We start from the raw sequence: 116,199 nt of genomic DNA, 5'->3' as shown, positions 1-116,199 counted from the left end.
TTTTACACAATAATGCTGGCTCCTTACACCATATATGAAAAATTCCATACCACTAAGATAAAAAAAATCATTAATAATTGCTCTACTTGTAAACCCTTACACCTTCAACCCATTACACAAGATACCAATCCTCGAAGATTACAGCCTAATGAATTATGACAAATGGATATGACTCATTGCCCTGAACTCTCTCCATCTTTCTTACATGTCTATATCGACACAAACTCTTCTTTTATCTGGGCCATACCTCTTTGAGGTCTAACTATACAACACGTTGTAACTCATTTATTAACTTGTTTTGCTATAATGAAAACTTCTAATTCTATAAAAACAGACAATGGCCCTGTCTATATTTCTAAACACTTCAAACAATTTTTACAATCATTTTCTAGTAAACATATTACAGGTATTCCTTATAACCCACAAACACAAGATACAGTCAAACGACCACATCACACACTAAAACTACAACAAAAAAAATTTAAAAAGGGAGAATACACAGGAACACTACTATCTTCCTTATCTAAAACAGACTTTACTAGATTCTAACATAAGCTATTCTATAAACCTACAACTATTGTTAATACAGCTTTATTTGTTTTAAATTTTTTTAATTTACCACAAGGAAATATCTTAACAAGAGCAGAACATTTCAAGGGATCACAGGATGCCTCTCTTCCTCTGCCCATTTGGTATCAAAACAGGCTAATCAAACAATGGAAGTCTAGGAAATTAATCTTACAGGGAAAGGGGTATACTTGTATTTCTCCAGATGGATCCTACGGAGTCAATTGGCTCCCTCTTCAGAGGATCCGCCCCCTGGGGAACCACTGGCGTTCAAGATAAAGAGGAAAATGTGGAATTCCCAGAAAGAGGAAGTTCCAATACAAGCCATGGCGGCTTTCAGTTCAGTTCAGTTCAGTCGCTCAGTCGTGTCTGACACTGAGACCCCATGAATCGCAGAACGCCAGGCCTCCCTGTCCATCACCAACTCCCGGAGTTTACTCAAACTCATGTCCATCGAGTCGGTGATGCCATCCAACCATCTCATCCTCTGTCATCCCCTTCTCCTCCTGCCCCCAATCCCTCCCAGCATCAGGGTCTTTTCCAATGAGTCAACTCTTCGCATCAGGTGACCAAAGTACTGGATTCTCAGCTTTAGCATCAGTCCTTCCAATGAACACCCAGGACTGATCTCCTTTAGGATGGACTGGTTGGATCTCTTTGCAGTCCAAGGGACTCTCAAGAGTCTTCTCCAACACCACAGTTCAAAAGCATCAATTTTTCAGTGCTCAGCTTTCTTCACAGTCCAACTCTCACATCCATACATGACCACTGGAAAAACCATAGCCTTGACTAGACGGAACTTTGTTGCAAAGTAATGTCTCTGCTTTTTAATATGCATCTAGGTTGGTCATAACTTTCCTTTCCAAGGAGTAAGTGTCTTTTAATTTCATGGCTGCAATCACCATCTGCAGTGATTTTGGACCCAAAAAATAAAAGTCTGAACTGTTTCCACTGTTTCCCCATCTATTTCCCATGAGGTGATGGGACCAGATGCCATGAACTTAGTTTTCTGAATGTTGAGCTTTAAGTCAACTTTTTCACTCTCCTCTTTCACTTTCATCAAGAGGCTTTTTAGTTCCTCTTCACTTTCTGCCATAAGGGTGGTGTCATCTGCATATCTGAGGTTATTGATATTTCTCCCGGCAATCTTGATTCCAGCTTTGCTTCTTCCAGCCCAGCGTGTCTCATGATGTACTCTGCATATAAGTTAAATAAGCAGGGTGACAATATACAGCCTTGACATACTCCTTTTCCTATTTGGAACCAGTCTGTTGTTCCAAGTCCAGTTCTAACTGTTGCTTCCTGACCTGCATATAGGTTTCTCAAGAGACAGGTCAGGTGGTCTGGTATTCCCATCTCTTTCAGAATTTTCCACAGTTTATTGTGAGCCACACATTCAAAGGCTTTGGCATAGTCAATAAAGCAGAAATTGATGTTTTTCTGGAACTCTCTTGCTTTTTCGATGATCCAGCAGATGTTTGCAATTTGATCTCTGTTTCCTCTGCCTTTTCTAAATCCAGCTTGAACATCTGGAAGATCACAGTTCACGTATTGCTGAAGCCTGGCTTCAGTAGTTTGAGCATTCTTTGGGATTGAAATGAAAACAGACCTTTTCCAGTCCTGTGGCCACTGCTGAATTTTCCAAATTTGCTGGCATATTGAGTGCAGCACTTTCACAGCATCATCTTTCAGGATTTGAAATAGCTCAACTGGAATTCCATCACCTCCACTGGCTTTGTTTGTAGTGATGCTTTCTAAGGCCCACTTGACTTCACATTCCAGGATGTCTGGCTCTAGGTGAGTGATCACACCATCATGGTTATCTGGGTCATTAAGGTCTTTTTTGTACAGTTCTTCTGTGTATTCTTGCCTACCTCTTCTTAATATCTTCTGCTTCTGTTAGGTCCATACCATTTCTGTCCTTTATCGAACCCATCTTTGCCTGAAATGTTCCCTTGGTATCTCTAATTTTCTTGAAGAGATCTCTAGTCTTTTCCATTCTGTTGTTTTCCTCTATTTCTTTGCATTGATCGCTGAGGAAGGCTTTCTTATCCCTCCTTGCTATTCTTTGGAACTCTGCATTCAAATGGGAATATCTTTCCTTTTCTCCTTTGCTTTTTGCTTCTCTTCTTTTCACAGCTATTTGTAAGGCCTCCTCAGACAGCCATTTTGCTTTTTGCATTTCTTTTCCATGGGGGTGGTCTTGATCCCTGTCTCCTGTACAATGTCACGAACCTCTGTCCATAGTTCATCAGGCACTCTATCAGATCTAGTCCCTTGAATCTATTTCTCACTTCCACTGTATAATCATGAGGGATTTGATTTAGGTCATACCTGAATGGTCTAGTAGTTTCCCCTACTTTCTTCAGTTTAAGTCTAAATCTGGTAATAAGGAGTTCATGATCTGAGTCACAGTCAGTTCCCAGTCTTGTTTTTGCTGACTGTATAGAGCTTCTCCATCTTTGGCCGCAAAGTATATAATCAATCTGATTTCAGTGTTGACCATCTGGTGATGTCCATGTGTAGAGTCTTCTGTTGTGTTGTTGGAAGAGGGTGTTTGCTATGACCAGTGCGTTCTCTTGGCAAAACTCTATCAGCCTTTGCCCTGCTTTATTCTGTACTCCAAGGCCAAATTTGCCTGTTACTCCAGGTGTTTCTTGACTTCCTACTTTTGCATTCCAGTAGCGTATAACGAAAAGGACATCTTTTTTGGGTGTTAGTTCTAAAAGGTCTTGTAGGTCTTCATAGAACCATTCAACTTCAGCTTCTTCAGCATTATTGGTTGGGGCATAGGCTTGGATTACTGTGATATTGAATGGTTTGCCTTGGAAATGAACAGAGAGAAAAGGGGAAGAAAAGGTGGAATCAAAAGGAGAGAGACAGATCCAGCCAGTAATCAGTTCCCTGAGTGTTCTCCACAGCCCAGAACACACAAAGAGATTCACAGGGTTGAGTAGAGAAGAGAAGAGGGAGGGAGCAGATAGAGGAGACCTGGTGGAGAAAAAGGAGAGTCAAAAGGGGGAGAGAGCAATCAAGCCAGTAATCTCACTCCCAAGTGAAAATGGGTAATGAAGATTGGGGTCTTAAAGGTACAAAATTGATAACAAATACCAAAAAGGAAAGATTAAAAATCTAGAGTAGAGAGGTTAGATTCTCAATAATACAATATATTTTAAAAAGTCACAAAAATTATAAAATATATATATGAAGTTTGCTTTAAAAGTGGGGGGGTTGCAAGGCAATAGTATGTTATAAAAATGAAAATTAAAGGAGTAATAGAGGACTTAAAAATAAAATTTTCTTTTTAATTTAAAAAATGATAATAGTGAAAATATTATCTAGGAATTTCCCTGGAGCTGTTGCGGACAGTGTGAGGTCAGTTCATTTTCAGATAGTACCTTGATCCGGCTTGTACTTCTCAAGATCTACAGGCCCCTTCCTATGTAGTTGGTGCTAACTGCAGGGTTTTAATCTAGTGCACCTGTCACTTCCAAAGCGGTTCCCTCTCTTTATTCTAGCTTCTTCTGTTTGCTGGTCTCTTCAGTGTCTAATTTCCACCCTGACACAAGGGGGCGATGGTGGTCACTTATTTAGGCTCACTTGTTCAGTCGTGCTGTAGGGAGCGGGGAACACTGCAACCAAATATCCCTGGCGTGTGTGGGGAGTGCGCGCAGTGTTTCAGCTGCACTGGGTTTGCCCCCGCTCAGGGCGTGTGTGCTTTCATGGTCTACACTGCTCAGGCTCCAGGTTGCTCTGGGGGAACTATCAGAGGCGGGCCCTGGGTTGCGTGCACTTCCCAGGTCTAAGTCACCCAGGTTCAGGTTCTCGGGTACTCCACAGAGGCGCAGACTTGGTTGGGCCTGAATTTTGTGCCCTTCCCCCGTCCCAGCAGCTCAGGAGACCAGGTGCTTGGCGAGTGCAGTCGCCCCCAGGTGGGCAGTGAGTCTTATCACCTCCCCCACCCCAGCCGCTCGGTTTTCTGGGTGAACAAAGGGCGCGCCTTCTCAGGTGTGCCGTGTGTCTCTTCTGGGGAGCTGACCTCTGGCTGCGACCCTCCCAGCGGATGTCACTCATCCAGAATCCCAAGTCTTGGTTAGCAACAAAGTCTGCTTGCAGTTTGGTAGAGAATGCCTCTCTGGGGCCGCGACTGCCCCCTTCCGGCTCTGGCTGCCCCCGCCTGCCTGTCTCTGGCGGAGGATGGGTCTGTCCGCAGCCAGCTAGCTCTGCTCAGTCCTTTGTTCTGTGAGCGGGCCTGGCAGTGTCTTGGGTTAGGGCTTTTCGCAGGATAGTTCTCTCTTTTCTCTCTCTCTCTGGCTATCCCACAGTCTAGAAACCCTCAGATTGCCCCTCAGATTCCCTCAGATTAGTTAGTTCCCCCAGATTGCCCTCGGGGCATTCAGGCCTGGTCCTTACCCTAAGCAATGCAGCCCACACCTCCCTGTCCAGCCCCTGCTTGCTAGTGGTGGATGCGAGCGTCTGGGCTGCTTCTCCACTTTGAGAAGGCACATAATCTGTAGGTTTTAATTATTTACTTATTTATTTTTCCTCCCGGTTATGTTGCCCTCTGAGATCCCAAGACTCGCAACAGACCTGCTGGTGAGATTGACTCCTGGTGTGGAAGCTTCTCTCTTTTTTAAGACTCCCTTCCCAGGATGGATCTCCATCCCTACCTCTTTTGTCTCTCTTTTTATCTTTTATATTTTGTCCTCCCTCCTTTCAAAGACAATGGGCTGCCTTTATGGGTGCCTAATGTCCTCTGCCAGCATTCAGAAGTTGTTTTGTGGAATTTGCTCAGCGTTCAAATGTTCTTGAGATGAATTTGTGGGGGAGAAAGTGGTCTCCCTGTCCTATTCCTCTGCCATCTTAGGACCACCCCCTACAGGATATAATTTAAAGGACAAAGGAAAAAACCCACAACCAAGATTACTCCATCCAGCAAGATTCTCATTCAGATTTAAAGGAAAAATTAAAAGCTTTACAGGCAAGCAAAGTTAAAGAGAATTCAGCACTACTAAACCAGCTTTACAACAAATAGTAAAGGAAATTCTCTAGACAAGAAACACAAGAGAACAAAAAGGCCTACAAAAACAAGTGGAAAACAATAAAGTAAATGAACAAACCAATCACAAGCACAGTAATCAACACTGCAATAAAAAATCTCCCAACAAACAAAAGCCCAGGGCCAGACGGCTTCACAGGCAAATTTTACCAAAAGTTTAGAGAAGAGCTAACACCAATCTTACTCAAACTCTTTCAGAAAAGTGCAGGGGAAGGAAAACTCCCAAATGCATTCTATGTGGCTATCATCACCCTGATACCAAAACCAGACAAAGATGCCACAAAAAAAGAAAATTACATGCCAATATCACTGATGGAGAATAAAATGGCAACCCTCTCCAGTATTCTTTCCTGGAGAATCCTGTGGACAGAGGAGCCTGGTGGGCTGCTGTCCATGGGGTTGCACAGAGTCAGACATGACTGAAGCAATTTAGCAGCAGCAGCAGCATCACTGATAAACACAGATGCAAAAATCTTCAAAAAAATTCTAGCAAACAGAATCCGACAACATATTAAAAGGGTCATACATCATAATCAAGTGGGCTTAATCCCAGGGATGCAAGGATTCTTCAATATATGCAAATCAATCAATGTGATACACCATATTAACATATTGAAAGATAAAAATCATATGATCTTCTCAATAGAAGTAGAGAGTTTCTGAAAAAAATGCAACATCCATTAATGATAAAAACTCTCCAGAAAGTAGGCATAAGGCCATATATGACAAACTCACATCAAACACTATTCTCAACTCTGAAAAACTGAAAGCATTTTCTCTAACATCAAGAACAAGACAAGGATGCCCACTCTTACCACTATTATTCAACACAGTTTTGGAAGTCCTAGCCACAGCAACCAGAGAAGAAAAAGAAATAAAAGGAATCCAGATAGGAAAAGAAGAAGTAAAACTCTGTTTGCTGATGATGTACTACACATAGAAAACCCTAAAGATGCCACCAGAAAATTACTAGAGCTAATCAATGAATAAAGTCACAGGATATAAAATTGATTCACAAAAATCCCCTGTACTCTTATACACTAACAATGAAAAACCAGAAAGCTATATTAAAGAATCAATCTCATTTACCATTGCAACAAAAATAAAATACTTGGGAATAATCCTACCTAAGGAGACAAAAGAGTTGTATATAAAAAACTATAAGACACTGATGAAAGAATTCAAAGATGACATAAACAGATGAAGAGATATATCATGTTCTTGGATTAGAAGAATCAATAATACGAAAGTGACTATACTACCCAAAGCAATCTACATATTCAGTGCAATCCCTATCAAATAACCAATGATATTTTTCACAGAACTAGAACAACAACAACAACAACAATTCACAATCTGTATGGAAACACAAAAGACGCAAAATAGCCAAACTAATCTTGAGAAGGAAGAATGGAGCTGGAACTATCAACCTTCCTGACTTCAGATGATGATACAAAGCTACAGTCATCAAGACAGCATGGTACTGACACAAAAACAGAAATACAGGCCAGTGGAACGAGATAGAAAGCCCAGTGATAAATCCACACACCTATGGGCACCTTATCTTTGACACAGGAGGCAAGAATATACAATGGAGAAAAGACAGTCTCTTCAATAAGTAGTGATGGGAAAACTTTGCAGGTATGAGTAAAAGAATGAGATTAGAATATTTCCTAACACCATACACAAAAATAAACTCAACTCATTAAAGACCTAAATTGAAGATCAGAAACTATAATGATCTTAGAGGAAAACACAGACAGAACACTCTTTGACATAATCACAAGATCCTCTATGACCCAACCCCTAGAGTAATGGAAATAAAAACAAAAATAAACAAACTGGACCTTATGAAACTTAAAAGCTTTTGCACAGCAAAGGAAACTATAAACAAGGTGAAAAGACACCCTCAGAATGGGAGAAAATAATAGCAAATGAAACAACTGACAAAAGGTTAATCTCCAAAATATACAAACAAGCAGCTCATGCAGCTCAATACCAGAAAAACAAACAATCCAATCAAAAGGTGGGCATAAGACCTAAACAGACATCTCTCCAGAAAAGACATACAGATGGCTAATAAACACATGAAAAGAGGCTCAAGGAGAAATGCAAACCAAAACTGCAATGAGGTATCACCTTACACCGATCAGAATGGCCATCATGAAAAAACTCACAAACAGTAAATGTTGAAGAGGACATAGAGGAAAGGGAACCCTCCTACACTGTTGGTGGGAATGCAAATTGATAAAGCCACTATGGAGAAGAGTATGGAGATTCCTTAAAAAACTAGGAGTAAGACTACCATATGACCCAATAATCCCATTACTGGGCATATACCCTGAGGAAACCATAACTGAAAAAGACACGTGTACCCCAATGTTCATTGCAGTACTATTTACAATAGCTAGGACATGGAAGCAACCTAGATGTCCATTGACAGATGAATGGATAAAGTTGTGGTACCTATATACAATGTAATATTACTCTGCCATAAAAAGGAATGCTTTGGTCATCTGATGCAAAGAACCGACTCACTGGAAAAGACGCTGATGCTAGGAGCTAGAGAGCAGGAGGAGAAGGGGGCGACCGAGGATGAGATGGTTGGATGGCATCACAAACTCAAAGGACATGCATTTGAGCAAACTCTAAGAGATACTGAAGGAAAGGGAAGCCTGGTGTGCTGCAGTCCATGGGGTCACAATGAGTCAGACATGACTTACTGAACTGAACAACATAAAAAGAAACAAATCTGAGCCAGTTCTAATGAGGTAGATGAGCCTAGAGACTATTATACAGAGTGAAATAAGTCAGAAAGACAAAAACAAACATTGTATATTAACACATATATATGGAATCTAGAAAGATGGTACTAATGAACCTATTTACAGGGCAGAAGTGGAGAAGCATACATAGAGAACAGACTTGGTGACACAGTGGAGGAAGGAAAAGGTGTGACAAATTGAGAGAGCAGCATTGAAATGTACACATTACTATATATAAAATTAGACAGCCAGTGGGAATTTGCTGGATGACACAGGGAGCTCAAATTCGGTGTTCTGTGACAACCTAGAGAGGTGGGATGTGGGAGGGAGGTTCAAGAGGGAGGGGATATATGTGTACCTATGGCTGATTCATGTTGATGTATGGCAGAAGCCAACACAATATTGTAAAACAATTTTCCTCCAATTAAAAATAAAAATTTTTAATTTTAAAATTTGTAAAAATACTTATTAATCTATTCACTATATACCAAATACACTTAGCACATGATCACACTGGTGATCTCACTCACAAAATTTTACCTCACTTACAAAATTTTACCCTTTCAGTTTTTCCCCTTTTCTCCTCAATTCTAAACTATTCCACCTCCCTGTCCCATCACTTTAAGCACCATTCAGGACTAACCTCCTCCACTAAGCTTTTCCGAAACTCACCACCCCACAATAATCTTTTCCCATTTCTAAATTAATACCCATTTGGTATTTAAAATCATTGAGATATAAAATCTAGGATCAGGCAGAAGCAACTTCAGAAAACATCTGTCCAACATTCATTTTGGAAAACTAAGGCTCTGAGGTGAAAGGGACAAAGCTATTTGGTAACAGCACTCAGACTAGGACTCAAGGCTCAACGTTTTCATGTTACTCAATTCTAAAAATATTTACCACTATGTATAAGATACTGTAAAATCCCAGCAGTTTCTACCAAACACCATTCATTTAATCAACGAAAATTATTGCATACTATTACCAGATATTCTGCTTAATTTTGCCCACAAGTTATCAGGGTAGTGAAAAAACAAAACAGTAAAGCTTCCCAGAACACACCTGCAATGCAGGAGACGGAGACACAGGCTTGAGCCGTAGATTGGGAAGACCCCCTGGAGAAGCAAGTGGCAACCCACTCCAGTATCTTTTCCTGGGAAATCCCATGGACAGAGGAGCCTGGAGAGCTACAGCTATGGGGTCGCAAAGAGTCGGACATGGCTTAGTAACTAGACAACAAAGCAATAATTACAATATACTTTGATAAGGTCTCTGACAGCAGTTCTAGGGAGATTTAAAAAAATCTATATCCTATCCTTGAACATTCACTCATCTACTCACTCACTCATTTACTAGATAGATAGATAAACAGTAGATAAATAGAATTCTCACTTTCCTAAGAAGAGCAAGTAGGAGAAAAATGTTCTCTAGAAGCAACTCATGAACACAAACACCTGGAGTGACTGTTACCACAAAAAAATGTTTTTTTAACATGATATCAAATCTGCATAATGTGGTATCAAAAAAGTATTGAAATGTATAAACTATCTCTTTTTTTTAGTCTGTGCTTGGGAGTCAGACTGAGCATCAAACACTCAGTTTACTACTTATTTTGCTGAGTTAGTTTAGACAAGTAGCTTAAAACTCAACTCAGTCTCAATTTTCTCATCTGTAAAATGGAAATAATGCTCACCTTGAATGGAATTTTTAAGAATTAAAACATAAATTGCCTTACCAAATTATTGTTATCCTGCCTATCAAGTAATCTATACAAAATATATGTAAGTAACATAAAAATTGTGCTGATAACTAAAAGACATTCAAATTTGATCAAGTGGGCATCACATTACTGTCAAAATTTATTGTAAAATACATGCAGTTAAACTCTCCAAAATAAAAGTATACTCCTTTGAAAATTTTTTTAGTGTACTAATCATGGCACAAGTCCTTTTACTCTTTTCAGGCAGCAACATTCTAAGAATCCATCATGTACTAGTTGCTATGTGAAGAGAAAAATGAACCCTATGTTTAAGGAACTTGGTTTTAAAATACAAATGAGAACACAAGTGAGAACTGTTCTTTGTGGGAAGAAAGCAAATGTATTCTTGTAGACTTTGGCATGAAGAAAGATACCAGAGATGAATGCCACAAAAGCAGCTCAACTTGAAGCAGGTGATTTAGTGATCAGAACAAAACAAGATTAACTAGGAAAAACTTCCATAAAGAGATGCTGTACACAGCCGCTATGGAAAACAGTGTGGAGATTTCTTAAAAAACTGGAAATAGACCTGCCATATGACCCAGCAATCCCACTTCTGGGCATACACACTGAGGAAACCAGATCTGAAAGAGACACGTGCACCCCAATGTTCATCGCAGCACTGTTTATAATAGCCAGGACATGGAAGCAACCTAGATGCCCATCAGCAGATGAATGGATAAGGAAGCTGTGGTACATATACACCATGGAATATTACTCAGCCATTAAAAAGAATTCATTTGAATCAGTCCTAATGAGATGGATGAAACTGGAGCCCATTATACAGAGTGAAGTAAGCCAGAAAGATAAAGAACATTACAGCATACTAACACATATATATGGAATTTAGAAAGATGGTAACGATAACCCTATATGCAAAACAGAAAAAGAGACACAGAAATACAGAACAGACTTTTGAAACTTTGTGGGAGAATGTGAGGGTGGGATATTTCAAAAGAACAGCATGTATACTATCTATGGTGAAAACAGATCACCAGCCCAGGTGGGATGCATGAGACAAGTGCTCGGGCCTGGTGCACTGGGAAGACCCAGAGGAATCGGGTGGAGAGGGAGGTGGGAGGGGGGATCGAGATGGGGAATACGTGTAAATCTATGGCTGATTCATATCAATGTATGACAAAACCCACTGAAATGTTGTGAAGTAATTAGCCTCCAACTAATAAAAAAAAAAAAAAAAGAGAGATGCTGTACAGAGTAACATATCCTTTTCATGATTATGTTAACAAGGAAAAACTTCCATAAACAGATGCTGTACAGAGTAACATATCCTTTTCATGCTGATTTTCTTAACAAGGTTTAATACATGTGATTATTTTTCAGTCTTCTGAGTTTAAATGTTTCAGGTAGCCATAAGGTCTGAAAACAAATACACATGAGCAGTTTACTCCTCTTCTGTGATATGTTCAGTGTTTCTCACTAGCAGTTCACGGTTCAGTGAGCAAATCTGCAGTGAACAGCGTGCACTACCAAAAGGCACCCCGTCAGTCCCCGTACTTTCACTTATAACGCACTGTCCCAGACGATTCAGGTCTAATCCTCACTGAATAAGCGTGCACCTTTTCTCCTTTGCCTTTTGCTTCTCTTCTTTTCTCAGCTATTTGTAAGGCCTCCTCAGACCACCATTTCGCCTTCTTGCATTTCTTTTCCTTGGGGATGGTCTTGATTATCACCTCCTGTACGATGTCACGAACCTCTGCCCCTAGTTCTTCAGGCACTCTATCAGATCTAATCCATCAAATCTATTTGTCACTGCCACTGTATAATCAAAAGGGATTTGATTTCAGTCATACCTGGATGGCCTAGTGGTTTTCCCTACTTTCTTTAAGTCTGAATTTTGCAATAAGGAGTTCATGATCTGAGCCACAGTCAGCTCCTGGTCTTGTTTTTGCTGACCGTATAGAGCTTCTCCACCTTTGCCTGAAAAAAATATAATCAATCTAATTTCAGTATTGACCATCTGGCCCTATTCATGTGTAGGGTCAACTCTTGTGTTGTTGGAAAATGGTGTTCACTATAACCAGTGCATTCTCCTGGCAAAACTCTGTTAGCCTTTGACCTGCTTCATTTCGTACTCCAAAGCCTAACTTGTCAATTACTCCCGGTACCTCGTAACCTCCTACTTTTGCATTCCAGTCCCCTATGATGAAAAGGACATCTTTTTTTGGTGTCAGTTTTAGAAGGTCTTATATGTCTTCATGGAACCATTCAACTTCAGCTTCTTCAGCATTAGTGGTTGGGGTGTAGATTTGGATTACTGATATTGTAATGAATTTTGATATTGAATGGTTTGCCTTGAAAACGAACAGAGATCATTTTGTCATTTTTGAGACTGCACCCAAGTACTGTATTTTGGGCTCTTTTGTTGACTGTGAGAGCTACTTCATTTCTTCTAAGGGATTCTTGTCCACAGTAGTAGATATAATGGTCGTCTGAATTAAATTAGCCCACTACAGTCCATTTTTGTTCACTGATTCCTAAAATGCGATGTTCACTCTTGCCATCTCCTGTTTGACCACTTCCAATTTACCTTGATTCATGGACCTAACATTCCAGGTTCCTATGCAATACTGTTCTTTACAGCATCAGACTTTACTTTCACCACCAGACACATCCACAGCTGGGCATTGTTTCTGTTTTGGCTCAGCCTCTTCATTCCTTCTGGAGCCATTTCTCCACTCTTCTCCAGTAGCATATTGGGCACCTACCAACCTGGGGATTTCATCTTTCTGTGCCATATCTTTTTGCCTTTTCATACTGTTCATGGGGTTCTCAAGGCAAGAATGCTGAAGTGGTTTGTCATTCCATTTTCCAATGGAACACGTTTAGCATATCCTAGAAGTAGTAATCAAGGGAGCTCAATCTACTAGAAATACTATGTAGTCTCTATTTCCAGACTTTGTGGTCACTGGTATTTTTTATAAGATTCACCTACTGTCAGTCTTATAAACATTTTTGCCATTTATATTATACCAAGAAAAAAATGAATACTAAAAATGAGATAATGGGGGGAAAAAAACAGATTTCTTTTGCTTCCAAATAATTCTACACCAGAACATTTTGCTGAAGTGATTTTAATCTACAGATGAACAACTCTTTAAATGATACTCAGAATACATTACAAACTTGGTTTTAAATTAGATTTGAGTCTAGAACAGGACTCACTCACAGTGATTCCAGAACACAATGTGGAAGTGCAACAGTTAGGTGATGACTTCTTAATTGTTCAAGGGGATAAAGATCTTCAAATATGGATGGAAATTAATCTCTAAGAGTTATTCTCCTTTATAGACTACAATATTATTGTCAGTTTCATATACTTTTACTTTATAAAGAACTCCCACAGGAAGAAATTTCTGGAGGTTTTCCCAGATATATACGGCTACATTTTCTGTTGTGCTGGAGAAGAAAAGGAAAGAAGGTCAAAAGACAAATAAGTGAAACTTCATGTTTAATATTTACAGAGAATAAAAATTCTAGTTTCAAAAGATATCATTACACTAAAAAAAAACTCACACAATAATCAAGTAAAATGTTAAAATAAATTCTTTTTTCTTACTATTTATATAAAGTAAAACAGTCACTCACCTTACAATGTCTGCAAAATACGGCACATCTAGATCCAGATTCTTATGATCAAGGGGCTTCATAATCGCCTCCTACAGACAAAACAAAGGAAAAATATCACTGATTCCATTTATGAATCATATTTCAAAGTGTCCAACCTTCACCTCTAAATCTTACCTTATCATCTCGTCACTAACTCAGTACTTGCAAGAACTTTGTGTCTTACAAAACAATCTCAGAAAGTTTGAATTTGTAAAATAAAAAAAGGCCTAGCTCTCCATAACGGCTGGATATCCTCATTACTGAATGCAGAGAGGTAAGAAACCAAAAAATAGAGAATTCACTGGTTCTTTCTCATAACAAGCCTTCGTGATTCAAAATTTAGTTTAACACTTCTTGAATTCTGTCCAAAATGATACCACAAGTACTTTTCTCTAACAGTCTCACCATCAGCACAATGCCACAATATAGTTAGTTCACACATTCAATGAGTACTACATTTTATAAAGCAGATTAAGACTGAAATTATGTAAGGTGTTCTGAGTTTCTGCCATAGGAGTAATTTAACAATGACCCTGGGCTCTTAGAAAGAAAACTAAAAACATGTAAAGACTGGCTTCTTAATACACAGCATTTTCTTTGTCAATGGCAAGAATTGTAATTGCCTTATTCTTTATAAACTTTCCCTGGTGGCTCAGATGGTAAAAGTGTCTGCTTGCAATGCGGGAGGACCTGGGTTCGATCCCTGGGTTGGGAAGATCTCCTGGAGAAGCAAATGGCAACCCACTCCAGTACTCTTGCCTAGAAAATTCCATGGATGGAGGAGCCTGTTAGGCTACAGTCTGTGGGGTCGCAAAGAGTTGGACACGACTGAGCAACTCCTTTCATTTCACTTTTTGTAAACTTTTACTTTTAGCTATTGAAAAAACCTAAGCAATCTTAAAAAATTAATAAACTAGTGAACATAACAAAAAAGAAATAGACTCACAGATGAAGAAAACTAGTGGTTACCAGTGGGGAGCGAGAAGGGAGGAAGGGTATAAAAGCACAGAGGATTAAGAGGTATGAACTATTACATATAAAATAAGCTATAAGGACATACTCTACAACATGAGGAACACAGCCAATATTTTATAAACTATAAATGGAGTATAACCTATAAAAAATGTCAATCACTATACTGTACACCCATAACATATAATATTATACATCAACTATACTTCAATTAAAAAAAAAGAATTTGTGGAACAATCTAAGTTTCCATATGGTATGGTTCTAAGAAGGGTACATTAATAATAACAATAACAATCATTATCTGAGAAAAATCAGAATCATATAAAAAGAGTAAGTCTTAAGCCAAACAAATTTTAAAATAATGATATCCACATGGATATCAAGAAAATAAATCCTTGTTTAATCTTTGTTTTAACTGAAAACTCCTGTTCGGATCCCAACTTTTCCATTGAGACCTCTCCTACAGGGCTCTTTCTAATTTGTCTCTGTATGTCATAAGCCACTTTTACTAATGTAAAGGTAAAGTATGTGGTATGAAGTGTCCTTCAGGTACGCAAAGATGGGAAAAAAGTGCAGAGCATTTCTCCTCTGGTATTTCACTGTATGCCTGTCTGGGGTGTTTCTTATAAACTTGAATGTATATATATTTATTTTATATCACTAGTGTTTGCAAGAACTTTGTCTTTATAGCTTTCCTAAAGTACTCTGAGCACAACACTGTTTGTTCACTCATTCTCCTATTCATTTATTCAACCAACACTTATTTAACACTTGGTGTTCTTCACCTGCTATAAAGTCATGTGAGCATGCTGTGGCGAAGAGTTATGTCTCATTCATCATTGGATTCCTAGTGCTCAGCTCAAAGACTGATGCAAAGCAGGCAAACTTGTTAAATATATGGAAGATAAGCAACATGAAAGAAGTAATGATTATTCATAATAACATTTTTAATGTTATTTAAATGTCAAATTTTAAAACAAAAGTAAGGAGCAAAGCTGAAGCACAACAAACAGGTAAAATGATGGCATATAAAAACAAAGCTGGATGGAAGGAAATCTACTTCCCGACTTTGCAAAGGATCAATTACACGACTGAGGGCAAGTAGGGGACGTTAACTATTCAGTGTCTCTCACTCTCAGTCAAAGGAAGGAAGAAACTGGCATAGATAACCTCTGCAGTCTCTCACAATCCAAGAATTCTGTAATGATATAAGCAGTAAGTCTTTTAATGAAAACCTTCTTTTTTGTTATCCCTATCATCAACTGCCCCAGTGAGTTTAAAGTAAAGCTAGAGTGAATAAAACAGGATAGTATTAAAATCTGTGATTAAAGATGTAAGGAAAATTCACCAATTTCAGAAATAGAAAGCTTCAAGGATAAAGTGTCCTGAAAGAAGGGAAGAATTTGTTAAACAGAGGAAATCAGGATATGTCAACAAAGAAGACAAGATGAGCTCACTACATATCATTCCTGTCACTGTAATACAACCATGACTAATTCCCATTCAGCCATCCCAACACCTTTAGAGGACACTGAGAGAAGTTCCTCCAACTATTAATACTACCCCATTCCCACACCCAATTCCACCTGAAAGGTCACAGGACCTCTGACGATACTTGGCTGGGGAAGTGAAAAGGGGGCCATCAAATATTATACTCAGAAGACAGCACAAAACAGCATCCAGCATGCCATTACCTCCATACACTCCTTGAGGTCCGTCAAATTCATGACCATTCCTGTAACAGGATCAATCTAAAGAAGAAACAAAGGTGAGTATTACTACAGTATGCTCTTCAGATTTTAACCTCTGTAAGACTGCAACATGTGCAGAACCTGGTCCCACACTGCCTTCGTCCCCGCGACAATCCATCTCAGCATGGAAACACCAAATCCTCGAGGCTCCCTTTCCACTGCACCGCCCTTCTACCTGTCCACATACAGCACACAATGGACGATGCTTTGGGAGAAGACAGGCCTGAAATGGCAGCAGCTCACCGTACACAAAGACCAACAACGAAGCAACAACGAATCTGAACAGAAGTTTTCAACACAGAATCCATCGCTTTGGCTGAAAGAGGGCCCAGCAATCTGCACAAAACACAGACAAGTTCGGCACGTACCTCTCCATGTACTGTCACCACAACTATGGGGAAGAAAACAAAACAACCAAAAAACCAGCGTGACTTTCAACAGGTTAACATCCAAACACAAGTTAGCAACATAAATTAGGTGTTAGAGCCCAGCTCTACAAAGCTGTATTCCCTCCCACAATGTCTGTTCTTTCGGTTAAGATCTTTTTATCAACTAATGCAATTCGGCCACAGCAGAGGAACTTAAGAGTGCCTGGCCAGGGCTAAAAAGGGTATAAATTTTGCTTATGATGTACTTGGAAGGAATCGCTACTTCAAGATGCCGCTTAATCACTGCCTATAGAAGTAGAAAATGTACAGGAAGACATCCAACTACACGCTGCGCTGCTCCTACCTTCCTGAGCAAGCAAACTACTCCTGGGCCTAAAACGCTTATCCCTTATCTCATAAAACTGTAAACACAGTCTATAGCAATGATTTGTAGATTAACAAGTACTTCTGAAAAAATGTGTACCTGTGGCCAATTCATATCAATGTACGGCAAAAACCATCATACCGCTGTGAAGTAACTCTTCTCCCATTAAAATTAATTAATTTTTAAAAAGTGAAACTTCTGAAAGATCTTGATGATCAGAGTGCTTTGCGAATTAATGACTTTTACATATTTCTTTCAGCTTCATAGAAACACCAGTAGGTAATGTGATAAGTGAGCAGACAGAATGAGAGATACAGATCAAGTAAGAGACAGTAACTACACGTGAAAGCCCAATATTCTGACATCTTTTCTGGTCTTTTTACTCCACCATATCATTTGCTGTGATACTCTATGGCTTACACAGCTATCTTTTTTATATCATCTGTATCTCAATAAACAAGTCTCTTGTCCTTGCATAAATTAATTACCTCCTTAGAACACTGCTGTCAAAGTTTTAGACCCAACTTATTTTACTGTCATACAGCATATCTTGAGCCAACATTCTCTTTTCTCAGTCATTACTTACACAGTGAATACAATCTAATTTTAACATTGACCTCGGCAATACCTAATTAGAAGCAAACATGGTGCCAAAAGAATGTCATGTACTGGAAGGCCAAGGAAAAAATTATTTAAACCATTCTGTTTTGAACTATAACTTAAGATACATCCAACTAAGGCGACAGATCTTTTCATTTTGAACTTTCACTTACTTTCTCATTCACGACTCAAGGCATTCACGCTCTGTCCATGCTTTCTTACTCACTAAGACCATAGTTGCTGAACAGTCATTCATCATCATTGAAAGGGCTAAAATTCCACCAGTTTTTCTCTCACCTTTATAATTGTGCCCATGGCCATTTGGGTTGTTGCACTTCCCAAATAATTTCAAGTTTTCTTCATTACTAAGAGATTTGCTGACAAAAAAAAAAAAAAAACAACAACATGACACAAGTTCTGATACCTTCTCTGTTCCCTACACTTACTGTTTTCTCTAGCCTTTGAAAAACTTCACAACTTACTATTCTTTAGCTCATCAAACAGTCATAAATCCATTTGATTTCACTACTTAATTTTATGTCAGGAACCACAATGTGTCCCCTAATTAGACTACCATACAAATCAGCATACATTAATTCAACATCCTTGTTCCACATAAAAAACTGATCTGCTGAAGACCCTTCCATTTTTCAACTCAACATTTACTGAACACAGTAAGTCCCCCACATATGAAGAGTACCATTCTGAGAGTGTGTTCTTAAGCCCAAAGTTTGCTAAGGTACCCAACTAACATAATCAGCTATATAGTTCTGTACTGTAATAGGTTTAGAAGACTTTTCATACAAAGAATACATAAAAACAAACACAAAAACATAAAACATTTGTAATCTTACAGTACAATACCTTGAAAAGTACAGTAGTATAGTACAACAGCTAGCGTAAAGGGTCCAGCGTCAAGTGAACAGGCAAAAAGAGCTAGTGACTACAGGAGGGAGTTCAGTTCAGTGGCTCAGTCGTGTCCCACTGTTTGCGAACCCAAGGACTGCATGCAGCACACCAGGCCTCCCTGTCCCTCACCAACTCCCTGAGTTTACTCAAACTCATGTCCATTGAGTCGGTGATGCCATCCAACCACCTCATCCTCTGTCGTCCCCTTCTCCTCCGGCCTTCAATCTTTCCCAGCATCAGGGTCTTTTCAAATGAGTTAGTTCCTCGCAACAGGTGGCCAAAGCATTGGAGTTTCAGCTTCAGCATCACTCCTTCCAATGAATATTCAGGACTGATTTCCTTCGAGGAGGTGGAAAATGGTAGAGCTGAAGGATCGTCAACAACAGGAGACAAAGAGCAGGCTGCACCTTCACGCACGCCTGACACTGATGGCACAGGTTCTGGTTCCTTGCTGGAACCAGCCGTGTGTCCGCATCTTTAAGAAGTACACAACCTGAAGGTTTGTACAGTGGGGACTGACTGCACCTACTACATACCAGGCATGGGCTGAATGAAGCAGTGGTACACGGTAACTTAAATAAAAAAGAAGATGGTTAACCTCAAGTAGCTTGAAATCTTATTCCTCCTGGTTTGGGGGCGAACGGATATACATGTATGTATGGCTGAATCCCTTCACTCTTCACCTGAAACTACAACATTGTTAATTGACTATACCCCAACAGAAAATGAGTTTTTCAAAAATCTGAATAAAAAACTCATTCCTCCTAAAAAATAATTACATGACCTAGTACATCTCTTTAAATTCTTGCTTTATTTCTCCTCACCTATTGCCTACCTGATAACCCCACCAATCCACTGAGGGGTATTCAAACCCGGGTAAACTTTAAAATTACAATACTCAGTTATTGTTCCAGGCAGAGAACCATTTTCTTAATAGATTTTTGCGCCTATACCTGTCCAGTCAACCGTGCACCTTCAATGAGGCCTTACCACTCTCATACATTTAAGCTTCCTAATAAATAACCCCTTTCTTTTTGAGATTCTGTTACTTTCCTTTCTCCTGCTCACCTACTTCTTACATTTAGAGTGCTACTGTTGACAAAGTTTTTGCACAAAATTATCTCACTGTACCTGCCACAAAACGGACCAGTTTGTACATTTCAGACAGAAAACTGTGACAGGTCTTGATCACTGCTGCATCCCTGTTGCCTAGCACCGAGATCTAATAACAAATACCGGTCCAGTGAATGAATGGATGGGTGAATCCTGTTAGGTAGAAATTATTATCTTCATTTTATAGACCAAGAAACACACGCTCGGACAGCAGAGCTTGCTAGTGAGTGGCAACACCCTCCTCAAAATCAGCTCTTCAGTGCAATCAAGCAGTCTGAGTACTCTGCGTTCAGAACCCCAACTGTGCTTCTAATCTCGGGAAAGTGAACATCCAGGTTCATTTTCTGTTCAGTAACAAGTGGACAAAACTCGTCCTGCTGTAGCGACATTAGCGAGGGAAGATGACGCTTTTGATACATTATAGTAGCTAACACGTATTGAGTGTTTCGGGCTTCCCAGGTGGTACTAGTGGTAAAGAACCTCCTGCAAATGCAGGAGACCCAGGTTCGAGCCCTGGGTCGGGAAGATCCCCTGGAGACGAGCATCGCCACCCACTCCAGTACTCTTGCCTGGAGAATCCCCATGTACAGAGGAGCCTGGCGTGCTCTAGTCCATGGGGTCGCAGACTCAGACACGACGGAAGCGACTTAGCACGCTCTGCCCGTTTACGATGTGCCTGGCACTGAGTAACCTGGGCGAATTCAACTCCCTTCAACATCACAAGGACCCCGATAACCGGGTCAACTCCAGTGGCCACTGCTGTGAGGCCAACAAGAAAGCCTGGCGGCCAAAGGAGGCCGCGGCGCGCACCCAGCCTTTCATCCGCCGCAGCCCCGCTCCTCCCACACCCCGGCCCTCGCCCCGGGGCTCCACGGCCCTGTCCCCACCACCTGTGGAGGGCGCACCCCACCTGTGCAGGCGGTGGGTCGCGCTGAAGGAAACGAGGCGGGACACTCGCGCCCGCCGGCGAGGGCCCGACCCTGCCCCGTTCATGGCTCTGCAAGCCCCCGGCCGGGCCGGCGTCCCCACCCCTCGGCCCGCCGCCAGCCTGGGATGGGCGGAGCCCCGCTTCGCGGCGGCGCAACGCGGCGGGCGCCCAGCAGACGCTCTCTGCCTCTCGCTGCGGCTGGGCTCCCTCTGCCGGCCGGAGGCCGTTAATAGCCGTCCCTTGTGCGTGCCTAGTCGCTTCAGTCTGGTCCGACTCTCTGCGACACTGTGGACCTTAGCTTGCCAGGCTCCTCTGTCCATGGGATTCTCCAGGCGAGGATACTGGAGTGGGTTGCCATGCTCTCCTCCAGGGCATCTTCCCCACTCAGGGATCAAACCGGCCTCTTTTATGTCTCCTGCATTGACAAGTGGGTTCTTTACCATTTTACCACTAGCGCCACCTGGGAAGCCCTAACCGAAGTCCCTTACCATCCTCATCTCTTGGAATAGCAAGCACTCAGAGGTGGGTGTGCCTCAGAGCGATAGAATAAGGTGGTTGGGGGCTTAGTGTCCCTCACTGTTGCCTCTGCTCAACGAGGTCCTTCCCACTCTCTTCTAGAAAGCCCTGGGTTACAGAAACCGCCAGTTGCTGCTTATTCTGAGATGAGTGCCAGGACCAGCCTAAATATAGTTTAAAGGGAGCAAAATTTGAGGGCACGTGGGGTATCACGCAGCTTTCAGAAATACTACCTTTGGACTATTTGTAATGAGTCATACTTATGTTAGGTAGTTAGAATAGGGGAAAAGAGTCCAAAATGGCGGTGGCTAAAAGACCTGGAAGGGAAAGCCCGCGAAAATAGAACAAAGGAAGGTCCGAGGACCCGAGTGAGAACCTCAGGTAAAACCAACAACACTCCTGGCCGGCCCAATTTACATAAGACAGGCCCAGGGACAGAAACATATAAAAAGAGGAGCCAAAGCCCTCTTCTCTCCTTTTGTTATATCTCCCCCGCGCGATGGGGCGATCTTCTCCTTGCGTCTCTGGATCGACGTGCCCTCATGCCTCAAAGATGGATTTTCCTGCTATTATCTAAATAAATAGAGCTGTAACACTGAGCTGTAATACTGATTTATTTAAGAGCTATAACACGGTCCGTTCGAGACCTGAGAGCTATAACACGGTCTGTCCTCCGAGAGCTGTGACCCGCCAAGGGGCTTTAATGTCCGTCACTCCAAATTTTTGTTGTGATGAGACAAAGAGCCGAGGAACATACACTCGCGTGACACTAAGGAGACCGCTCAAGCTGTCTTTATCGTCCACATGCATGCATGGAGCCATTTATCACTCTAGATTGCCACAATGCAAGCACATTCACTTGAGAAACACACAGACATTAGCAATTCTCTGTCCATTGTAGACATCTCCAGAGTGAAAAGATCTTGTTTTCGTGCATCTACTCAAACTACTTACAGTTCCCAGTGTATACCAGGTCATGTCTTTCCTCAATTCATTCTTTCTTTAAATAGTTACCTATTAAATAGTTATCTACTGTGACTGGCACTGTCCTAGGCACTGGAAAGGATAGATAAAACCATGAGTGTGGCAAAAATTAAAGACCCAGTGATGGTTTCTCTCAAATGCCTCATGACTCCAGCTATATATGCTCTTTGTTCTGCATATAAATTATTAATATGCAGCAAATATTCCTCACACATTTTCAAATATTTTTCTCCTTTCCCCCATTGGGTTGGAAATAAAATAACTTTAAATAATTATAAACCAGAGATTTTTGAGCTAGAGATTCACACTCTAGTTCAGTCCTCTCACTTTAGAGATAAGAAAACACAGACCCAGATAAGTGAATTATTTATCCAAGATCACTTATAAGATAAATGTTTCTCAGGTGTTGACTGCATGGGAAATAAACACTCTAACCTCTAACACTGCCCTTGTTCTGAATACAGTTTAAGGAATCAAAACAAAAGGTAAAATGGTAGAAAGAATTTCTGAGAAGTTGCTTTACTTATTTGCTTTAGTAAAATATGTCACAGTATTTGCAGGGTTCTTGCTTTATTTTATTGAAGCTAATTCTATACGAAGACACTCACCAAATTCACCCTCAAATTCACTGGGGCACAAGCCCCTGTGGTGAGTTTCTATTGTATTCAAATACAATAATGAATTTGCATTCATCCTGTTACAAATTGAATTGTGTCCCCCTCAAAGTTAAAGGTGTTGACGTCTCAACCCTCAGTACCTCAGAATATAGCTTTTTTGAAAATAGTCTGTAGAAGTAATAAGGTCACTAGAGTGCACCCTAGTCCCTTTTCCCTTCACTTGTATACCACATACTTCTTTCCCTGAGTCTTTGGACACTGGCTAGTTATGAGTTGAACTTACAGAAAGGAAGAGGCCCTCCATAGGGTTTGAGCCTCAGTCATGCTCTCCTGTGCTTAGTCACTTGGTCTGTCTGACTGTTTGCAACGCCACGGACTGTAGCCCACCAGGCTCCTCTGTCCATGGGATTTTCCAGGCAAGAATACTGGAGTGGGTTGCCATGCCCTCCTCCAGAGGATCTTCCCAACCCAGGGAAACCCAAGAATACTGGAGTGGGTAGCCTATGCCTTCTCCAGGGGATCATCCTGACCCAGTGATCAAACCGGGGTCTCCTGCCTTGCAGGTGGATGCTTTACCAGCTGAGCTACCAGGAAAGCCCCAAGCCTAAGTCATATGCTCATTCAATTTCCAGAACTTTGTGCACTGGTTTACCAGCCATACACACTTAGATTATAAAATGTTGTTGATCCTGTTTTGTCTTCTCCTTCGAGAACTGTGTTGATGGCAGGGCCAAGGCAGAATCCAGGCATTTTTGGACCAAAATCTTATTTTTATACTGCTAATCTTCATACGTTTGAGATTCACTCATTGTGTAGTAGGACAGAGTAAAGATTTATAAAGAGAAGAAAGACATGATCAGATACATCTATCTACCTCCCAGATGTCAACTGTAGTCTTCTTCACCCTTCAGATCCAAATAAGATCTGGATAAAACTTCCATGTTTTGTCTGGGGGAATACAATGCCTTTTCAAAGACTCCTGTGAATATCAAGGGGTTTATGTTCTCATGGTTATCTCAGCCTCTAAGCTCCCACGTCTGTTGTATTAAGTTCTGTTTAGGCATCTTCTTGTACCTACTGCAGTTGTTCTGTATCTCACCAACCCAGACACGAAACCTAGAACTTTTATTTCCTTGCCACAGTGCAAACCCCAACATGTGGCATTTGTATGTATGCAACTCTCTGCTAAGGTGAATAGGGTTTGTGATGTTTATAATAACCCTCAAGGAAAACTGAGAAGAAACTATGTTGGTCCAGGACTGTACAGTGAGCCTAAAGAGTTCACATTGCCCCAAACTACATGTTTGCGGGGGAAGCACGGGGTTCCTCCAGCAACATTCAATGTGCACAAGGAGCGTGCAAAGTGTAACTGGCCTGGGCTTGGAGTATAACTGAAGGAAAAGAGAACAACGTATTTGGGCATATGGTTTAAGTGACAGATCTAGCCTGATCTGGGCTGTTGGTAAAAACTGATAGGTTTTAGAAATGCAAAGATTATATGGTCTCTAGTGCCACCTGTTGCCCAACTAAATGAAGAAATATTAGGTTGGTTCAAAAGTAATTGTGGTTCTGCACTGCTGAACTTTGCCTTTTGATATTGGAATACATTCTTGAATAAATGTGGTTATGTTATACATCATTTTAATACACATTTCTTGCTTTATGTTTTTTGCTATGACTTATTACTTGTTTATTTTCTATTTATTTTAGACTAGGGAAATGATGTTAGACAAAAAGTAAATTCAAATGGATTTTTTATTCAAGTCCAAAATGGGCAGTAAAGCAGCAGAGACAACTTGCAACATCAACAACACATTTGGCCCTGGAACTGCTAACAACAACAGTGCAGTAGTGGTTCAAGAAGTTTTGCAAAGGAGACAAGAGCCTCGAAGATGAGGAGCATTGTAGCTGGCCATCAGAAGTTGACAATTACAAATTGAGAGCAATCATCAAAGTTGATCCTCTTAAAACTACACAAGAAGTTGTTTAAGAACTCAGTGTTAACCATTCTACAGTTGTTTGGCATTTGAAGCAAATTGGAAAGGTGAAAAAGTTCAATAAGTGGGTGCCTCATGAGCTGACCAGAAATCAAAAAAAAAAAAAAAAAAAATTGTTATTTTGAAGTATAGTCTTCTCTTATTCTATACGATAACAACAAGCCATTTCTCAATCAGATTGTGACTTGTGATGAAAAGTGGATTTTGTATAACAACCCATCATGACCAGCTCAGTGGTTGGAGCAAGAAGAAGCTCCAAAGCACTTCCCAAAGCCAAACTTGCACCAAAAAAGGTCATGGTCACTGTTTGGTAGTCTGCTGCCTGTCTGATCCACTACAGTTTTCTGAATCCCAGTGAAACCATTATATCTGAGAGTATTCTCAGCAAATCAGTGAGGTGCACTAAAAACTGCAAGGTCTGCAGTCAGTATCGGTCAACAGAAAGGGCCAAATTCTTCTCCATGACAACGCTGGACCGCAGGTCACACAACCAATGCTTCAAAAGTTGAATGAATTGGGCTTCAAAGTTTTGCCTCATCCACCATATTCATCTGCCCTCTTGCCAACTGACTGCCACTTCTTCAAGCATTTCAACAACTTTTTGCAGAGAAAATGCTTCCACAACCAGCAGGAGGCAGAAAATGTTTTCCAAGAGTTCATTGAATCCTGAAGCATGGGTTTTTACACTTATTTCTCATTGGCAAAAATGTGTTGATTGTAATGGTTCCTATTTTGATTAATAAAGATGTGTTGAGCCTACTTATAATGATTTAAAATTTATGATCTGAAACTGTGATTACTTTTGTACCAACCTAATACCAACTTTTCATGAATCTCTGAGGAACCAGACACCTGAAGATTAGGAAAAATGCCTGATTTTAACAACATCCCTCAAAACAACAGCCTCCCAAGCCTGAGCTGGGGGCAGGATAGGAGGTGGTAGTGGGTGGTTCAACTGCAGTGGCATCTGCTTGGACAGCAGAAAAGTAGCCGTTTTAACATCCTCTGTGAGTACTTAGAAGCAACAGGTAGGCTGTGATGGGAAAAAAAGGGGGGCTTTTTCAGACCTATATTCATATTCTACTAGCTAGATTTATTTTTATTTCTTCTTCCAAGTATGAGAACCTCTGTTACCCATCTATCTGGTGGTGACAATTTTTAGTTTTTGATCCAGGTCTAGTTTTTCTTTCATGTATCTTTATTGCCCATAAGATATTTCCAGTAAATATAAATTTAAAACTCTCTTTAAAAGTTGTATCAATGCTTAAGGTTTTCAAAGAAGATCCCTAAGAAAATATAACACCATAATTATCTCATGAATTCAATTTTTAATAGAAATTTTAAAAGCAGATGTCTACTGTTTGGAAGGTAAGGTACACTTTTGCTCTCTCTTATGTAGAGAGCACATTCATTCAAACCTAGTTATCAGAGCTTGTGGCTGTTCCATCAGATGTTCACGAAGGTGCCATGGAACCCATACGGCATTTGCACAGGCACTTCGGCTCGGCCCAGTTCTTCAAAGTTCTTGGCATCCAAGACAAGGAGAAAATTTCTTTCATTCTAGAAAAGGAAGGACAATGCTGAAAATTCTCTTTGTTTCTATCAGAAATCTGTTTCCTCTAGTGGGCTGTAAAATTCCTAAGGGAGAGACTATCTTTCTCATCTTCATATCCATTCCCAGCACTGGGCACAGTGCCTTGCTGATTCATTCACTAAGTGTTTGCAGAATGATGAACTGAACAAAACAAAACAAAACAAAACAAAAAAGGAAATTATGGCTGAAGAAGTTGATACCTAGAGCAAAGAAATTACATTTATATTTATCATCTTCATAGAATCTCTTTGGGTTTAAGGATCTTCCTACCTGCCACCTTTCCATCTCCTAAGAGATATAAAAATTCTTTCTTCCAAAATAAAATGCCTCCATTTTGTGTTGTTCTGGAGCTTTTCAAAAGGTAGCATTGCAAGGCAGATTGAGATTTGCCCTGGTCTAATTACAGGAGTGGCAAACACATTGTATAAGGACTAAGTCCCAAGCCCATGGCAGACATTACTAACTGATTACACTTTTCTCACCAAAACCTTAAAAAGTGTCAGAATCCTATACCTAGGCAGCTACTTATAAATGATCAAAGTTGAAACTCAAAGTGAATCTATCAGCCACAAGGCTTCCCTCGACAAGAAATTAGATATCAAGATTATTGAGACACTAGCTCGGAGGCTATCACATTAGATTTTTTGGTCTCTCAATTAAAATTGGCAGCACAGATGGTGGTATAAAATATTAGACTAGAATTCAGAAGACTGGGATTTAAATGCTGGCTTTACAACTATCAGATCTGATGCAAGTCTCTTTCAACTTCCTTAGGTTACAAATTCAACATGTGTAAAATGATACCCACAAAGCTGTTTTGATGACTAAATAAGATAATACGTATGAAAGTAGTTTATAAATAAATTCCTATCCAAATGTAAATTATTATGATTCTACAAGTAGAACTTTAAAACTGTAATAAGGTACTTACTAGGATAAAAGGGTATCTAAATAATAAAGAGAGAAACAAAAGGGAGAAGGTGTCAAACTGGAATCAAAATAAACCATCAACAGCATCAATAAATATAACCCTCAAAGGGCCCAGTGCTACTTTTCTTTCTGACTAGTGGTGGAAATACATTTACCTGGTTCGGGGTGATCACCACAGAAAGAATGACCCCATCATCTTCTTTATTGGTTCCTGGTACCGGAACAAAAACAGGTTCGGAGGGATAAAAGCCATCTTCTCTCCAAACCTGCAAGTCCCCAAAAAAGTGTTTGATAGAAGACTGGTTATGAACTGGAAGTGTTCTATAGCTTTTGTCAGTCCCAGCATGAATCTGGCTTCCAATACAACAGTCCAACAGTGGAAGAATCAGGCTTACTGAATTGAATATAGGAGAGGGAGCCTTTGCAGTGGCAAATTCCATCATCATCAAACACAAGTTGTATAATTATAATTTCCCATCAACCGGAAATAGAGGTGTCCCATAATTTCCCTCAAAATACCATCAAGCATAGAATTATTTTTCTGGGCTTGTGGTTCATTTAGATTCCCTAGAGGGAACATACCCCTAATTCCATGGTCCTCAGATTTAATAGAAGTAAGTGGCTGCCATTTGAGCAACATGGACGAACCTAGAGATTGTCATCCTGAGTGAAGTAAGTCAGAGAGAGGGGAAATATCATTTGACATTCCTTGTATGTGGAATCCAAAAAGAAATTAAACAAATGGACTTATTTATGAAACAGAAACAGACTCACAGACTTAGAGAACAAACATGATTGTTGGGGAAAGAACAGGGGAAAGGGAGAGTTAGGGTGTTTGGGATCGACATGTGCACACTGCTATAATTAAAATGGACAACCAACAAGGTCCTAATGTTAGTACAAGAAATTCTGCTCAATATTAGGTGGCAGCCTGGATGGGAGGGGAACTTGAGAGAGAATGGATACATGTATATGTATGGCTGAGTGCCCTTGCTGTCCACCTAAAACTCACAACATTGTTAATGGGCTGTATTCCAATATAAAATAAAAAGTCTTTAAAAAAAAAAAAAGGTAAGTAGCTGCTTTCAAATCTCAAGATCTACCTTAAACAAAACAGGAATTAATTCAAAGGGCAGAACATGTCTTTAAAGAGTTCAGAAAAGGAAACGGAATTTCATTACCATCAGCGTCTTGTTCATCACGTCAACCTTGATCAGAGAATCACCCACCAGATGCCGGAAGCCACAGCCATAGAAGAACTGATACTTTTTGCCACTGAATTGGCCATAGTTGATCTGGGGAAATTCAATACCTCCTTCCTCTTCTAGGTCCCCAGGATATAGATTTTCATAAGAGCACCAAATCTAAAAGAGGGCACAAAAGAACTGATTGCTTAATTCATACTTTCTTTAGGTCAGTATGGGGGCTAACACCATATAAAAGTTTGTGACAGGGCTTGAGAATTGAGGTTCTACATCATTTTTTAAAATATTGTTTCTCTTTTCATCATGCGTAAGAACACATAAAAGATTATTGGGTTTTGTGATTAAGTTGTCAAATGGCATAGGAGGTGGACATGGGTTTTTATTTTACTAGAGCTGAGACACTGATAGCTATATAGTGATATGTAAGCACAAACCATCTAAAAGGTGGGGATGGTCAGTGCCAATCTTAAATACTTAGACATGTCATGACAATTTGAAAGCTGTATAAACCTGTTTCAAGACACAAAAGGGATAGGTAAATACAGTGCTCACTCCCACCTAGAATTCTGCAACTCTTTTGCAAGCCATGCTCCATGATCCTACCCTGCTCAGCTGAATGTCATGAAACTTGCTGGGCACCAAACACTGCGGAGAACAGCCACACTACATAGTCACACTACTTTACTGGTGGATAAAGAAACACTGCTGAGGGTCAAAGTCTTAGGCTAACGTCCATTCATAGCATACCTTTCCATCAGCCTGTTTCACAGCACTGGCTGAAGAATAGGACAACGGGCTGAGGTTCTCTCCCTCAGGGGCATTCAAATCGATATGTAAGGGCAAAACAAACCGTCGAGGGAAAGATCTGGCTACTGAATTATAGACCTGTTTAGGAGAGAGAAGTAAACAGATGAGAAAACTGTCATGCATAGAATAACAGCACAGCCCAATCATTGAGATCCAGTCAACATTATTGGCATTTCTAAGTAACTGCATAAACAATCACTTTCATTCATTCATTTACTCATCGAACATCAGTTGAGTACCTTCTCTAGACCAAGCATTGTTTTAGACACTGGGAATACCAAACAGTTTCAGGCCTTATATTCTAGTGGAGGAAGAATGGTAATAGATAAGAAATAAAATATATGCCACTTAAGTAGTATCAAATAAATAATGATTATACACTCAAGTCAGATAGTGATAAGTGCCATTAAGAAACACACTGAAGGGTGTGGGACTAGAGCGTAAAATGGGTGCTTCCTTCCTCAGGTTTGGTCTTTCTCTATGGGGCTCTGGAACTTCAGTGATTGAAATTACTCATGTAGGGGCTTGTGCTTATGTGCTGATCCCAAACAAACACTCTGGGCAACCAGCTTGGGTGGTCTTCCCTGGCAGGCAGCATTTCACACATGTCACAATCAGTTGCTGGAGCAATTAGGCAAGTCCTAGGAGAGGGCTCTTGGAAGCAAGCCCCTGGTTTCCTCTAAACTTCATCCCATATATCTTTCCTTTCTGTTGATTTTTCTGGGACCTATGAGCCCTCCTAGTGAATCATCAAAACAAAGAACAGTTTTGGGGGCCCCTCAACACAGCCGCTCTGCAGAGATGATGTTTAAGCAGGAGACCATAATAAAATAAGTGTCTTTTCTGACAGTAAGAATGGTTTAAGCACATCTTCCTTTCTGGAAATACTCTAAGATTAACTGTATCATTTTATCCTATATACCTAGTCCATATTATCTCCGTAACATGCAGAAATGTTTTCAATACTCCTACTAAGTAAAGATTTAGTGTTGTTTTTAAGCTCCATAAAGAATTAGCTTTGAGGATTCCTCTGGTGGTCCAGTGGCTAATAATCCACGCTCCCAAAGCAAGAGTTCCAGGTTTGACCCCTGGTCAGGGAACTAGAGCCCACATGCCTCACTAAGAGTTCACATGCCACAACTAAAGATCATGCATGCTACAACGAAGATCAAAGATCCCACATGCCACAGCTAAGACCTAGTGCAGAAAAATAAATAAATCATTTTTTAAAAGAATTAGCTTTTAAAAATTTACTTTTAAATTTATTTAAACATGTTTGGTCTTTTGCAAAACCAAAGGTGAACAAAAAGAGAGTTCCAATAGTGGTGAATTTCAACCATTTCATTGATAACAGATAGAAAAGCTGGACAAAATGTTTAAAACAACTGTTTGAAGGCACTGGTGAGCTAAAAAGCCAACAAAGAACGATAGAGCATAGATTTGGAAAGAAAAGGAAACCCACAGATAGAAACTACATATTGGGGGCAAACTTCCACTAAGGACATCAGCTACTTTTAAGAAGCAGTTGAAAGGCTAAGAAAACAGAAACATATTTTATTAAACTTTTTCATTTTGAGATTATTGCAGACCCATATGCAGCTGTAAGAAACAATACAGAAAAACAATTGATTTTAAAATGGGCAAAGGACATTTCACCAAGATATGCAAATGGTGAATAAATATAGGAAAAGATGCTGAACATTATTAGTCATTGGGAAATGCAAATCAAAATAACAATGAGATAATACTTCACATTCATTAGGATGGCTATTATCAAGAAAAAAACAGAAACCACAAGTGTTTATGGTTTGAGAATGTAAAGAAAGTATAGCCTTTGTATATTGCTGGTGGGAATGTAAAATGGTGCATTTGCTGTTAACAACAATTTGGTGGTTCCTCAAACAGTTAGATATAGAATTATATGATCCAGCAATTCCCTTCTAGGTATACGCCAAAAAGAAATGAAAACAAGGACTCACACAGATATTTGTACACCGATGTTCATAACAGCATTATTCATAATAGCCAAAAGCTGAAAACAACCCACATGTTACTGAACAGATGAATAAACAAAATGAGTACCTACACACAAGGAATATTATTAAACCTTTTAAAGGAATGAGATTCTGATACATGTTACAGCATGAGTGACCCATGAAAAGATGTAAGCCAGACACAAAAGAAGAAATATTGTATGATTCCATTTATATGAGGTACATAAAATAGACAAATTTATAGAAACAGAAAGTAGGATAAAGGCTACCACAACCTTGGGAGTGGAAGATTATAGGGAGCTGTTATTTAATGGGTACAGAGCCTCTATCTAGGATCAAGAAAAAGTTCTGAAAATGAACAGTGATGCTGGTTGCACAACATTGTTACTATATTTAATGTCACTGAATTATACACATAAAATTGTTAAATGGTAAATTTTGTGTTATGTGTATTTTACCACACAAAAAAGAAACAATGAAGAGAGGTCTCACATATCCTTCATGAAGTCTCAACAATGATGACCTCTTTAACTACACTACAATATCACAACCGGGAAACGTACATGGATATAATCCACCAGCATTATTCAGATTTTATCCATTTAACATGCATTCATTTATGTGTGTTTTGTGTGTGTGTATGTTTTATGCAATTTTATCATATGTAAACATATATGATCATCACCACACTCAAGATACAGAACAGTTCCATCACTACCAGGATCCTTCATGTTACGCTTTTATGAAGATATTGCCACATCAACTCCCTCATCACTTGACCCTAATGAGAAGAGATTTTGATAGTTTTGAAAAGCTAGAGGGACAAAAGTTGTAGTTCAAAGTCTTCAAGAAGGGAAAGTCTTGATAAACCTCTAGCTCTTTCGGTCAGGACCCCTTAGGCTGTACCCTTGGAGTAAGAATAAACAAAAACAGTCCGGCTCTTGCAGCAACTGTGTCATGTTTCAAATTATCTCAGTCTTTATAACTAGATTAAGAATGTCTGCAAATCTGCCAGAAACAAATGAAAATCTTTTCTGAAGGAAGACAACAGAGTCTCCAAATATTCCTCCTAAAATTTTTCAAACACAATATTCTGTGTAGAGTAAAACTTAGTCAGCACTTAAGAAGACAGCAAAGTATAATTTAAAGAAAAAAAAAGCAATAGATGATAGAAACTGAACCACAAGGGATCCAGATAATAGAGTTATCAAACTTTAACTATTCTGAATACATTGGAGGAAATTATTTTAAATTGGGGTTATAGCAGAGAATCACAAATTATAAAAGAGAAGGTAATCAAAATTCTAGAACTGAAAAAAGCAATGAGTTTAAGACCATAGTGCCTAGATTTAAGAGCAGGATACATACAGCTGAAGAAAGAAAGTTTGAATGGTAAGATAAGAAGAAAATATCCAAAGCAAGATACTTAGAGAGAGCAAAGGATGGAAGATACTAAAAAAGAACATAAGCAACAGAGACCTATAGTGAAAAGGGGTATCATATGTGTATTCTAGTCCCAAAAAGAAAAGCGAGAAAAGATTTATTAGATGCAATATTTGAAAAAATAATGGGTTAAATTTTTCAAAGCTAATGAAAGACAGCAAACCATAGATTCAAAAATCCTTAAGAAAAAAAGAAAATAAATCAAAAAGAAATCATATTGAAAAATATCATAGTACTAACTTCAGAAAATCAGAGAAAATCTTTGGGGGGTAATGGATCAACTTCAAAGGAGCAAAGCTTTTAACTGACAACTGATTTCTCAGAAGAAGACAATAAAATGATATCTTTACAGTGTTGAAAGAAAACAAAAACCTAGATTCTTTATCCAATGCAAACATCTTTCAAGAAAGAAGGTATAATAAAGAGATTTTTCTGACAAACAAAAATAGAGATTTCATCACCATATCAGCATATCTGAACTAAAGAAGATAGTAAAAGATGTTCTTCAGTCAGAAAGACAATGATACTACATGGACGCTCAGAGAGGCAAGAAGGAATTAAGAGCAAGAGAAGGTACTGATGTAGGTAAATGGGTAGTATGGGTAATTATGTTTACATAAAACAACATTGATAATAATGCTTTACAGGGGTTAATATAAAGAGAGAATTAAAATATATAATGAACAGTGGCATATAAATCAGGAATATAATAAATGGAGTTAAAGTGTTCCAGACTCCCTGCATTGTCTGGAAAGAATTAAAAGAACTACTTTATCAATATAATATATTGTGCTAAATCAGCAAAGAAAACTATACACAAGGTCAAAAGACAACCCTCAGAATGGGGGAAAATAATAGCAAATGATACAACTAACAAAGGATTAATCTCCAAAATATACAAGCAGTTCATGCAACTCAATACCAGAAAAACAAACAACTCAATCAAAAAGTGGGCAAAAGACCTAAACAGGCATTTCTCAAAAGCAAACAGATGGCGAATAAATACATGAAAAGATGTTCAACATTGCTCATTATTAGAGAAATGAAAATCAAAACTACAATGAGATATCACCTCACACCAGAGGGCACAGAGAAGAAGCAAGAAGAACCACAGTCCCACAGCAGCTAGAATGAAAACCACATTACAGAAAGTTAATCAAAATGAAAAAGCAGAGGGTTATGTCCCAGATGAATGGACAAGATAAACCCCAGAGAAATAACTAAATGAAGTGGAGATGGGCAAACTTTCAGAAAAAGAATTCAGAATAATGCTAGTGAAAATGATACAGGATCTCAGAAAAAGAACGGAGAAGATGCAAGAAATGTTTACCAAAGACGTAGAAGAACTAAAGAACAAACAAACAGAGATGAACAACACACTAGAAGAAATCGATAGCAGAATAACTGAAACAGAAAAACAGATAAGTGACCTGGAATACAGAATGGTGGAAATCACTGCCACAAAACAGAATATAGAAAAAAGAATGAAAAAAAAGAAGACAGCCTAAAAGACCTCTAGGACAACATTAAATGCCCCAACATTTGAGCTAGAGGGGCACCAAAAGGAGAAGAGAGAGAGAAAGGACTCAAGAAAATATTTGAAGAGATAAAAGTTGAAAACTTCCCTTACATGGGAAAGGAAATAGTCAACCAAGTCCAGGAAGTACAGAGAGTTCCAGGCAGGATAAACCCCGGAAGGAATACACTGAGACACATAGTAATTGAACTGACAAATTGGAAAAGACCCTGATGCTGGGAAAGCTTGAGGGCAGGAAGAGAAGGGGACGACAGAGGATGAGATGGTTGGATGGCATCACCGACTCAATGGACGTGGGTTTGGGTGGACTCTGGGAGTTGGTGATGGACAGGGAGGCCTGACGTGCTGAGGTTCATGGGGTCGCAAAGAGTCGGACATGACTGAGCGACTGAACTGAACTGAACTGACAAAACTTAAAGACAAAGATAAAATATCAAAGGCAACAAGGGAAGAACGACAAATAACATACAAGGGCACTCCCATCAGGTTATCAACTGATTTCTCAAATCTGGCTTGTAGAAAAAAGCTCTACAAGCCAGAAGGAGATGGCATGATACATTTAGAGTGATGAAAGCGAAGAACCTACAACCACGTATACTCTACCCAACAAGACTCTCATTCAGATTTGATGTAGAAATGAAAAGTTTCCAGACAAGCAAAAGGTGAGAGAATTCAGCACCACCAAACCAACTTTACAACAAATGCTATAGGAACTTCTCTCGGCAGGAAACACAAGAGAAGGAAAAGGCCTACAAAAAATAAACCCAAACAACTAAGAAATTGGTAATAGGAGCATGTACATCAATAAGTATCTTAAATGTAAATGGATTACATGCACCAACCAAAAGACATAGACTGGCTGGGCAGATGAAAACATGCGCATGTATTCACTTCCACTTACCACATCACTCTAGTTAACCCCTCAAATTGTATGTAATTATTTTACATTGTTAGGTTAATCATATTTACATTATGGCTTGCAATTATAATTATCCTTTTTTTTTGGTCTGGCTATTGTTTGTGATAACATCTTTTCCATTATGTAACTATTATTTAGTACCATTGTATCATGATTGGTCAACAGAAAATAATAGAATTCTGTATTACTGAAACTACCATTTAATAGAAAAACCTATAATCACTTTTTAAAATCCAGATGCATATCCAGATACAAAATCTTGGAATTTTTTGAAAAATACAAATACCCAGGTGTTGTTTCTCTCTCCAAAGCTCCAGATATGATTCTAATGAGCAGCCATGTTTAAAAACAACTGGACTATATGATGATCTTTTACTTTTATCTAGTTTGTTTCACTTTTCTATTTCATATTCAGTGCTCCCATTTCATTTAGTTTATGTTTTCCTACTTCTCCATCTCTCTCCTTTTGTTGTTCTTTTTCAAACTTCATCAAGTGCAGTATAAAAGCTTTTGTATACATATATACATATATATACACATATATTTATAAAGGTTTTGTGTGTGTATATATATGTATATATATATACACATATATATGTATAATATAATATATATATATTAGAAAACATGAATTTTGGTCTAGCTAAAAAATTTATGACATCTTGATGCCACCTGCTTGACTAAGTATGAATAGAATGCTAGATTTATCATTTATATTTGTTCAGTACTTTGATATAGTTCCATTCATTCTGGAATCTGGTATTACTGCTCAAAGTCTAGAAAACTTATTATCTTAGTGATTTAAAAAACTTTTGAATGAGGCTTGAAACTTCGAATGCAATTCTGAGAAGATTAAGAAATACTATGTCGGAAAAAAAAACAGGAGATTAACATATGATAGATAGCAAATTGACAATGTTTGTTGGATCATAAAGAAAGTAAGGGAATTCCAGAAAACATCTGCTTCATCAACTATGCAGAAGCCTTTGACTGTATGGATCAGGACAAACTGTGGAAAATTCTTAACAGATGTGAATACCAGATCACCTTACCTGTCTCCTGAGAAATATGTCTGTGGGTCAAGAAGTAACAGCTAAAATTGGACATGGGACAATGGACTCGTTCAAAATTGGTAAAGGAGTATGTCAGGATTGTGTATCGTCACCCTGTTCATTTAACATCTATACAGAGCACATCATGCGAAATACCAGACTGAATGAATTAAAAGCTGGAATCAAGATTGCTGGGAGAAATATCAACAACCTCAGTTATGCAGATGATACCACTCTTAACAGCAGCAAGTGAAGAGGAACTAAAGAGCTTCTTGATGAGGGTGAAAGAGGAGAGTGAAAAAGCTGGCTTAGGACTCAACATTCAAAGAACTAAGATCATTGCATTACTTCTTGGCACATAGAAGAGGGAAAAGTGCAAACAGTAACAGCTTTTATTTTCTTGGGATCCAAAATCATTGATGATGGTGACTGTAGTCTGAAATTTTAAAAAATTTGCTCCTTGGAAGGAAAGCTATGACAAATCTAGACAGTGTATTAAAAAGCAAAGATATCACTTTGCTGACAAAGGTCCAAATAGTCAAAGCTATGGGTTTTCCAGTAGTCATGTACAAATGTGAGAGTTGGACCATAAAGAAGGCTGAGCACAGAACTGATGTTTTTGAATTGTGATACTGAAGAAAACTCTTGAGAGTCCTTTAGACTGCGAGGAGATCAAACCAGTCAATCCTAAAGGAAATCAACTCTAAATATTCATTGGAAGGACTGGTGCTGAAACTAAGCTCCAATGCTTTGACCACCTAATGAGAAAAGCCAACTCACGGGAAAAGGCCTCAATACTGGAAATATTGAAAGCAAAAGGAGGAACGGGAAGCAGGGGATGAGATGGTTAGATAGCAACACCGACTCAATCAACATGGATTTGAGCAAACTCCAGGAGATAGTGAAGGACAAGAGAAGCCTGACATGCTGCAGTCCATGAGGTCACAAAGAGTTGGACACAGCTTAGCAATTGAACAACCATAGTTATTAACTGAAGTACAAATTTTGTTCAAATTTCACAAAATTTTATGCTAGTGTCCTTTTTTTTTTTATACCTTACTCAAGACTCCACACTGTATTTAATTGCACTGAGCAGCTTCAACTGCATTCAACAAATTCTGATAAATTCTCTTTTCATTTTTATGCTGTTACAAATATTTTCTAATTTTCCTTGTTATGACTTCTTAAATACACCCATCATTTAAAAGTAGATATTTAATTCCAAATACATGTCAATTTTAAAGTATCTTTGATATTGATCTGTCATTTTGATATTAATTTCTCATTTAAATACTTTCTTCTCTACAATCACCCTCTGTGTTTTTCAGTCTTTTAATTTTATTGAGACTTTCAATGACTAAGTCAAAGTTCTCTCTTGGGAAATGTCACATTGCACTTGAAAATATATAGGTTATCTTCAAATATCTTTTGATATTGATTTCCAGTATAACAGTGATAAGAGAACAGATTCTGTATGATTTCAATAACTTTAGATGACAAAATTTTTGCACCTTGTTTTATGTCCCTGGATATGTTCCAGTGTCTCCTGGTTTATAGTCTATGGGTACTTGAATAGAATAGAATTTGTCTCCTACTGTTGTGTGAAAATCTTAATTATGTTGAATTGGTTCATACTGCTTTTCAGGTCTACTATATCATCCACTTTTCTCTCTAGTCATTCTATTAATTTTTGAGAGTTTGATATTGAAACTCCAACTAAAAATTTATCTACTTTAAAAGATAATTGTAATATATAGTGGGAGTATATTGTAACTTTGTTCTGTATTTTCCAAGTCTCTTGTAAATGTGTTGTCATACTTTCATAACTTAAAAAATAAAAAAAGAAAGAAGATACACAGATGACCAAGAGATACATGAAACAATGCTCAACATCACAAATTATTAGAGAAATACAAACTAAAACTACAATGAGATATCACCTCACACCACTCTAAACGGCCATTATCAAAAAACTATAAACAAGAAATTCTGGACAGGGTGTGGAGAAAAGGGAACCCTCCTACACTGTTGGTGGGAATGTAAATTGGTATAGCCACTATGGAGAACGGCATGGAAGTTCCTTAAAAAACCAAAAAGAGCTACCATATGATCTTGCAATCCCTGGGAATATATCCAGAAGGGGAAAAAAAAAAAAAAACAGTCCAAAAGGATACATGCATTCCAATGTTCATTGCAGCACTGCTTACAATACAAATTAAAGTCAAGACATGAAGTGTGAAGGCATTAGTCACTCAGTTGTGTCTGACTCTTTGCAATCCTATGGACTGTAGCCTGCCAGGCTCCTCTGTAAAGGAATTCTCCAGGCAAGAATACTGGAGTCAGTAGCCATTCCCTTCTCCAGGGGATATTCCCGACCCAGAGATCAAACCTGGGTCTCCTGCACTGAAGGCAGATTCTCTTCCATCTGAGCCACCAGAGAAGCCCCAGCCAAGATATGGAAGCAACCTAAATGTCCATCAAAAGAAGAATGGATAAAGAAGATGTGTAACATATATGCAATGGAATATTATTCAGCCATTAAAAAGAATGAAATAATACCATTTGCAGCAACATGGATAGAGATTATCATACTAAATGAAGTAAATCAGATAAAGCAAATATCACAAGATAATACTTATATGTGGAATCTAAAAAATATGATACAAATGAACTTATTTACAAAACAGAACCAGACTTGCAGACCCAGAAAACAAACTTATGGTTTACAAGGGGCCTGCCAAGTGGCACTAGTGGTAGAGAACCCGCCAGTCAATGCAGGAGACGTAAGAGATGCAGGTTTGGTCCCTGGGTCCAGAAGATCCCCTGGAGGAGGGCATGCCAACCTACTCCAGTGTTCATGGACAGAGGAGCCTGGCGGTCTATAGTCCATGGGGTTGCAGAGTCAGACGTGACTGAAGCAATTAGCATATATGGTTTACAAAGGGGAAAGAGAGGATAAACTGGGAGTTTGAGATCAACATATACAGATTACCATATTTAAAATAGATAACCAACAAGGACCTACTGTATAGCATAGGGAACTCTGCTCAATATTGCTTAATAACCTAAATGGGAAAAGATTTGAAAAAGCATAGATTATATGTAAAAAAAAAACTGATTTTTTCCACTGAGCATGATAACAGCTTACCGTGCCTTTCAGCCAAAAGAAAGTTCAGGTGTAAAGGAGAGAGAGAGAGAAATAAAATGGAATAAATAGCTAATTATGATATGCTAAAAAATGAAGTCCAGAAACAGAATATAAATATATATACATACTTAATTTTTAGAATTAAAAATTCTTCTAGAAGGTAACATAAAATATTTATATGACCTTGGCATAGGAAGATGTCCAAAACAGGATTCACAATGTATTACTCATAAAGGAAAATGCTGATATACTGGACCACGTCTGTTTATCTAAAGGTACCATTAAGATAATCTGATAAAGGTATCTATAAAAATACCTGCAGCAATTTCATACTTAGTGGTGATTTATTAAACATTTTCCAAATGAGGTGGGAAAATAATTACTGCTATCAGCACTTCTTTTCAACTTAAAGCCTTAACTAGTACAGTAAGAAAAGAAGAAAAAAAGAAAATGCATAAGAACTGGAGAGAAAGAAATAAAACTGTCATCATTTTCAGATAATATGAGTGTATACATAGAAAATCCAAAGTAATTTACAGATCAAACTAATAAGTGAATTTAGCAAGATCTCTAAATATGAGATCAATATACAAAATCAACTTCATGTCTACATACCATCAAAAACAAAATGAAAGTTTTAAAGATACCATTTACAACAGTTTCAAAACATTCTAACTGCCTAATGATAAATTTAACCAAAGACATGTAATATCCTCACACTGAAAACTATGAACATTACTTCAAGAAATTTTAAAAGATTCAGGACTTTCCTAGTGGTACAATGGGCAAGTATCTGCCTGCCACTGCAGGGGATACAGTTTCAATCCCTGATCCAGGAAGATTCCACATGCTGAGAAGCCACTAAAGCCAGCGCACCACAGCTACTAAAGCCTGAGTTCTCTAGGGCCTGCGAGCCATGATTACTGAGCCCATGTGCCACGGCTACTGAAGCCTATGCGCCCAGAACCCATGCCCTGCAACAAGAGAAGCCACTGCAGTGAGAAGCCAGGGCCCCCCAGTGAAGAGTAGCCCCTGCTCACCACAATTAGAGAAAGCCCAGAAGATCCAGCACAGCCAAATAAATAGAAAGAATAAATTTTGTTAATGTAAAGGTAACTTTTCAAAAAGAAATTTTAAAAGAGTAAAATAAATGGAGAGGTATAATAAATGGATAGTCCCTGTTCATGAGTTGGAAGACTTAATATTTCTCATTATTATAAAGATGTCAGTTATGCCCAAATTAATCTATACAGATCATACAATGTGATCCCAACCATGGTTTTTTGTTTGTTTGTTTGCTTGTTTGCTTTTACAAAAACTAATAAGTTGATTCTAAAACTTATGGAAATAACAAAACAACAAAAACTGAGGCAATCTTTAAATAGAAAGGAGCTAAAGGACTTATAATGTAAATACCAAGATATCAAGACCTACCATACAGATATAATAACATAAGTAAGCTAAGTAAATGTAAGTAAACTTTGAAAGTAATGTTTTTAAAAAATTTAAAAATAAAACTACAGCAGAAAACAATTTTCATTACATAATCCAAGGAAAAATTTTGCCTTAGATTGATTATCAGGAAAAAATGAATCCCTTCAAGCTGAGGAACTAAGACATTTTCTTTTATCGAAGAATTAATATTATAGTTTTGCTTTATTTACCATTTTACTATCCCTTCTAAGAAATGTAAGTATGTTTAGTGTTCCTCAAGGGTAATAAGGAACTAATCACAAGTGTTTCAAAATATATTTCTTGGTTTTCTTTAATACAATTTTTATTTATTAGGTATTAAGTACATATTTTGAATTATTTTGAAGTATTAAATAAATAAATTACAAACTTGTGTTTTCAATGCTTTAAAACCATTCTCCCTCTTTATTTGCCAAAGAGGCGAAAGAAACTGCAAATTCCAAGCCCAAAGCGAGAACTTGGCTAGAGCAAAATGATTTTGACTACTCTTGACAAATCAGAGAATTCTACCTGGTCAAGCTCTTTCCCAGTTTTCCTAAGATTCTGTAGTTGGTAGACTTCTAAAATTCTTCCATCATCATAACAGCACAAATCAATGACAACACAGCCCTGGTCCTCATAGGCATTGATTTGGTGAAAAGTAAAAGAAGGTTTACTGTAGTACATCCCTGGAAGAAGCTGTAGGAACACAGACAATGAGAAAGAGAGATTTTATTTCCTTTAAGGTACAGATCGACAAAGCTCAAGTTAAGATTTCTCCCCCTTTAAGTAATAGGACTGGCAGTTATAAAAACCAGAATTTGGAATGTAGAAGCAAATATGTTTTGATTTAAAATCATCTCATCTCATATTAATCAATAAGCTGGGGCTATTTGATATAGACCAATCAACTGATTTAACTAACTTCAAAGTTCTCATGAAATATGGCCCAATATTTTGAAGAATAAATAAATTCTAAACTCTTTAGTACATGGTTAAATAGAAAATACTTCTATTAAAAAGTTTATGATAAATTAAGTGACTAATCCTCTGGAAAATGCTCTCATTACTAAAATGGGATTTTTCCATAATGAAATTATATGTGGGACTACAGTAAATTTAGGATACTATTTCTTTAAGTGGTTAAAAAGTAGACAAATATAATAATGCTATTTATCAGGCATCTATAGAAAGATATTTAACCAATATGCTTTGGCCTTTGGTAGTATTATCACACTTGTATACCAAAATGTCATAAAAACAACTAATAAAAATATAATTGCAAAAGTTACAGAAGACCTCTGCATAAACAGTATTCTCTTTAGCAAATATTATTATACAGAAAAATCCGTGCTAACATGCTAAGAGGATTTCCTAGATGTCATTTTTGTTGTCAATTCATTTTGTAATTGAATCAGATAATTTAAAGGATAAAACCATTTCCTACAATTTTCTGATATGCAAAATTCACTGTATTAATTAATAAATAGCTAGCTCTCCTTATGGAAGAAGGCAATATCCTTTAATTAAGAGTGGCCTATGCAAGAAATACCCAACAAGGCAAAAATCAGTGATATGGAAATTTGCTTTCATGTCCAACCATTCACAGTCAAAATTCTCTACCTGACCAGTATGCTTATCCACCACATGAAACCGTGTATTATACTGGGGTTCCCAGCTTATTCCATCTGTAAAGGGCTTTCCTCGAATTTTAGAAGAGATGATTTTCCACAAATTCATCTTTAGAGGCTGTTCAATGAAGATGATGTAGTTCCTTGTCATTCCTAAAATAGTTCAAGTAAACAATAAAATGTTATTTGGCAAAATGTCTGAAATGCAACAGTTATGGGGACTTGTCAGAATAGTTGGACATATTACTGCTGACCTAAACAAATGCCAATCAGAAATAATTCTTCATCAGTTCTCAGCTTTGCTATATATATTTTCTGTTCCTACATAAAAACAGGAACTTCTTAGAATAGCTTGGGTTAAATGCCCTCAACTTGCATTTTTTAATCTTTTTTTTTCTTCCTTTTCAAATTGTTTTGGTTTAGGAAGCATTATATTAAAGTGTCATTTATGATCTGGAGCTTTATTCCCTAATCCTTTTGCTATCTACATTAGAGGTAAGGATCCAGGAGCAGATAGGCTATAAAAGTTTAGGATACAGAAAATAAATATTCTGAAAAACAGCTGAAGCAATCTATGCGGAATATGAATTTTCCTCCAAAAATATTAGTATGATTATTATTTGTGGTCTTTAAAATCACCTAAAATACTGAATTCTGTCAATTTTTTACAGTCAAATTTTTTTTTTATTAAGACTTTATTTTTTGGAGCAATTTTAGGCTCAAAACAAAACCAAGGGGAAAGTACAGAGATTTCCCATATACCCCCATCCCCATACACTCTCAGCCCCCAGTTTATCAATTTCCTCCACCAGAGTGGTCCATTTATTATAGCTGATGCATCTATATTGACACATCATAATCATCCAAAGCCCATAGCTTCTATTGTGGAAACACGCAAAACTGTATATTTTTCCTTTGTATTTATTCAATGACAGCAGACAACACAATACAAAACAAACCAAAGAAACTGATTTCTATGACTAGGGGTTATTCACTGTTTCATCCTGGAGCAGGGGGCTGGAGGGAAAGGCTGTTCTCCATAGAGAACTTAAGTGGAATTACGGTTGGGTGACTAAATCTCAGCCTATTTCTCCCTGACTCAGGGTGCTGAGAAGAAACTGATAACTTCCTAAACTGACAGCTGTTTCCTAGAGCAGTCAATTAATGAAAAACTTGTTAACAATTTTTTCATAATTGCTTGTATTAAAATATCTTTTCCATCAGTCATTTGGCTAGGATAAGCTATACATGACTAAACAGAATGAACTTAATTCACATTAAAGTGCAACCTTGGTCTCTTATCATCATACTCTAATAAACTATATTAACATAGTACTTTCCAACTAGTCCCCCTGCAACAGTGACATTAAGGCAGGTCCTATTAAATTTTGCCTTATTTTGGGCTCACCAAAGCTGTGGTAGTAAGAAGGTCTCATCCGCTCCTCAGGAGCAATAGAACATATCACCTGGGCTCCATGGATTGTCTCCCCAAGGTCAGATTTTTCTGGAGGAACCCGAATAACATTATAGCAGGAACCTGGAAAATGGAAAGTCCTGTCTTAACTGTTTTACATACATTTGAAGAATAAAAGATAACCCTTGCATTTGTGGACTAGGCAAAAGCAATTAAGAGATTTATGCAATATGCATGATACATATATTTCATAAAGGGTTATTTCAAAGACTTGGATACAAAAATATATTAACTTTAGAAACAGTATTAGCTAAGGTTTTGAAACATCATATACAAAGTAACCAACCAACAGCTATTGTATTTTAATATTCACAAATGGTTCCCTTCTAGCTCTCTGAAGATGAACTCAATCCCAGCTTCATAGGATAAGATACAATAGCAGCCAGGAATATCTTCAAGTTCTATTTGTCTTTCTCCCCACTCCCCAGTTCCAAAAACTACAGTCTCCATTTGTACTTATGTCCAACTTCTTCCTTTCAGTCTTCTAGATCCTTGGGGTCACTTTGGGTCCCCTCTCCTCCCATTTTATCAACATTCACTCATGCAATTATTCATCTGATTATTATTATTTCCTCAACAATCAACTTAGGTACCCACTCCTTAAGCAGCCTTTCCCATCCAAAGACATTTGTTGCCCCTCCTTTATGCTCTGATTATATTCTACACTGTCATCGTACTTATCTAATTTACTATAATTTTCTGTGTATTTATCAGTTTCCTAGCAGACTATGCTCTTCCAGAGCAGGAACTAAAACTAACACATCTTTGAATCCTTAGTACCAAACATTGACCTGTAGGTGAACTATAAAAAACTACTGATGGATTGACTAAGAACATATGTTTGTTAAATAACTCAATGAATGAACAAATACTGAGATCATATTGAATTATCTTTCTGGTGTTAGAAGTGCCAATGTAGGTCCTGAAGAACCTGTAACTTATAGAATTTCACAATCTCTTCACCTCTTTTGGAACAGGATAACCATCCATTTCCCTGTTCATTTATTAGCAGCTCCTTGAAAGCTAAGTCACTTCAGTCATGTCCGACTCTTTGCAACCCTATGAACCATAGCCCACCAGGTTACTCTGTCCATGGGATTTTCTAGGCAAGAACACTGGGGTGGGTTGCCATTTCCTCCTCCAGGGGATCTTCCTGACCCAGGGATCCAATCCACATCTCTTAAGTCTCCTGCATTGGCAGGAAGGTTCTTTACTGCTAGCGCCACTTAGTGTCAACTATATTCCAGGCACTCTTCTCTAAGAGTCCTAAGCACCATATTATAGACACTTGTGTACAGCAAAATAATGTACAAAATAGACAAAAGGCTCTTCTTTTATAAAACTCAAATTTTAAAAAATCATACAATAAGTAAAAACATAATGCACCAGATGAGAACTATAATGAGAAATAAACCAGGGAATGAAAATTAGAAGTGAGTGTATAAGGATGTGGGCTGCTACTATTTGCAATTTAAATTATGGTGGTCTGGGAAGGCTTCACTAAGAAGGTGGCATTTGAGTCAAGACCTGAAGGGAGTGAGGAAGAGAGCCTTGAGGATATCTGGGAGAAATGCATTTCAGGTGATGAAAGTGGAAGTCGCTCAGTCATGTCCAACTCTTTGCGATCCCATGACTATACCGTCCATGGAATTCTCCGGGCCAGAATACAGAAATGGGTATCCTTTCCCTTCTCCAGGGTATTTTCCCAACCCAGGAATCAAACCAGGGTCTCCTGCATTGCAGGCAGATTCTTTACCAACTGAGCTATGAGGGGAGAAGAGCAAATGCAAAGATTCTCAGCCAAGAATAAGTTTGGAACGTTCAAATAACTGCAGTGAGGGCAGTGTGGCCCTGCCCGTAGGAAGCAGACAGAAAATTCTAGATGAGGTGGGGGAGGCTAAAGAGATAACTGGCTGATATACTGAGAATAAAGTAAAGTAGGGTAAGGGGAGAAGCAAGGAGACTGATTAAGAATTCAAATGAGAAAGAATGGTGGCCCAGACCAGAGTGGGGACAGGGGAGGTGATATGACATAGCTGGATTTTTGATATATTTTGAAGGCATTGCTGAAATTACTTTTTGACCCATTAGATGTGGATGTGAGAGAGGTATCAAACATGATTCCAAGGTTATCATCTTAAGCAAGCAGAATGATAGAGTTACCCTAAACTGAGATGGGGAAAATTTTAAGCAGAGAAATTTAGGGAGAAAGACCAAAAGTTTGGTTTTAAAAAATTAATTTTGTAACCTCTATTAGACATCCTAGTAAAAACACTGAGTAAGCAACTAGTGGGGAGGTCTAGGTTAGGATACTATATGTTTTGAGAAACAATTATAAATAAAACATCATGCTTTATACAGTGATGAGTTATAAAAGAAACAAAAGATAAACTCTACAGTTCCAATATTACTAAGAGATTACATTATTTTAAATTAGTACTTAAAACTAGCTAGATTAAATGTTTAGAGGATTTCTGTTCATTTTAAAAATATCTGGAAAAGTGAAAACAATTAAAAGCTTTTTATTTTGTAAAAGTAGAAATTACTAGCAAGCACATTATTTACCAAAAAAAAATCACTAACTGTCCCCCAAACACATACTGTTCAGTTGAGCTCTCTGCAGCTACATATACATTTGTGCTCTAGTTCAAAAATTACTCACTGAACCAAATAATCAAGTAAGAAAAAAGAAGTAAATCCAGTTTTGCTTGAGATTAGAGTATCAAGAGAAGAATTTCCTATCTCAGCAATTGGATTAAATGACGATTACTCAATTTACTAAATTTGAACACTACTAGTTGATGGACTGTCCTGGTTGTAAGTCTTGAAAGCATGTACAAGGCAGGCAGACACCCAGGAAACACACAGCAGAGGACTGCATGCCCAGAGAAATGATTTGCTCAATACTTGTGTCTAACTCTGGGAGATGCCTTAGGACTTTGCATAAACATCAAATTGAGGCAAAATAGCAAGTACAACTTATAATGACTGGTGCAAGATTTCTCAGAGATTCATGGGCCACTTGCACCAAAATCACCTGGAGATCTTGTTAAAACGCATCAAGATAAGGAGTGAAAGATTGATTACAATGCAGATGCTTAGCCCCTTTTCAAGTCTACTGAACCAGAATATCTGAAGATGAAGCCCACTGATCTTACATTGCTAGGAAGCATGCCAATGGCTTTGAAAGTGAAAGTGAAGTCGCTCAGTCGTGTCCAACTCTTTGCGACCCCATGAACTGTAGCCTACCAGTCTCCTTCATCTATGGGATTTTCCAGGCAAGAATACTGGAGTGGGTTGCCATTTCCTTCTCCAGGAGATCTTCCCAACCCAGGGATTGAACCCAGGTCTCCCACCTTGTAGGCACATGCTTCACTGTCTGAGCCACCAGGGAAGTCTGAGAATCACTGACCTAGTGAGGATTTATTTTAGAAAAATAAATTAAAATGGTTAAACAGTATTTCTTATATTATGGACTATATACAAAGTTATCTACAACTCTTTGCAACTTCATAGACTAGAGCCCACCAGGCTCCTCTCTGTCCTTGGAATTCTTCAGGTAAGAATACTGGAGTGGGCTGTTATTGTTGCTCAGTCACTAAGTCGTGTCCAACTCTTTGCTACATGGACTACAGCACACCAGGCTTCCTTGTCCTTCACTATCTCCTGAAGTTTGCTCAAACTCATGTCAATTGAGTCAGTGATGCCATCCAATCCTTTCACCCTCTGTTGCCCCCTTCTCCTCCTGCCCTCAATCTTTCCCAAGATCAGAGTCTTTTCCAATGAGTCAGCTGTTTGCATCAGGTGGCCAAAGTTCTGGAGCTTCATCTTCAGCATCAGTCATTCAAATGAATAGGATTTATTTCCTTTAGGAGTGACTGATTTGATCTCCCGCTGCCCAAGACTCTCAAGAGTCTTCTCTAGTTCCAAAATTCGAAAGCATCAATTCTTTGGCACTCAGCCTTCTTTATGGTCCAACTCTCACATCTGTACCTGATGAATGGAATGGGTAGCCATTCTCTTCTCCAGGGGATCTTCCCAACCCAGGGACTGAACCTGGGTCTCCTGCATTGCAGGCAGATTCTTTACCATCTGAGCCACCAGGGAAGCCTCACTTGGTTAATAGAGTTAATTTATTAAGAAATGAATTTTTAATGATTAAAAAAAAATGAATGGACAAAAAAAAAAAAAAAAACACGCTGAGTCAGTTTACCCACTTGCTTAAAGACTTTACCTAAAAAGATGTTTATGTTTCCTATAGATGTGAAGAATGAATTTTTAATGATTAAAAAAAAATGAATGGACAAAAAAAAAAAAAAAACACGCTGAGTCAGTTTACCCACTTGCTTAAAGACTTTACCTAAAAAGATGTTTGATGTTTCCTATAACAGATGTGAAGAATGAATTTTTAATGATTAAAAAAAAATGAATGGACAAAAAAAAAAAAAATACGCTGAGTCAGTTTACCCACTTGCTTAAAGACTTTACCTAAAAAGATGTTTGATGTTTCCTATAACAGATGTGAAGAATACATTCTTACCTGAGGTCAGGTAACAAAGGGCAGAGAGGGCTGGGTGATGAAGTTTCCAGGGTACCCTATCTTTTCTTGAGCCAGTAAAAAAACAAATCTGAAGTCTTCACTTTCATATATACTCATATGTGGAAATATGGAGAGGTAGAGATGAACAACCCAAAAAGCCAATTCCTTACCGGAGGTATACATTAACCTATTCAAAAGTTAACCTATACAAAGGATTCATAGGTTATAGATGATAGATTGACAGCTAAGATAGACAGTCAGAAACTTCTAATACTTGTAGTCACACATTCCTTTCCAAACAGAGAGAGATGTATATTCGGGTATATGATAATGAATTTGCATGCCCTGAGAGAATCCTCTGTACTCAGTGATAAATAATTATTAAGATGGTCTAAAAGAATGACAAATAGCAAGCTTTTTCTGTGTTATTCAGGCTTGGTTCCAAGCCTGGTATTAGACACTTGAGGCTTGCTTAAGCAAGCATCTTAAATCTTCTCAAGGTTCACTGCCTTCATCTATAAAACGGGGGTAATAATACCTTTCTTAATGCCATCGATGGACCTAGAGATTATCAATTAAGTGAAGTAAGACAGAGAAAGACAAATATCATATGATATCATTTGTATGGGAATCTAAAATATGATACAAATGAACTTATTTACAAAACAGAAATAGACTCAGACATTGAAAACAAATGTATGGTCGCCAAAGGGGAAATGGGTGGGGAATAAATTAGTAGTATGGGATTAGCAAATGCAAACTGCTGTCTATAAAACAGATAAACAACAAGGTCCTGCTGTATAGTGCAGGGAACTATATTCAATAACTTGCAGTAAACCATAATGGAAAAGAATATGGGAAACTAACACAACATTGTAAATCAACTATACCTCAATTTAAAAAATAAAAATAATTGTACCTTTCTCAGAGATTTGATATAGGATTAAATGAGAAACTATATAGGAAAAAATGGTTAACACCAGCACATACTAGTTACTCTATAAATGTCAGCTATCATTATTAGCCATTAGAACTTTCTGGAACAGACTAACAGCTAGGAAAGCATACAGATGAACAGGAAAGGGATGTGATACAAGTAGCAGCAAATGCAACCAAACTTTAACCTCAACTTACTTTGTAGTGTGTTACTCCCATGGTAAAAATAAATTCCTCTCTATGTAACATACAGTGTACCTTCTCTTTATCTCTTTGCTGTACCATTCTAAATTTCTTATAGTATGGTACCTCATAAAAATTCAAGTTTGAGAAATATATACTGAAAATCCCTACAATGCATGTGAGCCAAAAAGCATAATGAAACATAAAAATGTGAGTCATGATGAAAAGACCAAATAGAAAATCAGCTTCTAAATATATACACAAAAAGACCACAGAACATAACAATAAATGACATATTTTGAGTTCAGAAATGTAATTTCAGAGATTTCTTTCTGAAATTTTCAAATGAGTTTCATATAAGTTAACATCTTAGCCGTAATGGAACTCTGGGAAGACAGTTAACTCCCAATTATTTTTTCAAAGACTCCCACCCCAATGTTACCATGTTTCCCATAGGAGTTCCCCATGTTGTACGTTGTTCCATCTGGATCGTAATGAGGATGTGCAGTTGTTCCATTCACAGCGATAAATTTCCTCCAGTCAACCTGAAATTTTAAGACCATTCAGAGACTTAAATTACATGGCTAGGTCTCTATTTAGATGCATAGACAGTAGGGATGTAGCAAATACTTTTAAAATAAGATACAAAAACTATAGTTTAAGTCCTGATGTCTCACCTTTGTGAAATCAAAATTATTTTTCCTACTGAAGAAAAAGACACTAAGAACAAACAACAAGAAAACCAAACAAAATCCCTCCCACCATCACCACCACCAAGAAATGGACAAAAATGATTATCCAATAAGAAATTTTTTTGCTCAAGATCACAAGAAAGCTCAAAAGAATAAGGATTAAAATTCTGGCCCCAAATTTTATTTTGCTTCAAATTAATGTGTAACATGAAGGCAATATATGTTAGTTGCTCAGTCGTGTGACCCCATGGACTGTAGCCCACCAGATTCCTCTGTCCATGGAATTTTCCAGGCAAGAATACTGGAGTGGGTTGACATTTCCTTCTCCAGGGCAGTATGGGTCTAGATAATCTCCAGTCCAATTCTACCCATAGCTAAGCATAAAATGAAATGACAGAAATAAATCTTTACTATGCTATGCCTCTTTTGCCCTAACCTTCAGACAGCTGGACTAAAGAAGAAATCTAGAATTATCTTTAAGGACAACCAATACCACGGACCATTCTAATGAAGACAGAGGGTACATAATAACCTGAATCAGTGGGTAACTTTGATTTTGTTTAAGAATCCAATTTTTTCTTCTGATAATAACTACTCTAAAAAGTATTTGAGAGTATTTGGAGAGAAATTTTAGGCTCTATTATATTTTTAACCTATATTTTACCTTTTCTGTTTTTTCCAGGGTCTCAATGTCCACTTTATTCATAAAGTTGGTTTCCGTACTAAGGTAGTAATCACCCTTGTACTGCACATAGTTGACACTGGTGTTGTCAGTAATTGCTGAAACCAAATCCCAAAGTTATTTAAACACCGCAACTTACTATAGCAGATCCTAAGCACACAATCAAGGGAGAAAGCAGTTGAAACATCCTCTCATATCAAAATAAATAAACATCAAGATCCATATTTATAAAGATTGACATATGTCATAATAATTTAAAGAATCATCACTGTTACCTGAAAATTCTGGGCATAATAAAGGGTGCTTACCAGGCTTTTCAAATTTTGACATGAAACGTTCAAAAACATTCTTGCATGGGTCAGGGAGAGCCAATGTGCCAAATTCTGAGATCACAATTCGATCATGAGCACTGTTGGCTTTATATGTATCACTCTGTAGAAATTTGCTCCTATATGTCACTGTGCCCTTCTCCATCTTGAACTGGTGAAGTAAAGCCATTCCATCAAACCAGTGATTGTACCTTGGTAGGAGCAAAAATAGAAAAATAAGTATTAGGAAGAAAAACATGGGGTCAAAAGGAGAGATTTCAAATACAGAGATAAGGGAATGGGATGGGTTCCTAGCACAACCTGATTAGTCAAAGAACTTGAAATTAAGGGATGACAGATTTTGAGTATATACTGGAGTACAACAATGAAAGACCAACTTATGTTCTCTTGATCCTAACCCCTTATCAAAACCTCATACATCAGAGGGCTAAAGGAAGACCCTAAGCTGCTGACTTCTAAGATAATTGTATCTTTACCCTATAGCCAAGATAATAGCATATGGAATGCTTGATATTTCTCAAATTAAAATGGATTCCAAAATTTTTAGACATAGTTACCTTCATATATTTTATGTATTACATTTTCTGTTTATTTAAATTTTTGTCAAATTTATCAAAACTATGCTAAAGTAAGCAAATAAGATGACTGTCCTTAATGGATAATCATTTTTGTCCATATTATCACACTACAAATTATGTATCTAAATGATGGAACATTAAAACACTGTAAGGAAAATTTTTCCCTTTATTTTTTGAAGGGTTTATCATTAGTCTTTTCTCTCATATGCTTGACAGATTGAATGTTTAATGTCTTCAGCATGGAAAAGAAAGCAAAAATGCTTGGTCTTATCTTAAAGGCTTGTCTTAAAAGGTTACTTACTGTCTTAAAGCAGGGATGCAAGTAGATATGTGTATACCCATCTTATAGCAGCATTATTTACAATAACGAAAAGGTAGAAACAACCTAAGCATCCATCAGCTGAAGAATGGGATAAACAAAATTTAACATATAGTGGAATATTATTCAGCCTTCAAAAGGAGAGAAATTCTGTCACATGCTATAACATGGTGAAATAAGCCAGTCACAAAAAGACAAATACTATACAATAGCACTCACATGAGGTATCTAAAGTAATCAAACTCATAGAAACATGAAGTAGAATGGTGGTTATCAGGGGCTCAGCAGAGGGAGAAATAGGGATCTATTGTTTAATGAGTATAGAGTTTCAGTTTTTCAAGATGAAAAAGTTCTGAAGATCTATTTCACAAGACTAACCTGTATATTTAAATATGGCTGAAATGGTAAATTTTATTTTTCATCACAATTGTGTTAAACTGCGAGAAATAAGAAAGTTTTTATAAAAGACCTTCTTTACATATTGATTTAAGATGCCATCTTTATCATAAACTAAATTTCTGTAAGTTCTTGGGTCCACTTCTGGGTTTTCTATTCTATATAACTTGCCTATTTGTCCATTAATACATTGATATCATAACATTTTAATTATATTTTCATATTTAATTAAAATAATATAAAATTATATTTTAACATCTGATAAGGCTAGTCTCCAGTCCATGGGGTTGCAAAGTGTCAGACATGACTGAGCAACAAGACAACAACAACAAGGCTAGTTTCCACCGCTCAGACAATTTTCTTTTTCAGTGTTTTCTTGACTACTCTTGTGTATTTATCTTTCCACATGATCTTTAGTATTCATTCATCTAATTTCCTTTAAAAACTACAATTTTTATTAAGGTTGTATTAAACTTAAAAATTGACTCAGGGAGAACTGACATCTTTGTGATATTGAATCATCCATCCTACTCAAAGAACAGAGGATCCAAGAGAACAAGATGGTGGAGGAGTAGGTGGACACGGAGTATATCTCTCTCCATGGAACATCAGGAATACACCTTCAGACACAGAAGTGCATGCAGAACACCAGCGGAGAGCAGAGAGGAGTACCTGACCAGAGGTAAAGAATATATAGAACCACACAGAACTCAGCAGGACAAGGAACAAGGGGGAAAACAGGAGTGTTTTCTGCCCTCGGTGGGTGGGGGAGCTGAAGCAGGGGTCCAATCCCCACATCAGGGTGATTGTCTGAGTCAGAGGAGAAACATTTAAGGCTGAGAGTGAAACAGCTGACCTGTGGCAGCCTAAATGGAATGAGAATCAGACAGTCCTTGCTGCAGCCATCCCCAGGACAGGGATGCAGGTCCCCTGGAAGGTGCAGTGGCTGGGAGCTGGAATTTGGGGACTGTGGAGCAATCCCAGGGCAAGGGCTGCTGCTGATTGCAGAGAAGCGCATTGAGGGGATGTGAGGAAGGAGGTTGTGGTGGGAAAGGGCTGTGGAGGAAAGCCAGGAAGCCATGGAAGCAAGGCGATACTGCTAAGTCAGGCGTAGGGGGTGGAGCCATCACCATAGCCTCTCTCCCCCCACACACCAGCATTGGCAGCTGAACAATAGAGAGGCTGGCCCATCAAACATCTGAGGGACTGAACTACAGAGCAGGACTCCACCCAGGATGCTCCTTTAAGTGACGGATGTGCAGATCTACAGAGTAAGACCCCAGCCAGGGCACCCCTTTAAGTGCCTGACATGCTGATCTACAGAGTAGGACCCCAGCCAGCGCTCCCCTATAAGTGCCTGACGTGCTGATCTACAGAGTAGGACCCCCCAGAAGGGCCCTTCTATGTGCCTGACACGCTGAACAGCAGAGAAGGACCCCAGGCAAGGGAGCCCTCTAAGTGCCTGAACGGGCGGAGCTATGGAGAAAGACTGGCCAAAGAGGCCTTCAATCGCCAGCTACAAGAGGCTGGAATAAAGACTCTGAGAGGACCATAACTGCTGTGGCAGAGGCAGCCTGTCCCTGCATACTTGGCGCTGCCAGGGTCCCCACAAGCCAAGCAGCTGCGCCACCTTCACACTCAACTCTCACTGGGGCAGAGCTGCCACAGGCAAAACATGTCCTGTGTCTATGGGCACAGGGTCACTTTGGTAGTGTCTGACTCTTTGCAACCCTGCAGACTGTGGCCTGCCAGGCTTCTCTGTCAGGGATGGAGTTTCTCCCGGCAAGAATACTGGAGCATATTGGCCAACACTGGTTGCCACACCCTTCTAGAGCACTATATTTCTGCTGCTGTAGCTGCCAACTCCCCTGAGTACCTGGTGCTGCCAGAATCCCTGGGACCCAAGCAGCTGCACCACCTCCACACCTGGCCCTCACCCAAGTCCTCCAGGACAGCCTCAGGAGCAAACCCCAGTGGATGACCCACATGCAGAGGTGGAAATAAAATCACAATTGAAACCAGGGGCAGTGTGGCTAAGGAAGAAGACCCAAAACCTTCCCACCAGCTGTACACACTGCAGATTAAATCCACACAACCAACTAACCAGACTCTGTGTCTATGGAATATAAAAAAGGTCATTGAGAGCTCCCACAAAAGAAAACGCACTAGTTCTGATAGCTGTGGACATTGGAGGCAAGAACGCACAGGAGTAGGACAAGATTAGGATCTGAGCTGCCCCCACAGCAGGTCCAGAGATCAGCACCGTGTTGGGGGGCATCCTAGGGAGGTGAGATGGACTGTGACTCCCAGCGAGGGAAAGGACAGCAGTGACTCAAGAAAAACATTATTATTCTTAAGTTTTGATTTGTTCTGTAGATTCTTTTGGATTTTTTCTTTTTTGTCTTTTTTTCCCCCTATGTTGTAGTTGTCAATTTTATTGGCACTATGAAATCTAATTAAGCTTTTGAGATTTTTATTTCCCCCCTCAGTCACATTTTTTATTGTTATAAACCACTGCCTCTATGTTGGGCTTCTGCAGTTCTGTGGCGTTTCCCTTTTTTTCCTCTTTAATTTTAATTTTTTTAAACCTATTATTTTTTTTTTACATTTATTCCTTTGTTTGCTTTTCCTACTATTCTTTTCCCCATGCAGTTAATCCTTAATGTATATAAATCTTCTTTATCTACTTCTATTTAACTTTGCATATCTATTCTTTCTTTCTTTTCTTTCTTTCCTTTCCTCTCAACATATTTGCTAGTATTTTTTCATTGCTTTATTCCCCAATTGGTGCCTTCTTTAGTTTTGCTTTCCAGTTTGTGCTTCGGTTAGTTTTGTTCTGGTAGATGTAATTTTTGGTTTCCTTTGTTCACTGAGTCAATCCACTGTACTTTACTTTTGTAGGACTGCTTGATTTTGCTTATGGGTGTATATGAATATGTGTATATTCAGTCACACTTTTTATTGTTGTTATAAACCTCTGGCTCTATGTTGGGCTTTTGCAGTTCTGTGGAGTTTTCCATTTTTTTTCCTTTTTTCTTTCTTCTTCTGTTTTTTTTTCCTTTCTCTTTTTTATAATTTTATTTTTAAATATATTTTTATTTTAAATATAAATATAATATACAATTATAATATAATATATAATATAATATATTTTGATTTTATAATTTTAATTTTTAAACCTATTATATTTAAATATAAAATGTAATATAATATAAATATAATATGTTTTAATTTTAAAATATAATTTTAATTTTATGATTTTAACTTTTTTAAACCTGTTATATTTTTTGTACATTTATTCCTTTGTTTGCCTTTCCTACTGTTCTTTTCCCCTTGAAGTTAAACTTTAACATATATAAGTCTTCATCTACCTCTATTTAACTTTGCATATCTATTCTTTCTTTCTTCCCTTTCCTCTCAACATGTTTCTTAGTTTAGTTTTCATTGCTTTATTCCCCACTTGGCATCTTGCTTTAGTTTTGTTTTCAGTTTGCACTTTAGTTAGTTTTGTTCTTAAATGGTAAATAAAATTTTTTATTTCCTTTGTTTGCCAGGTCAATCTACTATACTTTATTTTTCTTGGACTGTTTTGACTTTGCTCATAGGTGTATATGTATATGTGTATACTGCATTATTTAATTATTATTTGCCTGGTTTTGTAACTGCCATTTGTCTGGGGTTCATCTTTGGCTTCTCATTTTTGGATATTTGTTTTACTCTCACTTAATGCCATAAAAAACCACTTGTGGAATCTTCGTTCCTGACAAGAGACTAAGCCCTGAGCCTTTGGAGTGGGAGCACTAACTCCAAAGCCCTAGACTACCAGAGAACTAACCCTAGGGAGTGTCAAATAGTGAGAAATCATATGAAGGAAACCAAGTGAATACAAGACCGGGCATCACACAACCCCCAGTAGCACCCTGTGCAGGATGCCTCATATAAACAACTAACAAAACAAATATAGACCCAATCATCAGCAGACAGGATTACCACCTCACTCAGCCTTGCCCATCAGAGGAAAAACAAACAAACAAACAAAAACTCAGCACAAATCTCACCCCACAGGAAGCTTACAGAAACCACTGGACCAACCTTAGGAGGGCAGAAACCAAAAGGAAGAAAGAATTCAACCTTGAATCCTGGGGAAAGGAGATCTCAAACACAATAAGTTAAAAAAATAATAATGAAGAGGCAGAGAAATACTACACAAATGAAGGGACAAACTAGAAACACAAAAGTCCAAATAAATGAAGAGGAAACAGGCAAACTACCTGAAAAAGAATGCAGAATAATGATAGTAAAGATGACCAAAATCCTTGAAAACAAAATGGAGAAAATCTAAGAATCAACAAAGACCCAGAAGAATTAAAGAATAAACATACAGAGACAAACAACACAATTACTGAAATTAAAAATACTCTGGAAAGAATCAATAGCAGAACATTTGAAGCAAAAGAATGAATCAGTGAGCTGGAAGATAAAGTGGTGGAAATAACTTCTGAAGAGCAGAATAAAGTAGAAGGAATGAAAAGAACTGAGGATAGTCTCAGAGACCTCTGGGACAATATCAAATGCACCAACATTTGAATTATAGGGGTCCCAGAAGAAGAAGAAGAGAAAAAGAAAGGGTATGAGAAAATTTTTGAAGAGATTATAGTTGAAAATTTCCCCAACATGGAAAGGGAAATAGTCAGTCAAGTCCAAGAGGCACAAAGAGTCCCATATAGGATAAACCCAAGGAGAAACACACCAAGACACACACTAATCAAACTACCAAAGACTAAACACAAAGAACAAATATTAAAAGCAGCAAGGGAGAAGTAAATACAGGGAAACCCCATACACTTAACACCTGATGTTTCAGCAGAAGCTCTGCAGGCCAGAAGGGAGTGGCAGGATATATTTAAAGTAGTGAAAGGGAAAAATCTACAACCAAGATTACTGTAGCCGGCAAGGATCTCATTTAAAATTGATGGAGAAATAAAAAGCTTCTCAGACAAGCAAAAGTTAAGAGAATTCAGTACCACCAAACCAGCTTTACAACAAATGTTACAGGGACTTACACAGTGAAAAAATACAAGAAAAAAATCTACAAAATCAACCCCAAACAATTAAGAAAATGGCAATAGGAACATATATATCAATAATTACCTTAAATGTAAACAGATTAAATGCTCCAACCAAAAGACACAGACTGGCTGAATGGATACAAAAACAAGACCCATATATATGCTGTCTACAAGAAACCCACCTCAGACCTCAAGACACATATGGACAGAAAGTGAGAGGATGGAAAAATATTCCATGCAAACGGGAAACAAAAGAAAGCTGGAGTAGCAATCCTCATATCAGACAAAATAGACCTTAAAATAAAGAAGATTACAAGAGATAAGGAAGAACACTACATAATGATCAAGGGATCAATCCAAGAAGAAGACATAACAATTGTAAATATCTATGCACCCAACATAGGAGCACCTCAGTACATAAGACAAACATTAACAGACATAAAAGGAGAAATTCACAGTAACACAGTAATAGTAGGAGACTCTAACACCCCACTCACACCAACGGACAGATAATCAAAACAGAAAATTAATAAGGAAATACAAGCCCTAAATGATATATTAGATGAGATGGATCTCATTGATATCTTCAGGACATTCTCCTTCCAAATGCAGAAGAATATATCTTCTTCTAAAGGCACATGGAACATTATCCAGGATACACCACATCTTGGGTCACATATCAAACCTCAGTAAATTTAAGAAAATTGAAATCATATCTAGCACATCTTCTTCGACCACAATGTTATAAGACTAGATATCAACTACAAGAAAAAAAACTAAGAAACACAAACACGTGGAGATTAAACAACACATTTCTAAACAACCAACAGGTTACTGAAGAAATCAAAAGGGAAATTGAAAACTTTCTAGAAACAAATGACAATGAAAACACTCAATGACAACTCAAAATCTATGGTATGCAGCAAAAGGAGTTCTAAGAGGGAAGTTTATAGCAACATGATCCTACCTCAAGAAACAAGAAAAACATTGAAACTTTACAAGAAAAACATCTAAACTTTGTTTAGAAAAAACAACCAAACTTTACACCTAAAACAACTGGAAAAAGAAGAATAAAAAGACCCAAAATTAGTAGAAGGAAAGAAATCACAAAGATCAGAGCAGAAATAAGTGAAAAAGAAATGAAAAAAATGAAAAAATGAAAAAAAAAGTAAACAGAAAAAGAGACACAGAAATACAGAACAGACTTTTGAACTCTGTGGGAGAAGGTGAGGGTGGGATGTTTTGAAAGAACAGCATGTATATTATCTATGGTGAAACAGATCACCAGCCCAGGTGGGATGCATGAGACAAGTGCTCGGGCCTGGTGCACTGGGAAGACCCAGAGGAATCGGGTGGAGAGGGAGGTGGGAGGGGGGATCGGGATGGGGAATACGTGTAAATCTATGGCTGATTCATATCAATGTATGACAAAACCACTGAAATGTTGTGAAGTAATTAGCCTCCAACTAATAAAAAAAAAAAAAAAAGAATAAATCACATTTGGGGCATTTCTGCAAAAAAAAAAAAAAAAAGAAATGAAAGAAAACAACAGTAAAAATTAACAAAACTAAAAGCTGGTTCTTTGAGAAGATAAACAAAATTGACGAACCTTTAGCCAGACTCATCAAGAGAAAAAGAGAGAAGAATCATATCAACAAAATTAGAAATGAAAAAGGAGAGGTTACAACAGACAATGTAGAAATACAAAGGATTATAAGAGACTATTATGAACAACTATATGGCATAAAATGGATAACTTGGAAGAAATGGACAGATTCTCAGAAACGTCCAATCTTCCAGGACTGAACCAGGAAGAAACAGAAATTATAAACAACCCAATTACAAGCACTGAAATTGAAGCTGTGATCTAAAATCTCCCCAAAAACAAAAGCCTAGTCTTCACAGGAGAATTCTATCAAACATTTAGAGAAGAGCTAATGCCTATCCTTCTAAAACTCTTTCAAAAAATTTCAGAGGAAGGAACACTTCCAAACTCATTCTACGAGGCCACCATCATCGTGATACCAAAACCAGACAAAGACAACACAAAAAAAGAAACTACAGGCCAACATCACTAATGAAGATAGATGCAAAAATCCTCAACAAAATTTTAGCAAACAGAATTCAGCAACACATCAAAAAGCTCACCATGATCAAGTTGGGTTTATTCCAGGAATGCAAGGATTCTTCCATATATGCAAAACAATCAATGTGATACACCATATTAACAAATTGAAAGATAAAAACCATATGATCATCTCAATAGATGCAGAAAAAAGCTTTTGACAAAATTCAGCACCCATTTATGATTAAAACGCTTCAAAAAATGGGCATGGAAGGAACCTACCTCAACATAGTAAAGGCCATATATGATAAGCCTACATTATTTTTAAACCTACAGCAAACATTATTCTCAATGGTAGAAAAACTGAAAGCCTTCCCCCTAAGATCAGGAACAAGACAAGGATGTCCACTTTCACCACTGTTATTCAGCATAGTTCTGGAAGTCCTAGCTACAGCAATCAGAGAAGAAAAAGAAATAAAAGGAATCCAGATCAGAAAAGAACAAGTAAAGCTCTCACTGTTTGCAGATCACATGATACTGTACATAGAAAATCCTAAAAATATTATCAAAAAGTTACTAGAGCCAATCAGTGAATTTAGCAAAGTTGCAGGATACAAAATCAACACACAGAAATCACTTGAATTTCTATATACTAACAATGAAAAATCAGAAGGAGAAATTAAGGAATCAATCCCATTCACCACTGTAACAAAAAGAATTAAATATCTAGGAATAAACTTACCAAAGTAAACAAAAGGAAGAATCAATATTGTGAAAATGACTATTACCAAATGCAATCTACAGATTCAATGCAATCCCTATCAAATTACCGATGGCATTTTTCACAGAACTAGAACAAAAAATTGCACAATTCATATGGAAACACAGAATATCCCAAATAGCCAAAGCACTCTTGAGAAAGAAGAATGGAGCTGGAAGAATCAACTTTCCTGACTTCAGATTATACTGCAAAGCTACAGTCATCAAGACAGTATGGTACTGGCACAAAAACAGAAATATAGGCCAATGGAACAAGATAGAAAGCCCAGAAATAAACCCATGCACCTATGGGTTCCTTATTTTTGACAAAGGAGACAAGAATATACAATGGGGCAAAGACAGCCTCTTCAATAAATGGTGCTGGGGAAACAGGACAGCTACATGTAAAAGAATGAAATTAGAATACTTCCTAACACCATACACAAAGATAAACTCAAAATTGATTAAAGACCTAAATGTAAGACCAGAAACTATAAAACTCTTAGAGGAAAACATAGGCAGAACACTCGATGACATAAATCAAAGAAAGATCCTCTATGACCCACCTCCTACAGTAATGGAAATAAAAACAAAAGTAAACAAGTGGGACCTGATTAAACTTAAAAGCTTTTACATAGCAAAGGAAACTATAAGCAAGGTGAAAAGACAATCCTCAGAATGGGAGAATATAATAGCAAGTGAAACAACTGACAAAGGATTAATTTCCAAAATATACAAGCAACTCACATAACTCAAAGTCAGAAAAACAAACAACCCAATCAAAAAGTGGGAAAAAGACCTAAACAGACATTTCTCCAAAGAAGACATACATATGGCTAACAAACACCTGAAAGGGTACCCAACATCGCTCATTATTAGAGAAATGCAAATCAAAACTACAATGCAACATCACCTCATACCAGTCAGAATGGCCATGATCAGAAAGTCTACAAACAATAAATGCTGGAAAGGGTGTGGAGAAAAGGGAACACTCTGGCACTGTTGGTGGGAGTGTAAATTGATGCAGCCACTATGGATGTTGGTATGGAGAGAGAGTCCTTAAAAAACTAGGAATAAAACCACCATATGATCCAGCAATCCCACTCCTAGGCATATACCCTGAAGAAACCAAAATTGAAAACGACACATGTATTCCAGTTTTCATTGCAGCACTATTTACAATAGCTAGAACATGGAAGCAACCTGATGTCCATCGACAGATGAATGGATAAAGAAGTTGTGGTACATATACACAATGGAATATTACTCAGCCATAAAAAGGAATGCATTTGAGTCAGTTCTGATGAGGTGGATGAACCTAGTACCTATATACAGAGTGAAGTGAGTCAGAAAGAGAAACATAAATATCATATTCTAACACATATATACAGAATCTAGAAAAATGGTACTGAAGAATTTCTTTGCAGGGCAGCAACGGAGAAACAGACATAGAGAATAGACTTATGGATACAGCGAGAGTGGAGAAGAGGGTGAAATGTGTGGAAAGAGTAACATGGAAACTTACATTACCATGTGTAAAATAGATAGCCAACGGGAATTTGCTGTATGGCTCAGGAAACTCTGAGCCATACAGCAAACAAGGGCTCTGTATCAATCTAGAGGGGTGGGATGGGGCAAAGGATGGGAGGGAGTTTCAAAAGGGAGTGGATATATGTTTACCTATGGCTGATTCATATTGAGGTTTGACAGAAAATGACAAAACACTGTAAAGCAATTATCCTTCAATAAATAAATAAATTTAAAAAAAAAAAAAAAAACACTTGTAGTGCCTCCCAATTAGTAGTACTGGCTTTAGTACTAAGATGAAAATATATCAATTTATGTGTGTGTGTGTATATATGTATATACATGGGGCGTCCCTGGTGGCTCAGAGGTTAAAGCGTCTGCCTGCAATGCAGGAGACCCGGGTTCGATCCCTGGGTTGGGAAGATCCCCTGGAGAAGGAAATGGCAACCCACTCCAGTATTCTTGCCTGGAGAATCCTATGGATGGAGGAGCCTGGTAGGCTATACAGTCCACGGGGTCGCAAACAGTAGGACATGACTGAGCAACTTCACTTCACTTCATGTATATACATATCTGTATATAATATATGTGTGTGTGGCTTCCCAGGTTGCACAGTGGTAAAGAATCTGCCTGCCAATGCAGGAGATGTGGGTTCAATCCCTGGGTAAAGAAGATCCTCTGGAGTAGGAAATGGCACCTTACTCCAATAGTCTTGCCTATAGAATCCCACAGACAGAAGAGCCTGGCGGGCTACAGTCCTCGGGGTCACAAAGAGTCAGATATGACTGAGCATGCATACACATGATTATTTTTCCACCAACCTATTAATATGGTGAATGACAAGATAGATTTCCAAATTATGAACCTCTCATGCATTCTTGGAATTAATCCTACCTGATGATAGTGAATTATGCTTTTAATGTAGTGTTGGATTCTGTTTCCTAAGAAAATACTTATTAGCATTCTAGTAGTACTATATATTTTGTACTTTTTCATGGATATTCATAAATAATAGGAATAATTGTTTTCTTTTTTGTACAAACTTTGTCATGTGTTGATACCAATATTAGACTTGCTTCATAAAAAGAATTGGGAAACTTCCCTCCATTTTCAAGCCTCTAAATTAATCTTACATCTGCTGTAAGTAAGATGGCAGAGTAGAGGGATGTACACTCATCTTCTCCTGTGAAAACACCAAAATCACAACTAGCTGCTGAACAACCATCGACAGGAGAATGTTGGATCTCAACAAAAAAAGATACCCCACATCCAAGGGCAAAGGAGAAGCCCCAATAAAACAGTAGGAGAGGCACAATCACGTTTAAAATGAAATCTCAGATCTGCCAGAGAAAATCAGAGAGGAAAAACAAAACCTTGTGCACACCAGGATAAAGGGAAAGGGGCAGTGATCCCCGCAAGAGACTGAGCCAGACCTGCCTTTGAGGGTTTGAGAGTCTCCTGTGAAGGCCCTGGTCAGCAGTGACGTGCCACGGGGACAGTGGCTCTGGCTGCAGCAGACCTGGGAGGTGTGGCATGTGGCATAAGTCCTCTTGGAGGAGGTCGCCATTAGCCCCACCATAGAGCCACTGAGCAGATGACACACAAACTGGAGAATAGTTATACCAAAGAAGTTCTCGCACTGTAGCAAGTTCTAGGGCCCAAAACAGAGTTCCCAACCTGGGGAGTCAGCAAAAGGACTTAAAAACAACAGCATGATCTCTGTTCTTTTCCAAGGCAAACCAATCAATAGCACAGTAATCCAAGTCTATGCCCCAACCACTAATGCTGAAGAAGCTGAAGTTGAACGGTTCTATGAGGACCTACAAGACCTTCTAGAACTTATACAAAAAAAAAAAAAAAAAGATGTCCTTTCCATCACAGGGGACTGGAATGCAAAAGTAAGAAGTCAAGAGATACCTGGAGTGACAGGCAAATTTGGCCTTGGAGTACAAACTGAAGCAGGGCAAAACTAACAGACTTTGCCAAGAGAATGCACTGGTCATTGGAAACTCTCTCTCCAGCAACACAAGAGACGACTCTACATAAGGACATCACCAGATTGTCAATACCGAAAGCAGACTGACTATATTCTTTGCAGTTGAACATGAAGAAGCTCTATACAGTCAGCAAAAACAAGATTGGTAGCTGACAATGGCTCAGATCATTAACTCCTTATTGTAAAATTCAGACTTAAATTGAAGAAAGTAGAGAAAACGACTAGGTCATTCAGATATGACCTAAATCAAATCCCTTATGATTATACAGTGGAAGTGACAAATAGATTCAAGGGATTAGATTTGATAGACAGTACCTGAAGAACTAGGGACACAGGTTCGTAACATTGTACAGGAGGTGGTGATCAAAACCATTTCACACGCTAGCAAAGGAATGCTCAAAATTCTCCAACAGTACATTAACTGAGAACTTCCAGATGTTGAAGCTGGATTTAGCAAAGGCAGAGGAAACAGAGATCAAATTGCCAACAACTGTTGGATCACAGAAAAAGCAAGAGAATTCAAGAAAAACATCTACTTCTGCTTCACTGACTATTCTAAACCCTTTGACTGTGTGGACCACAACAAACTGAAAAATTCTTGAAGAGATGGGAATACCAGACCATCCTATCTGTCTCCTGGGAAACCTGTGTAGCCCAAGAAGCAAAAGTTAGAAACAGACATGGAACAACAGACTGGTTCAAAACTGGGAAAGGAGTGCTTCAAGGCTATATATTGTCACCATGATTATTTAACTTCTATGCAGAATACATCATGCAAAATGCCAGGCTGGATAAAGCACAAGCTGGAATCAAGATTGCCAGGAAAAATATCAATAACCTCAGACATGCAGATGACACCACCCTTATGACAGAAAGCAAAGAGGAACTAAGCCTCTTGATGAAGGTGAACGAGGAGAATGAAAAACTAGCTTAAAACTCAGCATTCAAAAAACTAGGATTATGGCATCTGGTCCCATCCCTTCATGTTAAATAGATGGGGAAACAATGGAAACAGTGAGAGACTTTATTGTCTTGGGCTCCAAAATCACTGCAAATGGTGACTGCAGCCATGAAATTAAAAGGCACTTGCTCCTTGGAAGAAAAGCTATGACAAACCTAGACAGCATAATAAAAAGCAGAGATATTACTTCACCAACAAGGTCTGTATAATCAAAGCTATGATTTTCCCAGTAGTCATGTATGGATATGAGAGTTGGTCATAAAGAAAGCTGAGCGACGAAGAATTGATGCATTTGAATTGTGGTGTTGGAGAAAGCTCTTGGGAGTCCCATGGACTGCAAGGAGATCAAACCAGTCAATCTTAAAGGAAATCAATCCTGAATATTAATTGGAAGGATTGATGCTGAAGCTGAAACTCCAATAATTCGGCCTTCTTATGCAAAGAGCTGACTCATTAGAAAAGACCCTGATGCTGGAAAAGATTGAAGGCAGGAGAAGAAGGTGATGACAGAAGATGAGATGGTTGGATTGCATCACTGACTCAATGGACATGAGTTTGAGTATGGGTGATGGGTGATGGGTGAAGGACAGGGAGGCCTGGCATGCTGAAGTCCATGGGGTTGCAAAGAGTTGGACATGACTGAGCAACTGAACAAAAATAATCTATAAAGCACTGGAACTATCTGATATTCAAAAGTCTGGTAGAATTTCTCTGTGAAATAATTGAGGTTTAGTGCTTTTTTAAGGAGGCAGTTATTCAATAAGTTTCTTGTTTACTTCTACAAAACTGGTGTCTTTAAACTTTCTACTCTGTCAATTTTGTTAATCTGTATTTCCCCCAGGAAATTATTCATTTCCTTGAGGTTTCCAAGAGTATTTGCATAGAGGCCCACAAAGTCTTTTATAATTTTTTATCTATTCAATGACTTCTTTTTAATTGTCATTTCTTTCTTTTTTTTTTTTGCCTGCAACATACAACTTGTGGGATCTTAGTTCCCTGACCAGGGATCACACTGGTGCCTCCTGCAGTGGAAGCACGGAGTCTAACCACTGGACTGCCAGAGAATTCCTTCATTGTCATTTCTTATTTTGTGCATTTGGGCTTTCGCCCTTTTATCCTTGATATCAGCTAGCAGTTTCTCACCATATTTTGGTAATTTTTTTCAAAAAACATTAAAAACAAAATAGTTTTATTGTTATTCCAGTCTAAATCCCAATAAAATCATGATACATAGAGCCAAACCTATACTCTGGGTGTAAACTCAGACACTCAGCTTCCTCATTTATTCATATTTTTTTCTTTCCTTCTTATTTTTCTTTGTTACCATCTCATGTTGACTCATACTGAGCTGTCGAGCAAACCCCTAATTTTTGGCACGTTCTCCTATTAAGCCAATCTCTTCCATGCTCATTCTTGTAATAACTGACTTTCTTGACCCAAATTACTTTTAGATAATTAACTTGTTAGATTCCTTCTCACAAGATCCTTCTTGACTCTATCATTCTAAGTATTTATTTAGTCAAATCAACCAACATTTCTTGAGTCTCTGCTATCTGAGAGGCATTGTTCAAGCCCAGAAATTATAGGTGTATAAATAACTATCATGATGTGTGTGTGTGTTTTCAGTCACATCTGATTCTTTGCAACTCCATGGGCTGTAGCCCTCCAGGCTCTTCTGTTCTTGGGATTTCCCAGGCAAGAATACTGGAGTAGGTTGCCATTTCTTACTTCAGGGGATCTTCCCAACCCAGGGATAGACCCACATCTTGTGAGTCTCCTGGATTGGCAGTCAGATTCTTCACCACTAACACCACCTGGGAAGTACACAATGATTACTGCACTAATGGAAAAGTGTTGGTTTCTTGTTTTTTTGTTTTTTTTTAAACTGTCTATGCACAGGAGGAACAACAGATTGGAAGGATGTGGACATCAGGGAAAAGTCAAGAGGGAAGAACATGATTCTTTAAGGATGTTTGCCAGGTGGAGAAGAGTAAAAAGGCATCTTAGGATTAGGTGATTAGAAGGGAAAAAAAAAAAAGGAAGAACCTGAAGGTATATGGTATCTTGAAGAAGCAGCCAGTTAACAAATTAGTATTAGCCATTAGTGGCAGGCAATCATGCCAGAGAAATAGGTCAGCTTCAACAGGAAAGCGTGGAGTTTAGGAACAGGAAAGTGAAAGAGTGAAACCTGTGTCTTAGAAAGGTCACTCTGAACACACTAGAATATGGAACAAAAAGACGAACAACCAGGTAATAATTCAAGTGAGAGGAGATGAAAGCTTAAAATGAAACAGTACAATGAGAAAAGGACAAACTGCAGAAATAAGTCAGAGATGACTGTCATGAGGTAGGCAGTAACAAAGAGAGAGAATCCAAAAAATCACCCCTGAATGGATGACGACTCTTTAACTGACATGGAAAATACAGGAAGAGCAAATATTGGGAGAAAAGCAAGCAGTTCAGTTTTGAACAAGAGGCTGAGCCATTTGCAAATCATCAGAGTAGAGATGTGTCACAGCCAGCTGGCAAGACACAGGTCTAGGATACAAGAGATGGGTGTGCTGTGGAAAAGAGATGTTTGGAAGTGTCTGTGTGTGACACGAATAGGGATGGCTCTGGGATAACAACACCATCTGCTGAGGACTTACTGTGTGTCGGAAACTGTGCTGGGCATGTCACCAGGATATAAAAATATATATTTAGGAAAAGATATGTATGTACATAATGTGTATATACAGTTGATCCTTGAACAACATAATTTTATATAAAATATGTATATTTATGAAATATATACTTGTGAAATCAAATATCAGACCCGACAGAGACAATCCGAGGGTACAAACAAAACCTTGTGGGCACCAGGATAAAAGGAAAGGAACAGTGGCCCCCATAAGAGACTGAGCCAGACCTGCCTATGAGTGTTTCAGGGTCTCCTGTGGAGGCACGGATCAGCAGTGACCTGCCGCGGGGACCTGGGAGGCGCAGCGAGGGGCATAAGTCCTCACAGAGGAAGTCACCATTAGCCCCACTTAGAGCTACTGAGCAGATGACACACAACCTGGAGAACAATTATACCAAAGAAGTTCTCGCACTGTTGCAAAAGTTCTAGGACCCAAAACAGATTTCCCAACTTGGGGATCCGACGAAAGAACTGAAAACCCCCAGGAAAACAGACTCTTGGAGGGCACAACAAAACCTTGTGTGCGCCAGGACCCAGGAGAAAGGAGCAGTGACCCCAAAAGGGAGTGAGCCAGAATTGCTCGTGAGTGTCTGTGAGTCTTTGGTGGAGGTGTGGGTTCACAGCGACCTGCTGTGGGGTCAGGGGCATTGAATACAACAGTCCTGGGAGCAACTGCATGCTGACATATGTCTTTTTGAAAGGGGTCCCCATTACTGCCTTTACCCTTACCACAGTTTGGCCTCAGGCCAAACTACAGGGAGGGAACACAGCCCCACCCATCAGCAGAAAATTGGATTAAAAATTTACTGAGCATTGCCCTGCCTACCAGAGCAAGAACCACATCTAGTCCCTCCCATCAGGAAGATTCCACCAGCCTCTTATCCTCATCCATCAGAAGGCAGACAGAATGAAAGTCAAAATTACAGACAACTAACCAAACTGTTCACATGGGTCACAACATTGTCTAACTCATGAAACTATGAGCCACGCCATATATGTCAAGGCTATATTTTTGCCCCCTGCTTATTTAACTTCTATGCAGAGTACATCATATGAAAATGCCAGGCTGGATGAAGCACAAGCTGAAATCAAGGTTGCTGGGAGAAATATCAATAACCTCAGATATGCAGATGACACCACCCTTATGGCAGAAAGCAAAGAAGAACTAAAGAGCCTCTTGATGAAAGTGAAAGAGGAGAGTGAAAAAGTTGGTTTAAAACTCAGCATTCAGAAAACTAAGATCATGGCTTCTGGTCCCATCACTTTATGGCAAATAGATGGGGAAACAATGGAAACTGACAGACTTTATTTTCTTAGGCTCCAATATCACTGCAGATGGTGACTGCAGCCATGAAATTAAAAGACACTTGCTCCTTGGAAGAAAAGTTATGACCAACCTAGACAGCTTATTAAAAAGCAGAGACATTACTTTGCCAACAAAGGTCCATCTAGTCAAAGCTATAGTTTTTCCTATAGTCATGTAAGGATATGACAGTAGGACTATGAAGAAAGCTGAGTGCCGAAGAATTGATGCTTTTGAACTGTGGTGTTGGAGAAGACTCTTGAGAGTCCCTTGGACTGCAAGGAGATCCAACCAGTCCATCTTAACGGAAATATTCAATTCTGAATATTCATTGGAAAGATTGATGTTGAAGCTGAAACTCTAATTCTTTGGCCACCTAATGTGAAACCTGACTCATTTGAAAAGACCCTGATGCTGGGAAAGATTGAAGTTGGGAGGAGAAGAGGATGACTGAGGATGAGATGGTTGATGGCATCACCGACTCAGTGGACATGAGTTTGAGTAGGCTCCGGGAGTTGGTGATAGACAGGGAGCCTGGCATGCTGCAGTCCACGGGGTCACAAAGAGTGAGCTACTGAACTGAACTGAACTGAATGGAGGGCAACCCAAGACAGATGTGTCTTGATGGAGAGTTTTGCAAAACATGTTCACAGTAGAAGGGAACAGCAAACCACTTCAGCATTCTTGCCTTGAGAACCTCATGTACAGTAGGCAAAGGCAAAAGATATGACACAGAAAGATGAACTCCTCATGTTGGCAGGTGCCCAATATATTACTGGAGAAGAGCGGAGAAATAGCTCCAAAAGGAATGAAGAAGCTGAGTGAAAGCGGAAACAACACCCAGCTGTGGGTGTGTCTGGTGGTGAAAGTAAGGTCTGATGCTGTAAAGAAAAATATTGCATAGAAACCTGGAATGTTAGGTCCATGAATCAAGATAAATTGGAAGTGGTCAAACAGGAGATGGCAAGAGTGAACATCGACATTTTAGGAATATGTGATTTAAAATGGACCAGAATGGGCAAATTTAATTCAGATGACCATTGTATCTGCTACTGTGGGCAAGAATCCCTTAGAACAGATGGAGTAGCCCTCATAGTCAACCAAAGAATCCAAAATGCAGTAATTGGGTGCAATCTCAAAAACGACAGAAAGATCTCAATTCAATTCCAAGGCAAACCATTTAATATCAGAGTAATCCAAGTCTATACCCCAACCACTAATGCTGAAGAAGCAGAAACTGAATGGTTCTATGAGGATCTACAAGACCTTCTAGAACTAACACCAGAAAAAAGATGTCCTTTCCATCACAGGAGACTGGAATGCAAAAGTAAGAAGTCAAGAGATACCTGGAGTGACAGGCAAATTGGGCCTTGGAGTACAACATGAAGCATGGCAAAAACTAACAGACTTTTGCCAAGAGAACACACTGATCATAGCAAACACCCTCCTCCAACAACAGAAGAGATGACTCTACACATGGACATCACCAGATGGTCAACACCAAAATCAGACTGATTATATTCTTTGCAGTCAAAGATGGAGAAGCTCTATACAGTCAGCAAAACAAGACCTGGAGCTGAATGTGTCTCAGATCAAGAACTCCTTATTGCAAAATTCAGGCTTAAGTTGAAGAAAGCAGGGAAAACCACCAGTCCCTAAGGTATAACCTAAATCAAATCCCTTATTATATAGTGGTAGTAACAAATGGATTCAAGGGATTAGATCTGATAGAGTGCCTGAAGAACTATGGATGGAGGTTTGTGACATTGTAAAGAGGCAGTGATCAAAAACCATCCTCAAAAAAAAAAAAAGAAAGAAATGCAAAAAGGCAAAATGATTGTCTGAGAAGGCTTTACAAACAGCTGAGAAAATAAGAGAAACAAAAGGTAAAGGAGAAAAGCAAAGATATACCCATCTGAATGCAGAGTTCCAAAGAATAGCAAGGAGAGATAAGAAAGCCTTCCTCAGCGATCAATGCAAAGAAATGGAGGAAAACAACAAAGTGTTAAAGACTAGTAATCTCTTCAGGAAAATTAGAGATACGAGAGGAATATGGGCTTCCCTTGTGGCTCAGATGGTAAAGAATCTGCCTGCAATGTGGGAGACCTGGGTTTGATCCCTGGGTTGGGAAGATCTCCTGGAGAAGGGAAAGGATACCCACTCCAGCATTCTGGCCTGGAGAATTCCATGGACTCTATAGTCCAAAGAGTCGGACACGACTGAGTGACTTTCACTTCACTTCAGTTCACTTCAAGGGAATATTTCATATAAAGATGGGCATAATAAAAGACAGAAGTGGTATGGACCTAACAGAAACAGAAGACATTAAGAAATGGCAAGGATACATAGAAGAACTGTACAAAAAAGATCTTAATGACCCAGATAACCACAATGGTGTGATCACTCACTTAGAACCAAACATTTGGAGAGTGAAGTCAAGTGGGCCTTAGGAGGCATCACTATGAACAAAGCTAGTGGAGGTGATAGAATTCCAGCTGAGCTATTTCAAATCCTAAAAAAAGTGCGGCACTCAATATGCCAGCAAATTTGGAAAACTCAGCAGTGGCTACCAGACTGGAAAAGGTCAGTTTTCATTCCAATCCCAAAGAAAGGCAATGCCAAAGAATGTTCAAATACTGAACAAATGTATTCATTTCACATGCTAGCAAAGTAATGCTCAAAATTTTCCAAGCTAGGCTTCAACAGTACATGAATCAAGAACTTGGAAAACTCAGCAGTGGCTACCAGACTAGAAAAAGTCAGTTTTCATTCCAATCCCAAAGAAAGGCAATGCCAAAGAATGTTCAAATACTGAACAAATGTATTCATTTCACATGCTAGCAAAGTAATGCTCAAAATTTTCCAAGCTAGGCTTCAACAGTACATGAATCAAGAACTTCCAGATGTTCAAGCTGGATTTAGAAGAGGCAGAGGAAACAGAGATCAAATTGCCAACATCTGTTGAATCATAGGAAAAGCAAGAGAATTCCAGGAAAACATCTACTCTACTTCATTGACTATTCTAAATCCTTTGACTGTGTGGTTCACAACAAACTGCAGAAAATTCTTGAAGCAATGGGAATACCAGACCACCCTGCCTGCCTTCTGAGAAACCTGTATACAGGTCAAGAAGCAACAGTTAGAACTGGACATGGAACAACAGACTGGTTCAAAATTGGGAAAGGAGTACATCAAGGCTGTATATTGTCACCCTGCTTACTTAACTTATATTCAGAGTACATCATGCGAAATGCTGGCCTGGATAAAGCACAAGCTGGAATCAAGATTGCCTGGAGAAATATCAATAACCTCAGATACGCAAATGACACCACCCTCATGGCAGAAAGTGAAGAGGAACTAAAAGCCTCTTGATGAAAGTGAAAGAGGAGAGTGAAAAGCCTGGCTTAAAACTCAATATTCAAAAAACAAATCATGGCATCCGGTCCCATCACTTCATGGCAAATAGATGGGGAAACAATGGAAACAGGGACAGACTTCATTTTCTTGGGCTCCAAAATCACTGCAGATGGTGACTATAGCCATGAAATTAAAAGATGCTTTATCCTTAGAAGAAAAGCTATGACCAACCTAGACAGCATATTGGAAAGCAAAGAACTGTTTTGCCAACAGAGGTTCGTCTAGTTATAGCTATAGTTTTTTCTAGTCGTGTATGGATGTGAAAGTTGGACCATAAGGAAAACTGAGCACTGAAGAATTGATGCTTTTGAACTGTGGTGCTGAAGACTCTTGAGAGTCCCTTGCACTGCAAGGAAATAAAACCAGTCCATTCTAAAGGAAATCAACCCTGAATATTCATTGGAAGGGTGGATGACGAAGCTGAAGCTCCAATACTTTGGCCACCTAGTGCAAAAAGCCGACTCATTTGAAAAGACCCTGGTGTTGGGAAAGATTGAAGGTAGGAGGAGAAGGGGACGACCGAGGATGAGATGGTTGGATGGCATCACTGACTCATTGCTCCCGGAGATGGTGAAGGACAGGGAAGCCTGGCATGCTGCAGTCCATTGGGTCACAAAAGTTGGACACGACTGAGCAACTGAACAACAATAATACTTATGAAAAGATATATATGTATATATACATATATATAATGTGTGTGTGTATACAGTTGACCCTTGAACAACATAAGTTTGTTTTGTATGGATCCAGTTATACACAGATTTTTGCTGACAAAGGTCTGTCTAGTCAAAGCTATGGTTTTTCCAGTAGTGTTGTATGGATGTGAGAGTTGGACCATAAAGAAAGCTGAGCACTGAAGAATTGATGCTTTTGAACTGTGGTGTTGGAGAAAGTTCTTGAGAGTCCCTTGGACTGCAAGGAGATCAAACCAGTCAATCCTAAAGGAAATCAATCCTGAATATTCATTGGAAGGACTGATGCTTAAGCTGAAACTCCAATACTTTGGCCACCGGATGTGAAGAGCTGACTCACTGGAAGAGACCCTGATGCTGGGAAAGATTGAAGGCAGGAGGAGAAGGGGACGACAGAGGATGAGATGGTTGGGTGGCATCACCGACTCGATTGACATGAGTTTAAGGAAGCCCTGGGAGTTGGTGATGAACAGGGAAGCCTGGCAAGCTGCAGTTCATGAGGTCACAAAGAGTCAGACACGACAGAATGACTAAACTGAACTGGACTGAAATACTGTAGTAAACTATACAATCTGCAGTTGGTTGATAAAAACCCACAGATGTGACAGAACCATGGGAACAAAAGGCTGACTATAAGTTATAGACAGTTTTCCACTGTGCAGAGGTTTGGCACGCCTAACCCCTGTGTTGTTCAAGGGTCATATATATAAATATTTATTCCCCTGACCCAACATTGATTACAGATGTGGAACTACTATCACCATAGTATAGATGTCGAAACCAAGGTTCACAGCAACAACAAATCAAGGTCATAGGACAGGCACATGGCAGAACAAGGATCTTAGCCCAGTGCTGACTCCACATCCTGGAATCTACAAAAGTAAGGTGAACTAGAAGTTACTTATCAGGAAGAGGAATGGGGAAAGAGGGCATTGAAGGGAAAGAAGAGAAAGAAAATGCACTAAGTGTTCATTCCTGTCAGCCACTGAGTGAAGCCCTTTATAGGCATTATCTCCTTTAATCCTCATACTCAGTCATTAAAATCAGTATTATTAGTCTCATTTTTCATATGGGAAAACTTGCTCAAGATTATAGTGCTGAAAAGTGGTGAACATGGAATCTGAACCCACTCCATCTTACTCTAAAGAATATACTATTTCTACTATAGCAAAAAAGCACATAATGAGAGAAAAGGAAGGAATACTCAGGTCAGAGGCTGGGGTACATCAACACTGAAGGGAAAGTGAAGTAAAGTGAACAGCAAAAAAATTATTTTAGAACATACAATCAGAGGGACAGGAGAAGAATCAGGAAAGTGTTATGTGGGAATCCAGGACCAGAGAATGTTAGGACATTGACAAGAAGGTCAAATGTTGTAGAAAAGTAGACCAAGGACTGGAAAACCCATTTCATTTAACACTTAAAAGGCTTTGGTGACCTTTTTGAGAACTGATACCACTTCCCTGGTGGCTCAGCAGTAAAAGAATCCACCTGCAAGGTAGGAACTGCAGGACATGCAGGTTTGATTCCTGGGTCAGGAAGATCCCTTGGAGGAGGGCATGAAAAAACACTCCAGTAATCTTACCTGGAGAATCCTATGGACAGAGGAGCCTGGTGGGCTACAGTCCATAGGGTCACAAAGAGTCAGACATGACTGAAGCAACTTAGCACACATGCACGCACTGTAGCATGGAGGGGTGAAAAGTTAGATGGAAGTGAACCGAGAAGACCTCAGGAAGCAGGAAAACAGAAACGGTGAGGGGAGGAGAGGGGGTACTAGTTGGAGAAGAAGGTGCGAAGGAATGAGGGGATTTCAGGATGAGAGGACACTTGCAGGCTGAGACGAGGGATTAGTGAAGGAGAACAGATACAAAGGGAGGGCAGGAATGATGTGGCGAGGTTTCAGAGGAGGACGAGAAGCCTCTTCCTGCTCCGATGATGACAGGCAGGAGTAACTCTCTGCAGAAATAGGGAGGTGAGGAAGAGGGCAGTTGAAGGAGCTCAAATTCCATTGCCCCTCTATCCATAATGAAGTGGGCAGGTCTGTCTGTTGACAGTCAAAGACACAGGGAGAATGAAGGAAGTTTCGGGAAAGGGACCCCGTGGGAAGCTGGAAAGAGCTAAAGACTTCCTGGCAGCACCAAAGACTCAGATGGGGCTGTAAATCATAATTCTGTCATTGAATCAATCTGTTAGGTTATGTGATTTCCTCTAGAAATGCTTAGCAGGCCTGGACGCTGAGAAGAGGAAGCCAGAAATAGGTTGATGTAGGACCAGAAATGGTCAGAGGCAGGTAGCTCACCAGGGCAAAGGTAGAGAGGATGGTGGCAGTAAGGGTGTATGTGAAGGAATCTATAGAAATCTATAGATTGTGGAATCTATACCAGGGAGAAGAAACTAAAGGAAAGCTGATAAACTGAAAAGATGGAGAAGAGTAAGACGAGAACATGAAGCAATTAAAGGTAAGTTTCACAGGAATGGAGGGGTGTGGAAATTGGGGTTTTAAGAAGAGAGTAGAGTTTCAGAGTTCAAGGTTTCAGGGGTAGGCAATTCTGTGGAATAAGCTTCAGATATGGCCTGAACAACCAAGCAGAGATATTCTTGTTCACAGGTTAAGAGTTGTGTTTGCTTCAGGTCTCCACCACTCCCTTTAAATCTAAGTTGGGATCTCAAGATGGTGGAGTAGAAGGACATTCATTCACCCCTTATTGTGAGAGCACCAGAATCACAACTGACTTGTAAACAACCATCAGTAGAAAACTGCTGGAAGCTACCAAAAAAGATACCCTCCACACAAAGACAAAGGAGAAGCCACAGGGAAGCAGTAGGGAGGGCACAACTTGATAGACTCAATCTCATGCCCACAGGGTGTGGGACCCACGAACTGGAAAACAGTCATACCACAGAAGTTCTCCCACTGGAGGGCAGGTTCTGAGCCCTGAGTCCAGCAACGGGAAGAGAAGTCACCAGAGAGTCCGGCTTTGAAAGCCAGTGGGATTTGATTGTTGGATTACCACAGGACTGGAGGAAACAGAAACTCTACTCTTGAAGGGCACATGTAAATTCTTGAGTGCACCAGGACCCATGGGAAAAAAGGAGTGATCCCACAAGAGACTGGGCCAGACCTATCTGCTAGTACTGGAGGGTCTCCTGCAGAGGTGGCGGAGCAGGCAACTGTGGGGACAAAGACACTGGCAGCAGCAGTTCTGGGAAGTGCTCATTGGCATGAGCCCTCTTGAAGGCCTCTGTTACCTAAGAGCAATTGCTTGCCTAATTGCTTCAGCTTTGCAGCAAATGCTGAAGGACCAGCTTTGCAACAAATGCTAAAGAACTCCTCTAGGCAGGGAGGAGATCAGCAACTTAAAACAACTTTGTCACATATAGATTGCTATATCAAAACCTCATGGTAATAGCAAACCCAAAAACTGCAACAGATTCACACTCAGAAAAAGCAACCCAAACACAACACTAAAAATGGTCATCAAATCACAAGAGAAGAGATGCTGTTGCTGCTGCTAAATCGCTTCAGTCATGTCTGACTCTGTGCGACCCCATAGACGGCAGCCCGCCAGGCTTCCCTGTCCCTGGGATTCTCCAGGCAAGAACACTGCAGTGGGTTGCCATTTCCTTCTCCCATGCATGAAAGTGAAAAGTGAAAGTGAAGACGCTCAGTCGTATCCGACTTTTAGTGACAATACAGTAAAGTAATTATCCTCCAATTAAAATAAATAAATAAATAAAAAGAGGTACAGACTACTAGGTATAAAATGAATACAATACAAGGATATAATGGACAGCACAGGGAATATTGTCAGTCTTTGATAATAACTTTAAGTGGAGTGTAATCTATAAAAATATTGAATCACTATGTTGTATACCTAAAAGTAATAAAACTTTGTAAATCAACTACACATCAATAAAAGATTTAAAAATTAAAAAAATATATATGGTCATCTCAATAGATGCAGAAAAGTTTTTGGCAAAATTCAGCACTGATTTATGGTAAAAATTCTCCAGAAAGTGGGCATACAAGGAACCTACCTCAACATAATAAAAGCCATATATGACAAACCTACAGCTAACATCATAAACCACAGTGAACAGCAGAAGGCATTTCCTCTAAGATCAGGAACAAGACAAAGATGTCCATGCTTACCACTCTCATTGAACATAGTTTTGGAAGTCCTAGCTATGGCAATCAGCGAAGAAAAGGAAATAAAAGGAATCCAAATTGCAGAAGAAGAGGTTAAACTGTCACTGTTTGCAGATGACATGATACCATACATAGAAGGCCCTAAAGATGCTACCAGAAAACAACTAGAGCTCTTCAGTGAATTTTGTAAAGTTGCAGGTTACAAAATTAGCACACAGAAATCTCTTGCATTTCTATACACTAAAAACAAAAGACCAGAAAGAGAAATTAAGGAAACAATCCCATTTACTACTGCATTAAAAAGAATATGGTAATGATAACCCTGTAGGCAAAACAGCAAAAGAGACACAGCTGTATTGAACAGTCTTTTGGACTCTGTGGGAGAGGGCGAGGGCAGGATGATTTGGGAGAATGGCATTGAAACATGTAAATTATCATATGTGAAACGAATTGCCGGTCCAGGTTCGATGCATGATACAGGGTGCTCTGGGCTGGTGCACTGGGATGACCCAGAGGGATGGGATGGGGAGGGAGGTGGGAGGGGGTTCAGGATGGGGAACACATGTACACCCATGGCGGATTCAACCCAATGTATGGCAAAAGCAATACAATATTGTAAAGTAAAAAAAAAAAAAAAGAATAAAGTGTCTAGGAATAAACTTACTTAAGGAGACAAAAGACCTGTCATCTGAAACTATAAGACACTGATGAAAGAAATCGAAAATGACACAAACAGATGGAGATATGTCATGACCTTGAATCGGAAGAATTAGTATTACCAAAATGACTATACTACTTAAGACAACCTACAGATTCAATGCAATCCTTATCAAATTATCAATGACATTTTTATAGAACTAGTATAAAAAATACTAAAATTAGTTTGGAGACACAAAAGATCTCAAATAGCCAAAGCAATGGAGAAGGCAATGGCAACCCACTCCAGTACTCTCATCTGGAAAATCCCACGGACAGAGGAGCCTGGTAGGCTGCAGTCCACAGGGTCGCGAAGAGTCAGACACGACTGAGAGACTTCACTTTCACTTTTCACTTTGATGCATGGGAGAAGGAAATAGCAACCCACTGCAGTGTTCTTGCCTGGAGAATCCCAGTGACGGGGGAGCTTGGTGGGCTGCCATCTATGGGGTCGCACAGAGTTGGACACGACTGAAGTGACTTAGCAGCAGCAGCTGCCAAAGCAACCTTGGGAAAGAAAAATAAAGCTGGAGGAATCAGGCTCCCTGATTTCAGATTATACTTCAAAGCTATAGTCATCAAAACTGTATAGTACTGGCACAAAAATAGAAATATAATCAATGGAACAGGACAGAAAGCCCAGAAATAGATCCACTCACCTCTGGTCAGTTAATCTACAGCAAAGGAGGCAAGACTATACAATGGTGGAAAGATAGTCTCTTCAATAAATGGTGCTGGGAAAACTGGACAGCTACATGTAAAAAAATGAAATTAGGACATTCTTTAACACCATACACAAAAATAAGCTCAAAATGGGTTAAAGATCTAAATGTGAGATCAGAGCCTATAAAACTCTTAGAGGAAAATATAGGCAGAACACTCTCTGACATAAATTATATCAATATTTTTTTCAATCCATCTCCAGAGTCATGGAAATAAAAACACAAATAAACAAATGAGACCAAATTAAATGTTTTTGCACAGCAAATGAAACCATAAATAACATGAAAAGACAACCCACAGATTCAGAGAAAATATTTGTAAATTATGTGACCAGCATGGGATTAGTCTCCAAAATTTACAAACAACTCATGTAGCTTAATATCATCAAAACAACCCAATCAAAAATTGAGCAGAATACATAAATAGACATTTCTCCAAAGAAGATAAACAGATGGCCAAGAAGCACATGAAAAGATATTCAACATCACTAATTGTTAGAGAAATACAAATCAAAACCACAATGAGATACCCTCTCACACCAGTCAGAATGGCCATCATCAAAAAGACTACAAACAAGAAATTCTAGACAGAGTGTGGAGAAAAGGGAGCCCTCCTATACTGTTGGTGGAAATATAAATTGATAGAGCCACTATGGAAAACAGTATGGAGGTTCCCTAAAAAGCTAAAAATACAGCTACCATATAACCCAGCAATCCTTTCTGGGCATATGTCCAGAGAAAAACATGGTCCAAAAAGATACTTGCACCCCAATGTTCATTGTAGCACTGTTTACAATAGCCAAGATATTAGGAAGTAACCTAAATGTCCATCAATAAGTGAATGGATTAAGAAGATGTGGCACATATATACAGTGAAATATTACTCAGCCATTAAAAAGAATGAAATAATGCCATCTGTAGCAATATGGATGACACAGAGATTGTCATACTGAATGAATTAAGTCAGAAATATCTATGTATCATTTAGATATGGAATCTAAAACGAAATTGTACAAATCAGCTTATTTCAAGGCAGAAACAGATTCACAGATTTAGAGAAGGAACTCATGGTTACCCAGGGAAAGTGTGGGTGGGAAGGATAGTTAGGGAGTTTGAGGTCGACATGTACAAACTGCTATGTTTAAAATGGATAACCAACAAGGACCTACTGTACAGCACAGGGAACTCTGCTCAGTATTATGTAACAACCTAAATGGAAAAAGAATTTGGAAAAGAACATACATATGCATGGAGGCTTCCCTGGTGGCTCAGTGGTAAAGAATCCACCTGCAATGCAGGAGATGCAGGAGAGCTGGGTTCAGTCCCTGGGTCAGGAAGATCCCCTGGAGTAGGAAATGGCCACCCACTCCATTATTCCTGCCTGGGAAATCCCATGGACAGAGGAGCCTGGTGGGCTATAGTCCATGGGGTTGCAAAGAACTGGACGTGACTTAGTGAGTAAACACAACCACTTAGTAACTATATACCATGTATATATATAATTGAATCACTTTGCTGTACATCTGAAACTATCAGAATATTGTCAATCAACTGTACTCCAATATAAAATAAAAATTCTAAAAACAAAGAAATGCCCCCCAAATATTTGCAAGTAAATTCTATTAAAAAGAAATATATGAAAGAGACTTGGGGATCCACAAAAGGGAAAGCTGTGTATTATGATAACTGATGATGCCTTTTATAAATAAAAACAGGAAACATTCTCCTATGAAAATCAATCAATCAATCAAAGTTGAGAGCCAGGCACTAAACTAAGCCTCAGTTTTCCGCCTCTTTAATTTGAAGATATCTGTACTTCTCACCCAGGGGTCAGGCAAGATCTTGTTCTTGCTATACATGCCTAATGCTGGCTCTGGAAAATATTGATTTGAAGGCAAAGTAGACACTTACAAGGACCAACCAACCACACCACCCACTTTCCTTCCCCCACAAAGATCTTTCTGCTGTTTGGTTTACAACTGACTAGAGCCGCTTCTGCAGCAAATGAAATGCCATGTGCTTTTTGTAAGATGCTGTGACCCTCTGGGAGGTGGACTAGTACTTTTATTTTTATTTTTCCTCTTCCTCCTCCTTTATGCTTCGTGATCTCTTTTTCAAATTATAAATTTCATGAAATCCAGATAAAATAGGGAAAAGAAGAACTTCTCTGTTAGGGCTAAAGGGGGCGGGGGCGATCCATAGACCAGTAAGTTTCTTTCTCTCTACCCCCAAATCAGCTCTCTACCCTCCCAGTCCCCCAACCATTGCCCTAAGTATTTAAAATAATTTCTCAAGGGCTTCTTGCAGCAGCTGACTGGGGAGGGATAGGGTGGTAGAAGAACATTGCATTTTGTTTCCTTCTAGCACTGTCATTTTATAAGTCTAATACTCAGTGAAGACAAGATGCAACAGATTCAGAAAATTAAAGTATCTGAGTTATTAAGAAATATATCTTAAACATGCCCTAATTCTTGATTTGTCTCTAACAACAGGTGGAAAAGCACAGTATGGCCATGACCAGATTCCCACCAGGCCCACAGGAATATAACTAATAGAAGGCAGAACAGGTGGCTGCCAAGCTTGGGGAAAGGGAGAATGAGGAGTTACTGTTTAATGGATACAGGGTTTCAGTTTTGCAAGATGAAAAGTAGATGGATGGTGGCACATCAGAGTGGATATCCTTAATGGTACTGAACTGTACAATCAAAAATAGTTGGCAAATTTTAGATGGTAAATGTTATGTATATTTTACCACATTTTTTAAAAAGTTACCTGGAATATCACCCAGCCATTAAAAGTAAGTCATTCACATCCATCATTTAAAAGTGGACAGATAATTTCCAAATACATGGCATTTTTAAAGTGTCTTTGATTTCAATTTCTCATTTTTATATTAATTTCTCATTTAAATGCTTTCTTTGCTTCAGTCACCCTCTGTGTTTATTCAGTCTTTTAGCTTTATTAAGACTTTCAGTGACTAAGTTAAAGATTCATGAAATGTCACATTGCACTTGAAAATATGTGGGTTATTTTCAAATATCTTTTGATATTGATTTCCAACATAATTCCACAGTGATAAAAGAACAGACTCTATATGATTTCAGTACCTTTAGACCATGAAATTTTTGTGTCTTGTTTTATGTCCCTGGATATGTTCCAGTGTCTCCTGGTTCATAGTCCATGGAAACTTGAATAGAATTTGTATCCTGCTACTGTGTGAAAATTGTACAAATCTTAATTATGCTGAACTTATTCATAGTGCTTTTCAGGTCTACTATATCTTCCCTTTTCTGTCTATTCATTCTATTAATTTTTGAGGGCTCGATATGAAACTCCAACTAAAAATCTTAATTTGTCTATTAAAAAAAATAATTGTAATATATAGTGGAACTATATGTAACTTTGTTCTGTATTTTCCAAGTCTCTTATAAATGTGTTATAATATGTTCATAATTTTAAAAATAAAAAATTAAACTTAAATACAAGGAAGTTTTTAAATAAAGGTTAAATTTAGATAGTCACCAAAAAAGTAAATCATTCAGATTTTGTAGCAACACAGATAAAAAGCCTTAAGACAGTATGAAATTTTTAAAATAAAGACAAAAAATTCAGTTAATATCTAAAATATATTTTTTTAAAAACTCATACAACTCAATAGCAAAAACACACATAAACCTGTTTTTAAAATGGGCCAAAGATCTAAATGGACATTTTACAAAAAAGACATACAGATGGTCAACAGGTATACGAAGAGATGCTCAACATCACTAATCATCAGGGAAATGAAAATCAAAACTACAGTGACATACCACATCACACCTGTTAAAATGGTTACTATCAAAAAGACAAGAAATAACAAGTGTTGGGGAGGATGTGGAGAAAAGAGAACACTCACGTATTGTTGGTGAAAACATGAATTAGTATAGCCACTACCAAAACCACAAAAAATAGAGGATCCTCATAAAATTAAAAACAGAACTACCATATGATCCACCGGATATTAGTCCAAAGAAATAGAAAACACTAGCTCATAAAAGATGCATGCATCCTCATGTTTACTGCAGCATTATTTATAATAGCTGAGATATGGAAACAGCCTAAGTGCCCAAAAATGGATGAATGGATAAAGAAGATGTTATATATATATATAAATACACACACACAATGGAATACTACTCAACCATAAAAAAGAAGGAAATGTTGCCATTTGCAACATGAGTAGAGTTTGAGGGCATTATCCTAAGTGAAATAAGTCAGACAGAGAAAGACAAATACCATATGATTTCACTTATATGTAGAACTGAGAGGGTGACAGGCAGGAAGGCCAGGGGTCTCCAAACAGAGGAAATAGGCTGCAAGTGTCAGACATTTTTAATCTCTCTTAAGCGGCAGGAGGAAAAAAACTATTGATATATTTTTCCTTCTCTATACAAATTTAAAAGGAGGTTTCTCTTAAAATACTGTGTTGCCATAATGACACCTGGTTTCACCTGAAGTTAACTATTCTCAAACCTTGAGTTAATCAATGCATTTTTCTTATGGAAATGTTTGTCTTAAGCTATGTTAATGTACTATGCATTTACCCCAGACTCCGTCTTCAAGTCGGTTCGCCTAATGGCTCAGAACCTACTTGACAAATCAGTATGTTATACTCAGACATTGTTCCCCTAATCTATGTAAATGAAACTATTTGTATGGTAATCTGCCCTTCTACAAGATTCAAGTCAATTGTTTTATGGCCCGGGATGAATCATCTGGTGCCAAGATTATCCCAAAATACATCTTATGGATGAGGGGCCTGGTGCCATTCTGAGTTTTAAGACATTCCTTTCTTTCATTAACAGACTGCCAGTGACTATATAACATCCAGCTGAAGACTAGCAGGGGGGAACTCTTTTGCCCCCCTCTGATGCCTATGTCAGAAGCTTTCTCTATCTCCTTTATACTTTAATAAAACTTTATTACACAAAAGCTCTGAGCGATCCAGCCTCGTCTCTGGCCCCAGATTGAATTCTTCTCCTCCGGAGGCCAAGAATCCCGGCGTCTTTTCGTGGGTCAACAACAACCTTTCAGAATCTTAAAGATTAAATCATAAAGATTAAAAAGAAAGAAAGACAAACAAGCTCACAGACACAGAGAATAAGTTGGTGGTTGCAAGAGATTGGTTATTGCAAGAGGTAAATGGGATGAAAATTTATTTCCAGTTATGAAATAAATAAGGGATGTAAAGTACAGAGTCAGATTATAGTTAATAAAACTGTATTGCATATTTGAAAGTTGCTAACAGTAAAACTGTGGTTTCCCAGGTGGCTCTAGTGGTAAAGAACCTCCCTGCCAATAGAGGAGACATAAGAGAAGCAGGTTCGATCCCTGGGTCAGGAAGATCCCCTGGAGGAGGGCATGCCAACCCACTCCAGTATTCTTGCCTGGAGAATCCCATGGACAGAGGAGCCTTGTAGGCTGCAGTCCATAGGGTCACAAAAAGTCAGACACAATTGAAACAACTTAGCACGCAGCATGTACAACAGTAAATCTTAAAACTTCTCATCATAAGAAAAACAAATTTTTGTTAACATGTATGGTTATGAATGTTAACTAGACTTGTGATGATAATTTCACAATATATACAAATATTGAATCATTATGTTGTACACCTGAAACTAATATGTCAATTATACCTCACTAAAAATTTTTTTCATATGATTGTAATTATTTAAAACAAATCTATAGAGACGGGGGAAAGATCAGCAGGAAATATGTCAAAGTGCTAACAGAGGATGTGGTACACACTTTTCCCTCACTTGGTTCTATATTTCAAAAAGTTTAATACAGGTAAAAACTTTCACAATAAAAAAAAAAGTTTCTAAAATTTTTAAATGTTTAAAGCAAAGTAGATTTCTTTCTGACCACAATGGTTTCTGCACATCACTTCATGTCCCTAGTAGTCACACAGAGAAATGATACACCAATGAGTTGCTGGGCTTCTCATTTACTTACATATAAGTATTGGGTGCTATTTAACTACAGAGCACTATCCTAGATACTGGGGATATAGGTTGATCAAGAAAAGGTCCCTGACATTATGAAACTGCCATCTAATGAGAAAAACAGCTAATAAATAAGTAAACAAGCAAAAATATACTAGCTATTGATAATGCAGAGAATTAAAATAAATAATATAAAAAACAGCACCTTTAGATTGGGAGATCAGGGAAAGCTCAAAGGATGTGAAATTTGAGCTGATATCTGAATGACAAGAATCAGACTTGGAAAGAGAGATGAACCAGCCAACGCCAAGGCCCTGAGCAAAAATAAACATTCCTGGTTTGAGGAACTGAAAGAGCCACTGTGTTTGGGGAGTACTGGGTGAGAGAGTGGTATGAAGTGAAGACATTGCCCCTTCCTCCAGGAACTTGTGATGAAACGGAGCTCAGTAGTCATAGTTTCTGACACTTCTCTTTTAGCACAAACTTTCAGATGACTTAAAACTTATAATAGTCTGCAAAGCAGAAGTCAGGACTTTTGAAAAAGAATTAAAATCTCCATTTTTTTTTTCCTGTAGGCTATAGTTTCCTTAGCTGTGATCAAAGGGATTGTGTAGCAATGTTAGCCTCTGAGAGGAAGCAGATATTATGCACATTACATAGAAAGAGCCCATGCTAAGAAAATTAAACTGTTCTCCAAAATCAAGCCTTACTTATCCTTCCCAAACTCGAATTTCCCAGGTCCAGTACGAAGTAGATAGCCATTGAGCCACTCAGGAAGATGTCCCTGGACTCGAGCTGAGATGACTTGCGGAGTCTCTTCCACCGTGGTTAGAAGCGGTGCAATGCATGGAAGAGTCTTCCCCTGAGCACAGATCACTGTTTTCTGATGAGTATTTTCCATGTACTTCTTCAAAACTGTGAAGAGGAGATCAAAAGCACAAAAATTTTCCCAGTCTTCCATAAACATGCCTGTTTCTCCATAGACAGTCTCATCTACTGGTAAGAGAAATGTAAACCTAACACCAAATACAGTCTCCAAATTCATCTCCTTCCTTATTCTCAGACCATCAACTCTTCAGTTCTCCCTTTTTGAACCACAACAATCCTTTTTATGTTTCTGTGGTACAAATCTGCTTAATTAACTCAGGACTTTAATTACCATTGCTACCATCTCTCATGGTTGAGTAATGCTGGCCTTTTCACAAGACTGAATCTACATGTTAACCACAGATGTGCTAATAGCTACACCTCAGTGTTTAATAAAAAATGCCCAGGACTTCCCTGGCAGTCCAGTGGTTAATGAAGACTTTGAGCTTTCTCTGCAAGGGCATGGGTTTGATCCCTGGGGGGAGAACTAAGATCTCCACATGCCACACAGCTTAAAAAATTAAAGAAATATAAATAACCACCATTTGATATTATCACAATTACATTAATCTCAGTACTTTAGACACACTAGAATGTGATTCTAAAGGTTTCACAGGATTTATGTGAATTTAATAGGATCTGCAATTTAATTTCTTCTATTTTAATGGTATACACATGAATGTACATGGCATTTCCTAGGAAAGAGGTGTTATAAATTAAATAATGCACTGATACCTGTTCTGAAATTAACTCAAATTCAAAAGCCACCAAAAAAAATTATTTTAAAATAGAGAGCTGAAAATTGTCCCTATTATTTCATATGCATTCAGTGTTCACAGGCAATATTGCCTAACACAGAGGGGTGGTCAAGGACATAACTAATTGGATACTATAAGATAATCTTTTATTTTAAATCATAAAACTAACAGTGATATAGAAGTCTAAACTAGAAAACCAAACTAAAACATAGGAATACTAGCCTCTTAGCAAAATATTTCACAATATTGTATCTATTATCCCACTTCTTTAAAATCTTTCAAAAATTCAGTTTAGAGCACTTGAGACCTTCTCAGAGATGTAGGTTCAAAGCACATGCGTACTAAGTTGTGTCCAACTGTTTGCGACCCTATGGACTGTAGCCTGCCAGGCTCCTTTGTCCACGGGATTCTCCAGGCAAGAACACTGGAGTGGGTTGCCATTTCCTTCTCCAGGGGACCTTCCCAACCCAGGGGTAAAACCCCATGCCTCTTATGTCTTCTGCATTGGCAGGCGGGTTCTTTGTCATTAGCACCATCTGGGAAGCACCATAAGTAACCAATTCTGTCAAATCCAACTATTTCCTTATTTCCCAAAGAAAATTCACTTTCACTCTAAATGTCCTTCCCACTAGTCTATCCCTAAAGAAGTTTTTTTTTTTTTTTTTCCTAAAGAAGTTTTATCTGTTGTTCAAAGTCTATCTAAATGCTACTCCCTTTAAGAGGCAGCACGGTATAATACTTAGAAGTGTGAACCTAGACTCTTACTGGCTTGAGAATCCTTGGTTTCAAATCTTGGTCTGTCATTTTCCAAATAACTAATCTTGAAGAAAACCATCTCTCTGGGCTGCTTCCTCTTTCTAAGATGGATAATAATAAACCTTATTGCTCCCAAGGCTCCAAATAATAAACGAGTTGGGTTATGTAAGTCTTTTAGAACACAGGGCTGCACTCAATATGCTAGCAAATTTGGAAAACTCAGCCACAGGACTGGAAAAGGTCAGTTTTCATTCCGAAAGAAAGGCAATGCCAAAGAATGCTCAAACTACCGCACAATTGTACTCATCTCACATGCTAGTAAAGTAATGCTCAAAATTCTCCAAGCCAGGCTTCAGCAATACGTGAACCGTGAACGTCCAGATGTTCAAGCTGGTTTTAGAAAAGGCAGAGGAACCAGAGATCAAATTGCCAACATCAACTGGATCATCAAAAAAGCAAGAGAGTTCCAGAAAAACATCAATTTCTGCTTTATTGACTATGCCAAAGCCTTTGACTGTGTGGGTCACAACAAACTGTGGAAAATTCTGAAAGAGATGGGAATACCAGACCACCTGACCTGCCTCTTGAGAAACCTGTATGCAGGTCAGGAAGCAACAGTTAGAACTGGACATGGAACAACAGACTGGTTCCAAATAGGAAAAGGAGTACATCAAGGCTGTATATTGTCACCCTGCTTATTTAACTTATATGCAGAGTACATCATGAGAAACGCTGGGCTGGAGGAAGCACAAGCTGGAATCAAGACTGCCAGGAGAAATAGTGATAACCTCAGATATGCAGATAACACCATTCTTATGGCAGAACATGAAGAAGAACTAAAGGGCCTCTTGATGAAAGTGAAAGAGGAGAGTGAAAAAGTTGGCTGAAAGCTCAACATTCAGAAAACTAAAATCATGGCATCTGGTCCCATCACCTCATGGCAAATAGATGGGGAAACAGTGGCTGACTTTATTTTTCTGGGCTCCAAAATCACTGCAGATGGTGATTGCAGCCATGAAATTAAAAGACGCTTACTCCTTAGAAGGAAAGTTATGACCAACCTAGACAGCATATTAAAAAGCAGAGACATTACTTTGCCAACAAAGGTCCATCTAGTCAAGGCTATGGTTTTTCCAGTGGTCATGTACGGATGTGAGAGTTGGACTGTAAAGAAAGCTGAGCACAGAAGAATTGATGCTTTTGAACTGTGGTGTTGGAGAAGACTTGAGAGTTCCTTGGACTGCAAGGAGATCCAACCAGTCCATCCTAAAGGAGATCAGTCCTGGGTGTTCATTAGAAGGACTGATGTTGAAGTTGAAACTCCAGTACTTTGGCCACCTGATGCGAAGAGCTGACTCATTGGAAAAGACCCTGAATCTCTGAGGTAGGAGAAGCAGGTAATCTTATGTATACTAAAATTTGAGAGCCACAAGATTAGAGGTATCAAGAGGATGCTTTGAAACTTAGAAAAGGAAGCCCTCTGGTATTTATCTTACTACTTTTATTATTATATGCATATTTACCTTATTCTCCTTCTTAGGTTACAATAAATTCCCTGACGTTGGGTATTTTACTCCTCTTACTTAAGTAAAATGAATACCTTGACCAGGCATTTGTCTGAATAGAGATTCATCAACTTAAAACGCTTTAGGAAGTAGTTACATGTTTATATGTTTGCATGTTCCATACTCCACAGCATGCAGGTGGCAGTTTCTTATACACTCTTCATATTTCCCTTAGTGTTTGATGTTGTAATCAACATTTTTTAATGTTCTTTCTTTCTTAGCTTCTGAGACATTGCACTTTTCTAACTTTTCTGCCCCTTCTTTGTTTGCTTTATACCAACATCCTACTTATTAGCTGAAAACCATGGCCAAGCTACTAATCACTCTGTGCCTCAGATTTTTCAATGATAAAATGGGGATAATGAGTATAAAAGGTGGGTAAAACTTCCCATGTTCATGTTCCTTCCTGCTCATGTCTATTATCATAATTAAATATAGTAATAGTAGATAATTTCAGAATAAATCCCTTTATTGACTCCTTTCATCTTAACACTCTCCTTTGGTAATCTTGTCTGTGTGCATGTATATGCACTCAGTCATGTCTAACTCTTTGTGATCCCATACGTCAGGAAGCATTTAACAGGAGGCTTCCTGTGTGCTGTTTTGGATCTGTCAGGAATCCTCTGGTCCTTATTAATTCCTGAATATTCAGGAATTAAGAGGAGAGGCATGCCTTTCCTGGGGCTGAGGAATCCAGGCATTTCTCATTACGGTGATAAGTACCCTCTTCCCTTTTTATGAACCATAGGGTAAAAAGTGATTGTTTACAACTCTCTGTCTTTGATAGGGATCGCCTTATGTTTTGTAAGTCTGGAATTTTAATCTTTATCTTTGCTGAGAATAACTACCTGTAAGACAGTATATATGTCCACACCATGTTGATTAAAACACCTTTGCTCCATCAGAGCTTAGGTCCCCATGTCTTTCTTTCTTTCTTTCCTTCTCTCTCTCTTTCAGGCTAATTCCTTGGAGCGCGGAGGCCCACTGAGTTCACTTTCTTGCCCGGGCTTCTAAGACCCTCTGGAGAAGGCGCACTGTGCCTTCACCCCTTCAAGAGGGCGCCTGGTGCCTACGTGCAGCAGCGCAAGCTCTAAGAACAGAGTTTTATTGGCTCTCCACGTAAACCAGGGGATATCAGCCTCTTTCTCTCTCTTACTTTCTTATCGTCGACTCCAGACCACCAGGTTCCGGTCCATTAAACGACCAACAAGTGGCTCCCAGAAACAGGGACTCTGGTACACGTGGCAAGGTTCGGACAGAGTGACCCCAGAGGGCCTGTTGAGGCTAGTAAGTATTAAGACATGGGTCAAACAGCTGGAAAGCCCCATCACTTTTCTACTTTAGTTTATCACTTATTTAAAGTTCAGGGATTTTTGGTTTCACGCCAGTGAATAGAGGCTTGCCTTCAGACAGTGGTTGAATGTAACCCTTGGTTCCCTGATGAAGGTAGTTTTGATTTAGAAATTTGGCATCACATCAAAAAGAATGTTGAACGAGCCGTCAGACAGGGAAAACATATTCCGATAGATTTCTGGCCCCTGTGGGCTCTCACTGAAGCTGTGATTCTGCCATTACAGAATTCTGCCCTCCTGATATTCGGCAACAGGGAGAACACTCGTTACATGAATATGAGTTAGACGATGCTACCTTACGAAAGGCCCAATTAGAACAACATAAGATATTTCAGGATTTTCCTACCAACCCTGCCCCGGTTGCTCCAAGCGCTCCTCCCCTGCCGGAGGGCACATAACCCAAAGTCTCTTCCTCGAGAGAACCTAATGATTCTGACAATGACTCCCTTAAGACACCTTTTAACATTAAAACCGATAACACCTTTCTGAATAAAAATAATCTACCCCCTTTGCAACAGAGGCTCTCTGAGTTGCTGGCTTTGCAATCACAGGTCTCTGAAGCTGAAGGTTTCTCCACCTTTCTAGTTTTAAGAAATGTTGATGCTCAAGGGCAAATAACACCTCAATATGAAGGTGTTAACCTTTTTCACATGCAACAAGTGAAAAAGGCCATAACTTTGTACGGCCCACATTAGCCTTTACTAGAGAGATTCTAAACGCTATGGCATCTTCTATTGGAATCTTTATTCCCTATGATTGGTGAATTTTAATAAAAGCTCTCCTTAAACCAAGAGAGAGTATCTTCAATGGACAATGTGGTTTCAAGATATAGCCAGAGATCATGCTAACAAAAATGCTCGAGCTGGCGCTCCCCAAAACCAAATTACTTTTGAAATGTTAACTGGCACTGGACAATTTGATGCCATAGAAGCTCAAATATGATGCCCTCCTTTGTTGTATGATCAATTAAAAACAGTGGCCCTTGAAGCTTGGGATCAAATTACTCAAGGGAGCCTACAGGTAGCTACATTAAAATATTGCAGCGACCTAATGAAACGTATGTTGATTTCTTAGCTAGATTAGAAACTGCTATTTCCCTACGGTAATTGGAGAAGAAGCTAAAAGGCGACTAGAGAAATTACTTGCTTATGATAATGCAAATTAGGAATGTTAAAGGGCTATAGCCCCAATTCATGAGACAGGGACTATTTTCTATTATTTGAAGGTTTGTCACAATATAGGATCAGAAACTCAAAAGATGCAAATACTAGCTGAAACAATGGTTGCTGCCTTAAGGAAAGGAAAATAAAGGATGCTTTACATGTGAAGATAAGTACCATTTTAAAAGGAACTGCCCTAAGAAAGCTAAAGAAAAAAAAAAAAAAAAAAAAAACCTCCAAAAATCTGCCTTCGCTGCCGTAGAGAAATGCATTGGGCCAAAGAGTGTAAATCTAAATTTGATAGTGAAGGGAGACCTATTCTGGGAAACTCCAAGCAGGAGACACCCCAGGTCCCCTTCAACAAAAACCAGGGGCAAATTCCATCTTTTTCCTCAAACCCTCAACATCTGACAGTGCTGCCTTCAATATACCAGCCCTAAATGACTTTCTCCTTTACCCTCAAGCAGTCCCCTCTAGAATACCTACCGGACTTTTTGGGCCCCTGACCCCACAAACCTTCGGCCTTTTACTTGGCTGATCTAGTTTGATTTAACGGCCAGGGGTCTCCAAATGGAGAAAATAGGCTGCAAGTGTCTGACATTTTTATCTCTCTCAAGCGGCAGGAGGAAAAAAACTAGCGATTTTTTTTTCTTTTCTATACAAATTTAAAAGGAGGTTTCTCTTAAAATACTGTGTTGCCATAATGACACCTGGTTTCACTTGAAGTTAACTATTCTCAAACCCTGAGTTAACCAATGCATTTTTCTTATGGAAATGTTTGTCTTAAGCTATATTAATGAATTACCCTAGATTCTTTCTTTAAGTCGGTTCTGCCTAAGACTCAGAAACAATTTGACAAACCGGTATGTTTTACTCTTGCAAATGTTCTCTTAAGCAATGTTGATGAAACTGTATTTGCTTGGAAACCTGCCTTTCTTCAAGATTCATGTCAATCATTTTGTGGTCTAGGACTACTCACCTGGTGCCAAGGTTATCTCAAAATGCATGTTCTGGGTGAGGGACCTGGTGTTATTCTCTTCAGTTTTGAGACATTTCCTTTCTCTAATTAACAGACTGCTAGTAGTTATATGACACCTGGCTAAAGACTAGCAGGGAGGCACTCTTTCTGCCCCCTTCTGATGCCTATGTCAGAAGCTTTCTCTATCTCCTTTATACTTTAATAAAACTTTATTACAAATAAATCTCAATTTGAGAACACATTACAAACTTTTACCAATTTCCAATTAGCTTTTCTAAAATATTTTGGAGAAATTTCACTTCATTATCCTTCTGGTAAGCTGTGGAATTTCTTCAAAAACACTGAATTTATTCTCACATTTCTTTTATATAGATGGGACTAAAAACGCGAAAGCTTCATTCTGGTCTCTCAAAAAATATAGTCTTTTTATACTAAATTTCATTCTGCTCAACAAAATGAATTATATGCTTTTTTTCAAGTTATTTGCCTACATCCTTACCCCATTAATATAGTCTCTGACTCTATATATTCAGTTGTTGTATTAAAAAATGTAAAGACCTGCACCATAAACTCCTAGTTCTATTAAAACAGACAAGGGCGGTCTGCTGCTAGGGCAGCGCAGGGCTCTGCGCACCATGGCCGGGCTGCTGGTGCTGCTGAGCCCCGTGGGCCGGGTGGGCGCCCGGGTTCGGTGCCGCGCCACCTGGCTCCTGGGCGCCGCTGCCCCCTGTGTCCCCCCGCCGGTGTTCCTGCCATGGCTCGGGCCCGGGCCGGACGCCCAGCTGCTGCGCGCCGCCCGGGGGAACTACCAGGGCCGCCAGGACCCCAGCAAAATCACTGCACCCACAGGCAGCTATATCAAGGGCACAGAGGAGAAAAAGCTAAGCAAGTCGCAGCAGCTGAAAAAGATTTTTCAAGAATATGGTGCCGTGGGAGTGTCACTGCACATTGGAATCTCATTAATCTCCTTGGGAATGTTTTACATGGTTATTTCAAGTGGAGTGGACATGTCAACCGTCCTGCTTAAACTCGGCTTTAAAGAGTCACTGGTCCAGTCGAAAATGGCAGCCGGTACAAGCACCTTTGTGGCGGCCTATGCCATCCACAAGCTGTTCGCACCCGTGAGGATCAGTATTACCTTAGTTTCCGTGCCCTTGATTGTCAGATACTTTCGGAAAGTGGGAATTTTTAAACCTCCAGCGGTAAAGCCTTGATGAACTCATCAACTGTGGACCTGAAAACCTATTTCTTTTAAATGACACATGCTAGACTGGTTTTAGGATGTAGGTTTTGTGGTGGGTGGGTAGCAGGGGCTAATTGTTGCATTCTCATGAATAAGATTTACTTTTGCCAGCAAAAATTCAGGGTTTCAAATCATTGTAGTTTTTCTGCTTTAAAGTTTGGGTAACGCTATTCATCACAGGGCTTGTCCGCATACTCAAAAAATGTCAGCAGAACACCATCAATGAGTTGTCATCTCAGACAAAACTGTCAGCCAGGAAATGTTCCTTCCAGAAGACCATTGGTGAGGGTCTGCCTGCAAGAGCCTCAGGGGTTCCTCTTTGCTCAAATTCTTAAAGGGTAGTGATTCATTACGCTGATTTTTAAAATTCCCCTTCCTCCCTTACTTGTCAGGCTGCCTGCAGTTTAATATGCAATACTATGCAAAACGGAGTCCAGTGCTACAATTAATGGAGCAGAATTGAGGACTTCCAAACGTGTCATCAGTATCTAAGTTAGCATCAACACTTTGACATTCATTACACTTGTTTGGGGAAAAGGAACAAACAAGTATTTCTGGTATGTTTCATTGATTCCCAAACATCTTCAAATCTGGACAAGTAGAGCCTGCCTCAGCTGGTTTTTCGCAAATTTCATAATTAAAGTAGGTCAGAATCATTTGTCTCTTTAGGTAAAAAACGGAAACTTTGCCCAATTGTAATGGCATCAGTTGGCTCCGCTGCATATATACGGAAAGCTGAGACAGTCTTGGCCTAACTCACCCTGTCTCAGACTTCAGACATTCCTGAATCACTGTCACAATGTTTACACTAAGTTGCTACTTCTGTTTTTTAATTGAGTTAAAATTATGTGTATAAAAAAAGATTTTGTATCACTAAAAAGGAAAGTTACTAGCAGTTGCTGTAAATAAGGCAACTACAAAATATATAATACAGTAATATTACAAGTGGGGGAGGGATGGAGCCAGTTTACCAGATAAAGGAGGTGTGACCTGAGACCCCACAGTCTCTGTTAGGGACATTTAAGAATAGAAATCGAAAAAAAAAAAGAATAGAAATCGAAGCACACACACTCAAACTGAGACTTTCTCTGCGGAATAGTCAGAAGCAGGCAACAGAGAGGGAATGTCTTCTGGTAGGCTTCAGCGTCCCTGACAGCTGCCCCCCCGGGCCAGGTTCCTGCAGGGCACCTGCTCCAAACCCAGGAACCCCAGTGTAACCAGTCTGTCCCTCTGCCATGGATGAGGGGTTGTGTTTATCTTTCTGGCTCCCAGATTTTATTTTAGTTTTTTGGTTTGATTAACTACACTTGTGACAATCAGAAAACTAAAGCAACTGTAAACTGATCATCCTGGTTTTACTGAGCTCTGACTATTGACATTTTCCCAGTTAGACCTTAGTAATCCACATCAATCAGTTATTTCAGTTAACTTTTAAAAGTATCTTCATGAGACAGAGTCTCCAGTTGCAAGATCTTTAAAGTATATGGGATGTTTTCTCCCCTTTTAAAGCAATTAGCCCATTGCCAAGAAGTTTTAGCCATTTAAAGTTGGAACTGTCTTTCTGGGGTCTAATTCCAAAGACCATGGACACAGTAGAACAAAATGAAGACGCCAGTGCTAGGTAATTCCTTGTGAGGGCAGGACCAGCACTTCTGTGTTGCTGTCTCTATGGGAACAGTTAGCTTTGGGCTCCTAACCACCTTCCTCATCAGCCTCCCTACCCATTCAGATCCTGAGTAATGCCTATGCAAAAAAGCCCGCAGGAATTCCTCCAAGTTTAAGGGCTTAAATCTCAAACTTTGATTCTGTGTTTGGAGAAATGAGAGTGGACTGAAAGGGCAAGCAATAAATTATCATACCAAATAGCCATAGCGTTCACATCTAAGCCCCAACGCCACTCCACTCCTGTGGCCAGTGGTCAAAACAGAACAGAGTAACTAGAGGAGAGAAAGTCAAAGGATCAGGGAACTAGAGCATTATGTGAATTCACCAGCAAGATGTACAGATCGCTTGTATTTACCTTGTTTTTATGGAACTAGGGGAATAGAACTGATTATCTATTTTAGAAATGTAAGCCATTGTTCACCTCTAATTTTTTAATCTGACAAAATGAGCAGCTTAAGTTCCATGAAACAAATAAACATCTTTGTAAAGTTAAAAAAAAATAAATAAATAAAACAGACAATGGCCCTGCCTATATTTCTAGACACTTTAAACAATTTTTATAATCTTTTTCTATTAAACTTATTACAGGTATTCCTTATAATCCACAGACACAAGACATAGTCGAATGAACACATCACACACTAAAGTTACAAATAAAAAAATTAAAGAAGGGGGAATACACAGGAACACTACTGTCTTCCTTATCTAAAGCAGACTTTATTAGATTCCAACATAAGATATTTTCTAAACCTATAACTATTGTTAATACAGCTTTATTTGTTTACAAGAGCAGAAAGACATTTCAAGGAATTGAAGGACACTTCTTTTCCTCTGCCCATTTGGTACCAAGATGGGTTCAATAATAGAAATCTGGGAAATTAATCTTACGGGGAAAGGGATATGCTTGCATTTCCCCAGATGGATCCAACAAACTTTTTCCTTGGAAAATTCGACCCAAGGGGGCCCCCAGCATTCAAAATGGAGACAAAACAACAAGAACCCCAAGAGGAAGAAATTCCAATAGGGGCCATGTGGCTCTAAAGATCTCCAGAAAGCGCATCAACCCTATGCATCAAACCTATGATCTCCCCACTTGGGGACAAATAAAAACCCTTACTAATAAAGCTGAAGATTTGATCTCTCAACAGGGAATGCCTCGGAGTCCTGAATACATTTTCCTGGCAATTTTCAGCTTGCTAGCCTATGCCTCCCCTCATTCGAGCTCTGATTAATCAGACTCAACTGGGCTTACTTACCCAACCCCCCTTTTTTTGCAGGTCATAAAATAGACAGAGAAAAGATAGAAGGTATCAACCAGTGACTCCACCCATATGCCCCCTCCCTGGAACCCTCACACCCTTGGGAGAAAGAAAAACTAATTAACATTTCTTTAGGTTATGAAGTCCTTCCTTTGTGTGTGGGCCCAGCAGAATTATGCATAAACATCAGCCAACAAACTTGGGCTTTCATCCTGCCTCCAAAAGAAGACCTTCCGACACTGCTGCCCTTTCTGTCTGTGAACCATGTTTACTACTGAAACTTCGGGGAAAGAGGGAAAGAACAAAAAACATTATGTAAAAGGTTACTAACACTAAGTTGAAACATTACCATGACAAAGGACTTCTTGGCTGGCTTGCGTAGAATGGCACCTCCTCCCCCTCCTCCTTCTCCTCCTCCAATCATCCTCCATACACAAACTGGGCCTGAACAATGGGACATTGTTACACATGATACACATCTATGCCAGAGCTTATGGGGCTCTTGTGCCCTGCTTAGCCCTTAATATGGCTACAGGCCCCAAGTCAATCACCTTCAGCTGTCAGCAGCTCATGGGGCTCCAGATCCCATCCAGTTTACTCCTGTGTGAGGTAAAAATATCATTTTCTATGTGTACTATAATGTGAAAGCAGGAAGCACTGCTACTAATCCTCTAAGCACAGATCTGATTATATCATAAATTCCTCCATAAAACCTTTCCTAATGATTCCTCACTGTCTACCAAATAGGGTCTAAACTACTTGGCCAGGCATTGATGCAATGCACAGGCTTACAGCAGCCCACCTGTCCAGATCTGCCTCTCACTAACACCTTCCCCTCCAGCCAAACTGGTCCGCTCTTCAGGTCTTCTTATTATAATTGTACACTCTTCCTCACCTAGAATATTTCTCATTTCCTTGAGGTGATGGAGTGCCTACTCATCCTTCAATATGTAGTGCCCATATCACCTGCTTCATAAACACAATATTCCCATTTTATAGTAAGAACTGATTTTCCTTAGTCTGAAACCACACAGCATCTGTTTTAGCTCTCGTGTGGCATTTACCTTATTCTATCTAATGTGACAAAGATGAATATACCTTATAACTTCTACACCCTGTACTGAGTACACAGTCTTGTTTTTGTTCCCAACCCAGTACCTAATACACTGCCCTGCATACAGCAAGCACTACATTATTGAATTAAACAACTTTAAAGTTTTTAGTGCATATCAGTATGATTTCTAGTAGCTCTGTATCAGCCATTTTCAAGAAATAAAATCAGGTAACAGGTTGTAGCTTCAGTAGAAAGCTACAAAACAATACATAGAATTTTTAAAGCAGTCCACCAGAATGCAAATAGAAGAACCAAACATTTACATTAGAACATGTAGCAGTGATTTTTAGTCGAGAAAGTTCTAAATAGTGAATACTCTTCCTATTGCAGATCCAAGAGAATTTCTAAACCCTGAATCCCGCCCCTGTATGTTGCATAAAATCTACAATCAGAAAGGCTGTTTGCCTGACAACAAGTAGACAAATCCTGGCTCAATCTCCTTTAACTCCCACCTCTGCAGTGTTACTGCCTGAATCTGTTCCACACAGACTGAGAAACTTCAGAAGCCCCTGGTATTCTTCAAGAAAGAGGCACAGAGTCCTAAGTTCAGGAAAAGCAGAGAGAGGAGAAGGAAGGGGCAAATTCCCTACCTGGGATCCGGCGTACTATCCTAGAAAGGAAATCAAGTGCAATGGTAGAAAAGCTGCTGACAGAACGTAGAAAGATTTGAGAAAACATTTTTGTGTTGAGTTCTGCAGCAGCAGATCCTGTGTTTCCCAAATCCTCACGCTGACTGGCAGTCAAAAACTCACTTCCTGGGCTGTCCCTGGCTCACTGACAGAATAGGAGGGGGTGGGGTTGGGGATTGAGGGGTGGGGCTTCAAAACATGTACAATCTCTCTCAGTTTCACTCTCAGGACAAGTATCCCTACAACCTGTTTATGATAAGTTGCTGCTTGAAATACTGAAATTGGACCACCAATAGTGGTCTCCCTCTCTAAACTTTCCTCTTTCAAATCTGTCCACTGATTAAGTCAGCTGACCCAGGGTATCAATTTCATCGTGCCACTCCTTCCCTCTGAATGATTCAGATTTCCTTTACAGAATAAAGTCCAAATTTAATCTGTCAACAAGACTCTACAATCTGACCACAATCTACCTTTCATCCTTTGTCTCTCTGCCCTTCTAGCATTTCTTCTTTCGTTTCCTAGTCATTTAATTTACAAAACATTCTCAAAAATCTAATATGAATAAAGCCCTGTGAAGGTATACCCTTAAAAACGAATAACCATACATCATTTTATTAATATAACAAATATTTCTGAGCTCCAATCTACCTAATACTGTGCTACAAATTGAGAACAGATTCTATCCTGCTCTCTAGCAGTGTAGATGATACACTATTCCCTTTTGTGAATTCTCGGTCCGGTAAAATGATTTGCCAAGTGTTTTTATTCTTCGGTGCCTTTAAACAAACTTCACCCTGCCTGAAATACCCTCCTTCTTTCCTTTTCAAAAACCCATTTCAAAATCTACCTCTGTGAGCCCCTTACCAAAGCCTTCTAATAACTCCCACTAAAAGGAGTTAATAGCAGTGCCACAGAATTTATTTGACTGCACTGGGTCTTCATTGTTGCACACGGGCTTTCTCTAGCTGCAGTGCACGGGCTTCTCACTGCGGTGACTTCCCTTGTTGTGGAACATAAGCTCTAGGCACATGGGATTCAATAGTTAGAGCCTGTATGTAGGCTCAGTAGTGGTGGCACATGGGCTTAGTTGGTCCGTGACATGTGGAATCTTCCTGGACCAGGGACTGAACCCATGTCTCCTACATTGGCAAGTGGGTTCTTATCCACTGGAACACCAGGGAATTCCTGGTGTTCCAGGAAATACTTTTAACATTGATATAACATGTCCTCCTAGCAAAGACATGTAAGTGTATTTCAAGAAAGGAGTGATTACAGCCATTAAAAAGAATGCATTTGAATCAGTTCTAATAAGGTGGATGAAACTGGAGCCTATTATACAGAGTGAAGTAAATCAGAAAGGAAAATACCAATACAGTATATTAATGAATATATATGGAATTTAGAAAGATGGTAACAATGACCCTATATGTGAGACAGCAAAAGAGACACAGATGTAAGGAACAGTCTTTTGGACTCTGTAGGAAAAGGCAAGGGTGGGATGACTTGAGAGAATAGCATTGAAACATGTATATTATCATATATGAAACAGATCGCCAGCCCAGTTGAGGGGTGGGGTTTCAAAACATGTACAATCTCTCTTAGTCTCATTTTCAGGACAAGTATCCCTATTTATGATAAGTTGCTGCTTGAAATACTGAAATTGGACCACCAGTAGTGGTCTCCCTCTGTATACTTTCCTCTTTCAGATCTGTCCACTGATTAAGTCAGCTGACCCAGGGTATCAATTTCATCAAGCCACTCCCCTCGATGCATGAAACAACATCCTTGGTTTGATACATGAGACAAGGTGCTCGGGGCTGGTGCACTGGGATGACCCTGAGGGATGGGATGGGATGGGATGGGGAGGGGGGTCCAGGATGGGGAACACATGTACACCCATGGCTGATTCATGTCAATGTATGGCAAAAACCACCACAATATTGTCAAGTAATTAGCCTCCAATTAAATAAATTTAAAATTAAAAAAAAAGGAGTGGTTAAACTTGTCAGAAGGGAGAACAAAGAGTTCTGTACTCCCTACAGTGTCTAGCAGATCATGATATAAAGAAATTCAATATATATTTTGATTTGTAATTATTGAAAAATAACATAAACTTACAAAATTTTACTGAAATGAGTGATAAGTATAAATTAAAGGGCAAATATACTCCTGCAATAGCATATTTCCAGTTGTTAAGATAATTATTCTCATGTGGATGGTACCAAAGATATCAAGTTTGATTAAAAAATAAGCCTGATTTAGACTTTCATGAACTTCTTCCCTAGGAGGTGTCTGTTCTGACCAGTAAATAACATTATGACTAAAAGTCATTCCCCAGTCTTAAACACATCCCCAATGAAATGATCAAATTTAACCTGCACGGGGAAGAACCAGATACTGAGCAATGGTGAAACTATTAAGATATAATAAGTATTGGAACTTCCCAGGCCGTCCTGTGGTTAAGCCTCTGTACTTCCTATGCAGGAGGCATGGTTTCATCCCTGGTCAGGGAACTAAGATCCCATATGGCACAGTAAAAAGAAAAAAAAAAGGTATAACAAATATAATATGAAATCAAAATCTACTCTGAAACAATGCTAGCCTTATCTTTTACATTAACAATAAATATTTAAGAAAAAATAACTCAAGAACATTTCTTAATGTTGCTAGCTTCTGCCCAAGCTAGCAGTCATTTTCACAGTTAAACATTAAAGAACTCTGTAAGGCAACAGAACAACTCAAAATCCAGCTGATTTGTCATACCAACTCAAATATAGTCTTCCTGTTGCATTTAGTTTTTAAAATCCTATTTCTAATCTTTACTGACCTCCAACCTATCCTGTGCCATTAACATATCTGCCTATGAGCCAAGTAAGTTTTCTACTGTAACCAATATACTTAGTAAATATTACATTACTGTTTTCAATCCTTTCAATCCTTTCTTGTATGAATATTTATCTTACATGGTACATATGCCTTAAGGTAGTAATTGATGAAATGAGATTTTAACATTTAGAAGGTAGCAGGGCAAACATGCTGTCCACCTGAGGAACACCAATTCCCTGTGGTACTGTCTAAATATATATGCAAATTTGTGATTACATATATAGGCAAAACACATACATAATAGAATTATCTGTATGATTGAACAGTGAATGTTGTGATTTTTTAAAATCTGATCAATTTAGTTATTATATAAATTATATATAACATATTCAAAGTTTTCATTAAAGTCGTAGTACCTTCCAACAAAGTAAAGATTTTTTTAAAAAACACTTTTTGTTTTGTATTGGAGTATAGCTGATCAATAATGTGAGTTTCAGGTGAACAGTGAAGGAACTGAGCCACAGATATACATGTATCCATTCTCCCCAAACTCTCCTCAAAGGGAGGATTTTTTTGCTAGAAAAATATTAGAGATTTCCTAGTCCAAATTCAATTCCTGAATTATAACAGGACTGAAATGACGCACTAAGGCTGACTTGTTTAACCAATCTCTTTACTTTTGGACCACTAATCTTTATCCCATACCACATAGCTTGCTAAGGCTTCTAAATATACTTCATTAACTGCACCATTGATACTGTTAATGTGTAAAAAAGTCAATTCATATAAAGTTCTAGTTAGAAATTTCTAGTTTTTATTTTACCACAAGATAATAATTTGAAGCCAAATTTTTATTGTGCTCAGTCGCTCAGTCGTGTCCAACTCTTTGTGACTCCATGAGCTATAGCCCACCAGGCTCCTCTGTCCATCGGATTTTCCAGACAAGAATACTGGAGTGGGTTGCCATTTCCTTCTCCAACATAGATAATAAAAACAACATGATAATAAAACAAATTTTTATTAACATTGTATAATAATATTAGTGAAAATAATCAAATGGTAATATTAAATAGCAATATCACAGTTTACATATTGAGAAACTGGACAGATTACTTTTGGGTTTTAATTTCTTTTCAATGCTAACCATGAAAGACACCTTAAATCTCTATCTACTGTTTAAACAAAATATTCTAAAAGAAAAAGTAGAATATTGTTAAATATTATCAAATTAATCCACTGAGTCTTGTTTTAGAAATTTAAGAAAGGCTAGGATGTTTAAGAAAAAATTTAAAGTTTACACTTTTACAAAATATGCCAAATATCAGACTTCAAAAGAAAGGCTACATACTTCATATTAATGTCCATCTTAATGCTTTTAAATCTAGGAAAGAAATTTTAAAGGTTTCCCCTTCTACATTTAAGGTGTAATTTTTTTTTTTAACAACTAGAGCACATTGAGCACAAATGTCATTCTTTCATTAAAACGATAATGAAAAAAAAAATGGAAAAAAACCCAATAATGAGCTTAAATTCTCAGCTTATTTTAAGTACACAATTTTATCTGTGTAGTGTGTTTGCAATCACTGTAAGCCTCTGTCTCAGGAGCTCTCTTTTCTGTATTAGAAAGTTTTCAATAGTATTGGCTTCTTTGAAGAGTCCATCTATCTCGTCAATATAAGATGCATCTACTGCTGCTCTCTCACTAAGGGAAAAAAAGGTTTTATGTTAAACCAAATACTCATAATACCTAAACACACCAACAAAGTGATATGCTTTATTATGTTATATTTGTTAGCTATTTCATTTAAATGGCTTTGTACAATAGTCGGCTTCATTAATTTACCAACACTGCTCAATATGTTAAATTAGTTCCACAAATATTTTTGACTATTCAAAGTCCCTTGACACAGCAGAATGTGTATCTTATACATTATAATTCTAATATTAAACTACATACATTATTTTAACAGCCACACAAACCATTACTTTTAAATACAGTGACTGCCCAGTAGTTCTCCAAAAAACACCTTATAAAACATGATAGTTTCAGGTCAACAGAATTCTTAAATTCAGCCTTCAAATATATATTGATAATGTTTAATATTTCATAAATATAAATATTTGCTTTGTCTTCAGTATCACTCTATTATTACAGTTAACTTCACCAAATGGTATTTTTCTGAAAATTTTTTCATAAAATTTTAAGTGTTTTATCATCTAATCAGAAAACAAAATATATCCAGCCTCATTTCAGCTCTGAGAGTATCAAAACAAAGGATATTTAGTGGAAAAGTTAGTCTTTGAAAATAACCAGCTAATCTAAGAAACAGGTAGAATAAAAAATCTAAAAATAATAATTACCAGATAGGTTTTTTAGACCCTGAGCTAAACTTCCCATCATGGAGCTTCCAGAAGGAAACTTCTATATCTAAAATAAAGACTCAAAAGAATATACCATAAGTACTTGCCTTAAGATCTTTGCATATGTTGACAGCATTAGATTAATTTCCTTGCTCATATCTGTTTAAAAAAATCACTAAGTTATGAACTATAATATAGCTTCCACATTACAAAATCAACATATAGAAATATAAGCACTTTACACATCACCATTCAAGTCTTTCTCCAGGGCTTCATCTTTATAAAATAGTCCAGAGCTTTCAGACAAAGAAGAATCTGATTTTCCAAGAGAGGACAGCTGTGGACTATCTGGCATTTGAGGCTAACAGAAGAAAGTAAAGGAAATAGGCAAACAGTTAATAAGATCTTTAAGATATAAACATTTTGTAAAAAAAAAGGCAAATAAAACCTCTTTCAGAAAAAAGCAAGCATGCTGGAAATTTAGGCCCAATAATCACTTGTTCATTTTATTGTAAGTTTACATTAAACTTTGAAAATGCTATTAATTCCCTGATGAAAAAGTTTCCTGTATCTTGAGCCAGCAGATGCTGCCGTAGCAAACGAGCAAAACTTTCATTTGGGTAATAGCTATATGCTTGCAAATTTTTGCAAGCTAACATAATCTTTAAGGGAACAAATAATGTCTCAAATGTAAACAGATCAATTGGTAGGGGCAGCAGTGAAAAGTGGCAGGATATAGTACTCTTTTTCAAAAAATATCAGTAGGTACAGTACCTAAGTATCCTATTTATTAATATATATTGAAATGATTATTTAAAGTGCTACATATCAAAAGGCATGAACCCACTTCTGTCTCTAGATCACAAATTACCACAAAGAAACCTCCCACTAGTTTCCTGGAAGCCTATACTTAGTGAAAAGGCTGCTGGAATCAACATGGTTCCTGCTGGGACAACACCAGCTCTGGGAATATGAAGGCATTAAATTCCACTTATCAACAGAATTATCTTAAATGAAGAAATTTGAGAAGTATATAAAAGAGTAAAGCTCCACAAGCATAAAGATTACCTCTAACTCTCTTGGTCTCTTGCAATTTCTAGTATCAGGTTTTACAAGGTGACTCGCCATCATATTCTGGAGGCAGGAACTGCAAAGTTTAGAGCAATGCCAATTTTAGGTGCAAACTCCACAATACAGCTCTCTTGAATCCTTCCCTGTCTTTCCACTCCTCCTGTCACTGTTAGTTTAAGCTCTCATTATTCAACACTTACCTAAACTACTCAAATTATCCTTCCACTGTTCCATCCTACCAATTGCTGTTTGGGCAATCTTTCAAAACTCTGATTACTGCATTCCTACACTCAAAAGAACCTTTCCTTAACCATTCACTGCTCCAGAAAAAGTTCAAATTGTGTGGTAGAGCACCTACGGCCAGCCTACCAGTCCGGTGATTTCCCCTACTCCCTCTACAATCAAACTAGTCTCTTTTGGCACTTTCTACTTTGTTTCAGGATTCATTAAAGATTTTTCTGCCTTCACAAAATCTTAATGTTGAAACAAATCTTGCTGATTGGATGTTTAGTCGCTAATTCGTGTCTGAGACTTACAACTTACGATGTGTCTGAGACTGTAGCCAGCCAGGCTCCTCTGTCCATGGGATTTCCGGGGAAGAATACTGGAGTGGGTTGCCACTGCCTTCTCCAGGGGATCTTCTGGACCCACAGTTTGATCTTTGACCCACAGATCAAACTCGCACCTCTTTCATTGGCAGGCAGATTCTTTACCACTGAGCCACCAGGGAAGCCCAAAAAATCCTATAGTTCACCTAATTCAATCTCAGTTTTACAGATGTGAAAAAACAGAGGCAGAGATAGCTGACCAAATGCAAACATGTAAAACTAGGCCAGACTAGAAGAACCAAGATCTTTTCTAGTCTAAAATAGACTTCTCTTTCTACGTCCTATCTTACCTTCATATAGCATTAAATTTTAGTTTTAAATTGCTTTCCCAAAAATTCTGAAGATAACTATCCTGTGAGCCTGAAAGATTAAACTTGGAAAATGTTGAAACCTAGAATGATATAATCTCTTCATCTTAATAGATGAGAATTCCTGTCAACACTCAAGTTATCAATTTGCTTGCTTTTTGAGAAACTATGTGGACCTGGAATATTGTAATGAATCTTGTTTGCTTAGTCATATTTAAGAATCATATATATGACAGAAAGACAGCAGCAACAAACAATAAAGATGTCTGTTTGGCAAACTCCAAACTGTGCTTCTACATTGCTGTCAGTATCTTTCTAATATGTAAACTTAAGCGCTATAACATTAATTTGTAAAAAAAAAAAAAAAATACAACACATGCACAGTAGTGCTTGCTCTGCCTTGGGAAGTCTGAGACTGTTTCAGGGAAGCCAACATGAGATTTGTTCTCGTCTCCCTTCCTCTTTCTCTTCCCTTTTCCTTTTACACCTCTTCTCGCCTCATTCAAAGAACATGCATGTATATCAAATCAAAACTCTTTTAATTAGGTAATTCTGCTTCTGTAAAAAACAGATGACTTCCTCCGTCACAGTTTTGGGCTTCCCTGGTGGCTCAGAAGATAAAGAATCTGCCTGCGATGCAGGAAACCTGTGTTCCACCCCTGGGTCAAGAAGATAAGCTGGAGGAGGAAATGGCAACCGACTCCAGCATTCTTGCCTGGAGAATCCCATGGAGAGAGGAGTCTGGGGGGTCAAAGTCCATGAGGTCGCAAAGAGTCTGAGCGACTAACACTTTCACCACTTTCACTTTAAGGCCTCAGCTGAACCTCGTCAAGAGACTGGGGTCCGCCTTCAATAAATACCGTTCACAGCCCCGAACCCTGGCTGTGCAACCTGATGCGCTGGAGCCATCGTCATTACCAAGTACTACCTCTCGGCCTCAAGCAATCATTTTCTCCTCACCCTCTCTTTCTTCCCGCCGGGCCCTCAGGCCACCACACCTACCTTGCTTCTCACCTCCCACCCCACCTCCCCTTTCCTCCCCACTAGCGTTTCAGCCCCACTAGAGACCCTGCGAGGTAAGCATCCCCCTCTCACTGCCTCGCCTCACACGCAGTCACACCCTTTGGGCGTTCATCCTCCGCTGCCCAACTCCAACATGAGTGGGGCGGCCATACCTTCCTCCTAGGCCGAAGCGCGGGAATGAGGAGGCTGCAGCGTTGGCCTTCCCGGCAGGCAGCGCGCAGGTCACGTGACACGCCCACGCCGCCTCCAGCGAGAGGGGGTTTCTCCCGGCAGGCCTCTCGGCTTCGAGTCTCCGAGAAGCGAAACTCTCGCTTCCCAGTGCTTGTCTAGAGAAGGGGGAGATCTGAGGATGGTTCCTCAAAAAGAAAGACCAAGGAAGAACTGTCAGAGGAAGGCAGTGTGTACCAGCCTCTTGAAACCTCAGACAGGGAACACACAACAGTGGCACACCACCACCACTTTCCAAGTAAAAGTAACATCCTGTTGCAGATGGTCTGTTTCCAAGAACGGTGTAAACCTGAGTTTCCGTGGCTCAGCAAGCCGAGATTTCTGCATCCAGAAATCCGTTCCTTCACCTCCTTTTCTTTGGTGCAAGCAAACTTTGGGGATTATAATTTTTTAGAAAATTCCATTCTTGATGTTCAGTTTAGTCAACTTAATTGGCAGCTTCCAAAAAACTATTTTGTAACGCTTGTGGCTGACGTATTTGAAATTTACTCTCATTGGGGGCTTTAATGTGGTGACTTGGACCTGCAATTTAAAAGATAGACATTCTACACTTCATGTTCAGTTGTGAAAGAAAATAAAAAGCATATCACCTCATAAAACAAAGGTCAGTAACACTTCCTGTAACAATCCAGGTAACTTCCAGGTCAACAATCTTGCACCTTAGCAAATTATACTTGACATATACATATTATTAATGCCCCCCCCCTTGGCTTTTTAAATGTTAGCTGTTATAAAGAATTGTAAGTATTGTGTGTATATATTTATCGTTTGTGAAAAAGCCGATTGTTTCAACTCCTAGGCAAAAGGGACTCACTTTAACTTGAGTTGCTATTATTGTGAAATGTAAGTCATTCAATAAAACTGGACCACATGATTATGTGCAGCTGAATGGCAATCCACTGGAGTACTCTTGCCTGGAAAATCCTATGGACAGAGGAGACTGGAGGGCTACAGTCGGTGGAATTGAAAAAGAGTTGGTGCAACTGAACACAATTGATAGTCTATTAAAGAGTCTGATCACCATCTGAGGCCTGGTAGCAATGCATATAGAAACATTCCATATTTGTGATAAAAATGAAGGGAAACGTTGTCATTCTGATGCTATGTCCTAAATTTTTTGGTGTTCAAGTGTCCTCTCAAGAAATAAAAATATAAAATTTAAAAAAATTTTTAATACCCTGACTTGGTAAAATATAAAGTTATCCAATCAATGTTTATCTTTTCATTATTATCATTACTGTTGTTATTATTCTTAATGGTCCATTAAATCCAAAAGTCTGAGAAATACTGATCTAATTCCTCTCCCAGCCTTCACATTGTATGACAGCCAAACAGGTAGTTATGTACTTATTAAAAATATTTCCAGGAAAACTTTGTGTTTTTGTTCAGTCACTCAGTTGTGACCAACTCTTTGTGACCCCATGGACTGCAGCACATTGGGATGAGAAAAATGATTCCACCTAATACATAAATGCTTACATCGGATTAAGAGGATACCATGGACATTTTCTTTTTTTTTTTTTCGTTATATAAAATACATAAGTGAGAGTAAATGTGAGGGTGCAGAGGGTTATAATTGTCCAGCACTTTAAAATATTCAAAGAGCTATCATCCTCTCATTTAATTTTCACAAACAACCCTATGCAGTAGGTAGGACATAGACACATTTGGGTTGCTCTATGTAAAAGAAAAAAATGTTTGTCCCAAAAGTAAGAAATGGGTAAATTATGCATTATGCACTTTTACAACTGGAGACAAATAATTGGCAATGGGCCATTTAAAATTAACTTGCTTGGTGTTCTGCTTATTTAAATCACAGTTTGACTCTACTTAATGCTTTTGTGCTAATTGACCCAACTGAGCAACACAGAGGCTGAAACTCGTCATCAGTTTTAGTAATACACTTTAAGTTTTTAAAGATTATTTATGTATTTATGGCTGTGCTGAGTCTTCGTTGCTGCGTGCAGGCTTTCTCTAGCTGTAGCAACTGCGGGTTCCTCTGTAGTTGCAGTGCATGGGCTTCTCGTTGCAGTGGCTTTTCTCATTGCCAGCACTGGTACCTGCCCTCAGTAGCTGTATGCACAGGCTTCGTTACCTCAGGGCATGTGGAATCTTCCTAGACCAGGGATTAAACCCATGTTCCTGCATGGGCAGGCAGATTCCTAACCGCGGAACCACCAGCGAAGTCCCATGATGCAATTTTTTTATTGTTTATTTTTAATTGGAGAATAACTGCTTTACAATATTGTGTTGGTTTCTTAAGTGTGCTTTTTTCCCCTTCAGATAACCACTGTACCAAGCACCATCAACCATCCTATCTTAGACTTCCTTTGTAATCACTGCTATGGACATAATGTTTCTTTGACGTTATGATATGAAAACCCTATCTTGTTGACAATTAAAAAAACACACAAACAACAACAACAAAAACACCTCAACTAGCTGTTTTTATAAACGTTTTGTTTCCTAATTCTAGAACCCCTATTTCCATACAGTCTCTGAACTGGAAAAAAAAAAAAAAAAAAGTGAAAACAAACAAAAAAATCACTGTGCTAATTCCCTAGCTAGCAAGGTAATACAATTTAGCAGATGTTCAAGAGAAAATTAGCTAAGAAACTTTGTTTCTGTTAGTTATTTTCAAGGCTGTGATAGTAACACTCTGCTCTTTACCAGTTTCATTTTAGGTGGGGTGATTACATTTCAGGACTTAGCCTAGTAGGGCTGATTATTCAGCACTGTTCAGTTGCTAAGTCGTGTTCCGCTTCTGCCATCCCATGGTATTCAGCACAGTTAGATGAGAAAATGTGCTGAAGCCTGAATAGAAAGTCTCAAAAGAGAAAAATTAATGTGAGAAAAACGCTTCTGATTTGACCAAGCAGGTGCTTTTTTTTTTTTTTTTTAAGTGTTTGGGTGTACTTCAGAAAGAGGTACAAACTTTGAAGGGCCAGAACTGCAACAGAAGAAATGATTTCATTAAGTGATTTCATATCCTTATTCTCTGACACTTTGTTTCAGGTTTCACTGCCTTAGGAAAGAGCCCAGGTTTGAAGGCGGGTCCTAGGCGTGCCAGAACAGTCTCTCCCTCCGCCTTCTTCCTCCTTTCTCCCCAGCGCTAGGCCACCTCCTTCCCAGACCGCTGTCGGATCCGGACGGGCAGTTCTGCTCCCAGATGCTTTCAGCGCTGCTGGCTGCCTGCTTCGGCTGCTGACGGGGCTGTCTTCTATAAAGAAAAGAAAGGGACCTCAAACCTTCCAGATCACCTTTCTTCTCCTAGGAAGCTATTGAGCACAGGTAAGAAATATCATTACTTGCTATTTAGAAACTCAAGCATGGAGATGAGAAGTAAGTGATAAGATAGAAAAGTGATTGAGAGGAATTTAACTTCTCTCACATCACAATGATGGGAGACTAGTTGGTAACAACATAAGGAACATAGATAGCACAGTCAGAAGAAAATCTTTCTCTCTTTTAGCCACTCTTGGAGAGTATCACTTTAGAGGAAATGTTCTTGATCCCATGACCTCTTTATACTCCTAAAAATTATTGAGGATCCTGAAGAATTTTTGTTTCTCTGGGTTATTTATTGTATTACTGTCATTTGCTATGTTAGAAATTAAAACTGAGAAAGGTAAAAAATAATGACCTGTTTATTTGAAGACAACAATAGGCATATGACATATTAGCATAAATAACTAACATTTTAAATTATGGATAACTATATATTGCAAAAAAATCTCCTGTGAAGAGTGAAATTGTTTTCATTTTTACAAATCTCTTTAACATCTGGCCTAATTAAAAAAAAACAGGCGTATTCTCATCTGCTTCTACATTCAGACTATGCAATATCACACAAAATGTAGCCCTTGGTAAACTCTATTGTACACTTACGAGAGTGAAAATGACAAATTACGTCTTAGAATTATTATGAAAATTTCTTTGACCTCATGAACCCCCAAGAATCGCTGCTTTAGAATGTTGAAATAAATAAGCTTCTCTTTAAAGGGAGTCTCAAGTCTGAATCAACTATTTTAAAAGCAAACAAAAAATTAATACGAAATCTTGATGGAATCTGCATCGGCACTCTTATGCTGGGCTACACTGGACAATATTATAGCGTTCCCCAGGAGAATTTTATTTCACAGCAAGGAAAAGGATGAGTAATATCTTAATTTGGAAGCATGAATAACAAAAAATAGGACACTTAAATTCTTTATGCCATCTGTGTGTGTGTGTTAGTTGCTCAGTTGTGTCCGACTCTTTGCAACCCCATAGACTGTAGCCCACCAAACTCCTCTGTCCTTGGAATTCTCCAGGCAAGAATACTGGAGTGGGTTGCCATTCTCTTCTCCAGGGGATCTTCTCAACCCCGGGATCGAACCCTGGTCTCCTAAATTGCAGGCAGATTCTCTACCATCTGAGCTACCAGGAAGCCCATGCCTGCATGCAGCTGTCTCAAATTCTATTAAATCTTCCTTCAAAATATCTTTTAAAATCTGGCTTGTCCATAATATCCCTATGTAAATATTATGAATTCTTACATTAATTCATTCATGAATTCCTATCATAGTTTCATAGCCTCTCTAATCTTTTTCATTGTGTCATTGCCAGCTCAGTAATCTGCTTTCCTATTGCCTGTGAGATTAAATATGTTCTATGTGATTTTTCCAAGCCCTCTATAGTCTAACCCACCCTACCTTGTGTTCAGTGCAGGACAGCAGAATTGTTTCACTACAGTCAAAAAAATAGCTCTTTTTTACAGTCAAAACAATAGCTCTGTTCAGCCCACCTCTCACCATAGTATGGTGTTAATTATCACCTAAATGCTTTCCCATGTACTCCATCTCTTCAATCAAACAATCAGGATTAAATTCAATTCTCCTTTTCACACAAGGTCAATCCAGCAGTTCTATTTTGGCTTCTTGCTTTGAGCCTGTATTTAACAGTTGATTATATACTGTACACCTTTTATCATTTAATAGCTACCCAAATTTTTACCTGAGTCTTCTTCCACTCCCCACCTCTACCATGCCTACATACTTACCTTCATAAGATGGCAAAATCTTGAAGGACAAAATGACTTACAGAACTGAAGAGTTCTATTCTGACCTTGTTGCTGTCAAGATGATTACCTACCTGATTTTAGGGAATTAGTTAGGTAACCTGCTCCCTCATTTCATCCCGTATCTATTCCACAGAATTGAAATTCCACAGCAAAGGTAAACATAATCATTATTGCTTTTCAATTTCAAGACATTTTGACTTTTAATCTGATAGTATGTTTTTAAATTCCCAGTGGCTTAATAAAGCTGGTTATATAATAAATATTCCATTGGTATGTATTGTCTTTGAATTATGAGGAAGTGGTTACTAGGGTGCTTGCCACATATAAATGGCTCTTTCTCTGCCACCTTAACTAGAATCTAGAATTATAGAATGCTGGAGCTGGGGGAAAAAACAAAAAACTCAAATATTGACCCTTCAACACTCTCTTGTCCAAATGAGGAAACTGAGGCCCTCAGAATTAAATGACTTACCCCAGAAAAGATTGGAACATATATGGTTTAATCACCATTTATGGTAGATGAATGATTTTCTACCATTCACTAGCCTCTGGCTAGTTTCCAAGGCTTGTATAACTAAAACTTCTTATTGATGCAAAGAATTAATTATTCCTGCATATTCCTGAAAGGATCTGTCTGGAGTAGTTTATAACTCTTTAAAAAGAAAAAGTTAATAGTCTCGGAATCTTAGCCTGAAATATTCAAAGCATTTTTATCTGATGGGACCTATAATTTTTATAGATTAAAGAAAGCAAAGGAATATGGATGAGGAAGGAAAAGAGGAAAGTTGGGGGCAGTGGGAGAGGAAGAGGAACACAATACTTGTAATCTAGATGTTTTAAGATCTAACAAAAAAAATGCTAAGAAAATAAAGAATTTAAAATAAATACTTGCATGAAATAAAAGAGAAAGTAAAACTATTAATACTAGAGAAAAAAAGAAGAAGAATATTTGAGAAATTCCATTTTTAAAAATCTGTCTTCAGACTTCCCTGTTCTTTCCCTTTCTTAGTGGCTTTCGGATGGAGTTTAAGTTTTTTTGTTTCATTATTATTTTTTGGCTGTGTCAGGTTTTAGTTGCTTGGGGCTCTGAAGCATGGAATCAGCAGTTGTGGCATGCGGATTTTGTTGCTATGCAGTCTGTGGGATCTTCATTCCCTGACCAGGGATCAAACCCATGTCCCCTGCATTGCAAGGTGGATTCTTAACCACTGAACCACCAGAGAAGTCCCAGAGTTAAAGTTTTAAGATAGAAAAAAATTTTCTACCAGTCTCTTTACACAGTGTTGTCATGGCAACAAGGTTTATCATAGCAAACATTTATTTAACATTTTTTGAGCTCCTACTGTGTGATAAGCTCTTTCCAGGTGTTGAAGATTCAAAACCCAAAAGGCATCTCATGGTCTTAAATAAACTCAGATTGAAGATGGGTGGACCTATTTGTAATCAAAGTAATCTTAATTCAGGGTAATAAGAACTATTCTAGAAGCATGAACACAGGGAGGGGGTTGTCGGCACCGATGAGAGAAGGATTAGCTAAGTGTGGAGGAGTCCGTTTTCTGGGAGGAAATGTTTGAGCTATGATTTAAAGGATAAACAGTGAAGAAGGGTTTGGCAGGCAAAAAAGGGAGGGGAAATTTTGGCCTGAGGGGAAATAACTGGCTAAACAGTGGAATGAGGGAGAGTCTGAAAGGAAGAAAAGTAAGGAGAGGAAATTAAAATAGAAGATATGAGAAATGACAAGGGCTAGATTTAAAATAGTGCTGGTGGAGATGGAGAGGAGACACCAAATTCTAGGCACGTTTCTGAGTTATAATCTGTGGTATTTTTGAGACAGGAGAAGCTTAAACAAAGGAATTGAGAAGAACTCCCAGATTTCCGTTTGGTTGGGTAGGTCATTCATGTCCAACTCTTTGCAACCTTATGGAGTCGTCCCAGGCTCCTCTGTCCTCAGAATTTTCCAGGCAAGAATAGAAGAGCAGGTTGCCATTTCCAGCTCCAGGGAATCTTCAACACAGAGATTAAACCCGCATCTCTTGTGTCTCCTGCATTGGTAGGCAGATTCTTTACCACTCTGCCACCTGGGAAGCCCAGGTTTCAGTTTGGGACAGGTTATTTGGACATACTTGAGAAGGTAGTTCATTAGTACATCCTACAGTTGGGACTATGGATCTGGAGCCAGAAATTGTAATTTGCAAGTTATATATCCCCCAGTAACTGCCACCCTCTCTCTTTATAGTTAAACTTCCTAAAAGAACAGTTTATATTCAATATCTTTACTTTTTTTTCATCCCATTCTGTTCTAGATCTTTGTCCACTTGCCTTCCCTTCCTTCACTTTTCCTAAACTGTTCTACTGTTATCAAAAATTTCTAATTGCCAAATTCAATGAACAAGTTTAAGCTTGTATCTAAATTATGGACTCTGCAGCTTCTGACTCCAACCAGCTCCTTCTTGTTGAAGTTCCTTTGCTTTTTGACTTCCGTGATTCTTCTCTCTTAGATTTGCAAAACTGATTTAATAATTTTCTCCTCAAGCCTGTCTTTCATTCTGTTTTCTTAATGAGGTAATCACTCAACAAATTGCCCAAGCCAGAAACTTTGAAGTCATCCTCAGTTCCTCCTTTTTCCATTTGACTTGCAACTAATCAGCTAAAAAAATGCCGTTTAGTCTCTCTTGAATCATGCCTATAGCCACTGCCTTAGTTTGTAGCTTCATCAACTCTTAACTTGTTAAAATTGTTTTTGCAGCTGTTTTCTGGTCTCTGTCAAAATTTATTAATATCTCATCAAATCCATTTTCTATAGTGGTGCCAGAGAGAGCTCTTTGAAACATAAATTTCACCATGTCTTTCTTCTATTGGAAATAAGTACTTTCGGAAAAAAAGTTCAAGTTCTTTAGCCTACTCTCCTTTTCAAGCTTTTGGCAAACTTAACTACACTGCAAATTGCATTTATTTTAATTGAACTAGGCAGAATCAAGCTAATTTAAAATAAAAATATTAATCTCACTTTATAGGCAAAATGAAATATGTGAACTCCAAATTAAATAGTTTATTTAGAATGACAGTTTCAAAGCTGGTAGGCCAAGTGAGTTGTGAACTATTGCCACATAGAAGTGTCTTTTCTACCTGGTAAAAATATCTGCTTTCACGTCGGCATATTGTAAGTGAGGCTATTCTTTAAACATCTCAGAAGCTCTTGAGACAAACAGGTTATTGTGGCATTACTTTTATTGTAATTTTAGATATGTATTCATTCATTCAGCAAGCATTTATCAGATGTCTGCTATGCACCAGGTTCACAAAACTAAAGCTGATGATATGCCTACTCTTAGGAAATTTACATTCTAGCAGGGGAAAAAATAATAAAGGATATATTTACAAACCATGTTAAAATATTGGAGGCCATATTTTTATGAAATTGTCTAGAAGGTATAATTTTCTTTGGAAATCTCAGCCATTTATTTTCAATATCCCCACCCCCACTTTGCCTTGACCCCTTTCATCAAGGCACTTAGATATTCCAAAAGCTCATTCTTTCTCTTGTGTTTTTCTTTAATTGGAGGATAATTACTTTACAATGTTGTGTTGCTTCCTGCCATACAGCAACATGAATCAGCCATGAGTTTATTTATATATATATATATCCCCTCCCCCTTGAGCCTCCCTTCTGCCTACTCCCATCCCACCACTCCAGGTCATCACAGAGACCAGGCTAAGCTCCTTGTGTTACACATCAACTTCCCACCAACTATCCGTTTTACATATGGTGATGCATATACTTCACTGATACTCTCTCAAGTCTTGTCTTTTTTTTAAATTTAAACAATGTTTATGGAGAATCATGTGGTTCTCTAAAAAATAAATGTAAAATAAAAAGCATACATATGTGTATATGTACATATATGTATGCTTATATATTATATATGAACTGAATCTAGGTAATACTGTTAAATAGCCACCAAATGGACAGTCAGTTCAAGATGGTGGCCTCACAAGATCTTGAATTCACCTCCTGCCCAGACAACAGACCTACAGTTACAGATAAACCATTCCCTCTGAAAAAGACCTAAAAACTAGCTGAAATCTCCTCCACAAGAAAGGATAAAAGAGCCACATCCAGATGGGTAGGATGGAGAAACATGGTTTCACCAAGAACCCCACTTATGGTGCAGCAACCCACAGTAGAGACTGAGCTATTGCTGAGGAGCAAGAAATCAGTGCCCACATCAGGCACCCCAGGCCTTGAAAAGATAAGCCCCCAATGCATCTGGCTTTGAAAATCAGTAGAGTTTATATCCAGGAGAACCACAGGACTGTAGGAAACAGATTCTGCTTTTAAAGGGCTTGTGTGCAGATTTATTTACCATAGGACCCATCACAAAAGTAGCAGTTTGAAAAGCACCCAGACCAAATGTGAAAGAAGAGTCATTTGCTAATCTTAAAGCATCTGAGGAAGGTGCAGGAGCTGGTTAGTACTCTCTCCACCTGGATGAAGGCACTGGCAGGTGCTGTTTTGGCATTTCCCTTCTATCTTGCTAGCACTGGCACAGATGAGTGCCATCTTGGCACTCTCCCTA

The 116,199-nt window shown here is 38.7% G+C and overlaps 5 protein-coding genes and 1 non-coding gene across 8 annotated transcripts in view; 3 read left to right on the top strand and 3 right to left on the bottom strand.

Moving 5' to 3' along the window:
* Positions 1-13,229: 13,229 nt before the first annotated feature.
* PTS (6-pyruvoyltetrahydropterin synthase) lies at positions 13,230-20,945 on the bottom strand. The gene is made up of 6 exons (XM_043482409.1): positions 20,789-20,945; positions 18,154-18,233; positions 16,872-16,894; positions 16,447-16,503; positions 13,760-13,830; positions 13,230-13,570 (listed from the first exon to the last, which is right to left on the bottom strand). The coding sequence occupies exons 1-6, from the start codon at positions 20,869-20,871 to the stop codon at positions 13,447-13,449; spliced, it is 438 nt and encodes a 145-aa protein (XP_043338344.1). The 5' UTR covers positions 20,872-20,945; the 3' UTR covers positions 13,230-13,446.
* A 5,283-nt stretch (positions 20,946-26,228) lies between these two features.
* On the bottom strand, positions 26,229-98,252 carry BCO2 (beta-carotene oxygenase 2). 2 transcript variants are annotated; one of them, XM_043482283.1, is made up of 12 exons: positions 98,097-98,252; positions 85,499-85,703; positions 51,448-51,659; positions 51,122-51,237; positions 50,208-50,310; positions 44,041-44,169; positions 42,625-42,785; positions 41,533-41,700; positions 29,397-29,534; positions 28,626-28,808; positions 27,600-27,710; positions 26,229-26,480 (listed from the first exon to the last, which is right to left on the bottom strand). In XM_043482283.1, exons 1-12 carry the CDS (start codon positions 98,182-98,184, stop codon positions 26,367-26,369), a joined length of 1,728 nt encoding a protein of 575 aa, XP_043338218.1. In that variant the 5' UTR covers positions 98,185-98,252; the 3' UTR covers positions 26,229-26,366. The 2 variants fall into 2 exon arrangements, with proteins under 2 accessions (XP_043338218.1, XP_043338219.1); XM_043482284.1 differs by having other exon boundaries at positions 28,674-28,808.
* Positions 62,532-62,603, top strand: TRNAC-GCA. Its single transcript has one exon. It is a non-coding gene; the product is annotated as a tRNA-Cys (tRNA).
* On the top strand, positions 92,861-94,503 carry LOC122450115 (protein FAM210B, mitochondrial-like). The gene has a single exon (XM_043482285.1). The coding sequence runs from the start codon at positions 92,861-92,863 to the stop codon at positions 93,437-93,439; it is 579 nt and encodes a 192-aa protein (XP_043338220.1). The 3' UTR covers positions 93,440-94,503.
* A 3,634-nt stretch (positions 98,253-101,886) lies between the features above and the next one.
* On the bottom strand, positions 101,887-106,822 carry TEX12 (testis expressed 12). Its single transcript, XM_043481912.1, has 5 exons — positions 106,485-106,822; positions 104,391-104,469; positions 103,572-103,683; positions 103,430-103,481; positions 101,887-102,663 (listed from the first exon to the last, which is right to left on the bottom strand). Exons 2-5 carry the CDS (start codon positions 104,451-104,453, stop codon positions 102,519-102,521), a joined length of 372 nt encoding a protein of 123 aa, XP_043337847.1. The 5' UTR covers positions 104,454-104,469; positions 106,485-106,822; the 3' UTR covers positions 101,887-102,518.
* A 2,853-nt stretch (positions 106,823-109,675) lies between these two features.
* IL18 (interleukin 18) overlaps positions 109,676-116,199 on the top strand; it is a 24,829-nt gene continuing 18,305 nt past the window's right edge. For both annotated transcript variants that reach the window (XM_043482066.1, XM_043482065.1), the window contains exon 1: positions 109,676-109,851. The gene's annotated coding sequence lies outside the window, so the exon portion shown is untranslated. The remainder of the gene's footprint in view (positions 109,852-116,199) is intronic.

Source organism: Cervus canadensis, chromosome 11, assembly GCF_019320065.1.
Source record: "Cervus canadensis isolate Bull #8, Minnesota chromosome 11, ASM1932006v1, whole genome shotgun sequence".
Lineage (NCBI taxonomy): Eukaryota > Metazoa > Chordata > Mammalia > Artiodactyla > Cervidae > Cervus > Cervus canadensis.
The sequence above is the reverse complement of the archived record's forward strand: the minus strand, read 5'-3'. Positions and strand labels throughout refer to the sequence as shown.

Coding starts and splice junctions, on each gene's coding strand:
- PTS (XM_043482409.1), bottom strand. CDS start 20,871: ATGAACGGGGCAGGGTCGGGCCCTCGCCGGCGGGCGCGAGTGTCCCGC. Junction 18,234..20,788: donor GCGACCCACCGCCTGCACAG/GTGGGGTGCGCC, acceptor TTTTTTTGTCAG/CAAATCTCTTAGTAATGAAG. Junction 16,895..18,153: donor CCATGGGCACAATTATAAAG/GTGAGAGAAAAA, acceptor TCTTCCCCATAG/TTGTGGTGACAGTACATGGA.
- LOC122450115 (XM_043482285.1), top strand. CDS start 92,861: ATGGCCGGGCTGCTGGTGCTGCTGAGCCCCGTGGGCCGGGTGGGCGCC.
- BCO2 (XM_043482283.1), bottom strand. CDS start 98,184: ATGTTTTCTCAAATCTTTCTACGTTCTGTCAGCAGCTTTTCTACCATT. Junction 51,238..51,447: donor GTCAAAATTTGAAAAGCCTG/GTAAGCACCCTT, acceptor ATTTGGTTTCAG/CAATTACTGACAACACCAGT. Junction 42,786..44,040: donor TTCTTACTACCACAGCTTTG/GTGAGCCCAAAA, acceptor GAACTATTTTAG/GAATGACAAGGAACTACATC.
- TEX12 (XM_043481912.1), bottom strand. CDS start 104,453: ATGATGGCGAGTCACCTTGTAAAACCTGATACTAGAAATTGCAAGAGA. Junction 103,684..104,390: donor AGAGACCAAGAGAGTTAGAG/GTAATCTTTATG, acceptor TTCTTCTGTTAG/CCTCAAATGCCAGATAGTCC. Junction 102,664..103,429: donor ACATATGCAAAGATCTTAAG/GCAAGTACTTAT, acceptor TTTTTCCCTTAG/TGAGAGAGCAGCAGTAGATG.